Here is a 134,750-nt window from a genome sequence, read left to right as displayed (position 1 = left end):
TACTCGAATCACAGTCACAGGAATGAGAAAAACACATTAAAGTATATATATCATGTTTATTAAAGAAAAGAGAACTAAATGGTTCAGTGGCTTCTTGTTTTCAACATGTCACATTTGATTAGTTTCAGGGTTTGGTCCCTTTACACACATTTGAACAAGGAAAATAAAATCTTTGTTTATCTCATTACATCAAAAGAAAATGTTTCTGTTGTTGCATCACTTACAGGGTAATGTACTGATTCTTTTTCGTGGACATTATTTTATTGAGTCAACTGTTTTAAATTTGAATTCAACATTAAAAAGCCATTTCAGAGTCACATTTGCATCTTAATAAAATACGTAGAATTCCTCACAGGCAAAGTGAAATGTAGCTGCAGCTATTAGCAATGAATCTACAAACAACTGCAACCACTGACCTTTTGTGTGTTTTGTCACCTCAAGGCCACCGTAGATTCTCTTACAAGTTGATGGACGACATGGCAGCCCCCCAAAAGTGAAGCCAAATCATCTTGATCACCCCCTGGTGGCTGGCTGCAGTATAGCTCATTAACCCTGTCTCCATGTTAGCAGATGGGATATGAACCAAACTTAAAAATCTAAGAAAAGTTGATGTTCAAATGTTCATTTTTCTGCTAAGTTTGGTTTTAATGAGTTATTTGAGGATAATATAGAGAGACTGACTCGTGATTGGTCAAAAGGGCAAAACAAGATTTTAGGAAACCAGGAAATTTGTTTCGTCATTTGATTTTCAATGGTTGCTGCAGTGTTTTGGAACAGAATACACATATATATATATATATATATATATATCATATTTACTTCTCATCATCATCTGTGTTCTCACATAACTACTTTTTAGTGCAGTTGAAATGTGTTTAACAGAGATTAATGCTTCCTGCTGCACAAAACTCGATGTGCTGAAATCCCAGATGATCTGCAGGAAAAAAGAAAACCTGCAGGCGAGAAATGAAGTTGTGATGTTTTTTAGCTCCAATCAGACACCGTGCAAGATCCCTGGAGCACAGCGAGTCCCTCTTGTTGGATCTTGTCAGTGGCAGCCACAGAAAACTATAGCACCATAGGCGATGCTCAAATGTAAATAAGTACGTGAGGCTGCTGAATAAAAGTGTGCGTGCTCAGCGAAACCTCCCGGCATGCATAAAATATCTCAATTTGTTATAACAATATGAAAAGAAATGGCTTTATTCCAGGTCTGCAGTTTGCATTTAGTCAGAACAGCTTGTTGGTGAAGTCTCTTACGGAGTAAACACGATTTAACCGACACTGAAATCTGACCTCTTTACATTTAAAGTAGCAGTCGATGCCAAAATGACGAGCAACCAGTAGTTTGGGGATGACAGAGGCTGCATGGAGGAAATGTTATTCATACATTTCTGTAACAAGGCAGGAACATTTTCCAGTGTTGGCAGAGGAGAGCGGCGAGGGAGCGAGGTCTGCGATTCAGGAGAGGAAAGGACGGACGTGATGTGTTTGTGGATGAGAGGGAGTCTCAGCGGTAGAGGAGGAGACTCTCTGGTGTCCTGGCCGGGGGTGAGCAGGTCAGTGGACCGCCGGGGATCAAGGGGGCGGAGGAGCCGAGGGTTTAACACTGGTGAGGTTGAGAAGAGGAGAGAGAGGAGAGCAAACATGGAGCCTGGAGGCGAGGAGGTGGAGGAAGAGAGCTGTGACACCACCAGGCTTGTAAATGTCCTATGTAGTAATATTAAGTTGTGTTTATGTGGAACTTGAATATCCTGAAACAACTTGTTATCTGCTGATTATTCCAAGATCACTTCTGGAGTCTGAGGATAAACAGGTGTTTGCTTTTAGAGCCACAAACCTGTGGAAGAGTCAGGAAACATCCATAGTTACATATGATGCCTTTTCAGTGTTTCTTTCCTCTAACTTTCTCAATTATGATCCTGGATCTGAGCAGAAAATGCTTCAATTAAATCTCTTCTTATAACATTTTTATCGCAAAGCTTTAATTAATGTTTGAAATATACAGGGCTTTAGTTTTGTGCGTTTATTTTAATCCCCTCTGTTTTCTAAATGGATTAACTGAAGCAACTTCTCATTGCTGTTCTTTTCATTTCTTGTGCTTTATAAATAAAGTTTATTCTCAGGGAAATATGGAGAATATCTTTATATATTTAATATTTGTGAGTGCAAATAAACATTAGATGAAACTGTATTATTCTCATATGGGAGCGTTTATAAAAGTAATTCTTAAAATAACAATTAGTCAGATTTTCTTGTTTAATACGTTTAATAAGTATATGACTATAATTACAAGCGTTACTGCTTTTCGATTTGCTGTTGTGCTCGATCTTTTCCTGATAAAACCAAAGAACAAACATAAGTAGAAGAGGAACGTGAGCAGTTCTCCTGCAGAAACTCATCTGTCAGTAGCAGAAACACTGAGGGACGGTTGCACAGTATTGCACACGGTGTTAAACTGACAGCTGATCCCTGGATATGAATCACTTGGCTGTTTTGAAAACCAGGATGTCACCTTAATAAATTAAAAACTAGATGTTTGCAGCTCATAACTGAAACGATGTTTGGCTCATAGAGTTCGTTGCTATCACTGTTTTACAGCACGTCCAGATAAAGTCAGACACTCGTACACTGAGTGGAAAAAATCGGTGTTGGATGATGTTCCCCTCGACTGAGTGACATTTAAAATCCCGCCTGTCTGCCAGCGTGGCGTTCAGGCCTCTTCACACCCCCGCAGATAAGAGCGGGGGAGAAGTTTACAACCTGCAGACGAGCGGAGAGAAAGATGATGACAGCGGCGCTCCCCTCACCCCTGGGAGGCGAGGAGCCCAGAGGTGCTGAGAAGAAATGGATTTCGGCAGCGAGGCCGTGCACCTGTGGTGGAGATGGTGCAGAGTGGGAGTGCACGCTGGTAAACATGGTGGAGGAAACGGGAGAGGTGCCGCTGAGAGTCTGAAGGGGAGCAGCAGATAAGAGTAAAAGGAAGTTTCAGATCAATACCTGCTGTCAACAGGAGGAAAGAGAGAAGAAGTGATTCGCCAATGAAGACTAGATGTACGTTAAAGCTGCTCTCAGACATGAGCTGAATTTATTCGGAGGGGCTGCATGTCCGAGTCAGCTGCTCTGGACATTCTCCGGCATTTTTCATGTTTGCCCCCTGGTGAAAACTCTAGAAAATGCAAATATAAATATGTCGGGATCAAAAAGTGGCACCCTACATGTAGATGATACCGAGGAAGATGTCAGCTTACAAAGTTGAAGAGATTCCAGAGCTTTTGGGGATGTGCTTTAAACAAACATGTCCTGCCTCCTTCATGCTCTACACAGACATCACCTCTCAAGTGGACTCTCCGGACGTTTGCCCAACCAGCAGGAGCCCCCGGGTTAGACCCAGAGCCCGAGGGAGGGACTACATATCCCATCTGGCCTGGGAACGCCTCGGGTTCCCCCAGGACGAGTTGGAAAGCATGGCTGGGGAGAGGGACGTAAGGAATCCTACTTGGCCGTGAGCCTGGATCAGCAGAAGACGATGGATGCATGGATGCATGTCTCAAATCTTGGAATGGAAAAATCCTCCCTGTAAGACCGGCCTCCACAGATTATTCTGAACTCTTTCAAGAAGCTGATTTAGCTGATTTACTTTTCATTTGAAGTGATTTTTGAGTCTCCTTCATGAATGCGAGTCAAATATTCCTTTTCTTTGCTGTTTTTCTCCAGTTAATTACTGAGGGAAAACGTTTGGCTCTTCAGCTGCTAAACGCTCCATTGTGTTCATCTCCTGTTTGTGTGTCTGTTCTCTCTGGCGTTAGTCATGTGCCGATTTTTGCGCTTTTGTTTCCCACAGACGGCAGCTTCCTGCTGCGCGTGAGAACAAAGACGATGAAGAGCATCGACGGTGAATCAGAAACTTGTCATGCAGCTTTTTCTTCACAACAACACGGACACAGGTTGGTGCTTAGAAATGGGCGTTTGTTGCTTGGGTACGTCTTTCCTCTGTGATTCATCCTCGTCTCGGTCACGCCATGATCACGTTGTTTGTCTCCATGAACACAACAGACACGAGTGACAGCAACGTGGATGAATAACTGACTTGATTCCTAAGAAGTATGATTTGCGACTCTTATATTTTTATACAGATTTGCAGCATGAGAAGAAAAACGTAATGACACAGTGTAGAAAATGTTTAATTAAGGTAACAACAGGCGAAAAAAAGTGACACGTCAATTAAGGGTCAAAGCTCCAAAGATGTAGTTCAAGTGGGTCACACTGTAAAAAGATACTGGCAACTTTTACTGCCATATTTTTTTTAACAAAAACAAACTCGTAGTTAATCTACTCTGAGCACATTGAAAGCTTTGTTTGAAGTTAAAGAAGATGAAAACTAAACATATTTTCACTTTAATACATTATGCTCTTAATAACATTAGAATTTTCAGGTTTTTAAGGTCTGTGGAGTATGAAACATGAGCCGCAGCCTGTAACACTCACAATTAAAATGTCCATATCAGCAGGACATCTCCCCCAGTGGAGATGATTCATTATTTAATAATTCTTCTGCGAATGTGCAACACTAAGAGGAAAAACACCCACTGATAAAAGCACCACAGGCTCTTTGCTGCCCGGAGATCCATCTGCAGTTGCCAGAGCCACAGCATTTGTTTTTGTCCATACAGTACATGACTCTCACACACACAGACACACACACACACAGACACACACACACACTGTATTTCCACACAATGCAGTTCTTCACCAGGCACTCTAATGAACTGTGTGAAAACCCAAGTGTTCCATCTCCCTTCTTTGCGATGCCATTAACGACCTCGCGGACACGTCTGTGATTTGCAACACGGCATCTTTTCACAGCACACGACACGTCGATTTGTAGAATCACAACACTGGATTTGGTACGAAGCTGAATGTCCTGTAATACCATTTTGAAAAACATCATTAGTCCTGAAATCAGAAATGTAGACAATGGCTTTGTTCATTAGCGGAAAGAAAAACTGCCTGAAGCGTTGTAATATCATGAAAATATGTAGGAGCGAGTGTGTGATGATGTATTTTGTGTCTTAAAGCATTAACAGGGAGGTATTTGTAGTTTTTTTTAACTCTTTCTGGATTGTGTGGCTTGTGCAGCCACTTACAGAAACTGAATTCTTAATGGAAAATCCAAGGAAAACTATAATCAGTGGATCACATACCACCGCCATGATTTTTTAAAAAAGTCATATAAATTCAGAATCCCCGCCTTCGTCTTCAGGAAACCAAACTCTGCTGAAAACATAGATTTGTTTGTTTCCAGCTGGATCAAGTGAAGTGATACAGTTTAGCCTCGATCTTTAATAAAGTAGAAAATCTATTTTTTATGCAACACTGCAAAAAACTAAAATAATCATAGGATAATCAAGATTTTGCTTCTCCCGCTCAGAGCAGCAGAAGTGTGGTTAAAATTAACTTATTACATTTGTTGGAGAAAGGATGATTGATTAAAGTTTAAAACTGTTCAATGAGGCATGTGCACACGGTATTTAGGAGTAATAACAGTATTTCACATTCATAAAAAAACATATAACGCACCAGTGGAAAGAGAAAAACTGAAAAAGCATCACATGTCTCCTTTAAAACAGTGGGTCTCATGCCGGACGCCTCCTCCCTGGTTGGATTCCCCGCAGCTCGCTCCTCATCCCGTCCTCCACATTACTCCACAGCAGCTGTTTGGGAAAATCTAATTATGCGTGGGGATAAAATCTAGATTCAGCTGCCGCCCTCAGTGTAAGTCATGATTTATTGATACTGCGGAACATTAATACTGTCGTCGAGATTAAACCTCGTCCGACTCAATTTGAGCTCAGCTCCCGTCCTGACGTCTTTATTATCCTTCCATCGGTTCGCAGGGGAGGTTCACCTTGTGCTGGGGCCGCGCCGATTGTCAGTCTTTGGGGTTTGTACATTAGGGCTTCCCTTGTTATGTCTGACCTTTCGAAAGGTTGCACCATTTCATTTGACATTTCAGAAACAGCCCATTTGCTTCGACGGGCACGGCATCAGCGACCGGAGACGTCTTTGTTCGACCTGCTGCAGAACACGGAACAAGAGAAACACTGAGTTCTCCACCATTTTTTAAAGCTTCTTTGATTTGGAACCTCCGAAGGGTCACACACGTTAATCAGCAGAAAGAAAATCACGTTCAAATAGTGAGATGAGATTCTCCGTTATTATCGTAAAGGTTTATCAAATACACACATGAGCTCATTCCATTTCATGGTTCTGTATCTGGATAATTAATAAAATACCAACCACGTATCTGGATGAGATTAGATTTCTGCTCATTAGCATTAATAAGGATTTAATATTTGTGAATTGTAATGCTGGAGGAGTCCTGTCGCACCGTCTTACATTAAAACACAAAGAAATATGGGTGAAATCTTTCTGAAAAGTCCGTGATTCGAACCAGCGACGGCCACGAGGCACAGCTGAAAACTCTTTCAGAGGAAAAAAGCAATCAACCCGACTGTTGTTCTCTCAGTGGGTCACAGTGGGGAGCTTCCCTTTCTTCTGCCCCCTCACACAATACCACAGCCTCAGTCCTTGCTCTGCCTCCGCCGCCGCTTCATCATCCCACTCTGCCAGTATTGATTGCATCAAGTCTCTCCAAATGGATGAATAGAATAACCTTCCTCCCTGTATCCATTTCCTCTTCCACTGATGGGCAGGAACACAGGGAGTGTGGGTTATAACGGCGAGCCTGAGAGTCTGGATTCCTGCTCCACTGATCATGTGCATCGTCCGACAGCGACCTCAGACAATCCTCCTCATCCCCTTTCCCATCAGCCTTGGTTTAGCCCGACTGGCCACAACGCGCACAGAATCAATCAGCACTGAGATATGGGCGGCCGTCACGCCGGTGACCGATTTTGGCATGCAAGGCTCTCCCTTAATAGACAAAGAGACGGAGATCAATAGTCAATTTGGCCTCGGAATGAGGCTGGAATGGATCAAGGAAAATTCATTTTATTTTCCCTTTTCTTAGCACAAAAAGTCGGGAAAATTGTGATGAACATTCACGACTGGTGCACTACAGCAGTGAATCAGTCATCGGCCTGTGTACGACTTCTGCTGGCAGCGCAGATCAGACTGTGAAATCACTCGGTTTGTGAGTTTTGCAGTTTTGAAAATGTGCAGAGTGAAATATGTGATGAGAGAATGTCGTCGGGTTCAAACAGAAAGCTGACTCGTGGGTTTTCTCTTCACCGATAAAGTCAATAAGAACATTCACTCAAAAACTGAACCTTAGTACAATTTCAAGGTTTTAGTTCTTTACCTGAGTTTGTTGCTCTGTTATTCACTTTAACTGATAACATATTCTTCTTAAACAAACTTTTGAACACAGTATTTTAACATCCACCACTTCTCAATCCCCTTTTTGTCTGTGTACAAATACACAGTATTTTGAAGCCTGGTGCACAGTCATCCCTCCCTCTACTAGCACCATGTTCCCTCTCACGTTGTTCTAACGTCACGGTGTAAATGATAATTACGACAGCCGGGGACTAAAATGACAATAATTTCCGTCTGTGCATGAATGGGCCGCGGCCTCTCCAGAGCGTAATTGGCGGTGGAGAGGATTCAGTCACCAAACCTGAAGGATTGGTTTTCTACACATTTACCGCTCGTTATAATTATGTGACAATTCTCAGCACTGGGCTATCATTTCCCCATTGAGATGCATAATAACGTATTTCCATTAGGAGCGCCGTCTCCATGGAGAGCTATCAGGCTGGTGGTACAGTGTGTCAGGCGGGGGCGGGGAACAGTGGCCTGCGGGGCCAGGAGACGTTTCAGGTGTGAAGTGACACTTTGGGTCGTGCAGTAAAAACCCTCGCTGCTTCAAAAGAGACCAGTCAAAAAGTGTCCTCCCCCTTTATCTCCCCCCCCCCTGTCTGTCTCCCCCTCACTGATCCCTGACGCGTGGAGACCTCAGAAACACGGATAATTGTGTCTCGTTATGTTTCAGGGAAACTCACAAAGTCACGACGGCCCTGAATGTGATGGAGAACTTCTCCTGTGGTTTTATTGATTCAGAGCAATTAGTGCAGAACTGAAGGGATAAGGCTGCACACACAGATTACTCCTGTTTCCTGCAGTCACATCCTCCTCCAGCTGTACAGGCTGATACCTTTAGTCCTGTTTCTGCTTCAGGTTGTTTTACATCCTAATAATTCCACCAGGTGATTGACTGCTGTAACAGAATCTATATTTTGATTCTGCTTTGTTAAAGCCGCAGTAATCTGTGTTGTTGTGATGTTATCACGATTAGACACAATGTGAATCTCTACGTGGCAAATTGTTTTATAATCACTATTTATACGACACACTTGCCAGATAACACATAATAGCTACTACTCAAAGTAGCTAGAATAACATTTGGGATTATGAAAGTTATTTGTTTTTGTCCATGCTGCAAATTAGATTCAATCGAGCAAACCAAGCACTTTATTTTGTTTTATAACAGCCAACATTTTTCATTCAGTGTGGCTCAGTGTTGCCAGATGGGAAATGTTCAAGTATCATACCAGAAGCTTAAAGTTATTGTATTTTGGGAAGATTATCGAACAGGACCAAAGTAGGGATGGGACGCTCGATACTGACATTTCAAAGCTGTGTCGAGTTTCTGAAGTGATTTAGTGTACAGTCCTTTTCAAGGCCAGGCTCTTATTTTGAAGCATGAGTCAGATCTTACATCGTACAGAGGGAAAGACTATCGCACAAATACAGTAATTATCGTACACCTTGCGGACGTCCTCGTCTGACGGAGATCTAACGGGATTAACCTTTATGATTCGACCCGCTCTCCGGCCCACCTCCCCAATACATCACCGCCACGTGTTTTCAGTCTTAAATTACCCAGTGATGGATGCGTCTTGATGACGCCGGGGGAGCGATCGTCCCCCCCACTGCATCCATGTAATATCATCCCAGTGGCACAAAGAAGCACCAGCGATGAAACCACTCGGGACGTTCGAATCCTCTCTCCGTGAACGAGGCAGATTTTCTCCACCGTTACGAGCTAAAGGCTAATGTTGGCCCCATCGCACTTAATGACACTGAGGCCCCTCATCCTTCACCGCCGCCATAGACTCAGCTTTATTTCATTAGGGCGTCTGCAGGGATGAGAATCGGGACGCTGAGATTATTGGCAACATGTGCAAATTTGAATATAAGTTGTTTTTTTTCAAATCAAACCTCTAAAATATGCTCCTCATGCACCCCTGAGCTAATATAATATAAATGTTAATTAAGGTCTGTGCGGCGAGCTCAGGGAATGAATATGTGTGATAAAGCACAGGATCTTCCTCTCGTTCAGCAACTTAAAGAGGAAAACATAATGATAGTTTTTTTTATATATATTATGTATTTATGAACATAACTGAGAAAACATACACAGTAAATACTTTAGTTATTTCCTTTGCCACTGGCGCATGTGGTGGCCGCTGCTGAGATAATTTAAAGATGCAAATCTCTGCGCAAACAGTGACGTTGAAACTGAGCTGATCATTTAGTCCCCGAACGGACGAGTTAGAATAATGTGAATTCAATTCAGTCAGCTGAGTTGATGGGTTGTGAGCCACATAAACATGTTTAAATTAAAGATATATGCACATTTCCAGCGTTGCCAGCTCTTTACAAATCAATGCAGCGTCCAGCAGCAGTGACGGCGATAATTTAATCTGTTTTCATTCCCACAGCTGTGAAAGTTAAAAAATTCCATATTGCAGAAGCTCGACGCCTCCAGAGGAATTAAAATCACATGTGGTCACTTTGATTCCGCGGCTGACTGTCATCGCCCAGTTTTCTTTCCCCGAGAAGTTTCAGTGGTTTCTGTGGAAGTGAGTAAACTCCGGTGCATTAAGCAGCGGTGAAAAAGTTTCCTCGTACGTAGGTTAAACGGGAACAGCTGTGCGCCGTCGTGCCCGCCGCCGGTGGGGGTGGACTTGATACAGCGGGTTAATTGCGTGTGGCGGTGACGCTGGCCCTCATTAACCTCACTGCGTTACCTTGTACCGTGGATGAATGGTGGGCTTTAAATGTGCCATCTGTTGCTGCCCATCTTCCTTTGCCGAGTCGCTAACTGAGAGTGACACGACGAAGCCTTTCAAGGACGTTAATGTTGTCGTCTAACAAGGAGGTAATAAGACACGAGACCCCCCCGAAGAGCTCCGGCTGCTTGAAGCGCTGCCAAATACCCTTTTATTAGCATTGATTAGCTTTAATGTCAGGAGCGGATGCTTTAAGCTTCCCCGGCATTTGATATTAAGCTGACACGCATTGAACCTCGGACAATTTCATGAACTTATCCAGAGGGGTTCAACACAAATGTCCAAGTTGCTCCACAGAGCTTTTCCTGTCAGGCTCCTTGGTAAAGCGTCCGAGTGAGGCCGAGTGTCTGGAGAATTCAACGTGAGCGAGTGGGCGTGTAGAAGCTGTGGTGATAAGAACTGAAACAATAACACTTGATTTCCACAGCGGAATTTATACGCTCCACCCCTCGCCTGAATGTTCAGGACATTTTCCTGTTGTTGTGAACACGTCTGACCCGGAGAATCTCCTGCTGCTTTCTTCATATGTGAAAATCAAACTCTGGAGATTGGAGACTTAAATCTCATGTCTGAAATCGGCTTTATTTGCTTTTATTCCACTTCATACTCACTTTTTTAACGAGGGGGCTTGCAGGAAAAGGTCGGGAGAATGTCTGGAGCAACTGACTCGGACATTTGCGTTCTCTCATGCAGACCCTCCGGAGAACTTCAGGAACACGTCCGGAGTTCAGTGCAGGTCTGGTGCCTCCTTTTTGTCACAAAGTTAGAATAATCTAATGAGCTTGATGGTCGTATTGCATTTGTAAAAAAAAGCTCCCAGTGATATTTACTTGCCGCCATTGTGACTGGAGCCACGAGTGAAAAACAAGGTGACGAGCGGATGTTGTGGTTTCCAGTTTTCTGTTGACTGACGTTAATTTGACATGTATTCAAACACTGCGCGGCACAACTTGTTAAAGTGTCAGTGTGGTGACAGGCGCGGCACATGCGCTGCATAATCAACTTTATAAATCAGGATTAAGTGAGCCGCCTGCATTGAGGGGAGATGCTGATGAAAGGAGAGAATGGATTTTTAAGTGGCACGCCTTAATGATGACAAACCATCTGCAAGTAATTATCACGTCTTATTTACAATAAAGTCTGAGCGGGTTCCTTCGTCCTTCAGTTCATGTTTATTTGTAAAATAAAGTGTTGAAACATATGACACAAACATTTCAGTGACTCATAAGAACACAAATAGTTTCTACGACGATGACTTTTCTAGCCTCACAACAGTTTGGGAATATACCGTATATTTTATCTTTTTTTATACATGAACTGAAAATACAAAGTTACGGTAAACATGCCTCTTGATAAAAATATCTTTACAAAAAAATGTACATTTTCTATACAACAGTTGTCAGTTACATGTCAAGTCCCACGAATTCGCTTCAAACCCACAAGAATTCCAACAAACTGTCAGTATATCATTTCAGCTTTATTTTTAAAACCTCTCTTTTTAGTCTATTGGTGTTTGGAATCAACATAAGGATTATTTACACGGAGAACAAAATGTGACCCAGAGAAATTACAACAATTAAAAGCAATGATGATGGTTGTTTTTTTTTTTAATACATATTTTTGCAAAAGTGTTTGACACATCACTGCACGGTTCATTAAATAACTACCAGCAAATAAACATAAACATGAAGCAGAGCCATTTCCCCTTCGTCGTGTTTCCGGGTACAAAAATAGTGCTGAATATGAATCATCATCCACCAGACACTTATTGTGAAAGAGGTGTTATTTTTATTTTATCGAATGGATTTTTTAGGGCAGCGCAGCCGTGTGTGTTGACTGGTGAGTTCAGGAAACTGTGCGACGTGACTTTTCCTGGAGAATCTAAGGATTTGAAACATTTTCTTTTCATTACCCGGTGATGTGGTTTTTATTTTCGCAGCTTTTGTGCAAATAATAGGAGACACAATGGAGTGAATGAGGTTTTGTTTCAGGTGTTAAAAGCTCTTAAAAAGGCATTACCACAAAACCACCATAATAGTTTTCAGGGGAGCCATTTTCTACGACTCAAGGTTAAATACTACTGTGAAAAATGTCCACAGAGGAAATGTGCGGATTGTCCCGAAGAACCGTCTTGAAAAGAAGCTGTTAAATGTGTCAAATGCCAGTTTTCAAACACAACACGAGAGATTTCTTTTACCTTGGCTGCAGCGTCGTGGTCATAAGTCTCAGGGGCAGACGCTTAAAAACCTGTGGAGGTAAATCCACCACTCTCTGCTTGACTAGAGGGCACTCGGTGTCGGGAGGGAAATGTTTTCTTTCTGCTATCGTGAAATTACTCCACTTTCCTTTAGGAGCTCGCTCAGGAGGAGGAGGAGGGGGGTGTGCGGCTCGTATACACCAGGTGTCTTATTGCTCCATAGAATCTATGAGGCTACTAAACGGATTCCCATGAACCAACTTGGTGGGAGGATGTGGTGGGTCAGGACAGAACCAGTAAGAAATAGGACGGGAGGAATGTTAGCGCCACCAGCTGTTTATCTTCCCATAACAGTGGTGAATAGAAACGTACACAAATATTCATTTTCTTTAGCCGAGTTTCTTAAAATGTGGTCAAACTTTTTACACTATATTTGAATAGAAATCCATCTAATTGGGGGAATGTGTCACTTTGCATTTCACTAGCTTAGCCATTGTTCAGAGTGGAATTAGCTAAATGTTAACTTGCAGAATAATGGAGCTAAAGTTGGGCGTGAGTGCCTGTGTGTAGGTTTACACCCCACACAGGTGATAAGGGAACAAGGAAGTTTGGATCTGGAGCAATATACAATATTTGTTTTATCATTTATAGCCTGTTCCAACAATAATCCTCTAATTCACATCAGCATCGATAATATTAATTGGGAATTCACATGTGTAAGCTCGTCTCAATGCCCAGAAAATACATAACAAATAAAACATGAAATCTTAAGTTATTTAAGTGTATTAAAAATGCAAATGTTGAAGTCCAATAAAGAAGAGAACACAAGGTTTAAACTGCATCTGAATGAATAACTTTAGTTCTTTTAAATCCTTCAGACCTCAAGTGCAACATGTTTAACAGCGTCCGGAAAGCTTTCACATTAATGAAGTTGTTAACATGAAGTTGGCTCACGTACAGTAAAACATCATCAGCAGAGGAGACACCTGGTTTATGTCGAACCGACGACCTGCTAATGGCCACATCTTAGTGTGTGTGGGGGAGGAAATGAAGCAAACATGAAGTGAATAATTAACAGTAAAACACGCTGGCGCCCAATCACCGGTGACATAATTCAATTTGCAGCTATTTATTTATAATCATGTTAATTGTAATTGCTCAGCTGAAGCTCAAGCCGCTGAAATTTGTATATGTTAGCAGCTGCACGTGGCAGCGGACGCTTCTGCCAAATATGAGCTGGCAGGAATCGTACCATTGATGTTGGTAAACAGTAAATCCTCCGGTGCCAGTGGCCAGTTCAGCTACATCTGCTCACGGTTTGCACTCAACCATAATATTGACTTTCACGGACATCTTGTGTTTTGTATCGTCTCATTTCAACGCAAATTACTCTATATTTACTCATCTTTTTGAAGCGATTGGAATCATGAACGCATATTTACAGTAAACAAGGTCAAAGCATTACATCTTCCACCATTTTTTAAAACCTTACCTCGCTCCCTCACCTACATAAGACAGAATCGATACTGGATACAGAGGGATGAGGAGGATGAGGAGGATGAGGAGGGAGGGCGTTGGCTCGTGAACGAACAGAAATCCATGTTGGGTTGCGCAGGCTGAGCAGGGCGATGCTCCGTGGCAGGAGGCCTGTGCCAGGGCTGGCGTTCTACCACAGGAGGCCCTGTCTGCTTTTGAAAACCTGGCAGGAGTTGGAATATATGATGGAGCAGCCCCGCTGGGCATTTGTGTGATAAATGGATAAAGCAGGAAAAGTCATGCTCACAACTATTGGCTCATGTGCGAGTTAAAATCCGAAACCAGGCGGCAGCGGCGCTTCTTTCATTTGTCTGAATATCACACCGCTGCCGCACGTTGTTCTTCTTTGTTATTTATTCATTCGATTTTTGAGCTATAACAGAAAATCCTTGAAAAAAAGTAAAATTACAGCGCAAACACATTTAAGAAAAGCAACAACGTCAACGTCTCCTTCTTGCAACACAAGTCAATAAGTAAAGTCCCTTTTATTTCCTTCAGTTGTTTTATTTTTTTTTTCAGGAACATGATTATCGCATCATATTTGCAGCCTCTTGCAATGAAATAGGAGTTGCACAGAATATCCAGGAGGGTCAACTCGGGCCGACGCATTAAAATGGATCTTGAATACATTTTCTACAGAGAGCAAATCACACTCGGTTTGTGCCGCACAGTCGTGGCATCTTAAATGTGACTCGGCTTCTCTTGAACACACAACTCACAGTCCAGAATGGGTGTCTTGATTCCTTCAGAGATTCTTTCCCAGTCTCTTAGAAGGTGATGATGAAATTCTAATATCGCGTCTGCGTCCTCACCCTGGAGTGACAGAAAAGAGAAAAACGGACTTAGACACATATCAGGCTCGTGTCTCCTCCTCAAACATGACGGCTGTTTATTAAGCTGGAAATCTGATGAGGATTAAGTTGCATTTTAAGAGCTTGTCCGTTCTGAATGGGCCCCGGAAATATCCAGGGAAGTGCAGATATTCGTTGGAAGAGGGAGCCGCCTGCCTCTCTAATCCTTCTGGACATGAGGTTCTGCTCAATGGGATTTTCTGCCTCCGAGCAAAACATTGATATATTCCACACGACCTCAAGGGAGATTTTCAGGTTTTTAAATCTATGTGCCGGGGAGGTTTAGAGGATCTGCTGAGAGTTTTGAAAAAGGCAGACATGTGGGGATGGGAAATAGATGTGCAACCTGTAGAGGGGAGTGAACCACCTGACGCCTGGATGGATGGACAGGTGATGGAAAACCTTTTGGTATTTGCGGTGAACATTTTAGCTCGAATTCTTACTATAAGAAACTTTACAGCAGTTTTATCAACAGATGTCAAAGGAAAATAATACAAACTATATTTCTGGATGATAGAAAATGAGTCAGCGTTGCCAGATGGGAAACGTTGAAGTATCGTACCAGAAGCTTAACATTATCGTATTTTTATTATCGTATAGGATTAATTTATATTTAATTTCTGCCTATAGATCCCTTTCACCTAAATATTACCCACTGGACCTTTAAATGATTAAACTTTAACCAAAAGTAATGAACAGCTCCCTGAAAAGATGACGAAAGCTAAAATGAAAAAAACATCCAAATAACTTGATTAATGGTCTGAACAGAGTTTTTCTCTTTGCTCATCCAGCAGCAGCAGAAAAGTGTAACCGAGCTGAACTCCGTGTTTCAACATCAACCGTCTCCAACTCATGAACACATTCAAGCCCCCCCGCTACGAAAAAGCCAGCCAGTGGTGAGCTAACTGATGATGTGGCTGCATCATTACCCTGAGAGGCAGGAAACTTTTTACCTCGGGCCTTCACACCCCCTTCCACACAATTCAATTAGATGAAGGTTGTTTATGGGCAGTTCTGGCCCATTGAAATACCATTAATGTTTCCTCTGTCGAATCCGGCATTAGCTGCCCTTCACTGGAGCTGGTCTTCCAAATGTCATGGAGCTCGTGACTGAGCAGATGATTAAGGGATGTTTAGAGAAGTAAGAGCCTCCAGGACCTTGTGCTGCAGGACAACCTCTCAGATTGTCCTCCAGGACCTTGTGCTGCAGGACAACCTCACAGATTGTCCTCCAGGACCTCGTGCTGCAGGACAACCTCACGACGCTTGAATTAAAGCTCTTACCTGATCTCAGTTGTCAATATCCGATACGTGGTTTTCTATCTGAAAAAGAACAGAAGAAAGGATTTCAACTGAGCTCGCAGGTTTTCGTTCATCTTCTCTAAAAGGTCACACGCTCGGCAACAGCAGCCGCACTAACCTGTGGAACAGGGTTTGTTGTACATTATCACGGTCAATGATCAATGTGACCTTCAGGAAACAATTAAATCCATCCACCCTGTCTCTGAAAAATAATCTCTGCTATGAGCGAGGACACAGAGCTTTCATCCAGGACAGCAAACCCATCCATACATGGTTAACGACCAATAAATATAACATGACAGAAGGAGGCCTGGTCAAAAACATGGCCACAGCTGAAACACGGGTCGGGAGACGTAAAGTAAAACAGCGTGACTCTAAATTTCTGGGTACTATATTTTAACTGCTGTGTAATTTGGTGTTGGGGATTTCTAAATCTATAAAGGTTATTAATGTAAGAAATACTTAGATCATCATGCTACATTGATATTTGTTTTACAATATAAAAGCACAAAACATAAAATACTGCCAAAATGGTACCAGTCTTTTTTAAAATTCTTCCATTGTCACATTTTCTTGCCTATTTCACAACTGAAAACTACAATTTTGTGTCTGATGGCACAAAGTAGCACAAAGCACTGAGTCTTTGTCACTTTCACACCGGCACAGTTATCATTTTATCATTCAGTGTCTATTTTGTCTGAATAGCAAAATGCTTTTAAGCCCATCTGAGGAACCAGTGTTAGCCTGAGGCAGCAGAATTAGATATAAATATAGAAACATGAACAAAATATAGTCTACAGCGTGTGTATCACTGCAGTTAACTAAATGTGATGACATCCCAATGACGTCTTTGCTTTCTGCTGCAAAATGAATGAGTGCTTGTAGTTTTTATATCCGATGGACACTCCCATGCAAACAACAATCTTCCACAGCCAGTATCTGTTTCGAATCAGCAATTCTGTGTGTTGTCGAGTTTGTTGGCTGACAGAACATTTTCTCTTTTAAATCATCTTCAAGTTAAAACATGAAACCTTCTCATTTTTCCATAGTGTCATTTTAAGAATTGTAGACAGTTTGTCTACCAAAATAAACAAATTACTGTTGTAATATTTTTTTTATTTCACGACAGTTTTCTTTATCTTTTGAGAAAGAGAGATAAAAATAAAAACCTCCTCTTCCCCCGTTCTACATGCACCATTTCACGGTCAGCTCCACACCCGTCCATGCAGTTCTCGTCTAAAACCCCCGTACTATGTGTCTTAAGCCCTTGGCTTTAATTCCAGCCCGTGAGTGTGTACGTGTGCGAGCCCCGTGACTGTGTGTGGGCTTGTGAAGGGCCATGTTTCCGCCGTCTGAGCCGGGGTCGTCAGGGAGAAACTGTCAGTCCGGGCGCCCTCGCCATTCACTCATGTGAAGCCCTGCTCTCTCAGATCTGTGGCCATGAATAATTCTGGAAAATTAACTTTCAGAAAGCAAAGACTCTCTGCCCACTGGAGAGCTCCCCAAAGTGCCTCGCTCTCTCTCCCTCCCTGTCAGCGCCGTCAGCCCTTTCTCTTACCAGATGGTGGCTGCCCTCCTCGTCGTAGTCGTCCTCACCTCCATCGGTCATCTCTCCCGCCTCCACGTCCAGCTCCCCGTCCCCGGCCTCCTCCCCGGAGTTCTCCGCCGTCTCCGACACCGACTCCTCGTGCAGGGAGTCGCAGTTGTCCTCGTACTTTCTCTGAGACTCTTGGAGTGAGACACAGAGAGTGAAGTCAGCGGGACACCAAGATCAGTATCGGTTTTCTTCCTATAGAAGCTGCAAAGTTGACTTGGCTGCTGTTTTCAGAGACATAAAGGCTTCTCCTGCTGCTTCTTACACTCAACTGGACACAAGCAGTTTGACCTCAACAACAGAAAATCCACTTTCTAGATATTTCTTGATACAGTTTTCAGCCGTCGTTCTTACAAACAAGCAGATTCAGATATTTCACTGAAGCTTTAGGAGCATGAACACAACCAGGAGCATCTCTTTATCACTTTCCATTCAACCTAATCAGGTACATGATTAAATGAAGCGGACGTAGACACTGGCTGAAGCACGATTTAATATTTCTGGACTTCCACCCGGTGCTAAATCGAGTGGATCAAACATCCCTAAGAGGAAACTACTCAGGTGTGGTCACACAGATTAAGCGAAGCACGTTTTCATCCTGTGCAACTCAGACAAATGTGACCAGTGGAGCGAAACAGCAAATGTACCGACTGTACATTAGCTATAAGCTACGTAGCGACAGACACATGCACTGTGCCTGTGGGGGTGTGTCCGAGCTTTTCTGTTCATCTTAATAGAAAAGTTCCCTCCATTATGTACCTCCAGTTTTATCGTAAAGCAAATCCAGAATGTCATCTGGTTACATCTTTCCAAAGCCTGTGTGCACTCACGTCATCTCTAAACTTAATTTTGTGTTTCCTATGCAAACTGTCAGATGTCAAATTAAATTTCAAATATGAAATATTACAGTAGGTGATTTGAAGGGGGGGGGGGGGGGGGGGGGGGGGTGGCGGGGTGTGTACCTCCAAAAAAGATTCCCTTTACAATCTTTGACACAATGTTTTATTTTTTTAGAAACAACCTTATGTTGAATACATCAATAGTTGTATGAATATATGATCAATCATGGCGTCTGCCGCCTTTCTTTGATAAACACGCATTCAATGAAACTTCTTCTTTTTTGAAACATTTCAAAGAAAAGATTGTTTTTCAAGCCTTCACATGTCATCTTGAGTTTTCACTGTTCTCTTTTATCTGCTCTTGAATTTATTCTCACTTCTAACAAACCCCACAGAAGTTTGCACGAAGAACCAAGTTCTGTGATTTTTCTTTTTGTTTTGTTCTTTTTGTTGCTTTTGAACTGTCGCAGTCACAGAAGAAAATGTGGGGTTTTTAATAAACAGTGCAAACATGCATTTTGGAAAATTTACAACACGCACTCTTTTTTTGACACAAATTCCTTGTGACCTTCACAGTGAGCTGCACTCGGAGCCCGTCCTGTGGTGCAGGGCGTCTGTAAAGACCTCTCATATAAACTGAGTCAGCGTGGTGTTGACGCCTGTTCACTGATATGATGGAGAGCTCTGCTGCTCTTATCTCCCACAATGTCACAAAGACTTATAGCCGGCGTTGAGCTCTTAATTTCCCTCCCTCAGTGGTCGGCGTCCTTTTCCCCCTTTATTTCTCTTTCCTCCCCCTCCTGCTGTGATCCTGCTCCTCACCAGACTCGGCTCGCTGCTGCTTCTCAATCTTCTCCAGACGTCCGAGTAAAGAGTCGATCTTCATCTTAATCTGAGTCAGCTCCCGTTTGATGGTCTGAAGCTGGTCCGTCTTCACTGCTGAGGCCCGGAAAAAAGAAACAGAAACAGAGCGTCTTCATTCATAGCTTGGTTAGTTTTTCATTTAGCTCTAATGATGCCGCCTCACGCGGTTTATTACCGACTGCACGCTGTCATCAGTTAATATGCTTGGTTTTTAATTTTGGATATCAAATCATCTCTCTTTCCTCGGGGAAGAACATCTCAGTCCGGCCAACTGCAAAGTCACCGAGCTGAAACTGTGGACCCGCTGTTTTCAATTTGAGGATTAGTAGCAGGCTTACGCCCACCACCCTGCACAGCGCAGCTCATGTTCTGCACAATAGTGCCAATATCTCTCAGTTGGCATGAGAAGCCAACTGAGAGAGAGAAAGTAATATGATATTATTACATAGACACTTAGCTTTTACTGTTCCCCGTAGGAGGGGACTGCTGCAAAAAACTGGGGCAGTGCTCGAGTCGCACACATCGTAGATTTATTCAGTGATAGTAAGTTCCCTCTGTATCTTATCAGTTAATAACAGAAAATACTGAAATATGAAATGTGGTTTCCAGATGTAAATCAACATTGCTAAGGTTTAATATTTTTCCAGACTGTTTTTTATGGATGGTTTAGACTTTCTGACCAATAGGAGGAAGACACAACCCAGGTAGGTGAAGACAATAGGACGTACGAATGTCTGAAGAGCAGATCAACAGCAGCTCATGCACTATTTTAAACATCAGCTTTGTTTTGTGTTTTCTCTGAAATCTAAACAACCTGCAGCAGGAATTCTCAAATCATTTTAAACAGTTTTTCTTTTTATTAACACCGGTTTAGTTTCAGGCTAATATGAAATTTTGATGGATTTAAATGAACTCAATCCACTGTGTTGCTTTCACACTTTATTCTTAACACACTCACTGTAACTGTGGCTGATCATTGCCTCACTAACAGAACCACATGAGAAACACGGGGCACAACTTGCCCTCCCACAGCTTCTGTTTACTGCCTCATGAATTATTGCTTTTTCCCTCTTCCCCGCTTCGCTTTGCTCTCCGTGTTCACTCCACAATGCACGTCTGAGTTTTTTGGGGGAAAATGAAGCAAAACCAAATCATGTCAAAGTTTGCCTTTGATCCTCGATGTGTCGCACGCAACGAACATCTGCTGGAAATTTCAAAAAGGAAGCCGCCGTTAATTCAATCAGGCCGAATCTCACGGTTGCTGAAGAGAGGATGCTCTTCCTCAGCAGCTTGAACCGAGCAGATTAAAGAATCCGGACCCTGAAGTAATAAAATAATCGTATTCCTTAACCCTTGGAAGCTGAGATGTGTCAGGTTTTTTATTTTTTGGGAGCGGAGGGGAGGAAAACAGACAGCATAAGTTGAGACGGGAACATAAAATTCTCTTTGACACCTCTCAGGTTCCGTCAGGGCTGGCGAGCGGATGGATGAGCGCTCGGTAAACAAGCCCACGACTTCCTGTAAAGCTGCAGCCAGAAAAACCAGCGGCGGGAGACCAGACGGAATCAAAACATCCGCTGTGTGGCATCATGTCGGCATTCGGCTCTTTAACTAAAGTTTCTCTGTGTACATTTACACCCACACAACCTCACAATGCAGAGCCCCCCCCCTACATGTCTGTGCACTGCTATGTATGAGCTAAACTGATGCATAAAACATAAACATCTACGCTCTGAGCAGATGTCAGTGCATGAGAGAAACGTGTGACGTATTAGCCTGCACTTAACTGGATTTCCCAACAGGACGTTTTAATCTTTCAGTGGAATTCATGCTGACAAAGAACCCGAGTGCTGCTTAGGTAGGATTCAATGTGGTGTAGTTACTTCTTTAAAAAGCAGCAGGATTTTAGAGAAAGGGCCACACGGATGGCGATACACACGTCTCATGTTTCCTCGTAAAGCAGCCGTCAAGCCCTGAAGCTCCAGAGACGCACAGAATGGACCTTTGTGCTGCGGCAACAAGGAGAAAACAGTGGATAAACAACGGTATCTCCGACTGTCTCTATCTCCTCCTCGGTATCACCTGCGTCCGTGCGCACAAAGCAACTTCCACAAACGCTCATGTACACACTCGATTCCTTATTCCAACGCTATCTGAGCTCGCGGTGGGCAGCTTACTAGTTGTCGTTTGAAGATAAGAAAGTGTGGAACAGTTTTTTAATTTATCGCCGCCTCCAGGCCTTTTTCCCCCTTTGTGCTATCAGTCTCATAAGCTGCGGAGAGAAAAGCGAACACGTCCTAATCCAAACGGCGTTTCATCAACACGGCGTCGAGGGACGACTCGGGTTAAAGGAAACGGGCAAGAAGGAAAAAACGACATTGTTATTTAATCAGCATTAAGGGAAGATTTAAGGAAACGAGAAATGGATCTAATTTTAGGAGCTGGTGATGAACTGCAGAAATGTTTATCTGGGGGATACTGAGGGTGAATCTCCTGAATCACTGGTCTATGAAGATTAAACCGGACAAAGAGCTGGTGAGGCTGATGTAACTCAGACCCGAAATAGATGATGACAAGCTCCCAGCTCGGAGGTATTAACAGTATGGAGGATGCTTGGGAGAAATCTTAACACGGAATGAATGGAAACATGATTATTTTACCATTTTAATGTTTATCTTGTATTTGTGTTTGATATCACGTCATCTGAATCTAAGACGGAGTGTTTGGGACTTAATTTTGGACAAAATCTGTTTAAATCCAATCTTAATATTGACAAACTGTAAATTGTTTGAATATGAATTCCTACGTCAACCATTTTAAGATAGATGTTGTGGTTAAGGCCCCGGAAATGAGTGTAAATCATTGTAATTTCCTCTGAGATTGTGTGTGTGTGTGTGTGGATCAGTGCAGCCTGTGACTTTATTACTTTATTACTATTACTATTAAGTTTAATTTTATCTTCAGTCTTTCTTCAACAGAAACAATAGGTCCAAAGTCAACCTCATCCCCATGATCCGTCCGTCTGACAGCAGTTTCTTTATTTCCCCCGGAGTGAATTGTTGTACACGAGTCCTGCAACCTGCCCACACTGACCCACCCTGTTGGACAAGCTAACCTTATTCTCCTGTCCAATCTATCTGGGCCAAAGTCTTTACCAGCGGTGATTTTTCATGGTCCTGGCAGAAGCGAATTAGTCTCCCGACACACAGCAGCGTGGCTCAGACACACGACAGAGGATTCATTGACTCTGTCCAAAAAAGAGGAACGAGATGGGCTGATTTCCCCCTTCGCTAAAATACTAAATGCGAGCGGGTTCTCCTGACAGACCTCACCAAGCTGCTCGCGCTGATAACACCGGCCGAGACGGGCAACAATGAACAAACACTGTAGCCAATTACACGGCCGGCTACGAGTGGTGAGGCGAACGTTGAGGAAAACACAGCTGACCACGGCTCCACATAGATGCCCCCAATCTCACGTTAATTACATTTAGGACGTTATAAAGCATCTCCGGCTAATCAGACGACCCAATGAGATCCAGATGGATCCCGGAGCTGTTTGCTGAGCGGGCGCTGCTCCGAACGCTCAGATTGTATTTGTGTTTGTTGTTTTTCTCTCCCTCTACATCGCAGCGCGGTTTGTTCAGAGCTGCTGGATTGAATTAAAAAACTTTTCTCTGCGGCGTAAGTAGCACAGCTGAATCACGTCGCCGCCTTCTCCTCCCCGAGCCTCTCCGCCGTCACTCTTTTGAAAGGGACTGAATGCATATTGGCGTAATTGGACTGCGTCACAAACTCTTGTAAAAACACTAGACAAGTAACAAACACAAAAGAAGGACCTTATACTGTACGTACGTTTGAGCCCGGAGGAGGAGGAGGATGTGGGAGGTCTGGAGGATGAAGAGGAGGAGGAGGAGGATGTTTTGATGGGGAAGGAGGTCTTCCCGCGGCGGGAGGATGGAGCGATCACCCTGGAGCGTTTGAGGGGGATCACGGCTCTGGGTGGGGGGGCCACTCTGCCATGGTAGTCGAAAAGCCTGGAGAAATAAAAACACCAACGATATTACACTTCTCACACAGTTTTTATAAGTTACTGTATCCAATAACACGTCATACAGCATTTTGAAAACCAAGGTTTATCTATTTATTTCACCTTCGGCTCAAGTGCTGCATTGCAACGTTCATATCTATATGGATTTCTCTTGGATTCTTTGTCTCAGCCTGTATAAAACAAAAGGTAGACGCTCACCTCCACAATAATCCCCTCACACATCCTCTCAAAGTGAAGAGGATAAAGAGAAGAAGGCACTAAATGTCAGATGAAGGTGTCAGCGTCGACTGTGACAGTGGACGTCAGTCACGGCTCTCAACAAGTCTGACATTTAGAAAAATGCCTCTGCAGATAATCACTCGTATCGCCCGCAGATAAACGAGGGAGACAACAGACAGCGTTTTCTGCATCGGCGTGTTGTCTTGTGCGTTCAGCCATTTTGACAATCGGACTATTTAAAGGTGCCTCTGAGGGACGGTTAGTAAATTGAATCTGACAAGGGGGGGACTTTTAATGAGGAAGAGTCAAAGTCTGAAGAGAAACTGACCATTAAGTAAAGCCCTCCATCCAAATAGGTGCTGTCCGGTTTCAGCTTAGAATCATAACAAGGCATTGGAGCCATATCAGGCTTTGGATTTCTAAACATGGAACGTGTTTAGCCTTTAAAAATGAAAAACTCTGCAACAAAAGTATAAGAAATGTATTTAACAGTCTATTCTTCTGTTTGTCCAGCTAACTATTGTACTACAGTAGTAACCATTCATCATTATTACTAAGAACATCATAGACTCTATGTAAAGATGAGCAATATGGCGGCTCCCCAAAAGTGGAGCCAAATCATCTTTATCATCTGGCTGGCTGCAGTAAAAACCCTGTCTCCTTCATGTTAGTGGATGGGACATGGACCACATTAGAAAATTCAAAAGTACAAGTCAAATTTATTTTTCCAAAGATGTAATTTAAGGTGTATTCTGCCTCTTTTGCTCTCCACACGGACTGTTTACCTGCAGGCAACCTAAGCCTGCTCACACGTGATTGGTCAAACTAGAAATAGAAACCAGAGGAACCTTCTGGCCCCAAAATCTCCTCCCTCACCTACAGATTTATTCACATGCAGGATCTTTATATAGAGATTAGGGCTCAGCCAAGGGGGCAATAGTTCCCTTGTTCGGTCCCAGACTTGTTGCCATGATGTGAATGGTACGTACCTGTTGTAGAAATCATCCCTGTAGTACTCGTAGTCAAACTCATAGCCACTGTAAGAGAGAGAGAGAGAGAGAGAGAGAGGAGGGTGAGGCAGAGATAAAGAAAGGTTGTGTAAAGAGGAGCCATTTTGGATCTGTCAGGGGATCAAGCTCAAGCTGTTCTGACTCGATTGGACGCCCTCTGGTTTTTGCCTAAAGCTCACGGCAGGTTCAGCAGCGAGCCTGAGCCACGCTGGCACGCAAAGACCACAGAGCAACAAAGAAGAAGGAAGGTTTCAGAGGTGGAAAAATACAGTCGGGGGAACGAACTCCGACCCCGGAGAGGAGAATCAATGTTCCGCACACGCTCAGGATGGCAGGTCATTTAGAATTCAGAGGGAGGAATAAAACTGTCGAGAAGAGGAGGATAGAGACGAAGGAGCTGTTTTGAAATGTTGCTACTCTCACAGGAATTTGAATTAGTATTAATGCATCGGTTTTGCCAATTTGGAGAAGTGTAGCGTTGGGTTTTTGCCTCTGCTCTTCCTGTTTCATAATTACCATATTACATCCTGGCTGTTTTCAGCTGCAGCTATAAAATGCAAATTAGGCTTCATGATAACACAATGCACAACAAACAAAAATTAGTGAAAGAACATCGATTCAGAGAGAAACTGAGTAAATTGGTGGGAATATAAACTTTTCCAGTGGACAAACTATTAGTAAAGAGGAAAGTGTCACATTAGGCTTTGCTGCTTTCATCTGTGTGCGACCAGGAGATGTGCACGGGCCAAAGGAATCAGGCTGATGCTTAATGACGCTTGTAACAACGGGCTCTCCTCTGAGCTCCACAGGCCTGTGACCCACAGTCTCCAGTCAAGGCTGTGGAAGATGTGGAGCGCGGTAAAAACTCAATTAGAACTTCAAGGTTCAAAAGGAATAGAATGAATAAAGAAAAAACACACGGGAAACGTAATCATCATTTTCTAAATATTACTCCACGTTTACGTCAGCGGCCGCAGCAGGATGTGGAGGACGGAGGACGGGAGCTGTGAGGAGGAAGTGGCGAGTGGGACGGGTCTCACCTGTAAACGGCGGAGAGCGGCCGCTTGTTGCCGGGCTTGGGCCTGTAGGGCTTGGGCTCGCCTGCCATGTTTATGTCTGCAAAAGAACACACACACACACACACACACACACACACACACACACACACACACACACACACACACACACACACACACAGTCAGATAAATCACTCCTGAGTCATTCTTTAACACCCCCCATCAAGCATTTATGAGCAGTATATAAACCATTAATTAATGAGATAAAACCTAATATATATAATTGTGTGATCATATAGTTATACTGTGGATGATTGATTTATCTGCCTGCCAGTAAACATTGGCCGATATGAGTCATAATGATATCTGTGTTTTTCTACGATATATTAGTATCCAGTTGTGATTAATTTGAAAGATATTCATTAGCTATTCAGTAGCTTGATGTATTAATATACATACTTTATCAAATTTCTATATTATATAAGAAGAAACCTCCAAGTTCAATATGTCTTTGTGAGCTCTGAACATTTATCAACAGTTAATGAATCTTTCACAACAGACTTTATGGATATTTTCATATACTACAGGTTCAGTTATACAATAGTTTACAGTAGTTACAGATCCGCTCATATGCTTCAATGTGTTCTGATTAATTATGTAGAGAAACACTGCTAATTAATACTAAATAGGGAGTTCAATTAAAGCACAATCATTTGTATCCGTTTTTCAACATTCTCTACTGAACAGGTCGTGTTCAATGATTTCATTCTGTGCACATTCACACTGATGCTTTCCACGCAGCAGTGCAACCTGCAATAATTCAAAACCCAGGAGCTGTGTCAATGAAAGTCAAAAACCTTGAGAAACCCTCACGCAGAGCGACGGCTGATGATTCTAGTGATGCTACTCCACACAACTCAGAGCGGCGCATGAACAGAAGGCGGCATAAAAGTACCACTTGATAATAAACGGGAGTAAAACATCTCCTGAAGCGCTGAGCTATTTCCACCTTTTCATGCGACACTTAAATATGCAACACACAAAGCTGCAGCACTGGAGGACATGCTCGCTAATGTCGAGGTGCAACGCGAGAGCCAATTTTCTGAGGCACAACTGGAGACCTCGCTACGCCGTGCACTGGAAAGATTACAAAATGAAATTCTCGTCGCGGAGCAGGAGAGAATCCTTGAGCACGGAGGAGCAAATAAAGGAAAACTCCGACAAAAGCCGGGCGTCAGGGAGGCTTTGATTTATAGGCAGCTGCTCGTTCTTTGTGTTTAAAAGTAAAAAAATTAAAATCTGGCGCACAGTTTTGTGATCGAGCAATGCAGAATTTTTTCCATTCGCTATCTCTGCACTGCCAAGGGTGTTGCAAGGTCCTTGTGTTCGGTGCCCGGTCTGAGTGCCGACTGGGAGACGAGCCAGTGGGTCAGAAGAAGCTCCAGGAACTTTACGATGCACACGTGAGGCTACGTTGACTCAAAGGGGAGGAAAGTGAGAACTTCATCTGAGGGTCAGAGCTAAAAGTAGCATCCTTACTATTACCTCCGCCAAACCTCCACTCCTCAAAAACTACTGTACGGATTAACACTAAACTGGGTGGAAAGATAAGGTGTGAGTCAGGGAAGAACCCATTACACTTTGGTGCGGGTCCAGGAATATATTTTTAACTTAGGGCATTTTCTTTTAAGGGAACCGATATTTTTAAAAGTGTTAAATTTGTTGCAGATTCACAAAAATCTGTGAATTTAAAATATGGACTGAATACAAGGGCCGTCCCTTTTTATTAGAAATTAAAACATTAATTTGACCCTGGGAGAAAACTTTTTCTTTGTCCTCCTCTAATTATCTTCTTATCCTCTTATCCATCAAAGCACGATCACTGAACCCACTGTATTCAAACAAATTGTCAAATTCTTTCAAATTAGATTTTTGGAAAAACTGACAGCCCCACTGACTAAATATTATTCTCCAAAAATATGTATAAATTAATTTTAAAGAACTGCGTATGGGGACCAAAGGTGGTAAAATCCCATCATTTTCTTTAGAAATAAATATTTTCTTTGATACCAAACAACCTTTTGAAAGCATCTTCATATTTTTTAGAAGTGAAGTCCCCAGAAAAGGTCATTTCAAAGCGAACAAGAGAGAGTGTGAGAACAAATATATCCATCAACACGATGCCCTTGAAAGAATAAACCCAAACTTCTTCAGTGTTGTTGGAGTCCCTCTGAATAAGAGCCTCAGAGGTACATAGATCACTTTAAAGGAACTTTCTTTTTGCATGGAGACACATTTTCACTATCATTACATCCCTTCCAGCGATACACATATGCTTAACTAATTCATGCATCCTCCCTGCCACCTCCAGCCCCGACACCAAACGAGCGAAGCGCCCCGATCCCCCGGAGTGGAATCGCACCAGGGAGAAAATAAGCTGCTGGCAAACTCTCGTCTCCTTCTCCCTGAGGCTGCTCTTATGAGAAATAGGATTAAACCCTGGTCTGTTTGTACACCAACTACTTAGACATGCTAAAACACAGACTTTTTATGCAGAGCTGCATGACCAAGCGAGTGTGTGTCTGCATACATGACGGAGCATGTTGGGATTTACCGTGATGCTCATTAACCCGAAGGTTTACATAGAGGCAGGAGGGTCGTACCTTTAATTAGCCGGCAGAAACCAAGAAAATATAACTGATAACAAAAAGCGCAGACTGCTTAAAAACCTTCAGACGAATCTTGATGAGCCACAGAGTTACTGAAATGACATCCTCTGAAATGTAGAGGCTCTGCCTACGGTGGGTCTGCATTGCAGCTTGTGTCTTAAACGGCTGAAACACTTCATGATGCTGAGGTTTACAACTGATGAAACCTCCCTAACATCCGCTGAAAGATACACAAAGTGCGTAAAGGCCTCGGAGCGAGCTACACAGCTAACTGCCTTATTAAGTATTTGCCTTTGAGAAAATTGCGACCATCTGCTGCCGGTTTATTGGAGGATCCCAGCATCAGGGGAAGCAGCTTTTACACGTCGGCGTGTTTTACTAACCTCACTTCTGTTTAGAGGCAACTAAAGCTTAACAACTGTTTAGCTTAAATCTCTTATGTAGGTTTTGGCAGAACACTTAGTGTCTACGCAGCAGTAAAACCATGCGTACTGGGTCTGCAGTGTTTTATTCATACGTTAGTCAGTTTGTTCCGTTGCTTCGTGCCTTCGTTTGTTTTTCTCGTTCAGTCTGAAGCTGGGTCAGGCAGGAACGGAGGCGGAGCTCTCCGTGGTGCTGAAGTTACTAATGGTCGCTCTGCACAGCAAATCAAATTAAAAAGGTCTCCATGTTGCAGTTGCATGAACGTACACGTGACGCAATTTCAAATTTGCAGCCCTGAAAGTTATTTTTAGACATTTATGAGCTCCTTTTCTCTTTCTCACAGAGATAGTCTTGTCTTTCTGTCGGAAACGAGAACCGACCAGGAGTGGATAAATATTTGAGGTGGGTTTGTTATTGGCTGAGGAAAACTAAGGAAGGACAGAGGCATAGAGCGTAGGCAATCACCGAAGACAAACCTGAGCTCTTCTGTCAAAAAACATGGATCTGTGACTCCCTGAAGGAGCCTGCCCATGTGTTTTATTGGTCTCATTTGTTACCTTCCATCTGCGTCTCTCTCGGACTTCTCCTCCTCGTGCTTCCTGTTCTCCCCTCAGCCTCACCCTATCCCTCAACGTCTCTTTCTCCATTCCCCTTCACTCTCCCTCCCTCCGCGCCCGCACAAGACGATATCTAATCCCACATCACCATCCCTCACTCTCTCTCACATCCCATTTTTCTTCCTGTGTCCCTGCGCTCGCTGGGGAGGCTCATTACGAGACATTTCAGCGCTGAGCGTCACCTGTGGGGCCTTTTCTATGTGACACCTGTGCCGCCAGTGAATGCTCCGTAAGACTTATTCCTCCTCTCTTTTCATTAGCGAGGGATGAATAACAGCACGGCGACGGAAGTCGAGGCTGTGAATAAATCAGAGCTGTAAACTGAGCCATATGGCTTCATATTGCAGGGGAATCACTGGGATGAGAAAACATGGCGGTGGAGAGCAACGGGACCCAGGAGCGTAAAGGGGGGGTGAGGGTTGTGAGAACGCAGGGGGACAGAAAGACGCTACTGGAAGGAATGTGAATGAGCTACTGAGGCGAGCACGAAAAACTGCTGAAGCCACAACAAATCAGACTCTAATCCGTCGAGCCACTTTTGCATAGAGATCCACTTATACTGTATTCTTATAGAGGCGTTAGGAAGAAAAGGAATTTTCACAAAGCTGAAATAGCGCCCCACAGTGTGAAACTGTGCTGTGTAACCATGTACTCTATATAAAGATGGACGACATGACAGGTCATAAACCCTGCCTCCTCCATGTTAGCAGATGGGGCATGGACCAAACTAAAAATGAAAGAACACATCAAATAAAAGATGGTAGAAGTGTAGAAATTTCATGTAAATTTGGTTTTAACAACCTCCACCAAAGAAATATGTTTTTTACCCCAGTCTGTTTTTTTTGTTGTAAGCAAGATTTTGCAAGCTGCTGGTCGGATTACCACAAAATTTAGTGGAAGGAAGATGAATATGTCAGGAAGGAGTCTATAAATAATTAAATTCTGGTGCGGATCCGGAACAGAGAGTGATCCAGGATATTTTTTTTATCTCTTTCTTTAACATTGTGTGTTTAAATTTGTACTGAATTCCTAGAGAATAATTCATGTATCTTGATGAGAAAAGGACTGATATATAGAAGTATGTGCAAATTGGTGTATCTTGATTTGGGCCTTGGTGGAGGTTGGTGCCATTCTAGTTCGTTATTTGATGCTATAAAAGTCAAACCGATCGGGCGCGTGCATCATCGTGGTGTCAATCTTGCGGCTCCACTCACTTTTGCACAGACTCTGGCTCTTTGTGATGTCAAAGGCACAAAATGGCGGCACCCGTAATAAGGACATTTTGGCTTAATTCTTGTGGAGACAGGTTGTCCATCTTTATTTACTCTCCCTTTCACACAGACGTCATTCAGGCTCTGTGACCGTGTCCCCGACTTCCCAGGACAACCCCCCCCTCCCCAAGCAACACTTGAACATGTTGCGTCAAGGCTTCTTCTTTACCTCCACTCTTCCTCTCTCTCAGACGGAGGAGGGAAAACCATCTAATAGCCCCGAGGCTTCAGAGGATAGCGATCAGGCATGGCTAGCACAGGTCACCACAAGGTCAGGGAGAGGGAGAGAGGGATAGATTGTGTCTCGGTGAGCCGAAGAGCCTCTTTGTATTAGTGTGGGCAGAGCGTTGGAAGATGGACAGAAGGGCAGCTTCTTTAAAAATCTATTTCTCCTGCAAGAAGCTGTTCTTATCAGACATAACTCTGTTGAAATAATAATCCCATCCCTCAGCTTTCGCCAGCTCATCTGCGGACGGGCTTTTCTTTAAAAATGTGGTGAGGAAGATTATTGACTGGATACGAGGCGAGTCACGTCCATCAATGTAGTCAATCATAAGAACAAACAATTCAGCCGCATTACTCACTGAAAAACAGGCTCAACACCATTTACATCTCCGGCAGAAATCAGGAGCCACCAGTGACTCATGCCCTCATTTTGAGTTGCAGCAGCTGTACGGCTGAGAACACAGCGAAAGCCGTAATTTGCATGTCAGACGAACTTGCTAGTACCATGTCAAATTTCACCCGGCAACAGAAAATCACAGCACAGTTGGGTTTTGTAGACTTTCACTGCTGCAGTTTCATCGCCCGCTGTGTTGAAGCAAACACGCAGTAATAGACAAAAAAACAATTTCCATGAATCAGTTATCACCTTAGCATGTCTGAGCCGTCGTGCAGAGACGGGAAAAAAAACATGCAGGGACTCAGGCTTTGGTTTGAGATCACATGGGCTGTAAAATATAGATCCAGTCCCTCTATGCTCAACGTTTGATACCTTCTGTATACGAAAAATGGATAAAGTCCTTTTAAAACAAATGAGGAACCACTGGAAATCACCCGGTACCTTCAACTGACGGCCTTGACATTGACTGTTAGTATCATTATCTTATCTCGAAGGCCCACATGTTTCTATGCTGACGATATGAAAAACAGAGAATCTTTGTGATTCGGCAATGTCAAAGGAATACAATCTGTGATATTTAATTTATAGGGGCGGTCTCTCTAACCTCGAACATCCCGCCTCCATCAAAGTACAAAAAGTCCTGTCTCCTCCTCATTACATAAAAAGCTGCGGCGTCTCCTTCTGAGTTATATCTCAGATGAGCAGCACGGCGACAAGGTGATTGACTGCAATAAACCTCCTTTCAGACGTATCAGCAAAGACCTTCGAAGAATGAGAAATGTGTTCCTTTCTTTTCCAATAAACAAGAGGAAAATTCAGCCCAGACCAGAGCTGATGGCTCTGCTACACATTAGTTACTTTTTTTCTGTCATTTCATTCTCCTCGCCTCGCAAACGCCAACCGTCTATTTGACGAGATAAACATTAAAGGCAAAGACGGGCAAAGGGAAAGAATGAGGGAAGCTTGCCGCTGAGGGAGCTGCCGATCATCTCCTCGCGGAACGAGAAACTCTGCCGCCAATCTCCCCAACGTCTTAATTAATTGAGCAAAGTAACTAATCATGCAAATTGTTCCTCAGCAGGAGAGATGCGAGCAACGAGGCGAGGAAAGCGTGGAGGAGCTGAATCACGCAGGTGATGGACGTGCAGGAGGGACCGGTACGGATGTGGGGAATTCATCTTCCCTCTCCGGCTCCGGCGCGGTTGCTTTTGATGTGAACTCCTCGATGAATTGTGATCAGGTCCAGTCTGAGAGGACGGCAGAAGGTCTGAGCGGAAGGAATTTGCCACATCACGGCCTGCAGGCGAGGCCCTGGCTGGCTCGGGATCATGAAACGCCAGGTACACGTTTCATCTTTGGCCGATAAAGGACATTTTTCAGGTGTCGACTGACAACTTAATTGACAGTTTTCCATGAAACCTCAGTTTGAATTAGAATCAAATGTGTCATCCCAGCAGATCCTTACTGTGGCCTGACAGGTTTTCATTTTCACTAAGTCCTTCCTGCTTCGTGCAGAATCAGACGTCAACCTTCACTGCCAGACATGAGCTTTGTTCATAACTTTTTCTGTGCGTGAGAAGCTTTAAATCAAAGATCACATGACGCAGCAAGCAGCTTGTTTATGAACAGCTCTCAACAACAAGAGTCACAGGAGGCCACGCAGTGGCCCGCTGTCGTCTAATTACATGGAAGAAAAGAGTGGCGAGGAGACGTGGGGCGACAATCTGCATATCAAAGGTTTGGTTCCAGGAAACTTTGAAGACCGAACATCACACGGGGAGATTCAGGAGAACCATGAATCAAAGTTCAAGGTGAGGTGGGGCTCTACATTTTTCTGTTTGGTTATAAGATTTAAGCTGACACATAAAAGTATCTTAAATATAAATTGAAACATGAGGGATTTATGCTTTTGTTTGTCATATATGATCATGAAATAAATATCTTTTAGTTTTGAACTGTTGGAATAACAATCTGAAGACGTTTTCTTGGGCTCTTTTTATAACAGTATAATTTCGACATTGCGATGTTAATGCATCATGATTTACAAATAGTAATAAAGTGCAAAAGTAAACAATATTCAATTCAATTAATATCTGCAATCATATAAAACCTGAAACTTCACAACTTCCAAAGTAACACAAGTCTCACACTTCTGCACAACTGGAACCACAACTGTTCACAACCAACATTTTCAAAGCAGTTGCCATTTGTCTGTTTTCTTCATTGTAGAGTTTCCAGAGTTTCCTCTTCCTCGACTGGTCAGCGATGAGCAAAGCCTCTAAACTCACATCCTCCTTCGATCCTTCTCCTCTTTAATACCAGTCCAGATTCTTACGTGACTACAACAGATCATTACAACACTGGAGCGTGCCTCTCTCTGTAAACACTCGAGCGTGACTCTCAGTCTGATGCCCGGCCTCAGCACCTCTCTCAGCGGCTCCACCGTTCAAACTCCGAAAGGGGATCAGCTCATAATCCCCGGCCCCTTCAGGCACCGGCACAACAGATAAAGGCACCGCATCGGTTTGAGATCACATGCCTCTGTGTGACCTGTGAGAGCCAGTGAGCCGTCTCCCCACGAGTCAACAATGATACACTTCAAAAAGCAGACTATTTGGACGGCCGGTCGGATGAACATGGCGCAGCGAGGGGGCTTAGCGGCGAGGGAGCCGGGCAGCACAACAAACACGGGTATTTAGAGCAAGTGTCTCCTGTGGGAAACATGACGAGCGGCGATAATCAGGGCATCGCCTTCCACTTTCCTCACTGCTGACGAACGGGCCCTTTGTTGTCTCTTTGACTTGCTCCAACATCGCGCTGCTTTAAATGTCCCGCTTAGACATTTATATTTCATTTAAAATGGAAAAACAAAGAGAATCGCTGATTGAGAGAAATCTGACAGGCCCGTCGGTTGCTGGCCTACATGCCCGTGTCACTCATCCCTGCATGTGAGAGCGAAGCAGGAAAGTTCTTCTCAATTATTCCACCGAGTTTGCATTGACAATTGACAGATGCTAATTTTCGCCCGTTCCTCGGAATGGTGCAGTCTTATCTGTCGGCTGTGCACATTAGATCCAATATTAATACGCAGCATTCACCAAAGCCTGTTGCTCTAAATATTCTGCTTCGTCGAGATAAGAACAATAAAATCTGCTGCTGGGCTATAAACCCCCAACCCTCACCCCCCCCCCCCTTCCACGAAAAGCTTATCACACGCAGGACTGTGGATAATAAGGTGTCATCTACTTGTGAGTGTTTAGTCCGTGCGTCAGCGATCGTACGTGTGCAGATGTTAGTGTGTGTGTGTGTGTGTGTGTGTGTGTGTGTGTGTGTGTGTGTGTGTGTGTGTGTGTGTGTGTGTGTGTGTGTGTGTGTGTGTGTGTGTGTGTGTGGGTGCCCATCACTGAATGCTTGTCTTTATGTCACAATGATTGGCCGGAGTCCAGGCAACCTCTGCTTCACTGAATCCGAGCGGAGCTGCCGGTGGAGAGACGAGGAGTCCGGGGGGGGGCGGGGGGGAGGAGACATCTCGTGACAACTCTGTCACATAATTTCATCATCGATATAGAGGAGTCTCATTAGGTTCACTTCTGACAGATGAAATCACATTTCCGGGACAGAGGGGAGTGCGATGCGGCCGCTTGTCCAGGCCTCGATGTGTTAAAGGCAGAGCTGGTGAATTTTCTTTTTTTTTTAATTGTAGCGACGAAACTAAAAGAACCTGAATTATCTTGTGGAATCGCTTATGGTTTATTCAGGAGAAGCAGAGCAGTTCCGCCAAGGAGTGAGCTGCACGTGATTTGTTTTCCTCCTCATCAACATGCAAACTGAGATTTTTGGGGGCAAAATGGAGCCAAACACACACAAACACACACACACACACACACACACACACACACACACACACACACACACACACACACACACACACACACACACACACTTCTTCACACTCTCACATACGCCCTTGACACATGGCTTGAGATACACGGAGGACATCTGACAGACGATATAACAGCCTGCCTCTCGTGCTCCCCCACCTCCTTCCCCATTCCCTCACCCTCCCATCATCATCACCAACACACACACAACAGCACACACACACACAAACACACACACACTAACATCTGCAGCACAGCGAGACACATTTGCCAAATTTCACAGCAGTAATTTGCAACAGTAACAAGAGGTGACCAAGACGAGACTCAGTGGATTAATAAAAAGAAGCTGCACAGACGACGCTGGAGTGACTTTCTTTGTTTGATCAATTTTCATTAGCAGCCTTACGAAGTGAAAATCACTCAACCGGACCCTCCGCAGGGACGAACGTACACATACAACACAAACATGCACAGAGAGCCCATCCTGCTGGTGCAGAGGGCTGGAACCAACATTTGATCTCCAAAGATTCCTGAGCTGCAAGATCTTAAATATTCATGGGACTCAACCCAAATACTCTGCTCGTGCTCGCAGACGCACAAGAATAAAGGCTGAGAGCTTTTCTTCTCCTAATTAAATTAATTGCAGTACGAAAACACGCTCACGGACACAGGGTTCACCTTGATAAAGAACAAAGTGAAAAGCTAAATCTGCCAGTGGGTATAACTGCACAGCCTCGTGTTTATGCAGAAACCTTTGTTACAACAAAAGAGGGATTTCTCCTTTCGAGTTAATACACAATCACAAATAATGAAAGCTTTTACTTTTCTATCGCATCAATGCAGCAGTTTTGCAGAGCACATTTCAAAATAAGAGATGCTGGTGCCAAGAAATAAATAATGAATCACCGTAGACCTACTCATCCCAGAAGTTACACCCATACACACCTCTTCACGGCCAATCACACACACACTGTTCCAACATTGCTGAATCCGCACAAAAAATCGTACACGAACTGAAGGGAAGAAAAGACCAAGAAAGACCAAATGTTGGAGTGAAACTTCATCTGGATTCGTCCTCCAACAGCCTTTCTCGAAGCCGCCAGCGTTTAACGAAGCCGGGCCCGACACCAAACGAGCATCTGACTCTGCAGAAAGGTTTGACGAATCCAGATTAGCTGCTTTGAAGACACATAACTGAGCTTTCCTTTTCAAAATGTGTCAGGGCTGTCACAAAAATTAATTCAAACGTTTGGGGAAAACTTCATATTCAAACGATAATGACCTGTTTCGAATTCAAAACAGTCAGTCTAGAAGTACATAAGACTGTCTGTTGTTTGCCCCATAATCCAGCAGAGGGCAACTCATTACCTGAGTGGACAATCACAACACCGAAGCATCTGAGAAGCGGCATCTGAAAGTGTTTCGGGTTCTACGATGAAGGCAACGTGATTGTACCATGCAACTTACATACAAAAAGAGATACGTCCATTTCAAACGATGTAACTGCCCACATACCTCCATGCATCTTTTACTTTGGCATGGTTGGCAACAATACATCCACTAGAGGGCAGCGCAAACATGTCGACGATGGAGGAGGTTGTGATAGTCGAGTAAAGTCTATAGAAAGAGGCAAAAGCAGCTGTTTTGTAATCTCTCCACGAAAAGTTCTGCCATTGTTGAAATTTCTTCCTCGTACCCTGTGGTCATCTAGCTTGAACCATTGGCTACACTGCCCCCTCCCGATTTCCGTAAGTACTGCTCCGTTATGTCTGTATCCGTAATCTTTCAGAAGACGTGAACAAATATGACTTAAAAATCACCTGTTGCTTTAATTTTGTTTTCCTGTTCTCTATAAAAACCCAGTTTGTAACGAGACACCTCATCCTCTCTCAGTCTCTGTCTGTCTCTACGGATCTACAGCTGCCAGACAGAGTACAGAACAATCTCTTTAACAAGCTCAACATCTTCAGCCCATGCACATATTCACTGTCTCCCTCGCTCTTTGCCGAAGGACTTCCTGGATTTCCTCCTCCTGCTCTGTCTCTTGACACTGCCTCCTCCTGTGCTCAGCCCCCTGCTGTGCACAAGCTGCGTATCCACACAGTTCAAATGCAGCTCGCGGATGTACAGTGCAGACGACAGGAAGGAGAAACACGCTGTGGGAGGAGCCTGTGTGCACCTGCGGAATATTGAGCCAACAGCAAGTCAGCCTAATTAGCCAGCCACTGATTTTACATATCTGTTCAGAGATATCTTATTTTTCAGATTTCTTAATCAGCTCTTTGTTTTTTATACTTTCCCTGCACCATGCATTTCTTACTTGGCATTAGATTGGGCTGCATATCACCATCCACATCAACTGTTATAAGGCTGCAACTAATGATTTATTTATATTCATATGATCAGATTCATCTGCTGATCATTTTTCTGGATTAAAATCATTATTTGGAGTCAGAGAACATCTGAAATTAATGAAATAATCATAATTATTTACAGTAACTCAGACCAAAGAGACTGTAAAACAACATGTCTTATCTGACCCACATTCCCTAACCTAAATCTTCCATTCTGTGGAAATTCCTCATGAACAACAAGCTTGAAGTAGGTAATCCTTGCAGAAAACAAGGAAATAAACCATTATTTAAATATGCAAACCGTTGCCTCATGGATTAATCAATCAGCTGATCAATGCATCCTTTCAAATTCATGCATATGGATTAAAATTCCCCACAGTCCATCAGCACAAGAGCAAACTACAGAAATCTATGTAAATCTATGTGAGTGTGTGAAAAGCAGCAGCAGAACCAGTCTCATAGGAAACAGGGTCTTGCAGAAAATCTAGTGCTGAGTTGGATCTACATTTCTAAGGTCATGAATAATATCTGCGATACTTTCAAAAACAGAAAGAAGACAGATCTCATCGTTAATAGCGACACGTTGAAAACACTTCTGCAGAACGAACACAGGTTATAACACAAGAGAAACCCGAGCGAGGATGAATCTTGTGAAACAAAAGATCAGGATCCAGCAGGTGACCTGACTTCATATGAGTCAGCTGAGTTTAGTGATGAAAGATAAAAAAAATAAAGACTAAACGCCTCATGCTGCAGGTTTAACTTTGCATATTAGATAATTTTTTGGGGCAGATTTATTCAATCGTGCACGAATCAAATCTCAAATATTTGCAACTTGCATTTTCCCGCAGAGCGACGGGAGCCCGGAGAACAATGTCCCCGTTGACTCCTGCAGCGATAATAACAAAAAAACTTACAGCGACGGTTGCGACGCTTCCCCTTGTACATGGTCATCATGTACGGGTCCAGCTTTGCGCTCGGTCAGATCCTGGATGAGGAGCCGGAGAGGGAGAGAGAGTCGGAGTCGGACTGAGATCCTGAGAGATGCGAGACTTTCAGACTGGAAACAAGAATCAGCTCCTCGCACTGATTCTCTGCTGCTGGAGAGGATCGTACCATGATCTCACACCGGAGGGGGGGTGGTGGGGGGAGCAGAGCATCTCATTCTCACAGGGATCAGCGCACTGACAGTCACAGACTCAAAGATATTTAAAGGAGAAGATAAATGTGGGTCTACGAGACAAAGAGGAATCTGTGATGATTGATTCTCTTCATCTGCTCTTAATTTAGATCCAGATATTTTTTATTCTAACCCTTTGATTGATTTTTGGTTCAGATTTTACGTTTATAAATCGAAAAAGCAAGAAGCCAAATTTATCTGAGCTGATTAGCTGCAGCCATTAAGATTATATGATTTTCATCAGGGCTCAGTATTTGTTTTACATAAGCTATATATGTACAAATTATACTGTCTGTTCATATCTGTTTAAATAAATATATAAATGTCATATTATCCCTCACAAAATAAAAGATCCTATCTCACTATAGTACAATAAAGACATATTACATTTATCTATAGGTCAGATATTTGGAGCCACACATGTCAAACTCATGGTGGCGCTAGAGTAGAAAGTTAAGGGATCTCACACATCACTGGGACTCATCCTCTGTTGACCACAACGCAAAACAAGTTGTCACTTTGTCCTCCAAGTGTTTGCAGCTAATTACTATTCTTCAAATTTATCCCGCCGGTCCACCGGGGGATGAGTTAATTCACAGTACGCACCACGCACGTTAGGTTTCCTGTCAATTCAACCTTTTGAAAAAAGGACAAATCCCTGAAATCGAGCTCCGTCTCTGACCTTCAGCACGACACTGTTCCTGGTGATGGTTGCACACGTGTAAAGCAGCTTCTGGCTGTGTGAAGAGAAGCAGGAGGAAGCAGCCAGCAGGTGCTCGCTCTGCACCGTAACACTGATTATTATCTGACTCCACATTGGCACATAAAGAATATTCTCCTCCATCCACAACCTCTGGGCGCTCTTCAGTAAAGGTGCTTCTCATCTCACTTGCAAAAGGGGGATTGTGTTGCTACGGAGACAAGGATGAGGAAGCACCACGGAGGCTGGTTTTGTGCAATTCATCCCACTACATTACATTATTATTGTGTGGGGTGAATGATAATTTTTTTTTTTTTTGGGGTGGTGGGGAAACAAACAACTCTGAAAGCCGACTGGATGGAGAGGAGCCAGATTTCAATCAATATCTCCGTCCTCTGAAAACCACCGTTGCTCTCACACGCGTCACAATGACAAATGTTCTTCTGCGTGTTTTTCACTTTGAAACTCAGAGACGATGAAAATCCCTCAGAGTGGATTTGAGTGAAAACGGCCAATTAAAGTAAATCAATGCAGCGGATAAGATCAAACGCTGAGCTGTAGGTCAAAGTCATTTATTGTAAAAAGGATGAAAATGCTTCCCTCACATATTTAAATTTGTATTTTTATAGAGGAGGAGAAGATCTAAACAATGATTAACCAGCAGCAAAGAGAAGAGTCTGTGTATAACAGCATAGCAGAGACATCTACTGTCCAGGATGCATTAATACAACAAGCAGGGTCTAGAATGCAATATTGTAAAAATGGCATAAAATGGGATTTGATCATAATAAAAAAACATTTTCTAACGTCCAAATAAGAAATTAAAGACACATTTACTTAATTCAGAGTATTTTGAATGAGCGTCACACAGAATGAAGCTGGAATCGCAATTTCAATTTGTTCTTTATTAGAAATACCTTAAATAATTTCCTTCATGTTTCCGATGTGAATGAAAAGTCATGAATTCATGTTTGAGAAAAATGTTTTCCATTGAATATCTCAAAACCAGAGCTCTCTGAACCAGAACTTGAATTCTTTTGGTTTTCTCTTACCATCCAAGTTAGATGAACCTACTGGAAGCAGTAAAAACATCTGGCAGCTACAGAGCCAGATGTTTCCCTCATATGTGTAAAAAAACTGTTTATGAATATGTTGCCATGAGGATATAATGTCAGTATTGGACTCACAGCTTGTTTCTGCTGCCCCCAAATGGCCGAAAGAATCTGTTGTTTTCGTATTAAACTTGGTGGCAGGTTTAGTTTAGTTTATTTCACACAACGTTAATACAGAATAAACTAAATGTACGTGACACATACATGTGGGATGTGGTAGAAACCAGTAATGTCTTGTATGTAGTTTGTAATACAACACATACAAAACCATGGCAACAGGTTAAGAGAACATTTGTATCAGTATAACAGTAAAAATGACACAGAGGGAAGCACGTGTGCCATGTTTACAGTGAGGAGAAGCAGAATAAGGAGGGAGATTGATGTGAAATAACTTGGATGTTAACATTTAAAGAAAGAGCAGAATACACAGTGGGTTTCTGGAAAAGTCTCTAAAACATTAAGCACATCATTAGCAGCTTCAGAGAGGACGCACACGCATCAACATGATCCACAGAGCTCCACACTCTCACACTCCCTCCGCCCGTTAACAAACGATCCTCATTTAGAGCGGAGATGGAGAGATGGGGACGCAGCCGACGCCCGGGGGGGGGAAGATTTTCTACATGATGGATATAAATCTGCTCCAGCTAGCAGATCTCATTGGCCTGTGACTCACAGCCTCTCGGAGCTCATTAGACAGCCACTGCTTTTGGCACAGAGTGATTGCAAACGTATCCTGTGTGTCAACTGCTGCAACTGCTTAGCAGCCTGTGACAGAAAAGCCTGTGTCTCTTTGCTAATATTATGCTCACAAAGCCCGAAACACCCATTTGTCTGGATTCGGTCCAATTTAAGGAGAAGGTTTCGAGCAAAAAGTGTAAAAAAACATGCTAAATTTCTATATTTTTTATTATTTTCTGAATTAGTGCCAGGTTAGCAGTGTGTTTATTAACATTTCATGACGTTCTCCAGGTCTGCACATGTAAATTAGCCAAGAATACTAAAAGAAGCTCTGTGCACAAAGACGACTTTATACCGAGAAGAAAAAACTGCTGTGAAAACGAAGAAAACTGACATCAGGAGATTCAACACACATTCTGTCCCATGCATGTTTTCTAACTGCACACGAGTGTTTCTTCTATGTGTGAAAAACTGCAGGAAACAACAGTTTCTCCAACAGGAGCTGAAAGTGCTGGTGACTGCAAACCAGAAAACCTGGGAAGACAAATTGCACCCTCTAGTGGAGAGCAAGCAGCACGACAGCTTCTTCCAACAGAGATTTAAAGAAACAAATGTTTCCGGTTCACTGGTTTGGTTTGTGGATTTTCTTTATGAGCTGAACACTGGAGACACAGACAGTAAAGATATTATACAGACAGTTTCTATAGCTGCTGCACATGTGGTAAATATGAAACTTGCTCTAATTTTTTATTTAGAATTTAGGTTCAAAGTATTTCCACATCTGTCTCTAAACATCTTGTCAGATGCACAAACATTAAGAACGTTGCTTTCATTTTCTTACTGTTTGCAGATTAAGTCAATGCAGGGAAAACATGCAAACTCAATTATCAGAGGCAAAAAGCAGAAAACTCAATCATTTCTGGCTTTGATAATTAAATTCAATAAATCCAGTTAGTTATAAAAAACTGTGTACGATGATTTTAACGCCTCACTGGTTTTCCTTTGAGGCAGAAGGAGTCAAATGTTTAGAAAGAAATAAAATTGTTGGAGTAAAACTTGATGCTGTGCAGAAAAGAAATTCTCGACGGTGCTTTTGAACTCAACAAATACACAAATGAGAAAAACATGATCCTCGTTACGTTGAGGGATTATTTTCTAAAGCTCAGACTCGTCCTTTAATTTGCCCTCATCTAATCAGAAAGATGAATCTGTTCATCCACTGCACGACTTTCATTCATCCATCCTCTCAAGTAAAACCTCATTTGTTTCTTTTATTTAGTTTCCATCCCCAGGATCATCCCCCCTCCCCCTCCGCTCCCGTTTTCCTTATTCCTCCCTCGTTTTCTTGTCTCTTCTTCTCTTCCCCTCTCCCCCTCTCCATCTGTCAGGGTCAGCGGAGTGCAAAGAATCACATTAAGAAGTATTCAAATGTTGAGCTACTGGCAATTGCTATTCATACAGGCATTAAAGGCTGCCAAGTCTAATTCAGCTCAGACGACATCAGTGCCACGCTCGTTCACCCAGTCGGCAGAGATAATGTGAACCACACTAAAACAATAACGACTCCTGGATGTAATGGAGCCACAATGACAGAGGCATTGGCCGATGAATGATTTGTACCAAAGGGAGTAAAACAAAGAAGAAGAAACAAGTTATAAGTCACCTCATTTCTGATTATACCCACTGTAACAATGTTAATACTATAAATATGTTTCCACCTCTTTATGGTTTCCACACATGTGTTAACATGTTTTACATTTCAATACAATAGTATTTTTTTCCCACCACACATGTTTTTATGTTTATTACCCTAGGCACATTATGTTTGTCTATATTTATGGCTTGGATGAAGACCAGATGATATCGTATGATCAAAAAAATAGGTCATTCCAAAGGGTTTAAATACTTTTTTGATTTTCAGAACCATAATTTATGCATCAAAAGACACATGAATCTAAATCTAAGCTCTATTCTTCCTCAACTAGACACAACAGGTAGAATAGATTCATATTTCTATAGGGAACAGACAGTATTGTAGTCATATGCTGCATTTATCCCCAAATGATTATAGAAATGTGATGAACTTTTGATTTGTCTTTGTGAAACTCTGTGTTGGACTTTTTGGATTTTATATCTCAGCTGTTTGCACTTTGAGTTTATTCCTGTTTTATTTTGTGGTTTCTTTCCTTTGTCCTGTTTCCTTCATCTGTGATGAGCTGCTTCACCCTGATGTGTTTCACCTGTGATCAGTTATCTGTCTCCACCTCCCGGTGTATTTAGTCTCTGCATGTGATTCTCACTCTGCTTTGTTGGCTCGTCTGTTCAGTTGTGTTTGGGTCAGTTTACACGTTTTGTTCCAGTTTAGCTCGTGCTGGGTTTCATCGTGTCCATATTCCTGATGTTTTTGCTTTTGGTTTTTGTTAAGTTGTGGTTTGTTAAATTACATGGTGCACAGACCGGCTTTATCTTTGCATTTGGGTCCTGCTACTTACAAACATAACAACATAACCCGAGTTCAATTCTAGTCTACAACAGTTTTTCAGGCTACATGATAAACTCTGCTACGGTCATGTTCACACAGTTTATTCTGTCTAAAGAAAGTCTATTAAAGTTTGGAGTTAAGAAATTTCTTTACTGTCCCTCATGAAGTGGAGGTAAATAAAAAAACAAAAACACAGGGTCACAACAATCAAGAGCATTGGTCACAACAAAAATCCACCAAGGCCCAACAGTGCCCCTTAAAATTCAAAGAAGCTGCACCACTCATCAACCAGGTTCTGTGGAAATCTGGTCATAACTTGGCCTCTTGGCTGAGGTATTAATGACAACCACAGTGATCCTAAGGACTTTAGATTGACTTCCATTCATTGTTTACAGCCAAACCAACCTTAACCCTGAACCTAACCACGCTTAACATCTGACCTCTAACCTTAACCAGATCCTCAGTAGTGACGTTCTTCCTCGTTTGGGCCGAGCTTGGGTCCCCATGAGGTTGTACTGGAAAACTTCCCTTAAGATGTAATAAAAATTAGTATATGCGCACACACACACACACACACTACAAGTAATAATCTTCTCCTACATTCTGCTGTAGCAATACTGCAATTATTGATATTGTACAAAATAATAAAGTAATGTAATGAAGATATTTCTAAACCTTTAAGTGGATTTCCTTTGGCTCTGTGAAACTGCCGATGTCATCACAGGAGTGGATGTGCATTAGTAAATGAAGCTGTGAGTCTAAATCACTTGAACAGATCAGAATGAACATGTTGGCAGCTTCGCCTCCAGCACCTCAACATGATTTGTGTCAAGTCCAATAGCTCTTACACCAGGACTCCTCCACAGCTCTCAGATAGTGACACATGAGCCTATTAAGACAGTGCAGCGTCGCCCTGTTCCTCCGAGCAGCCGACAGGAAGAAAGTAAGAAACGAATCACTCAGTGAAATGGTTCTTTATGAAGAAAAGCTGAGAGCCTTCACGGTGTTGGAGTGTGCATAAATACATGTGACATGATTGGCTCTTAATGCAGTGAGGATCCACGGAGGTAATGACTGCTGCGGGCCACAGTGTGGTGCTCAGTGACCACGGTGTGAGGAGCTGCCTCTATGATTCAGAGACACATGATTCTGTGAACCTCACTCACACACGAGGAGACGAGGCCGACAAGCGTCTCCAGACCCATCATCTCCAAACCGAATCAACGCTCCATGAATCCCCCCCCCCTTTTGTTATAACAAGTGCTCGTCTCGGGCTGCGGCTCACATTTCATTCGACAGGACGGCTCCTGGCGGCTCGGGGTAATGAAGGAGGCCCATCTCGGCCTGTTAGATGAGCTGCATAAATACAGACACAGCTCATTAATAATTCTGTCACACAGGTAGGCTGCGGAGGAAACTGACACACTTAACAACTCCAGTCACAGAACTCAACAGATACAAAGGCACCAGGGTATGGTCACGTTCTGCAGCCGGGAAACTAAACAGCTCAGAACCAGGTAGTGGTCAGAATCCTGTTGTGACGTAGTATCTCAGAATAATGAGTCAGAATCTTCCCAGTTTAACGAGTTAGAATCTTCCCATATAACAAGTTAGAATCTTCCCAGTATAACGAGTTAGAATCTTCTATATAAAGAGTTAGAATCTTTCCATATAACAAGACTCTTCCCAGTATAACGAGTTAGAATCTTCCAGTACAACAAGTTAGAATCTTCCCAGTATAACAAGTTAGAATCTCATTATTTTCACTGCATCTTTTTTTTCAATGGCAGAAATGTGCTTCCATAATTCATCCATCAATTATGTCTTTAATTTAAATTCTTGTCATCCTGTGTGTGTGTGTGCGTGTGTGTGTGTGTTGTGCTAAATCTTCTGGCAGGACTTGCCAACTGTTCCTGTTTTCATATAAAGAAACCTCTGCAGCTATAGTTTACATCTTCATCCTGCAGCACCGAGGCTACAGGCCAATAAGAAAGTGTGAACGAGCCACGAGGAGTTGTCAAGGTCAGGAACGCACTTCCCACCACCTGCTGTCTGTTGAAGACAAACCTCTGCCTGCGTGTATAAAGCTAATGTTTGTCTCTTTTTGTTCCTGCGAGGCACAGAGCAGACAGCTGTGCGTTACGATTCCTCTCCCTCAACAGCTGCAGTCGCCGCTCGGCCCTCCTGTCCGCTCAGTGCAGCGTGCCGCCTTTTTATCGCTTTGGCTCTAAAAAGACGAATTCTTATCCAAAGTGAGTTTCACCGAGCGAGCAGGCAGTTCAGCGTCTCACCCCAATCTACCCTGAATATGCAAAATATCCAGGACACTTTTTGTATTTTTTATGAAGAGGTCTGTTCAGGTAGAGGTCATTATCACTTTATGATTCCCTTAATTAAATCTATAGCCGTCACAAAGGAGGAGAAACAGATAAAGGAGAAGAAGCTGAGTTTGAGAAAAGACTTTTAAAGCTTTGAGATAAGTGAGATTGAACAAAAAAAAAAGGCTGTAAAAGTATGAGACTAATGCACCAGACGCTTTGCCACCTCGGCTGCAGAATAATCCCTCCAGCTGCTTCCCCTCTCCCCAAAATAGCTCAGGTTTGAGGTCTAAGAAGGCCAAGTGGCCAGTTCTGTCATGCGCCGCTGCCCTGAACAGCGCCACGAGTACCTTGAGGTGGTTATGGCCTCGCTGTAAACTGCGTCTGGATGGTGTCAGAGAGGTTACTCCTATAATGCAGAGTGTTGACTGCAATAAACTTGAGGTAGTTAACCGCCATCATGCTCGGCGCGACCTTTACCGGACAGTGGGCCCCGAGGCTGGGCAACCGTCGTCCACGTTTCCAACACTGACAACTTGATGCGATGATTCACAGGCCCACAGCTCTGCAGCGTAATTGGCGAGGAGGCCTCGTGAGCAAGACGACGAGGGAATGAGGAGGCAAACTGGCGTGAGGAGACGGAGGGAGAGCAAATGCAAAGTCAAATACGGAAATGTGAGAGGAAGAGCGAACACATGAGAGAGCAAGACATGGCTGCAGGCGAGGCTAGGGGCTGTTTTTTAACGTTATCTTGTTTATACTGTCCATCTCCATTCAGGGGGCGAACTCCCCAGCGAGTCTGCCACAGTGATTTTTAATCTGCGCACTAAGCAGGGGGGAGTCAGAGGGGGTTACGCTGCAGAGCCCTGTGAGCACGGGTCTGCAGGAACCCTCCGGGGTCGCAGTAATTATCACCGCATGTGTAATCGTGAGTCACGAGCCATTACTCACACAATACGTCCCCTTTTATCGCCTGGATTTCTCCCGTTGTCGCTCCGCCCGAGGTGCACATCGACAATTATAACATGAATTAAGAGGCAGACATGACTGACTGGATCAATTATTGTGGAGTATTAAAGGGCAGATTTTCCTTTCCAGGGGTGTGAGTGTGGAGTCTGTCGTGGAGGTCTGTGTTTGAGATGATGCTCGGTGTTAAAAGGTCACACTGCAGTGGCCTCTCGTCATGTGCACCTGCCACAAACACACAGTTGTCATGTTGGAGTATTATCTCCCAGCATGCACATGTGGAGCATCTGTAAGAAGACTAATCCTACACAAACAGCTCATGACACTTCATACACATCACTGAGACACATATAGGCAGGAGCGTTCCAGCAGAGTAGGCAAAGCAGGCAGGTGTCAGGGGCCCCGAGATGAGACGGGGGGGGGGCCTCCAAGAACAAATCATTATCGCTGTTTTCACTCCAGATAATCTCCTGGACATTCTCCGGAGGGGCTGAATGTGAGGAGCAGACCTTCGCACCAGCACGCGCTAATGATGAACCTGGACTCGTAAACATGTGTCTGTGATTATGCACAGAGAGAAATGATCTGTTCTCCTTCGCTGGTCCGAAGCCACTTCCCCTCACCGCCCGCGTCTCTCCGTCCCTGCGGTTGGATGTAATGTTAATGAACGCATCGTGGCCAGGATGCTTGTTAGGCTTCCAGCTAATCCTGTTTCCTCACTGTCCCCACTGCCCGTCTCAGGCTGGGCTCCATCCGTTTATTCTCTGGCTGCTGTGGTCCAATAGAAAAGGAGGGACGCTTCAGGGAGCCTCAAATAAATGTAGCTTTGGACTGAGGGAAGGGGGGGTGGTCGGTTGGAAGATGTGAAGATGGATTCAAGAACTGACTCATGTCAACATAAATGCTTTACTTCTATACCTGTCATTAGCTGAGATGGAGAACACTTTTGGAATCACTTATCTTATCTTAAAATGTCCTTAGTCTCACCTGTTGCTTTTTTTCTGATCATATCGATACATCACCCACTAGGGGGCAGCACAGAGTTTTCTGACGACAACAAACATGTCAGCAGTGGCGGAGGTTGTGATAATGTTCTTCTTCAGAAAGGGACTGTTTGTCCATATCGTGTGATGAAACACTGCAGCTATGCTTTCAGAAACACAAACCGTCTTGTTTTCGTCAAAGACACTTTGGTTGTGTTTCTAATTAGACTTTCACGTGTGGGACATTCGGCAACATTTAGTTTGTTGTTAAATCTAAACTGAGAGATGCACTGTGGAGGAACTTTAAAAGCCAAATTATTTTAATTGAAATAAACAAATCAAATTAAAATTGTTGTTTCCTCATGGTGTTGATGATGATACACACACATGATCGAAGTGAAGTATTATAGAGAAAACATTTGTATTAATAACACTGAAGAATTTTCCAACTATACTATAATATTTATTGTAAAAAAAGTTTTGAAATACAGAGAAACTTGAAACTAGAAAGTAATTGGAAACATAACTGTATGCAAAGTGAAGCCAAAGCGTCTCAATCGACCCCTGGTGGCTGACTGCAGTACAGGTCATAAACCCTGCCTCCTTCATGTTAACAGATGGGACAGTTCAAATGTTCTTGTTTTAACTTAGTTATTTGATGCTATTTAAAAAGCAGTGAAACGTCAAGATTGACAGCTGTGACTGGCTCGGGATTGGTCGAGGATGTGTATGGGTGGGAACTCGATACCACTGCTCCTCCCCCTGATCGCCACTGTGCAGACACTGGCTCCAAAGGAAGTGTTTGCCACTAGATGGCAGCATTCGAACCTTGAAAATTATGGCTTCGCTTTTGCACAACAGGAGGATGTGGAGAAGCTGCGTCCATCTTCATAAACAGTCTATGGTTAAATCATCAAGTTGGAAGCAATAAAAAAGTCTCAATAATGTGTTTACATTTGTGGAAAAGGGAATATCTGGTCATTATGAAGCGGATATTGGAGTTTTCATTTTGGGGGGCGTGTTGCTTGTTGCTGAGGAAGCAGCTTTCTTCATTTTGCTGAAGGGCACTTTGACACATTGGCTGTTGCACGAGGATCAAAAATACAACCTGTCATATACAGCGAGCACGATGCCCTGAATCATGCATGAGTGTGATATTTTACCACAGAATATATTATGTATTTTATTTACCGGCCTGTCGCTCTGTGGAAAATTAAACTTTGAATATGGAAAGCGCCTCTTTTGTTTTTCTCTCGACAAGCTAATAATTTTTACCTGCAGTATACTATATAGAACCATAACTATACAACACATACAGCGTCTGACTTTGACATATGAACATATGCACCCACCCACACACCCACACACACACACACACACTCACACACACACACACACACACACACACACACACACACACACACACACACACACAGAGCTTTCCGGAGCGCTGAGCTCTGACTCTGATTCTCTGCCTTCTGAACCCAGGTTTCTAATCAGAGAATTAGCTGCAGGTTCCTCTGCCAAAATCCACACAGTAATCCATCTCACTTTGTCCACACTGTGGCTCATGCCCCGCTAAAGCATTTGTCAGTATGTATGAAAGCGAGAGGGAGATAGAGGAGGGGACAGACGGGGAGAGATCCTAGCACTGTTCCTGGTGTCCCGGTGGCTTTATTAAAGCCTATTAAGTGCACAATGACAATCTTAAAATTTCTTCAGTGTTGTTTCAACAAAAGAAACATGTTCTTATATCCTGAATACATTACAGCTCAGATAAATCCTTGGCTTGGCCACATCTTTGTTGTTATTGTGTGACCGAGGGCCTGCGTGCTGCTCTGCACACCGTGTTGTGGAGGCTGTTGTCGAGCGCCGGGTCGGGCCAACTGTGCATTCAGCGTCCGGCCCAGTCTCTCAGAGTGTGACTAATGAGGGAGGAGACGGACAACCAGGATGCATTTTAATCACCCACGAGGACGAGGAAGAGACACGGGAGGGAAGAAAGAGACTAAGACACAAAAGAGGTAACAAAACAAGATTATACAGTGTATGAATTACAATTGGCGTGAGGTGGCTCGGCTCGTTTTTAAAATCCTTTTCTGAATGAAGCTCAAATCTAAATATTTTAAGGTTTCCTGTCTGCACAGAAAGCCCACATAAATCCACATGCCCGGGACGCGCTGAATACGCTCTCCGAACACAGGGACATGAAAGACCGAGGGGGGCCTTATGGGGTTGTCTTTGGCAAGGTTCAAGCCAGGGTATGAGGGGGGGGGGGTCGGCCCCATCTAGCTGCAATACCCATAAGGCCTCTCACTCATGACGGCTCGTGCCTCTGAACCTGGCTCTCTCTCTCGCTCTCTCTCTCTCTCTCTCTCTCTCTCTCTCTCTCTCTCTCTCCCTCTCTCTCTCCCTCTCTCGTTACTGAGCTGTGCAGTTATTGTAGACATTGTTGGAATTATCTATGCAAACTTCAAAGTGAGAGCGAGCCTGTGAATACTAATGGCGAGCGGTAGAGAGAATCGTAGCAGCCCAGGTGGAGAAGATGCAGGAGGATTTGGTTCGGATTGACATGAAAGGGAAAAAAAAGAATCCCCCCCTCGGGTTTTCATTTGCAATGTTAAGCCTGTGATAGTCAGTGTATTGAAGGAGTTACCTGTGCTCTCTGATGGGGCTGCGGCAACTGACTTGTTGCATTTTATTTGATAAGCTCATCTCTATATGGTGATGACATATTCTTTCTTTTACCAGGTTGCTTTTGAACATCTCTTACACTCAGTTCACCATATTTAGGTCGATGGTGCAAAATGGCGAGTCTAGAGGAATACCTTTTTGATTCTCATTTCAGCCACTTTCATTCTTTCAAAAGCCCTTGAACAATGGGGGAAGGTCGAAACATAGATGTTCTGGTTTATCTGAAGGTTTGCCTACAGGGTGGCTGAGCTCAGAGAAAGAGGGTGAGGGGTTCGGACATCTGGAGGGAGCTCGGAGGGGATCCACTGCTGGTGGATTTTATTAGGAGGCCTTCTGGGTGGCTTCCATTGAAGGATTTCCAGGCAAGCCCAAGTGAGAGGAGTCCCAGAACTGTCTGGAGGGACTGTAATACCCATCTGGTCTGGGAACACTTGGGGAGGGACTAGGAAGCGTTGATATGGAGGGAGATGACAGGAAAACCCTGAATAGTCTGATGCCACCGAATCCCAACAGCAGATAGATGGATGGAGGGATATTAATTATTGGAGACTGACACGAAATATTGTCCAATGGCATCCAAAGTGCAGTAAAACAAATGTTCAATGTGGGTCCAACAAAATGAATGGCCCCTCATAGGAAAAGTGCTGCCCATAGAGGCACTGGATGAATGTGTGTGAATGGGTGAATAGCAAACTGTAGTGTAAAGCTTTGAGTGGTCATCAGGACTAGAAAAGCTCTGTATGAATACAGACCATTTTACATCAAATGCATCAAGGAATACAGCCTATATTTATCCAGCAGGTGCATCTAGAGCAACACAATACACTGTAATCCCTGCACTCTCTCTCTCTCCACCTGTCCCTGCCCAGTCTTCTCCCTCTTCCCGGTACACTCCAGCTTCTCTGTCCTGTGCTGCTTGCTATGCATCATGTTGGCCCAAAATGACGATTGATTGCAGTGCCACTGCCTTTGTAATCCGCTTAGGATGGATTTTGCATCTAAATCACTTTATTATTTATGTGCCTAACTCTTGCCAATGCCATTTGGAGGCGATGTGATTGGTGATCCATCACACATTATCCTTCAGTGTGGTCATTAATATTGTAATGTGTTGGACCTTCACCGTGAAACTTCCAGGTGGATGGGAATGCAGATCTCTTCAGGGAGGGTCATGTTTCTCAAAGCGGGAGTCAACAGAAGGAGGATTATCAGGTGTTGTTGCTTCGAGGCTGACTCTCCAGAGATGTTGTTATTTTCCTCTCTCTGCTATTAACCTCCCTGTGCCGTCCTCGTTCTCCCCTCGCCGCTCCCAGGTAGCACGGAACCTTCTATCTTCATACACGGCCTCTCATAGAAAAATACTGGATGCTTTCATTGTCCTTTTCCATCAGGGCTTCAATCACCACCTGCCAATCACACGCATCTGCTGCCTCCGGGCAGACACACACAAGCACACAGTGACACATCAGGATATAGAAACAAGCTCCTTTTATACTGTAGATGGGAAAAATAAGAGATGATGGTTTCTAATCTCATCGCACAAAGGGCACGAGTGATGTGCACTGCAAAGTATCTGGTGCAGAGATGTGAACGGAGTCTTATAAAATCATAACTCTTCCTTTTAAAAACTCTGAAAACTTAAAAAACATCAGTGTTATATACAGCCACTGCACCGCACAGATTTGGAGACTCAGCACTAACGTGAACCGGAGGCCCGGGGCACGCTGGGACAGCTCAGGGCAAAAAGAATCTGTCACTCTTTGTCTCCATGGCAGCCCGCAGAAGAGAGGGGGCCACAGAGATGCAGCAGATAGATCTCAGCGGGCGAGGAAGGAAACCGCTTGGATGCATTTGAGGTTCATGGATGCCAGCAATCATCGTGTCACTGTGTCATGAGGAATTCCCCCCAGTACGCTTTTAGCCAGAGGGAAGGGAAGAGACAGCAACACATGTGAGACGCAGACATTTTAGGAACTTAACAAGAATTATTCCGCTCCAGTGCAGCTGACTTCAGACGGCTCCGACATTCGCAATGTTATTGTGATTGTGGCAATATTAAAAGTTTTAGGAGACTGATTTTGTGTCGTAATTACAAAAAGCAATGCATGTTTATTTTAAGCAAAGTATGTACAATAAGTGCACTATTCATACAGTTGAGCTATGTTGATGGGGACCATAGATATACTGTATATAAAGATGACAGCTCCCTAAAAATGATGCTGAAACACTTAGATCGCCCCCTAGGTCACAAACCCTGCCTCTTCTAAGGGAACAAACAAAAAGTTAAACCTCTTTGTCATTTTAGGTAGTTGCATTGTAATTAGTTTGATCCTAGTAATACAGGGTGAAATGTCACAATTGACAAATAAATAAGACTTGTGATTGTCGATATGTTTGTTGTTGTCAGAAATTCTCGACTCAGTGCTGCCCTCTAATGGATGTTGTGCCTAACAATGATGCCAATGTGAAGGACACATGGAGGAAAGTCACTGATGACGATTACATTGTTTTAATTGGACGCATCTCTTTTCGTCTATAAAGGCAGAATAAACGAGCCTTAAAACTGCAAATAACGTAAAAAAGTGCAAAATTGCTGCACCCATCTTTATTTACAGTCCATGATTGGGACCCAGCCTTGGATGATACTTTTTAGCACCATAGAGATCCAGAGAGAACCGAGGAAAGATTCATCATGTGTACTACACAAGACTTAATATTAAACATCCGTGCTCATGTGAGGTGTTTAAAAAATGTCTACAATCTTGAATGTGTTCTCCTGAACTCCTATTCATGTTTAATGGGTAATGAAGCGTCCATTTTTCTCCGAGCGGCGAGGGGAGGAAGGTGCTGCCAGCTCTGTTATTATAGAATTTTTGCACTCGTTCATCAGCCGTGTTTCATACACACACACACACACACACACACACACACACACACACACACACACACACACACACCCACACACACCCACACACAGTCTCATCTTCTGTGGTGGCGGCAGGCTATGACCTCCGACCCTTGCGTGTCATTGAGTGCACAGATTAGTCATCACCAGTGCGTCTGAGCTGCTGAATTGGATCTGTGCAGTTGCTGAGTGATGTGATTATTCCACTGACCTCTTTCCCAGTGACCACTGCCAGCAGTAAAGCAAACCTCGGCCTCCTCGACATGTTGTGCTTCTCTTTGTGTGGGCAGAGGATGATCTCAGTAAACGGGACGCATTGATTGTTGGAACATATATGAATGCAATCCCTGCAGCACCACAGCAATACTAGCTTACAGATGTGATGTGGAAATTAAATGCAGGTGCAATCAGCCTGCAGGTAATAGCACTTTAATGAAACGTTTTGGAAACAGAAACACAGATCCTCGCGGAGGTCATTCCTCAACTGCAAATCATTATGAGGCTGATTCATTTCTTTGCCGTGTTAATATAAAAAGCATCAGCTTCTGAGAATGAGTTTGAGGGTGTCCATAATTGTCAATTAAAGATGTATTGAAATGAGCACGGGGAGTAATGAAAATACTTTCAATTATATCTGCTTTCTCTGCCAAAATCCAGCTCCCACATGTGAAGAGAGTCAAACAATTTGGGGAGAAGTAACAGATAAATCACTAAGTCTCTTATTGTGGATATGACAGAGTGCTCAGTGGTAATTTCAGCTCTGACTGATGATGGACCAGGTTGTGACTGTTAATAAGTGATGAAGTTTTTCTGCAGATTCGCTGATTATCACATCCATAATGCCAAATATCAAACTAATGAAATCCCTGAAGCACAGAAAGCCATTAGCCACCATTAATCAGGCAGAAACAATCAATACCTTTTCTTCTTTTTATGAAGAAATGGTAAAATAAGGATTGGCCCCTGAAACACCTTCAGTGTTTCGTGATATCACATATATTGGCGGCTAGTCTGACACGCCCCCTAACAACGCCAGAGCCGAGGCCGACATTACCTGGCGCTGGAAGTGGTTGACCAATCTAGGACTAGCTGGCCAATCAGAGCAGACTGGGCTGTGGAGGAGGGGGTCTTAAAGAGACAGGAGCTAAAACCAAGTGTTTCAGACAGAGGCTGAAAAGAGGAGCTGCAGCAATGGACAATATGAGGAAAGTGAGCATGTAAACCTTTTACAGTAATGTCACAAATTAAATATGAACCTCAATCTGAACATGATCTGTCTCCTTTAAGATTCTGCATTATTTCACTTATCAAATTCGAGGAAGACAATCAGATTTCCTTGATGTTTTCCTTCCACTGCTTCATGTTTTCACAACATGACACGAAGGTGGATTTGATCCACTCATCAGAGTCTTGTTTATGCAACTAAACTTGCAGCCAGCGTTCATCTATTATAAATAAAGCTGTGGCTAAGCTGCTGCTTAGTAAGCAACGATCTGCAGGAAACATGTTTCCAGAACATCATTGCTTACTAAGTAGCATTGTGATGGTAGGAAAAATGGCATCAGAACTAAGTGAAAGTGACAGAAGTCAAATTGTTATTCTAAGCACAGAGGAGCTTTCTCAGCATCAAATCATGACTAGACTTAAGGTTCCTACGGGGGCAGAGCATGGAACTCTAAAACGCTTTGCGGAAACTGGATCAGTTGCATCCAAAGCACGATCAGGCAGAACAAAAACAACCACACCTTCAGAAGATCAACAATGGAGCTCGGGTCCCTGAGAGATAGAAGAGCTGCTTCATCAGTGAAACACAATTCGCTTGATATTTGTTAAACAAAGAATGCAAAACTCAAAAATTTGCAAATGTAAAATCAAAAGAAGGTTGTGTGTTGTGGAGGTCTCAGAGAACGAGGAGCAGTCTCTGCAGTGCAGGAGCAGTGTTTGAGATTTATGGCAGTAACAGAAGGGTGCATGGAAGGAGGCGAACAGGAGAGAGAAGGAGACCGCAGTGTATTAAACTGACAGTGAAACATGACGCTGGGAATATTCAAGTCTGCTGGTGTTTTGCTTCTGTAGAGTCGGACACCTGCACCAAATTATCTAGAACCTGATGAGAGGAGAAGTATCACTTGATTCTTCAGAGACAAGCTGCAGCTTTAAGTCCAAAGCAGGCAAATGAGTCGATTACTGTCGATTGAATCATGTAAGGGTGAAAACATATTCAAAGATTTTATTTATAGACTATATAGACTATCAAATAACATAGTAAACAAGCAAAGATAGTACTACAAGCTTAAGCACACTATCTATGCTAACAACAGACTGGGAGTGTGTTTTCTCTTGCTTCCCTGTACCTGTTGTTTAAAATTGAAAGCCCTCTGCAGCGTTTGTGTTGTTTTGATTCATGACATAACGTTGGCGGTAATTATTTTGCAGTGGCGACCTGCTGTATATCGGAGATCACTCCCCAATGTGCGATGCTGTCGGAGCTATGAATTAAAGTCACAGGCCAAACTCCCTATTATTCACTCGTCTGCTTTAACTGTGTAACGTCACCCAGTGATATTTGCACACTTCACTCCCTGGCTGATGTTCTGGCATGAAACACTAAACTAATTTCTTCATTCACCCCAGTGTCCACCTACAGTTTATGCTCCACGTGGAGTTTATGTTCCATGTTATTATATCACTACGATCCCTCCTGTGCTGAGTTGATTTATCCATGTGGATAGTCCAGAGGTCAGAGCCTGGATGCCAAATATCAGCTCTGTAAATATTCTACATTTACATAATAAATTCCATGGTGCAGAGTTTGGCCCACGTTCCCTGATTGAAACACTTGACCTCCTGCAGAGTCCACCTCTGAGTTCCCATCGACAGGAAACTGATGTTGTTTCCAATTCCTGCAGGGAAAACTTGGTGTATCCTTGTGGGGAGTGACGAGGTCAAAGCTTAGCTGCCAAAATTAAATACAGGCCAATAATAATTGACTTCCCCATGTTCCCTGGTTGAAACACCAAACATCTTACTGTCTGCTGCAACGTCCCTCCAGTGTCCACCTCTGCGCTCTGATTATGTTCCCTCTGGGTCGAGTTATTATCACGGCCCATGTTCTGCTCTGCTGAGCTTGATTTATCCTTGTGGAGAGTGATGAGGTCAGAGCCTCGATGCCAAATATCAACCCTGTAAATAATTCCACATTCACACAATAATCCAAACTGCATATGTTACCTTCAGGCTCCTCTTACGCTCAATGTAAAATACATACACTGGAAAGGACGGAGCCTTCTGGCCATACTCTGCGGTCATTTTGACATCCTCTGAAAACTGACCAATACGGATACAACTGAGAGGAGATTGGACAATAATCAAATCTGAGTCGGAGGCAAAGTAGAGGACTGTGCGAGATTGCTCTGCACTGCCCTCTAGTGGATATATTGCTTAAGAACCATGCCAACACGAAGAGCACATGTATGTGGGCAGAAAGAAATCTCCTTTTGTACATAGAGGCAGCTTTAATTGAGCCTCTAAGGGAAAAGCTATCACCTTTTATTCGAAAATCAATATGCTGCATCTATGCTCACATATGTTCTCTGGATGAAACACCACAGAGATTGTAGTTCACTTCCCACCTATAGGCCCGTTAAGCACGGTCTCTGTATGTTTGCATAGGGAGGGAGCTATTATTGCCGCTCATTAATCCCAGCTCTGCAGAACTTGCCGTATCCAAATATAAACTCTGCACACACTTTTAATTTACATAATGAATCCATTCCAGTTTCTCACTGCACTTCCATCAAACACTGCCCTCTGTGATCGTCTCATAATCATATTTAAACGTCTCCATCGTCCTGACACTGTGATATTTGTGGTCTTTACACTAAGTCATGATCATTTGAAAATAAGCAGTACAGGAGCATTCTCTGAAATGCAACCCTGTGATTAAGAAAGATGTTTTAACAACATCAGGGCCAGGACATTGGCCTTCACAGACAGAGCTCATTCATTCAAAATTGAAAAGATGGCTTTGTTTGCTTCAAGGGAAAAAAACTGATTTTCAAAATTTCCTCAAATTGTCTAGAAAGGCACCTTACGAATCACATCTTTCATCCTCGCAAATATCTTGCCTCCCGGCCATGAGCACAACAAACAGGCGTATAGGCTAAAAGACGTTTCACAGTCAACATCCACAAAAACAACCTATTACAAAGTGCACGCACACAACTAGAATCAATGCTTGCCGAGTAATTGGTAGCTGCAACCAGTGCAACCTGACATATTCTGCTGTGCTCTGAGTAATGTGTCACAAGGACTTTGACATACTTTCTGCAAGTTGCTGCCTGGTAAGTGGTGACATCAAACTGTGCTTACATTCAGCGGTGGATCAGTTAACGGATTCAACTGGGATCCCCCCCCCCCCCCCAAAACAGCACGACAACAAACACAGACACTTCAGCATTTAGGAGCCAAGGGATGTTCAAAAACTAAAAGTCTGAGAGATGCCCAAGGCCTTTCTGAGTTCCCAGGAGAGACAATCCAGTCCTCTAGCAAACAGCAGGCTTTAATGAAACGGTCTGCATTTCAAGGGGACGTTTTTGTGAAGTGCAATATACAGTATCTAGCGCTTTATGAGTTCCTTATGGCATTTGCATTGAGAAACAACACATGACTTTTTCCACAAAAACACAAGAAAAAGATGAGACTCACCAAGAGGCTGCCCAGCGATGACACGGGTATTTTCTCCCGCCACAGCTTGCCGAGCGTTCCTCTCATTCACGTACTGCACAAAGGCGTAACCCTTGTGTACGGAACAACCCACTATCTTGCCGTACTTGGCGAAGATGACCTCTATGTCGGTCTTCTTGACAATGGCTGTGTTGAGGTTGCCAATAAAGACTCTGGAGTTGAGGGAGCGCGGGTCATTCTTGTTGGTCACGTTGCTCGTCTGGGTTTTACCAGTCATTCTCCTCCAGTTGCCCTCCTGGGACACACACATGGGGGGGAGGGGAGGAGAGGGCTTTAGAGGTTATGGACAGGCCAACTCCAGGTAAAGCTGCTCCTGAAGAAAACACTGCAGAACCTCAAAAGTGTTAATAAAATCAGTTTATAAGATCATGAAATAACATGAAATGGTATTTTATCACTGTCTTATGATAAATCATGCTCCTAGCCTCCTAGCAGGCTCACCAACCACCAAATTTCAAGTCGTAATATCCGACTTCCGAGTTGTCTGGAACGCAGCATTAGCTTTTCAGATGTGTTGTGTGTCTCTGATGAACATATTTAAAATCACAAGTCTGCCAAAATAACTTTGAATCAACCATTTATCTGCCACCTAACACATGCTCTTTAACTGAGCTAGTTAGCTCGTTAGCTAGTCAATTAACTAGTGTGTACAGGAAGTAACAATTGCTCCTGTAAGACTTTTAGCTCAGTAGCTCGTGTGAGCTCGAGTGGCAATAATGCCAAAGTAATTTTGTAACCTAACCTGTTGCTTTATGTAATTACAGTGCAAAGACAACTACCCGTACTTCATTACCAGGGTTTCATATGCTACCAACTTGGGTTTCCTGTTAAATTCAGAGTTACTGCAGCAGCGTTGTGATTTCAGGGGCTGTGAGAGCCTCTCGTTGTGGTTTATAGCAGCTAGAAGCTAGTTAGCCTGCTTTCAGTTGATAAAGACAAATGGTCACAGTTGGTAAAAATGTGATATTAAAATAAATTGTCACCGACACATTTCAAAAGGGCATTTTGATGATTAAAATGAATTCAGTCATTACTCTTAAATTGATAAAATATCATTTCATATCAATGTTTTCATTGGTTCATTAAACTTGATTATCATACATATTTAATACCTTCTTCAATTTCTTTGAACACAAGATTACAATAAATGTTGCTTTATCTCAGTATTTTCACATGACTACATGATTGAAATGCTCCCACTGAATACGTGCGTGGGGGAATTAGAAGGAGCAACAATATGTGAACAGTTTTCTCTGCTTTGTCAAAAACCAAATTCAGTGAAAGCTTCGCCACCTCAAGGCCCATATTGTTGCATCCCTGCTGCTTTGTGTGCCGCAGCATGTGCAGGTAATTACTGACAGTTTTATTCAGGCTCCTTGTTCTGTCAGTGCATATTAGAGAGTTTGAGATTTTCATGGGGAATCTGTGCTATTATTTCTAGGTAACTTGTGCGTTAGTTTTTTTGACAGCTGATTGGCTGCACTCAGGGAATGAATCTACCCAAGGAAAGGATGCACTGTTAAACAACTCAAATTCCATATGTAATTACAGTTCTCTCAAAGTAAATGGATGGATTGATACCACACATTTCTCATTGCTTTTCCCATTGATTTTCTTGTTAATGAAAGCGCATGATTTCATTTTTCATACCTGCAGAAAGTTTTCATTAGCGTTTGGACTCCTAAATGGATTATTCTTACTGAATTAAATACTCTGATACATTGTGAAGGAAACACTGAATATTCAATATTTGCTTCCTCTGAGTCTCTGTCCCTGACACACGGTGATAACAACTGCTTTGAGACGAAGAACCTGAATAATGGATCCAATCCTCAGTAAATAGGATTAGTAACCAAGGTAACACAGATGTTGTTGGACTAGTGCACATACACACACATGCACACACACATTTTCTCACTGGAAGTCTTATTTTTTTCTCGCTCATACAACTTCATTTCTCATTGCGAAGAGGCAGGTGATGCCGTGTGGCCTCGGTCTCGTCATAATTACATGACGCAGTTTTACTGTGGAGTGGTTTACGATAACGGGCTTGTTCGGCTAATTAAAGCACGGTGTGAGATTACGTCTAAAATACAGCGAGGAGGTGTAATTCACAAACCGAGCGACGGCTACATTTCCTCGTCGTGAAGTCACTTGTTCTGTATCTACAGGAGATGAAGGAGGACACTGACCACTCATCCAGAAATTCGACAGCAGACGTTTGATTTACGGGGCAGAGCTTCCCTGTCAGGCGACCATTGTACCTGAGACTGGGATCATGAGAGACACTCGGCTGCTCACTCATGGATAAACACGTATTATTCCACTCGACAGCATCTGTTTTCAGCATTACATCACCTGAAGTCTGATGCTATTCACTTTGCCGTTATTATTCAACACCCACTAGAGGTGCTGGTGATTCAGGACTCCTATGGGCCCTTTGTTTACAGTGCACAGTGCATCAGCATGTGTTTTTGCTGCATGTGGGTGTGGGTGTGTGGGAATAACCTGCTGATCGCCATCTCTCGAGTGACCTTGACATTTATGAGCACCAGACAGTGAAAATTAATGTGGCACAGGCACACACACACACACACACACACACACACACACACACACACACACACACACACACACACACACGTTCTAACTGAAATGAGCTCCACAATTACCACCTAATGGTGGTTTAAACCCACAATCTGACACCCCCCCTATATCGATGTGCACGGACAGGTCACCGGGAACATGACAAATCAGCGGAGAAGTGTTAGATTACCTCTCGTGTCAGATAAATCGGGAACGGGTAACGGCCACGGGGCCTTTTACCGCTCTTTACTGATATATTTCATGTTGTCTTCAGGGTTATTTTCTTTAGAGCAGGGCACTAATTTATTCCATCAGTGGCATTCCTGCTGACCTTGCCTTTTAGTTTATTTACAACCTCCATTAAGCTTCACATCCCATGAGGTGATAGCGTCGTGAGGAGAAACATGGGCGAACAACGCTGCAAGTGATAGGAGCCAGTGGGGCAATTTGCTAAATAATTGTTGGGGGGACTTGACATTTGTTATCTAAAGCAGAGAGAAAGTGCTTCATCCCAGAGATGCAGTGCGCAAACTGCTTTTAGAGGAAAATAATCACGACCTGGTGTTCAGAACGATCACAACGTCTACATTACTCTGTCAGGTTTTTTTTTTATGTGAGTGAAGAGCAGAAGAACAGTAGAAGTCTTCATTTTCACTTTCATGCCAGTGTGGTCGTGTCAGAAGAAGTGTCACATTTTTTCAGTAAAGGTGGGTGTCTCCTTTTTTTTAAATGAAACACTTTCCATTACATGAAATCCTGGCATGTCTTTCCTTTTAATGCGGCACGAGAAAAGCATTCCGACCTCAAACAATATTAAAGAAATGTGGATGAGTTCAGCAGAAAAAGCACCAAGGTCATGTTGTTATCAGTGCTGCTGTGTTGGGAGTGTGGCAAAGTGAGAAAAGGAGGAGGTTCACTGTGGATATTACCGAGTTCTCCCCTCGCTCTGTAAAGCATTGTCCCTTTTGTAGACAGCCTCTTAAAAGGTTGTTGTTTGGCTCTGGCCATCTGCCTGATTTATAGACATCTCTCGCGAAGGGAGGGAACTCATTGAATTGATTCCTTTCGTAATTTCCCACCACTGTACATTTCTCTCCGCCATGCCTCAGCCACTCGGCTCTGATTGTTGCCAAGGCAGCTTGACGGGCTGAGGAAAGGCTGGAGGTGCTGCTCACTCAGACAGAACAGAGAGAGGTAGCCCGATACACCTTTTCCCCCGGTGTTGCTGCCATGTACTGCAGAGGTGGAATAATTGCTTCGTGGATTCCCTCCATTTATATCGTGTCTGAAGATGTGTCTCTCTGCCTGTGAAAGTGACGGCAACAACTGAGGACACGCACACACACACAAAAAAATTCCCCTCTGTTGGTAAATCAATGTTTCTATTTGCATTGTTGGCTGCAGAGAATTACTGTGGAGCACCCAGCCGTGAATTTGTGCATGACCAGAGACGGAAGCTCTTCTGCCCCACCGGGACAAACCGCCGACACAAAGAAATGTATCTGCTTTACAAATTAAACTGTTGGATGGATTTAATTGAATATCAACAGCAGACTGACATATAATAAGGTAAAGATGTGCACAGACCACTTATACTGTCCTCTTGAAAAACGAAGTCTCATTTTCTACACATTTTCAGCCAAGGCTACAAGCATAAAGTAATTTCAGTGGCTTATTAAAAGGAATTATTTCCACTGAACAATATTTGCATTGAAAAATGTCGAGGTAATTGCTCTCAACTCTAACGTTCGCAGGAAGATTAATTGAATCGGATCCATCAAAATGTGTGTTTGCAGCATGACTCAGTTATTTATCTAGAGTTACATCGCTAGTGTGACGGGTCTGTGATGTGAAGTGTGTGACGTGGTCTTGTTTCGTCCTCTGCCTGTCTTCATACCTCACAGGAAGTGTTTCAGAGGTGGGCAATTGTGTCTGCCTGGTATTTATTGACCTGCCATTTTGGTAATTGTTCTCAGATGTTTGCGCTACTCCCACAGGTCCATGGTGAACACACTCTGATCCTCCCGGTTATGACTCATGGTGATCTGATATAAGATCTGCAAGAATATGCACAAGACGTTTTATTAAAAAATACAATTTTGCTCAAGCTACTTTGTGCAGTTTGACACAGCTTCTGTTGAAAACACACCTAGAGTTCAGTTTAGGTAGAACAGGTTTGTGATGCAGCAGCCCACTCAATACCAGTGAAGCATGTTAGTGGGGCCCTGCAGTCATGCACATTTAGTAGTTTGCATCACTTATATACCAAAGGAAAAATACAAACCCTTACAAACAAAATTAATGGCATTTTACTCTTGTAACCTATGATATTTTTGTATATTTTAATATTTGCATAGCTGAAATGTTCGGGTTTGAAGTCATCATATTCACAAGACTTCCAAAGCTTAATTCCAAGCTTAATTTATTGCCTTTTCCCCATGTTAGAAAAGCCTCAAGGAACTCTGGGATATTCTCAGAAACTCAATTTCGAGAGGAGGTCACTGGAGGAACGTCAAATAAATCTGTGCCAATGGAGTGGTTGCATTGATTGAAAGAGAACTGCAGGTCTCCTTAATCTGTCTTCACCTACACAACTCGTGATACTTTATTCCTTCAGCAGCTACATTCAAAAACACATACTCCCTAAACCTCTGTGTATTTTTTATCGTAGAGAATGCTTTTCTACTTGGGTGGTTACCACGTTTACGCTCCTGGGACAAAGTCTATACCCTGTGTACCTCATACATCTTCCCTGACTCCGGCCTCTCTCTGCAGGACCGTTTCCTCTTACCTGCAGAAAACCTCATTTCACTACAAATAGTGGCTCTTTGCTTTGCAGCTCCAACCATTTTATTCCTGCCCAACTCTGTCCTCAGAAAATTTATTGACTATTTAAAAGCCTGAAGCAATTAGCTAAAAATGCAAATGAAGCCATTTCTCTATTGGCCCTCATTCACCTGCAGTGAGGAAACTGGTAATGTGCAGTCGGTGGGAGAATATCCGACATGCAATGATATACAAGTAGAATTTGTTATTGTCCGGGAGGGGGGGTATTTTTGATGGACAGGGGAACACTTGGACTGTAATGACAAGATTACATTTCTTTCTAGGGTAGAATGCAGCGGCACAGAGTTGAAACTAATCTGGTCAAACACAGCGAGCTGTCGAGTGCAGAATGGATCAATCTCTGTCTGCTCTTAATCCAATTTGATTTTTTTGCTAAGGATAGCACCGGGGTGTTTTATGATGTAAAACCCACTCTGCACGATTGTTTTGAAAAGCTTCCTCTCCACCGCGGATCACGGCTCCGCAGGACGTTTAAAAGCTTTCTCTCCACGGCGCTGAGAGACGTTCCCGTCCTCTCCAAACGTGGTGGCAGACAAATTGCATCTGTTTCTGAATTACCAAATGCAATCAGGGTGTTTATGAGCACATCAGGCAAATCTCCTTTTAGGATAAAATCGACAAAAGGCAGAGGTGGAAACACGATGAAATCCTTGGCTTCTGTACAAGCAGCAGAGCAGCAGTAGAAATTCACTCAAGGTCAAGTGGCACTGGGCTGCTTCGTTACTATAGTGATGCATCATGTTTTATGTGCTAAGCAGATGTTTTAGAAGCAAACGATTTTCCCTGAGACGGAACGAAGAGTAAATGAAGGCTCACAAAATGTAAAAGAAAAAGTGTATTTAACGACACTCTCCTTGGAATAAACTGTAAATAAACATTAAACTTTTCATCACTGCACATTTCAATGATAAATTAACTCACTAGTTAAACTTTTATGCTGATTGGATTTAATTTAACATTTAGTTTCAAACTGAAATGAAGATATTGGACATTATGTTCATCACCCCACTATTTATAATGCACAGATTTTAGATGCAGCTGTTTAGCTTCAGTTAAAGTTGAAATACTCTTGATACAGATCCACCTTGCGGAGTTTGGAGATCCCACCAAAGAGTCAGTCTTACCTGTCAATCATGAGGTTTGATCCCATTTTTAAAACATCAAATAACATAAACAACTACCTTAACTGACAGAATACATATTTGGAGGAGAAAGAACACTGTATTTTGACCTTTTAGTTTGGTCCATGTTCCACCTGCTATACATGGAGGAAACAGGGTTTACGACCTATACTGCAGCCAGCCACTAGGGGGCGATCCAGATGATTTGGCTTCAGTTTTTGGGAACTTCATACATGTCAGCCATCTTTGTAAAGTCTGATATGAATCTCTTTAAAGTCTCTGTTAGTGGCTAAATGCTCCACAATATTGTCCAGCTTGTCGCTAACTTTCTCTGTTTTCTGTTTAGTGCCCTGCAGGTAACATACAATGCGTTTATAAATAATGTTTTTGCCGGAGACAATGATGTGGAAGATGCTATAAAATTCCATAGAGAGAAGCTGGCAGAGTTAGGTGGTGACTTTCTGTATGTTTATCACAAAATCTCCCAAAATCCATAAAGAGAAACTAGGTCAAAAGGAGATGAAATGTCGTAACTGAAACCAACATGTTTATACATGCTAAGGAATTGTAAAGGTATGCTGAGATATGGTGGGTCTAATGAATTTGGCCGTTGACCGTTCTGCTCTCCCTATTAAATCTGGATGTGTCATCATTAGTGAGCTGCAGCTGGGACAAAATTTTAATGGGGGCAAATTAGCATTGGTTAACATTTACTCTGCAGGAGAAGTAAAACAAAGCCCCAACTCTTTATTAGAATCATTAATGTGCACTTTGAAAAAGGTGGATGACTGTAATGGAAACACAAACTGCAGCCTGAGCTTCAGTATCTAAAACGAGCACGTAGCCAAACAGCAGAGTGTTTAGTCAGAGGAGTGGACATTTCATTTAATCTTGTTCTCAGCCCCGCGCAATTAATAGTTTGCAGAGGGATATTTCTTATTTATGGGTGCCGCTGTGAGCCACACCGTGCTCAATAGCCTGCATTGTAAAAGGATGACAGGCAATTTTTTTGGCTTCAAAGGCTTGGCAACAGCTCAGTGGAATATAAACGACCTTAAAATTCACAGGTTTTCGTTTATGGAATTACTATGCAGAAAATTAAGAGTATTATCTGTACAATGTCATCAAAATAAGCTGTTTTCTCCAATTTTATGCACTCTGCTCTTGTTGTGGGATGTGCATACGAATGCTGCTCGTGAGTTTCAGTTTCGGGAGGTTGGAGGAGAGACGTCTGGCTCGGCACAGAGGGGCTGGTTGGCCATCTGTAGCCTTGAAATGACCTGCGTGTCAGCAGAGGCCTCGTCCAGCAGCAGTTGCCTTTGCCTGTAGCAGCGTCTGGCACTGAATCTGTTTTATGGTAACACACTTGTCCGTCAGCCTCTTCGGGTTTGTGTACACACGTCTCTGCAGGTGGTGCAGCAGGACGCTGTGACTTGGAAGCACACAGAGGCAAAGTCCTGCTCTCCGTCTGCTGCGCGGCGCCGCCACCTGACACCATACGTTCACACTGCGGGCAACACAATCAGCGGAAATGCATTGATTTCATATTGAGGTAAGCAGCCAGGGAAACTCAGCCTACACACACACGCAGGAGCCGGCCAAGAAAATTTTGGCCATTGCTCAGCTGTTTGCGGCCATCAGGCTTCAATGGCCAGGATTTCCTGCTTCGCTGTTTCCAATGTCAGTTTCATTTTTATTCATAATCGTTTCGCCTGCCAAGTGCAAAATGGATGAGATGTTTATTCTAGTCATTCATCGCCGCCCACGTGACGGGAATAAACATGTCAGAACAACTGGAATTTCAATCACTTCGCACATCTCCAACCACTTATTGGTCGAAAAGGTCAAACATAAAGCAACACTAGGTCGTTTTTATGCCTTAAAATCATTTTGATGGTTCACAAACTTAAAATAGGGAGAAGGACCTGTCTGTCAAGGCCCCGGTGCTCCGTGTCCGGCTGGAACTGCACAATGTAACTCTGGTTGACCGAGCTGGAAGATTACAAGTTGTTTTACAGCATATGTCACACACCAACAACCAGAGACAACTATAGCTATCTATATCTGGATTTGTCCACTCGCAAGTTTATCACCGGACTCCAGGTAAATCCATCTCGATCGAGGCTTAGCTAACGATGTGATGTGATTTGGTTTTCATCATGCTCCGTCATCAATAACTGCCTCAGCTAGTTGCTTGCTGTGTTAGCTTGTATGCTACTGTTCTACAGAGTTGATTTCAGGTAATGTGCAGACGTTTACTTCCAGACCTCGTCAGTAGAAATGGTTCTTTGACTTTTGAGGTTTCTCCTTTCTTCTCCTTCTTGTGTACAGCTGTGTGCACGGCAAGAAAAAGACTAATATGTAAATGTGACTAAATATAAAAAAAGAAAAGCATCATCGTCGTTATCATTCTCGAAGAAAGAGATGCCGATCAGTGCAAACAGCGTTGACAGGTGTGTGTGAAGGGACCTGTAGGATATGTACATCAGTTTGAAACAGCCCTCAGATGGACTTTGATGATACCAATCTCCATCATGTTGTGTTTATGCCTGTGACATGCTCCCTCCTCCCATTGCCTGGCTAAATGTTCAAAGGTAGCTGCAGAAACTTTGTCTAATGCATTGACAAGGTAAAAAAAAAAAAAAAAGCTCCACAAACTTCAAAGAACCCGCAACAATTCTAAAGCTTCTTTGTGGTTCGGTGACTAATCTTCAAAGACATGCTAAGGATGGAACTGATAGCGCCGCGGTGAACAGCGGGCACAAACATCCTTGTCAGCGCCATTGAGGTGTGAGGTGTAGAGACAGGGAGAAGAGATAAAACGAAAAGCTAATTGAGACAAAGACTGTCCCTCAGCTGTGTGAAATATAAACTCTGGCTGGACACATTCGGTAATTACATCTGAACCAATCAGTCACATGAATACTGATGGTGAAACCAGACGTTAAGGTTAATTAAGAAAATAAAGATATTGTTGATCCAGGATGTTCGTACCTGTCATTGTGGATCCATCTTTGCTCCTTCTGCTATTACACTCTGAAATTATCTGGAGACTTGAATGTTCCCCGTTGAGAAAAATATTGTTATTTACCTGATGACTTTCTAAAGTTTCTCTTTTTACATTATTCCCCAATAACTGACATTGGATCCTTTTATCAGTTGAGGCTGAAATAACTTATTACAGTATTGTTAGCCCTGCTTTGTCCTTGTTTGTTTGTTTGTTTGTTTGTTTGTTTGTTTGTTTGTTTGTTAACAAGACTACACAAGTGCCACTAAAAGGATTTCCAGAAAACTTGTTGAAGGGATGGGACATCGGACAAGAAAGAAGCCTTTAAAATTTGGTTTAGATCAGGATCATTGGGCAGATTCAGGAATTATTTTTCCTTTAACATCGTGAGATAAGATGTAGACTGACTCGTGATTGGGCGAGTGCGTGTGTATCGTCAGGAGCTCGATAACACGGCGCCATCCCCCAACAGCTACTGCGCATACAAGTAGAAGAACTAAAATAGTAACTTAGCTGATTAGTGAGGAACCATTTAAAGAGGAATCTTCAGCCCTTGTGTTCCGGCAGCAAGAGACAGTAAATCAAGGCTTCTTCCCTTTGCTTGTCCGTACCAGTGAGGATTGTGTAAAACAGCAGAACACAGGTAGACAGAGATGATAAACATGACCCACTTTGCAGAAACACACAGAGCAAATGTTCAGGAGTTTTAGCGCAGCATTCGTGTGCATCTTTGTACATTTATGGGTAGATTTTCATATCTGAGACGGATCAATGCACAATCTTCACTTCCTACCTTTACTTTTATGGATTTTTGAAACATACTGGTATGTGTATGAGCAAATATCTTTGTTTTTACCATGAATGTATCCCAGACAAAAGCTGAAGTGTTCGATTCAATAGATTTTTTTTTTCCTCCAATTGAAAATGTGCATATAAAATTGGCCTCCTGTTGTAAAGCGCCTCTTTTTTCCACACTAATCAAATGTGTGTAGCCAGGGTTGAATCTCAATAACCCAGAAATCCCACAAGAGCCACAACACTGATATTATACTGATGCCCTGTCCACACTGTTGCGGATATTCAACCAAAAATGTAACACTTTCTAAAGTACAGATTTTCAAAAACTCTGGTTTCTGTGTATCTTTGTGTTCACGTAAAAAACTGAACATTTGGGAAACCATGACACTCGCTTCACCCATTGCCCAATGTCGCTTTGTGTAATAAGCAGGTGCAACAACAATGATGTTGGCTATAAACCAGTTTCTCTATGTTTGGTTGGCACAGGTCGGTCCAATTACAAGAGAGCAGCTAAATCCAGCATCACTGCAGCACATTACCGTCATTCACAGGTTTCTGCCTCAGATTGAGCTTGTTTGAGCGTTTCTAGATGTTTCTGTGTTCTTGGATGTAGATGTATATATATTTATATGTTTAAACTAAAGTTGTGTGGACATAGACTTTTATAGAAATGGAGGGCTGCATGTATATATCCGTTCAAAATAATATCCGCAGTAGTTTAGACAAGGCCTAAGGGCATGACACACTAAATATACTCACTATGCATGGTCGGGAAAAACATGGTTGTGTCATCCAGACGATATAAGATAGAAAGTAGAATATAAAAAGACGTGTGGTATAGAGGGGGTTCGTTTAATTGTCTGGCTGCATGTTTTGTCTCCATTTAAAAACTGTCTTCCACCCTCTCCCGACTGTAAATAGACACCTCATCACGCCCCCTCATTTCATTTCCTTTAATTGCACAGCATCTCTAGTACAACAGTAAAGCACAATTAAAGCAGTCTCAATATTTGCTGACAGCCGTGTGCGGTAAGGAGTTCAGGATGAAGAGGAGGAGCAGAGGCAATAAGATGAGCTTGATGAAGGGGATGATGCCTCTTTTACGCTTTTTTTATTGTCTCTTACAAATAGGCCATACAATTGCAGCAGGTAGTAATTGCTGCTAATTCTACCTATTCCACACTAACCAAATCTCTCTCTCTCTCTCTCTCTCTCTCTCTCTCTCTCTCTCTCTCTCTCTCTCTCTCTCCAGCCAGTAATTGCACGGCGCCGCTGCAGATTTAAAAAAGCTAGTTGAAGCCCGAGCGAAACCTCAAGGGTCTCCCTGGGCAATGAAGCCCTCTGCGTACTTCATGAAGTGTAGCACTTCTTTTTTTCTTCCTCTTCTTCTTCCTCTTCTTCTTCTTCTTCTCGCCGTGGCATATTTCCATTTATCAGGTCTGCAGTGTGAGAGCTGCAGACTTCAGTAGAATAGATCAGAGTTTGTCAAAGGGGTTTGTCAAAAAGCAGCAGGCGAATTTGCGCCCTCAAATGTGGACGCACTCATAAAATACACAAACAGGAGGACAAGTGCAGCGGCGGACGTGCACACACACACGGATGCACACGAGCAGAAAGCACACACACACACTTGTGCAAAGACATAAAGGCAATGGAGAACCTCACATGGCGGACCCGTCACAACCCTTGAAGTATAAGTTTTGACAGTTTGACAGCGCACACTTTTTTTGTGTAGCAGAAGAGGATTATGGAGTCTGTCTGCTGCCCTCCACTCTTCTTCTCCTCTCAGAGAAACGAAGCGCACGCACCGTATAGCTTGATGCAAACGACTGCGCGAGCCGGAGGAACTACTCTTGCATGAGACAAAACAAACAACGTATAAAAATAGACACGAAAAAATACCGTCTCCGTCGCAGAGTTCACAACCAACATCGTTATATGCTTTTGAAAAAATAAGACAACAGTCATGTGGAAAATCTGACTCTCTTAGAATGATTGGAGTCACAAAAATAAGGCTCAGAAGTTGCTGAAAAATTGTTTTAAACATCATACGTGGGAATTTGTTTGTGTCTAAGCAAAAGCTCGTCGGATTTAGAGAAACATCGAGCTCATACCTCCACTAAGGACCAGCAGCCTCTTTGAATTCTGCACCAAATCTGTCAACTTTGTTTGGACGTAGTTCTAAACTAATGAGCAGACATGTAAACTGGGGATTCTCTACTAAATCCACAATATCTCAGCTACACATGGTGGCAGTTCCAGGTTTGTAGCCCTGTTTGTTGCCGTAGTGAAGAGTCTGGAAACCTGATTGAGTTCGGACAAAAACTTTGAAATGATAGTTGAATTCACGTCAGCTTTTCTTGATTTTTTCTACTGCACAAATACTTAAATTAAGGGAAATAACAGAATGCCTGATGAGTTCGGGTCAGGACGCCACTGTACAGCAGCTGAAAAAGTCCTGTCCTCCTTTTTAAACCACAATTTAAATCCACAAGATAGAGATGTTTATTCGAATCTGCACCAAATGCACACAGACGTAAATATCAGTCCAATAAATCTGACTTTTTTCTTATCAACATCCAGGAATCATTCCCTGGGAAATCTATGTAAATGTCAGAGAAACTATGTGTCTGTGAAAGAAAGTGGAAACAAAAATCCTGGATCCTGAAAATTCTTTCTTGACCCGTGTCCTATCTGTGGGCGGCTGTGACCCAGAGGGTAGAGAGGATCGTCCTTTAACCAGAGAGTCGATGGTTCAATCCCTGGGTTCCTCCAGACTGCATTTTAAAGTGTCCTCCAAGATACTGATCCCCAGATTGCCCCTGATGTCGAAAGAAAAGTGCTGCATATAGAAGCGCTTTATGAATGTGTGTGTGAATGCGCCTTTATTAATCGATAAAACTGGAAAATGAATACGAAACATCGTCCACATCTTTCCACCATTTTTTGCGGAAATCTGTTTGGTAGTTTTTTCTGCAATGCTGCTGAAAAACAAACCAACAAACGGACGAAGAGAAAACATAACCCCTCCCGGCAGATAATAACTAAATATAAAAAAAGGATTCCAGGCACTTGTACTGACAGAAACCCTTCATTTCCTCTTAGCGCCACACTGTGTGACATGTACGCCTCAAAGTGCTGTGCAGGAGGCTGACCACATAATGACATACTTGCTGTGGATGAATGCTCACATCCTCCAAAGAGCAGAACACGAAAATCAGTTCTTATGAGGGGAACGTCGCTTTGAGGGGTGACGGTCGAAAAAAAGGAAACGCCATCTGTGCTCCTTTTTTCAAAACAACCGTCATCTCTGAGTGTGACGACTGTTCCTCATTTCCCCCGGAATGAAATGCACTGTCATGTCTCGCTTTCTAAATAAAGACGACTTAAAATGAGAATACGGGGAAGTGAACGACAAAAATTGTTTCTGCGCGCCGGTGGGGAAACGGGCGACACGTGAAATCTGAAATCCTCGTGGATTAGAGGCTCTGTATCTGTCAAACGCTAAAATAACTTGAGGTGAAGTGAACCGCTAAACCTTGTGATCCTCCTCCCTCCGTCTTCATCTCCCTCTCGAGCCTTATCACATCATCCATTTCCTCACTTGTTTGTTGCTGTGAGTGACACCTCGCACTCAGCCTTATACAATATCTGTCAGATTGCATTATTAATGCTGATCGAGCGCCGGAGGAATCGTCACGTGAGCAAAGCGCCACCGCGGCGGAAGGACGAGAGCGGGAGAGGTCACGAAATGATCAAAGAGTGGCGAGGACACAGATGACAGACGGGGAAGCTTTGCCACACCAACCACCGGGGAGTTTAAAATACATTGATAAACAGCTTTTTCACGGACGAGTGAATCCTGTTAATTTGTGGCGCTGCCGGAGTAATAACAAGTAGAACACAATAATAAGCTTCCCTTGTGGATTCTCTCCCTGCTGTTGAACAATCTTGTAATCGCCGCAAAATAAATCACCTAAAAATCTAATTCCCGCTCATCACGTTATTTGCCTGCTCGCGAGGTTATGGATTGGCTTTAATGAAAGTATCAGCGCTGTCACGGGAGAGCCGCCGCGTGCCGACTCCCTGCTTTGCCTCGCAGAGTTGAAGAGGATTAAGGCCGGGTTGCCTTCATAGCTATAACCCAATAATATGTATGACAGAGCTGCAGGCGGCTCAGTGTTTACTGCCTCACATCTCACATCTGAGGAGCTCGGAGCAGCAGCGCAGACGGGCCCGATGTTTTTCTCTCCATCACCTCTGCTCCCTCTCACACTAAATCATCACTGATAGCCTCTATACTAAACAGTGACGTCTGACTCAACGTACAGCAGCTCGGCTAACGCGCTAACGCACGGTTATTAAAAGAGCCTGTTTACTGATGAGGGTGTTGTTTAGGAAAATAAATGAATAAATCAATGTTAGATGACGTGTAAATAATAAAACTTGGTTGTGCGAAACAACAATTAAATATTGAAAGATATCAGATCAACTTATCGCAATTATCAATATGTGTGTATATGTATATTTGTTTATTTTTGAAGATATTTGACGAATGTATTTTATTTTTATCTAGATCTGGGATTTAAAGCAACACTACGCGACTTTAACTAAGCAACAGCGCCCTCTACAGCCTCAGTCTCCGTGTGATTGATGGGTTTTCATGTAAAGAAAAAACTAAGAGGATCAATCTCTGACTGAGTCGTACCACTTGGACAATGGATATTACCCATGATCCCCGGCTTCCTGAAGCAGAAGAGCTGCCGTTGTAACAAATCCACCAAACTCTGTTAAGAATTCTTCATATTTTAAAAGTTTCCTGCTGAATATTTGAGATAAACTCTGGTTTTTAATAACTTCAAAGTCTTTTTTAAACTGATCTACAGTTCAGCTTCACTCTTCAACTTGCTGGACCTGTTTCTGAGACTCTCAGTCAGTTCCACACTTCTCACAGGAGATCGAACCCACTCACCAAAGTTACATAGAAAGAGAAAACATTCTCCATATTCCGTCAGACTAATATCAAAGCTGCTATTTTAAGGTCAAAATTAGATTTTTGGCCGCCGCAGCACAAAAAGCAAGAAGTTATTATCTTTTGAAGTAGCTATGTTGAATCATTTTAGGGTCGTCGTGTCATCTGAGAAATTTAAGTATAATATTTATTCCTTTTTAAACATGTTTTTTTTCACGAAAAGATGAGTCACATAAAGTTGAGGGTCATAAAATCAAAACAACGAGGTAAAGTGCTGAAGTGTCGCTGAAGGAAACTGTCACGTGTCAAATGATCATATGGTTTATCATCAGGAGCTGTCCTGGTTTACATCAGATAATCTGAGCAGCTTCAAGATACAGAGCTGCACATGATCACTGCCATTTTATGACAGTATCATTGATGCAGCACTTATTTCTTATTTCATTGCTGATTTGGTGTCTGTGGTTATTTGAAAAGTCAGCGACAGCATCACAAACTGCAGCGGAGAGACTTTTTTTGTCTCTTTTCCTTCCCTTGACAACGGAGTGATGCTCCGTAATGGATGTTAAAAAAGAAGCAGAGACGTGGAGCTGCACTTTGTTGAATCCTGATTCGTGCCACATGGATACACGGTGCAACAACTGTGACTTTGTCAGCGCTGACTGTAAGTAAATCTGATTCCAGCTTACCTCAGACACCGGCAGCGCTTTTTGTCAAGACAACAGGAGGAATGGAGAGAACATGACTGGTACTTTGGGGAAAACGCTTTAGTGTGGTGAAACCTTGAAGGCGAATAGTGACTGTCTCAAAAATAGTGTGTATATATATATATATTGTTATATATGAGGCTTTTTGACATTGTTGCCAGGTCGGCTTGCATCTTAATATTCGAGTATAAATTCTAAATAAAACTGCGGATTTTCAGTCGGTTGAAACGTCTTCAGTTTGAGGTTATGAAACAACCTAATGTGACACAGAAAAAGACTCGAGTATTTCAGCTGAATCCACTCGGCACAGGTGCGTCTCGGCGATGAACATCTTAACGACAGAGACGACTCGCACCGGCTCCATTATTCACTATGCAGATGACATGTAATGACTTTCTCCTCCCGCTAACGACTCGCCCGGGAGCCTATTGATGAAAGTGTATTTGGGTGTAATAGACAGGAGGTGAAGGGGAATATGATGGAAAATTATTTGAATGAACTTGAATCTCACTTTCTGCGACGCATGAATAAGAAGAAGAAGGAAAACCTGACACGGTGCTGAATTAGGATGCATCACCTCTTGCACAACACTCACACAATTCACACTTTGGAGGCAAAGCTTTAGTATATGAATATATTGTAGCCTGTGCACCAGCAGAGCAGGAAGCAGGGTATTGTTTTCACTGGGTCTGTGTGTGTGTGTGTGTGTGTGTGTACAAAATAACTCAATAATGCCTGGAGAGATTTTCACCAAACTTGCTGTGAATATCACTTGGGAGTGTATCTCCAGCTGATTCCTTTTCGGAGCTGATCGGTCAAAGGTTTCTTGACCTAAAGATTACAAAACTTCAACATTTTCTTTAGGCCTTATCTGTGTCTAATGCTGAACCATGACCCTGTAAAAAAGTTGCATATAATGAAGCTCTCCCTCTGTCTCTTCCCTCATGTCTCCTTCTCTTTCTCATTTTCTCAACACAGAATTATCTCCGAGGCTCACAGATATGTTGATGTTCAATTGTTTTTGTACATTTAATTGCTTTTCCCAGTGGAAGGAGTACAGTACGCATGAAAGAAACAAGCCAGAGGGTTCTTTAATTTAGACGATCTAGTCAATGATCCTGTTATTATCTCACACTCCTCTGCATTTATCTCTGTGGCGGCCGTGACCTCTGACGCCAGCTGCATGACGATGCGTTGGAGGACCTGCTCGCTTTCATCACCTCCTCCATGTGATGTCACTTCTCCGGGTCACATCGGGCGCACTACAGGCCGGCAGGCGAGCTGGAAACATGCCAACGTATTGATTTTGTGGCAGTTGTTAGAGTTGTAAGCTGCAGATTATTTGTTGCAGCAACACATTCAGCCTCCAGGATGACACGCGGTGAACTGTGGGGCCTCTTTAGGTCGTTGTGTTGTTTCTCCTGCAAAATTCTTATCGTGATTCACTTTCTTGTCCTTTCAAATGAGTCCAGATTGATTTGGAAACTGTCAAACCTCAGCTTGAGTTAAGTTTTTTGTTATTGTGCACGTTGGTTTATTTTGAAACTCTCACCCACTCATTCACTAACCCCTACTTCACTATATAGTGACTTTTATATGGAGAACTCGATAGTGAGCTCATCAGAAAAGGAAAATAAACGCTTTCTGACACTAATTTGAATAATGACGTGAAACAACTATAATGTCGGCAGGTGGAAAATCCCACAGTCAAGTTCAAATGTTTATTTTACACTTAGTATTAATATTTTCAAATCAAAACATGTTGACCGATCATATTTATTTTCCACATTCAAACTACAACACTGACTTGAATTTATGAAGATAATCGACTATATTTAAGATAACACTGATTACACATGAAGCCTATGGACGTCTTTGCCCTAAAGAGTCATCACCATACTTCCCCCCTCCTCCATGTCTCTGCTAATTTGGCTCTAAACCATGTTTTCTTAACAAGTGCTATTTTAGAGCTTCTGTGTTTCGACGGCTGATAATGGATTGCAATAAAATCCCTTCTTCACGGGGGGGGGGGGGTTGAAAAAAGAAAAAATATCTCCATCGAACTGTACAATGCATCAGAGGAGGGGGAGAATCTTAATATTCATCTGAATTTACCCGCTAATGTCCTGCGGGGGTGTGTTCATCAAATCCAACTGTTTCTGCAGATGCTACACACTCTGTATCCCTCTGCCGTAATCAATATGAGTGCTGGAGTGCGCTGCTTTGTGCTGCTGGGTCATGTTTACTATGCAGTGTGTATAGCAGGCGCAGATCTTTAGTTGCTGGCGTAGAGAATTCTCTTTGAACAACACAGAGGAAGCAGAAACTGATGCTGCTGCTGCTGCTGCTGCTGCTGCTGCTGCTGCTGCTGCAGCCGTTCTGCAGCTCGGCACTGTCCTGTGTTCACAGTCAGTATGTATGGTGATGTTTCGGGAAGATGTGATAATGCCGTGGAAGCAGAGATGCAGGTAACGCTGCATCTCTTAAGATAGAAATGATGCTAGAATCCTTTCCAATGGTTTTTAACGGTTGCAATATAGATTTTAGAACAATTTGGATATTTCCGCAACATGACAGTCGATAAAATACTCGTCTCAGCTTATGCAATGGTCTGAGATCAAAATGGTGCTTTCAGTTCCTTCTAGTTTATTCTTTAATGTGACATCTCCTTTCACTTTCCGTCTCCTGCTCCAGACGTTCACTGTAGTTCTGTGGAAGCCTCGGAAAATCACCGTAGTTACTGTGCACTTACATGGTGGAAAAACACTGTAATTGTGTTCCTCTTATTTTCTGGACACTATAGGAAGCTGAGATCTCTGAGCTTAGCGTGACGTTAGAGAAATAATTATGGCGTTTTGGTCAGAGTCTAGACAGAACGATGTGATGATGTGGCATGAAAAAAAAAAAAGAAAGTGACAATAACATGCAAATGACTTAAAAATACGCATTTTATTTGGTTACAACAGGCGGCAATTACAAATTATTAAACGCGTGCTTGAAAAAAAAGTTAGTTTATAAACCAGTACAACCGTATCCCGTTTTTAAGTGAAAACTAACTTTTCTCCGTGAAACAAAGACAGAAACACCTGCAGGAAGTTAACAACACGGTCGAGACTCAGGGCAAAAGGCCACGAACGTCAGCGCTCCAGAAGAAGTCATTAGTTTTGTGTGGGAACCGTAGCAAACCTCACCTCTCAGTTATTTCATGGTCATTTTCTGCCTCAGCACAGTTAAAGTCTCCCCGCTCTCTAAAGCCATGTTAGGAGCTCATGAAATATTTATGCAGCAAACAACAGTGTAATTATCATCAAACACAACGAGTACACAATGGCTGCAATCAAGCCACTTCTGTCTCTGCGTCAGTCAACCCAGGGAAAGGTTAAGTTCTCCTCCCACTCCGCTCATTTCCGCTGACCTTTGCGGGGGTGATGTCTCAAACCCAGAAAAGAAAAAGTTTCTAAAGTCTCCAAATTTCCCGGCACTTATTAAATCACTCAAAATAAAATCAGCCGCGGGGGCCGTCTAAAAATAAACAGTCTCCTTTATAGTGTGTGTGTGTGTGTGTGTGTGTGTGCGGCACTCCAGTGAATCCAGCACAAAGAGGGAGCCCTCAGCGGCTCCATCTGAGAAAAGCGTTGCCTGGATAAGATGATGACACATCCCAACACATTACTGTGACACTGGCGGAGATCCAAGCAGGAGACGAGACTTGAAAGCACAACACGGCCACTGAGAGCCGTCTTCAGAACTTACACGGGAGTTTTTCTGTTGCTTCTAATGTGTTGATTTGCCACATGAGATGGCGTGACTCGGCACAGCTGGAGAATGTTTTTGCATTTCCACCTCACGTCAGATCGGTTCGCTGGAGAAACGAGGTGCGGCTTCTCATGAGGTCTGTGAAATGAGCGTAGAATGAGCAGAAGAGCTGGTTTCGCAGGTTGAGTTACAGAGAAGATGCAATCATGTTGTTTTTATATATATTTTCCCTCCATGGCCGAGTTCAAAGTTAAGACTATAAGAGATAAAACTTTATTATTAGTACAACATGAATCGTGTTGTATGATCTGAAACGTCCTGCACCTTGTGACCCTGAACCAGCATTATGTCTGTTTACTGTTCCCCCCGGAGTTTATTATATCTTCACCAGTGTGTGTGTGTGTGTGTGGGGGGGGGGGGGGGGTCTGTTGCTACGACCTCGGTTGCTATGGCAACTGCTATCGGGGGAACGGGCCAGCTGGACCCTGTCGATATCTCCGCAGCTATCCGACAGTTATCTGCTGTTTTTTAAGGCCTAATTGTACGTCTTTAAACGCCTAGAGTTAATTAAAGACTAAAGATGGATAATTACTTCACATTTGCTCCTAAATAATCCTCGATAATCCTCGATAAGAAAACTATTTTCTGCTAAGAATTTAAATCGTAATTTTCTCTGAGTGGGATGTCTTTTTAATAATGTTCATACTGACATTTAGTGTGGTTGGTATATCCCAGCGGACGGTGACATCAGGAAATGGGAGCATGAGAAGATTGAGATGTACCGACGGCTGAAAGAGCAGCTGGAACAGATGTGGAAGGTGAAATGCAATGTGATCCCCGTGGTAGTGGGAGCATTGGGGGGCTGTGACCCCCAAACTGGGAGAGTGGCTCCATCAGATCCCAGGAACAACATCTGAAGCCTCTGTCCAGAAGAGCCCAAGTCCTATGGAACAACCCTCAGACACTGGGGCCGCTGGTTGAGGAGCCTGAGAAAGACTCACCACCCCATGTCTCATGTGTCGGGGGGGGGGGGGTCAGGGGAAAATTTACATTATATAATCTGTCTTTCTTATTTTGTTTTTGTTTTTACACTGTGCCCACACTGCGTCTCATTATTACCACAGGAGTAAATAACAAGACTGGTTAATGCACCGGCTGATGTACCGCAAGCTGTTTTGGTGGTTATTGCTTGGACGATTGGATGTTTTAACGCCCATCCCTTTGCTAGAATGTGCGTAAATGAGTCAAGAGAGATTCCAGAGGCACGACAGACTCAGACTCAAACACTGATCTGGTCAATTTGTGAAACACAGCGGCGTCACCTTCAACGTTTCATCCCCTGCTGCTGAGGCTCGTCGCTGTGCCGAGCTTTAATGGCATCTCCAGCCACTTCCAACCTCTCCCAACACCTCTCGCAGCACCTCCCCTCGCCTCTTTGTGCCACTGGATCTGTGTGTCAGAATCAAAGCGAGGCCACAAAAGAAAGAGGGAGTCAGCCCGGATGAGACGGATGAAGCCAGGGAGCCAGAGAGAGACGCGCTATGTGCAGGTAGTTGTGAAGTTGCGTAGAAATGAGTTAAACTGGTTGCTGCTTTGCCCGTCTGCAAACACAGCTGGTGACGCTGTGATATAACAGACAAAAGAAAAAAGTAAAGAAAAGTGAGGAATAAAGCCCGGAGGCAAAATACAACATTTCTCCGAGAGCTAACTTAATTTTTTTGGCTGTAAACATTTGTATTGAAACAACTTGATTAATTACTTCAGCTCAGCACAAGCAGCTCCCATATGTTACTGTTTAGCTTCCTCTGATGGATTCATCGTATCCACTGCAGTTAAACACTTTGGATTTAATCTGTCATTGGGCGATAAAGTGATTATTTATTCCTCCTTGAATAGAAGATAGAATAAGCTCAGCTCCTGGGTTTTATTGTTCAGGGTATAGTGGGTCCTACCACCGAGGAAATATAAAGACAAAAAGACAAAAAAAGACGAGGCGGCAGAATGTAATTAATGAAGCAAAGGACCGAACGTCTGCGTCTCTGGAGGCTTCTGCTGGGATCTGTGAGGACGGAGCGATGGGTTGGGGGGGGGGTAGAAACTGAGAAAGAGGTGGAGCTCGATGAAGAAACGAAGAGCGAAGAGTCTCGACACAGAATCTCACCTGTGACGCTGCACTGTTGCAGATTTGCTTGGAGAGATAAAGCAAAAGGAAACCAAACAACATCTTGCTTACTTTAGGCCTCATATACTGTAATATGTAGGTGTATACGCTTACTCCACAATATTTATACTATTAAGTAGTATATAAACATGTGAATAACAACCATGATGTGAAACCGATATGGTGTTTATTCATATATATGTAAAGACTTTTGAAAACCCTGAACCTCCACCAAGGGCCACTTATCTCCATATTGCATGTATTGAATGTCATGATTCAAACTGGATTCCGAGCTAAATATTCATCTCTGCATAGATATTACTACTTTACATATGCCTAATTGTTTCCCCCAGAAAGATTAGAGCATTATCTCCTGGTATGAACATGTTGAAAAACAGGATTTATTTCATTTTCAGATCCGCTCTAAATGTTAAGGTTTCTTCTTTCTGTTAAGCCCAAACCCTCTAGGAAACTTCACGGAAATCTGTATTTTTGAGTAATTTTGCAGACAGTCAATGAAAAGACAAATGACACATTTGCTGCCCTGAAGCTGCTCAGAATTGCATTATTGGGCCTCTTTAGCATTAAAAGCTGAAGTATTTTCATTTCAATTTTCCATTTTCAAAGTCTAAAATCCTATAAACAGCTCAGACAATCTGATATTTTTTCATCCAGAATAAACTTTAATAATCGTTTTTCTTTCTTTCTTTTTCTCATGTCAATCATGTTGTTGTCTCGCTTCAGATTTACCTCAAACTTTCATCACAATACAGTTAATAAAATAAAGTAGAATAAAGGTTATGTGGTTCTCCAGCTTCTGCTCCTGTGTGTTTGGTAGCAGAGAATGGACTGACCCTGTTCAACTCTGCAGCCCTGAGTTCTGTTCCCGAGATTTCCTAGAAAATATTTACGCACTGCAGCTCAACACACACTCACTCACACACACACACACACACACACACACACACACTCGTAAATCGTGATGCATACTGGCAGCTGAAGGTTCAGTTCTACAGTGAATTCTCCCTCGGTCCTGCTCGTCGTGGTTTGGGGGACCTTTCTTGCATCTTCACACGTGTTTTCCTCCATCCTGTTAGTTTCCTTCTCTCAGTGAAACTTTAATTGGAAACTGAAATTGCTTTTCAGATTGTTTGAACTTGCAGCGACTGACCTAATTAGTTGAATGATCACGCCTCAGAGATCCCTGCCTAACTGATGGACTAATTTGAATGAATATTTCAAACCATGTCTGCAATTAATGCCATTTACATATGTAATGTGTCCTGCCTGATTTCTTAATGATGTTTATATTCCCTGATGCTGCCCCTGACAGGTGTCTTTAAGAGTACAGTAGGAAGTGAGGCAGATGTCCTGGTGCGTCCACGTTCATGGTGAACGATGCAGGAACTGAAGCTCGAGCTGCAGGACAGAGCCTCACGTGGCTCGAGCATCTACGTCTGACAGAAACATTCACTGTCATCCAGCGACTCGTCAGAATCGGACAGAAATGGATTTTCTATGCGGTTTACTTCCCCTGTGGCAAAGAAAATAAAAACAAATAAATAAGGTGAAATAATAAAAACAAGTCTTTCTTCTATTTATCTATTTATCTGCTCGAAAAATTCCTAAAAAGCTCATATGACGTTTTCTGGGCTTTTAAGTAATACTGTGATTAAAACTCATCTCCAATTCCAACATGAAACAAGCTGCTTCACTTGATGTTTTTCTGTACAGTTCACTTGGTTCATAGGATTTTCACTGGAAAACCTCTGAACTGAACTGAAGTGTAAAGTTGGATGTGGAGCGAGCTGAACAAAGCAGAACAGGAAGTGTTTCCTGTTTGACTCGGAGCAACGTGCTTGTAAGAAAAAGAAAGTGAGACCTTCATGATCTCCAGTTCAGCTTTACTCTTCAACTTGCTGGACCTGATTCTGAGAGGTGAAGCTGTGACTGGGAAGGGAATGAAAGAGGAAACATTCTCCATATCCACAGTCACTGAGCCATCAAACTCATATTGAAGCTGCTGTTTAAAGGTAAAGAAGTTGCATAGTGTTGCTTTTACCTCACGGGGAATAAATAATTAAGTCAACTCGATACCCTCCGATAAAACAAGGCCAGACGTCTTGATGTTTACAGCTGCTTCATTAGAAACCGAAGCTTTTTTGTTGGATTCTTCAATAAAAAAGTCTGAATCCAGATTCACGTCTGTGCTCGGTGACGATGCTCATGATGCTTATTGGAGAAAATGGATGGAAACAGAAATAAAGGCTGTGACAGCCGCCGTTATCCGCAAGAACAAACGGCAACGAGCTCTTTGGTTCCCTGTGATGTCAAAACCTGAAGGAAAAAAAGAAAAATCAATATGAGGAACGAAGCCTTATTTACACGGTGCCACCTGATAGACTGTGGCTCTCTGCAAGATGTCAACAAGCTATTAATGTTTCAGGAGGCGACTGCTTTTTGAGGCTAAGTGGGGAATTAAATGATGGAGCTTCTATTTTTACCCACGAGCACGCTGGTGAATACGAGCACATTTTAGCGAGACAGATGTTTTTGTCTTTTTTTTTTTCCCGAACTCACATTTATCTCAGGGGGGTCTCATGTAGCCTGAGTGTAATCAGACGGAGACGTCGGCCGTTCTTAATCTCAATCCGGCACGAATGCAATCCTGCACACGCACGACACGCACAAAACCGGGATTATTTCATCCGGGCTGCTCTCGCTTTCCATTCACACGAACCAGAGCGATGTTGTAAAGCGGTAGTAAAAATAAAAGTTTGCGTGTGTAACTTTCACCTGGTGGAGTCCTGCAGAATGAAACGACCGCATTTAGCGAAATTTAAACAAGCCTCAAGTCCGTCCATATGCTGCAGTCAGTTAAGGTTTCTCCTGTCAGGCTCAATCAGGGTTTGAGTTTGGAGCGGAAAACATTCTCGCCATCAACCTACAGCCCCCCCCCGAGTGAAGCGTTTGTTGAGGAGAAACATAAAAGGTTTGCTCGGCGGACATGTTCTTGCCCTCGGGGGTACACAAACTCAATCGCTAGCCGGCTAGCTAGCCCTCTCTACTTGAGTGCACCTGTGCTTTCCTAGTGGCAGACACGGAAAATTGAGGTCGTGATCCTCGTGAGTGTGTGAGTCAAGATGCCTCCGCGTTGAAATATCTCACTTCTCTCTCAGCGTCGGGTCACATCTCTTGAAATATCCATTCAGGTTTCAATATATATATAAACACACATGCACACACACATGCACACACACACACACACACACACACACACACACACACACACACACACACACACACACACACCTTGTCTTCTTTACTGAGTGCACACATCCAGACTGTATTTTCTTCCTGTGAATCTGCAGCCCCCCCCCCCCTTTTTGCACCATTCCCAGTTATGTATATGTCTGATTCCCTTTATGTAAATCATCTGTTTTTTTGCAAACTGACGCTTTCAACTGTACCGTTTATTCTTTGGGATTCAAACTTTTAAAAAACTTGATGCAACTGAGCTCAGATTGAAGTTCCAGGGCTTATAAATGAGAGATTTTATTTCATTTATTTTAGTATTAGCAGTTTTTAAAATCTGTTTTTTGTCGTTACGTTTTATTCTGTGTAAAATGAATCGGCAAAAATATATCTTATACCCATTTTAAATTAAATCAATACCAGGATAAGGGGGGAAAGGGATTTGAATTCTTTCCAGAGCCACTTTAATTTCCCTTATTAAATCTAAGCAGCAGCAAGCCTTTAATGTAAGTACACCGGGTTTATCAGGCTAAAGCGCTTTAAAAACATCGTAATGCAATTAAGAGCGGACCGAATCCTGTAAGTGAACAAGGTTTGTTGTCAGGGGGGATCCTGCAAACAAAGAGAAGCTGGAACTTCACTTGTGTCCTGAAGAGCAGCTGCAGGAAGTGAACTCTGTCCAACGTGAACATGAATGTATGTGCTGGGCCCCTCAAGTGCAAATAGAATAAAAACTCAAGACTCAAAGTACAAATGATACAGTCGGACAATAAATCTATGTCCTTGTCATGTTATATCTCTCAAATAATTTTGCATCTCCCCTGTAGTCTCTGCTTCTTACACTCGTCAGTTTCTGTCTCTTTGCATCTCTGTCTTCTTCCTCTTCGTGTTGGGCGAGTGGCAACCGACGTCAAGGTGCATTACCTCCATCCACTGTGTGTTTCACTGTCCCACTTCCTCCTCTTCTTCCCCATTCAGTACTGTACCTCTCACTACCCTTGATGTTTGATAGCTTCTCCTTCTTCTTTGTTCGGTGTAGTGGCGGATGACAACCTACTCTGTTTGTTGTGTCCCTTCTATCGAACAAAATTCAGCCTCTGTATCTCTCTCCAGTCACTTTCTGTCTCGTTATTGTCAGTTTGCATGTTTCTTTATACATTTAGTCTCTCCCTCCTCTCTCTCCTCTGCTCAGACCAGTGGGTGGCGACCAACATCAAGGTGCATCCTCCTCTTCCTCCTCTTCTTCAAACCTACTCGTCTTTTTGTTTCTTTGTTGTTACTTTGCATCCATTTGTGTCTTTTTCTCACCAGTTAGTGTCTCTTTGCATTTGATAAACTTTCCAACAACAAACATTTACACTCATTTAAAACTGCGTCCCTCAGGAGGCCAGAACAATATCTAGGTTATCGATACACCGGCAAATGTGTCTGTCCCCATACAGCACAGTCTCTCTGTCTGTGGAGACGGTGGATGTGTCGGTGTCCGAGCATCCACACTGGTCACGAGCAGGTGAGAGACAGCTGAGTCCTGCAGGACGACAGTGAGAACAGCTGATCCCTGCAGAACCCGCCTGGAGCTGACCCAGATGAGGACGCTCCACTGTAATCGGCGTCCCTGAGGTAATGTAGGCGAGACATTATCCGCTTCGCTGCTTCTCTGCAGCATCTGGAGGCGTCGGCCACCTGCTCTGGAAAACCTCACGCTGCTCCTTGGCCTCTGTTCTCTGGGTTTGTTCCTCCACTGGACTCTGTAACCTTCACACAGCCTCTCAGACAGTGTCACACATCTGCCTGAGAATCACGGAATCAAGTCTCTGTTTGTCTGTTGGTAAAATAAAAGTTTGTCCATGAGGACAGTCCCACTCAGAGGCCAATGAACTAACCGCCGTCAGGAATTATCAAGCAGCAAATAAAATGATCTCCCCAATTAGATGTTTCCCATGCACTCTGTTCATACACTTATTATCGTCATGCCCTGGTCACTTCTAAATTTCCAGTCGTGCTCGCTTTGCATTTTAATGTTAAATTAAATTTGTCCCGTAGGTCACTTTCTGGCAATAATCTCCATTCAAGAACAATCAGAATTTTAAACTCGACAAACTGACCTGTGAGACCTGCTCTGTTATTTTCATGTTTTCTCTTCGGTATCAATTATGTATTAATGATCCGTTTAGTATTTTATAGTCTTTGTTTGTTGATTCTCTGCTTCGTGGTTTACTGCTTGTTTTTGTTGTTTTATGTCTCAGAGAGAGGAAGATGATTTTTCACCCTGATGAGAGAGAAGGAAATGATGTTCTTTTTTGAATCCTTGATCATCTCCCCTTTTAAAATGGTTTTACTCAAATCTCTGCTACGTTACAATAATTCTGTGTGTATGTTTGTTTTGTCTATATTTGTTTCTTTATCAAGCGAGACAACCATAGGACATAAGGAAGAAATTACATGAATGGTGGAACTTTTTGACTTGAAGTTGTCATATGATGTTACTTCGCCCGGACCAAACTTTCTTAAGAGCTACATCATCGTGTGTGTTTACGTCAGACACTCGATGCTGCGCCGCCCTCTAGTGGATCTATTACTTAACTACCATGACAATGTAAGGGATGCGTGGACGTATGCGCGCGAAAACGGCGACATCGCTTGTAATGGACGTCTCTTTTTGTGCGTAAGTAAATCGACGCTTGTGAGCTAGTTCAGGCAGCCAATGGAGCTGCTCTGCTCCAATCATGTGACCTGTCTCACTCTCTATCACACACACCCTCGCCCTATTTAACTGCCTCTGCAGGTGTCGGTATCACTTCCTGTCCTTTCAGCCCCTCCACTACCCAGCATGCACCAGTAGCCTCCGACAGACATTAATAATAACCATAATCTTATCGGAGCATAGACGCCAAACTTCTGCTGCTGTAACAAACATTTCCGACATGAGTTGTGTGACTGAAAGGAGCCTTGGTCCTGAACGATTAGCACAATGAGGACGAAAGAAGTTTACTTTACATTCAGTTTCATGAATGAATCTGTTGCTGCCAAGGATCCGGCGACTGTGGTGATATTTTATTCTCACAAGTCAGGAAAGAAAGAGAAACTTCACTAATCGCTCTTCCAAGGTCACAAACTCTGAAATTGTGATTCATCTCTTTCATCCTCCAGCTCCCTCTCTCTGTCATTGTTACGAATCTTTGTGTGAGCTTGTATTACATTCATAATGTTTCACGGAGCCACATTGTTGCTTCCTGCCAAAACATTTCAGCCACATTTCCATAACTCACACATTTAAATATAAATATATACGCAGAGACATTCCATTATTTTCTAAGGGGACACAGACGCGAGCAGGAAAACTAGCGAATCATCTTGAATGCGTCCATTTTCCTGCCTGAGGGTGAAAACTTTAACGACGACTCTCTGCAGACGGATGAGAAACACTTGTATTAATGTGCCCAAAAGTTAAGTTTGATGAAACAAGCTCCTCACACTGAGACTCATTATTTTCTACAAATTACAGTTTAATAAGAGGACGTCGGGTGCAGGGAGGTGACGCCGCTGCAGAGAACTCGACAGAAAACAACAGATCTATTCACCAGGAGCGGCTGAGATGAATCCGTGTATCATCATAACAACAGATTCTGAATTATTTGATCTCATGATGACTCTGTGCAGCGTCCGTGATGTAAACTATGCGCCAACATGTCGACACGCACATTTTTCTATTTGTAGAGATGACGTTCAAATGGCACTTTTTAGAGACTACTTCATTTTAAACAACACACTTGTGATGCAGCTACATGCAAAACTGAAAAAGCTTCAGCTGGCAGATATTAATGATGCATTCAGAATTTTGCTCAGGCTTCCAAGATGGACAAGTGCGATTCACACGTGTGACAAATGTCCCGACCTTTCATGCTCTGCTGAGGAATCTCATGCACAATTTAATGATTCCATAACCTCCTGAGACCCGAGCTTTCGTTTATTATGCATTTTTTATTTCCTCTAGCTATTTGGGATAAGTAGGACCCGTTGAAAATGAAAAATAAGCATCGTCTGAGAACAGGAAGTAGTTTATGAAGAAGAAATGATGTCTGTTTGATGAACTGGGGCTGAAATCGACGCAGCCTGGAAGCGATCAGGTTTTCTGGATCGATATTTGCACATTCAGGTGAAACTGCATAAACTAGACTTTCCTCCTTTGGGAAACACTTCTAGTTAATCAGTGTAAAAGTCACATGTGGGAACATCTCCTCCGCAGGTTTAGATTTCTCCTTATCAGCATTAACCTTATTTCCTCTAGAAAGAGGAAACAGTAATTCCTCTGTGAGTTTGTTTGCTCCTGAAGGAGAAACTGAACCGATTTCCTGCCCTAATTGATCCTTTGTTTAGGCTCCACTGATAAAGCAGTGAGTTTCTCCTTTACACAAACACAAGCAAACACACCAACTCTCAATCTCTGACTTGTTTTCTATATTTACTCAAAGGTCAAATAGACGAAAATTAGTTTCCTCTACAAGAAAGTCACAGATTTCTAACTTCTCTCTGCCGTCATTAGCTTTTTGTCACGTCAAAAAAGAATGATGCACTCAAGACCAAATGTTAATGAAACGTAACTGAAGCAAAAGTTAGTGTGAAAGTCTAATAATACGCCGAGGTCTCAGCGTGTCAGTGCAGAAGGCTGATGCACTATAACTCAAACGTTCCCATAATAGACAGAAAGTCATTTAGTCCGACTCTATACTTCAGATACGGGTTTAATTGCCCAGAATATGACGTGTTAGATCCACTCACTTATCAAATGAGCAGCTCAGAAAAGGAAAGTAAAGTACTTCACACTTTTCAGGAGAATGAGTCAAAGGTAGAAGCTGTTTATCTGTTACAGGGAGCGGGGGGGGGGGGGGGGGGGGGGCTTATTGAGGGAGTTAGTTATTTACATTTAGCTTTATGTGTTTTACATGTATGGAATAAAAGACAAATTAACCCAGAGAAGCTGCTTCTTTAATAACTTAGAATGTGTATTTCATGAATAAATAGTTCAACAACCCTCTGTAATCTAACAAATTATACAAACACACACATACACACACATATTGTGCAAGATTCGATTACTTTAAATCAAGAACTCAGCATTTCACTGTTCATTTTACATGTGTATTTGTTCTTTTCCTTGGTTTCATATTGACTATGCTTATGTCACTATTGTATATTTATTTTGAATTCCCAACATTTTGACTGAGGTGTGAAGCTGCACATGGACATTAAACATCATCATGAAGTTGGGGTCTGGTCTATTCACTCTTCATTTTAATATTTCCCTTTTGACTGAGCATGTTTGACTAAAGCTGGACTGAGGGAAAACCTTTCTAACAGAAGCCTCTGTGCTTCTTTGCATGTTCCTGTAGCTTAATACATGTCCTTGATATGTGCTGAATACACACATCCCAGAGTGAAGACACATCACGTGTATGAAAGATGCAAAACACAGCATATAATTATGTTTCCATTTGTCCAGCTCAGTCAGGCTGAAACTGATGTTCCTGAGGAGCGGATGAACCGAATGTAAACACAGTTGCACACACATTCAGACGAGGACACATGCAGATGCACGCGCCCGATTATTAAGCACATGCATTAGTGTGTACAACTTGTTCTGGTGTGATGTTTTATTCATGGGTGGCGGAGGTAAAGCCACACGTGTGTCTCCTGCGCGGGTCTGGCTCGGCCCAGATAACAGGAACTGCCTGGAGGGGAGACACAACACCGCAGGACGTAATAGAAGCTATCATAATGCTCAAGCAGGAGACGTGTCCACGAGCTCGCCGTGTGGCAGAAACACCTCTCAACCCGGGGCGTGAAGACACGTCGCTGTGCTGTGATGAAGCGACTCGAGGATCGAAAGCAAGATGTGGAATGTTTGATTAAAATGTGTGATTACGACTTACACAGGGATAAAGAAAAAAGGAGCTATTGTAAAAGCCTCAGTTTGATTGAAGGAGGCAGATGTTTGTGCTTCGTTCTGCAGAAGTGAAACAAACGGAGGAAGCAGTTGGAATCCCTCCGAGGCCTTTAGAATGAAAGTCATGTCCATGTTAGCAGATTGGACCAAACTAAAAATGTTCTTAAATATGATTTCTGACATTTTAGGTGTAGCTCTTATCACAGTTCTGCTAAGTTTGGTTTTAAATCAGTTATTTGATGCTATGACACATTATGATTGACAGCTGATTCTGACATGTGATTGGTCAAGCACATATATCTGTGGGACCTCAGCGCTTTAGCTCCGCCCCTTTTAAGATGTCAGAGTTCGTAATTTCAGAATATTTCACCTTCATCAGTCGATAGGAAGGAAGTGGAGACGTGATGTTTATATACAGTCTATGATGTTAGAGTTTTATTTTGAAAAGCCAAACTGAATTAATCATTTAGGGCATATGGGCAATAACAATAGTTATCACAATATAATTTCCATATTGCAATATATAGCATATAAGAAAAGTTCAACCAATTTCAACCCTAATTGGTTCTAAAACGTTCTATCTTCCTTCACTCAGGAGAGAAAAGAAGTCTCTAAACTTCAGAGATAATAATAATGTGACATTAATAAATATAATTATCGATATTGACATTGACATTTGTATTTTTGGATTTATCGCTCCGCCATGAAATCTAATCAGTATTTTCTTGAGAACCAAACTTTCAGGTCACATCCCTCTTCAGACTCACACCAGTGCTTTGCTTTGTCTCTATGTCACCGCAGATAAAACCCCCGACTCTAAAGAGACACTTTCACGATTCAGCTCCACGCATTGTCTCTAAATTGTCTTCCAACTTAAGAAACCATTCAAACCTCCAGTGTGGCTCCTCGTCTATACGTCTGCTTTACGGCCTGCGTACATCTCACAGGAGACGGGAGAATCGATGCCTGGCAACAGCTTCTCGATACATGATAAAAACTCATCACCTCAATTGTGCTAATTAGTTTCCCTTCTATTAAAAGTGTACGTTTGTAGTTCTGTTCCTTCTCAACGCATTCAAACTGCTCTGATTCTGATCTTCCATGGCAGCTTGTTTAATGACACCGGGACTTTACAGCCTGTACTCAGACCTAATGGTCCAGTCTCAAATATTTTATAGGCCGGAAGTATTACACTGACAAAAAGCTGTGTTCTGTTAAACAGGCTACATATGGAACAGAATGAGGGAAAATAATGGGAGATGATGCACAAGCTGAACTCTACTTAAAGCCAATATTAAGCTTGATGAAGCTCAAGAATGATATAGAAACTTATGGATTTCTGTATGTTTTGACTATGGACTCAGCTTCAGCAACGTGGCAGTGATTCGTAAACAGGAACGACACACAGCTGTTTTATAGCCTATAAGACACAGAACAGGAAAACTACAGTGACTGGTTTCAAGCTACGACTGCATGTTATCTATTTAGCCATGTTCGCATATCCTGCAGTGCACCAATAATCTGAAGTTAAACCTGCTTCGCGAAGGATTAATACCCTCCTAAATCCTTTTCGAGTCCCGTCAGTAGCTCGATAATCATGTCCTGCAACATCAGATTGAACTGATCCATGAGTATTTATGGAAGCAATGAGGAGGGCACTTAAGTTTAGGAGGAAACTTTGCACACGCGTGACACAAACTGTGGTTATCAACCTGATTATTTCCACCCCACCGTGCTACTGCAGTTTAGAGAAACACTTCACTGCAGCAGCAATATAAATAGTTATTCCTGCCTGTGCACGTCGATATATGGGATGGAGCCTGGATACTTCATCTGTAGGAGTCATTAAAGTCGTTAGAGTGGCATCCTTCCGAGGGGACCTGAATGCAGCTACTTACATTCATTCCTCAGCTGCTCAGATTGTTGAACTCAACACACAAAGGGAAACATTGTGAGCAAACGACCTGTGTGGGATTTTCCAACCCTTGTTCTTGATCAATAGATTGTTTTTATGGGTGTTTTTTTACGCACAGATCGATCACATGATCAGGTGATAAAGGAATCCTACATTCAGCCAGCCTCACAAAATAACACGTCAGCCACAGGTGCATATTTCTGTCACCTCAGTCTTTATTGTCAAATACAGAAACGTGTCACTTTATCCACTCGTGTCATATCAAGCCTACCTGCAAAAGGGAAAATGTCTGTTCATCCTCGTGGACACATAAAAACAAAAACGCATTGAACTCCCCAAGAATCAAAACTCCCCTCGTCCACCCAGCATCATCTAGTCATAAAAAAAACGACCACATCCAAAAATACTTGACACTGCCACCAGCAAAAGTATAAGGAGAAAAAAAATAAAGAGAAAGCACAAAAAACAAACCTGTGAGCTCGGCTGCAAGAAAAGTATCAGGTTAAAACGTTTTTTAAAAAGGACCCACAGAGAAAAGTAAAATCAAGGGTTTGATCGGTGAGATGCACCGACACATCAAAATCTCACAAAATCACAAAACTGGAAGGCAACGAACAACACTGCAAAATGCAAACCAAAGCATAGCAACAGCAAAAGTCGACAGAAACAAAAAATATATAGATATATAAAGAAAAAAATCAAAGAAAAAATAAAAATGTTTCAAAACCCAACAATAAATGTTGAAAAATCTCAACACTGACAAAACCTGCTTGGTTCGACCCTCGAAACAAAACTGCAAGCAAGTAAAAGCCTCGTGAAGACCGATCAAGCCCCCGTGCACCCTCCTGGCACCGGATCAGAATAACATGCTAAAAAACTTGAGAATCAAAAACGCTGAAAACCACCATGTCAATGCTCAATTCAAACACCAGCAACAAGGAGGAAAAATAAAAAAAAACGGGAGGGCAATTAAAAAGACAAAAAAAATGCTTACAAAAAAAAGCCATTGGAAATGTACTCACCGAGCGGGAGTAAAATGTGGCGATAAAAATGTGATATGGCTCAAAAGAGAGAATGGCGGAGCGAGGCTGAGACGCTGTGGCTGTTTCTCTAGGTCTCCTGCCTCCGGTTGTGTCATGTGACTGATTGAGCCGCGGCTTCCAGCAATAAGAGGCCGGTGAGGAGCAGCTGATGCGCGGGTGAGTTCTCTCCTCACGGCTCGGCTCGCTCCACAAGTCAAAAAGAGGTAGTTCCTGCTCGTCCCGCGGTTCTGACTGAGCTGCCTCTTTCTGTTCGGGGGCTTCTTTTTTTTTTTTTTTTTTCTGTTTAAAGATGCAGAGCTCAGTCGGTGTCAGCGTCACGAGAGCGTCCACACATCCTGCTCCCCGTTTCACTCCGTTCACTGGAGGAATGAGGAGGTCTGATACACACGCGTCTTTCTGAGCTTAGAGGGAGGAACCCGGGGATGGAGAGAGGAGGAGAGAACAGAGGAACCAGGGGATGGAAGAGGAGGAGAGAACAGGAGGAGCTGGTCAATATCTGCTCTGTGAGAAAAAACTAAAATAAACATCATCCTCCAGAGAAGTGAGGAGGCGAAGCACGTGCAGGAGAAACTGTTAATCCTTAAAGATGAAGTGAGCTCTGTCCATGGTGCTGAAAACAATAACTTTACTACTATTATATATGATGAGGGTCTGTCCATGGTGCTGAAAACGACATTTCTACTGTTATATATGATGAGGGTCTGTCCATGGTGCTGAAAACAACATTTCTACTGTTATATGTAATGAGGTTCTGTCCATGGTGCTGAAATAATCACATTGTACTTAATGGATAGTTCACCGAAAAATGAAGATTAACTAATGATCTATTAACCCCTATGCAGATGGGGGGGGGGGGGGGAGGGGGGTTGAGTCCGCCAAACACCTTTGGAGTTTCAGGGGTAAAGAGCGTTGCAGCCAAATCCAACACAATTGAAGTAATTGGTGATACATTTTTCTAATCGAATAAAACAACAGAAAAAAAACATGACTCCTCACTGATCCTGTGATGTCATTAAGTGTCCGTAAGCTCCGGCATTCAAACTCGACTCCAAACGGCGTCATTTACACCATATTTTAGCCTAAATGTCGGCTGCCGGAAGTCGCGATGTTAGCGGAACTAGCGATGCTACTACCGCGTATCCTTGGGCGAGAGCTTGCGTGCAGTGTGCACACTGTGGGAGCTGTCATGTCGTCCATCTTTATTTACAGTCTTTGGCGTCAGGCTTGTTCATTGACCTCAAACTGCAAGAATCCACAAAACGATTTACAACAAACAACCAAATAACAGGGGGATATTCCTCATGTTGTCCGGCTCTGTCCATGGTGCTAAAACTGGCTTTCACTGTACTCACTTTTCCTTTAACACACTTTCTGATGACACCTCCTGTATTTAAACCTCATTCTTTTTTATTTATTTGTGCTAATTTCATGTCTCAGGTCCAGAATCTGAAGAGATTTCTTTTATGTCAGTTTGATTTTAACGCACCAACATGAGTTCCTGTAAAAACTCTCTGTCTCTCATTTGTTAAATAAACACACCTGAGAAATGTGGGTTATTGCCGATTGTGCCAGACAGGAAAGTAATAATGTGTTATTGATGCATTAACGTCTGACTGCAGTTGTCAGACAAAATTCAGTACAGGTTCATGCAGCACACAGCGCTGGAGACAACTGTCACCATTCATTCATCATAACTGTGGTTGGTGCACTGTTTCCACCTTAAGCACTGTCTAATTTAATTTACTTTCCAGATCACATCCAAGCCTTCGGGAGGCGCAACGTAAAACGCTTTACAGCCTCTGAAGAATACACTGGGTGTCCAATAACAGTGATCAAACTTTGCCTGGAGCTAAATCTAGCAGCTTTATCACTGATTGTGTTTACCTCTTCGTTCACTTAGCCATCAGAGCCTGTTAAGCTGCTTTGGCAACAAATTGCACAGCACTGTTTTCTTTTCTCCTCTTTTTTATTTTTTTTACCTCATTCAGTGTGATATATGTCAACAGTGTCGTCACACACCGCTCTTTGTGCCCGTAAACCTAACCTGACAGTCATCGTGTTGTCTTGCAGGACATGTCAGAGCGTAATTATCGATGCCTGGGGGTGTTCGTGACCTAACTCACTGTCAATGAGCTGATTCCGGATGCTGCAGAGCCCTGACTTCAGAATCGGATAGTATAGAGATAGAGATTCCAGCACGTGGGCCGAGCAAAAGGTGATGAAGAAAATGACGCAATTGGGCCGTAGCCGGCTTTAATCCACGTAATCCAACCCCACACTCTTTAATAAACAATGACTAACGCATGATAACAAAGTCATTCGGCGTCAAAAGCGTCTTTTAACTTTTAACGCACGCTGCGGAAGATTAACAGGATAATAAAGAATTCATGTCTCACTCCACATGTGGCTGTAAACAAGGGAGATGATTCAGGCTTCAGGTCTGTGTGAACATTCACGTGCTCCTTGGAAGGTGTAGATTGCTGAGTTGTCAGATTCTCTTCTAACATCACCTCAATGTATTTCATGTTGCTAGTTTCACAAATTAAATAAAATATGAAGTCAAGCCCCATTGCCTGGTATGATATCCCCCATCAGCGCAGCACAGCGGAGGGACCACGAATCGCCTTTGGCCATAAAGAGCCAATCAGAGGCAGAGCTCAAAACATGTCGGCTCCCGGGCCTTTCTACACATCCACACGTTTCCTTTTGAGATGCATTGATCGATATTTTGTTGGTAAATTATTTATCGACTGTGTGCAACAAAAATAATGATTTTTTATTGTGATTGATATGAGAAAGACGGCTTCATCTTGTGATTGCAGATGGACGAGCATGACCTCTATCAGGGAGACGTTTCAAGACATCCTCTGTGGAGGGATGTGGTCGTTTCAAAAAGAACGTTCCACAGAATATCTTCATTTTTTCTCCTTTTTTGTGCGATATCTTGTGGTCATCACCCCACACAGCTGAGACCCACTTCATTGTGCAGCAGTAAAGCACAGGACCCTCTGGCAACACACAACACACACACACACACACACACACACACACACACACACACACACACACACACAGTCAAACCTTTATAAGTATGGACTGAATTAATTTCACTTATTATAGCAATTTGTATTCTTTAATTAATATGTGTCAAGGAGTCCTGCAGAAGTCATGCAGGATATTTTAATCAAAAATAAATGGAGTGTGGCTCACGTAAGGGGATTTAATCTCATTACAATAAATGGGTTACATTTACAAAATCTAGAGCTTGAGGGTGCAAGGATTATATCTGATAAGTCAAAATAAAAATTACACTCGAGAAGCCTTTTTTCCAATTGCCTGTGTTTGCTATATCATCAGCAGGGTATGGGTTTAGTAAAGTCATTGCAGGGAAGGCTTTTTTCAGCATTATGCATAATTTAAAAATGTTGGAAATGTGCGTGTGAGTGTGTGTGAGATTGATGCGTGTGGTCTGGCTCGGTCTGAAAAATGTCCCTCAATGCATTTCAGGTTTCAGACTCAACTGAATGGATGTCCCATGTGGTTTTTGTGGCACTTCATTTTCCTTCCTCCCTTTGTCCCCGTCTGTGGCTGCACTCCATCCGAGCTGACTGACACACAGAGGGCTACCGGGACCTGCGGGCAGGTTCACTGACGGGTAGCATCACTCACCCTGTTAATAATCGTCATGTCGGAGGATCAGCTGCTGCTAAATATTTAAGTTGTTATGAATGTTGAAATGTTAAAGTCAGTCAGTTGGATAAATAGATGGTTCTTTAATGAATCTTAAAGCTATAATCCTTGAATTACTGTTCACTAATTTAGAGTTGGACTTTTATAACAGTGTCATATATATAGTTTAAAATCATTGCAGCAGAACCAGAGAAAACATCTTGATTATATTCTTATATATGAGAAGATACATGAGCCTATGTTACCCAAGATGCAACTCAACGTCTAGTTGGAGATTTGGATGTTTTAGCAGATATTGGTAGGAAAGGACCGTTTATTCATGTGGCGTTTTTTATTTTAAACCCTGATTTAAATGACAGTTTTAATAGACGTCAGGTTTTCACAAAGCTGCTTCACTTTGCTCGGTTTTGTTCCTGGAAACATTGAGTGAACCTGTAGAAATTCTGTTCAGCACAAAACAGAATGAGGCCTCTGATAAACCAGTCAAGTCTCTTTTCAGATCTAACACACAATGAGTTCTTGCTCAGCAATATAATATTTAATGGGATTGTGATTAGTATTCCGATACTACAAAGGACTGTGTCTACTAGCAGAGGAAGTGCAGCAAAGTGAAATTCGCTGCATTATTCTTCATTGGACGGCATGTTCCACTATCTGTTCTCTTCTGTCTAACCTTCAGCTGTGGCTTATGAGATTCACTGCACATAATCTCATGATAAAAGCATCTCATTATACCAGGATGTTCACATTATAACAAGAAACTGAGGCTTTATTTATTTATTTAGTGTGTTGCTGCGCTGCAGAATGTTTCCGTTCATGTGTGGCTGTTAGTGTGCGATGCAATGGCTCCTGCATCGTAATAAAGCAGATGCTAGAGCCGGAATAAATTAGATAAACTGTCTTTTTGACTTTCATTCGTGCGTCAGGAAATACTTTCATCAAAGTCACAAAGTGAGATAGATGTATCAGCGTTCTGAGATACGCAACGTAAGCTCCTGATTCATGATCCGAAATCGCTTCCTTAAGTCAGGTAAACACAGTAAAGCTCTTTATGTGGAACTTGGAGGCGACAATATTATATCAGGCTGATTAGTTGACGTCTCAGGAGCAGACATGTGTATTTTCTCTTTAAGTGTCGTATTAGATTGTGAAAGTGTGAGGTCATCTCTATGTGACATTCAGGAGGTCACGCTTCTTCCTACAGACTGTTTCTAATTATCCAGTGTTCTTAGGATGTGAACTTTGGTCCAAGATAAGATGAGATCGTCCTTTATTAATCTCACTATGGAGAAAGTTAAAGAGTTAATGTTTTATTTAATCTTGTTTTCATTCTTTTCTCATCTGTAACATTTTCTTTTACCACTTCGATAAGAATAAAGTTAAAGTAGGTAAATAAGTAAAAACAAGTTAAAAAATACATTCAAACAGTTTGATATTGAAATGAAATGGATAGAAAATGATTATTGCAAAGATGAAAAAGATAAATTTCTATATCAGATATATTTGTTTTGTTAAAAATGTAAATATGAGTCACCTTCAGAATAAAGTCCTTTCAATTGTCTTTGCTCTAGCTTCTCTCCACTGATCTGACACATGAAAGTCTGTTTACGGATCTTGGGGAGATGCTGTTAATGTGAATCCCTTGTTCACACAATGACAACTATTATATACAAAGGTAATAACTGCATGTAAACAAACATAAAGCAGAAAACAATTTAGAGCATAAATAGTGTTAAAAACAGACGTCGATTTCACGTCAAAGTTAATTTACTTGGGACGTACGAATGCATATGTAGAAATAAAACGTATAAAGTCTCTGAAACGAGTTTGATACAGTTTGGAAAAATGTCGTCAAGTGATCTCCCACGAGAAGTTCAGATCCTGACGGATGAAAGTTTAGAAATGTGAAAGTCTGGGGGTGTGAAGTTAGAAGGAAGTGATCTTACCAGACCTCTTTGATCCGCTCCTCATCTGCTGAAAGACACATTAGCTGATACGAGCGGGAGACACCCACCAGAAACTGTCTGTGGTTGAGTTGCATTGTGGGTAAAAGGACAGACTAAGTAGAATCACAGGACGATATTTTCCTTTTGCAAGAATTTGTTCAAGACGTCATTTATTTGAGTTTCCTTTCAAGGACTCCTCACAGGATCCAGGTTGGAGGTAAATTATGATTGTGACAGAGTAAGTGATGGAGGCACAGAAATCTCTAACCCACTTTAATATTCCTTTTTAAGAGCCTGGATGTTTTCACCTATGCTCCTGGAGACTTGTTGTGGTTGTGTGTTTGCTTCCCTGCGCTGGAGTCGAATCGTCAAAGTCGTCGTTGTCAAAATAACCATCACCATTCGCTGTAATTCTCATGCAAACCGAGTTGCTCTCTTCACTGTTGTCTGCCTGTGAAATGAGACCCAATTACAGATGCTCTATATTCACCCGCACTGTTTTTTTTTTCCTTCCCTCAGAGTAATACTCGATTTGATGTCTTGTCAGGAGAAGTAAACAGAAGTGTGTTGACAGGACAAAGGTTCAGACGCTGAAATAGCCGAGCAGACTACAAAAACCGTACACGCACATTAAACTTGATTTTGCCAATTTACCCACGTTGCACTGCGGCGGCGTCTCACAAAGCGTTTACCCTCCCGTTTAAGTTTAAAGAGAAAAATCTGCGTTAAATTCATTGAGCTCAGTCGGTGACAAGCAACCGGATAAACGTCTTTAGAGGAAGGAAGAGAGGAAAAGTGAGGCCGTCTCTTTACCTTGTTAAGAGCAGTCGGATGTGATAATTATAAACTCTCACGGGGACAGTTCAGGTTCAGTGTCACGGCCACAGTCTCCCACAGGGACTGACGCAGGACGACCTTTTCAGTGTGAAGTATCCGGACTCTCCCGGCCACGACACAGCCGGGAGCCCGGTGGAGCCGAGCCCGGTTGATTGTCCTGTGCTGCTCGTGCCCTTTTGCAAATTAATTAACGCAAAGTACATGACAGTTAATTTGTTTGCGCGCAGCATTACTGTACGACTGTGAGTCTCTGTGGCTTCGTGCACGTTGGAGCGTATGGGACAGGAAGGACACGGCACTGATCTGGATTCCTAACGGTGGATCTATTAAAACTAGTTTGTTCAACCACAGGAGCATGAAATTGGTCCAACTGTGGCTGCTGGGACTTAATTGCGTGTGACTAAAACTATATCAGTTTACTGGATTTGAATGTGTTATTTAAAAGTCACTTCAGCTGCATATGTTGGTTTCTGTTTTGTTGTTTTCCAAATTTTTCCCAGAATAATGTCGTGATCTCTTTTTAAAGTCTTAAAGGCCCCCAAAAAAGGAGGTCAAAGGTCAATGTCACAGTTTGAGACTGGTTGTGTGTCAGCGTTTTTTAAAAGTAGGCCAGTAACAGAGGGATGAAGAAGAAGACAGATTCTGTGGATAATGTATATTTGAAAGTACATTATGTAACTTATAAACATATATAAACACATACTAATTAAGTAAATATCATATTTTCCTCTATTCAAGTCTGCGTAGTGAATCTTTTTTTGTCGTCTTGAATCGTCTGTGCACATTCAAGGATGAAACTTAAGAAGTTCAGGTCACTGTGGTGTGAATTACAATCGTCTAAATTTAGAAACAAAACTGATTCATTAGACTGTTTGCTTTTAATTTCATAGCTGAGCGGAGCCACAGTAAAAGGCTGTTGTGTTTTTCTGAACTCCGCTTTAAGTCTCACCTCTCCTGCCCAGTGTCTGGATGTTCGGCCTCATGTGACCGAGCTCATTCCTGGGTTCGTCCTTATATCTAAAGTTTTACTGCCCATTGAGTATCGTTGTTTGATATTTATCTGCTATTGATTTTGAATTTATCGATCAAATCCCCTGTGATCAGTGTGATCAGAATGTTTTAAACATTTATAACACATCATGTATTTTTTTGTACATTATTCTTTAATGCTACATTATTAGAAGTGATTTATCTTATTTTCTTTTCCACATTGAATATGATTCATATGATGCCGATGGTAAATAATCATAAAGATCTATATTGTAAAATATGTGACAGATAACAAATAAGGCACTGTATTTATTTATAATGCGTATTGTCTTGTTGGTTTTAATTGTATTAATGTTTGTCAGGTTGCTGAGACAAAGCAGAAAAAGGCATAAAACACCAACCAAGCTTCACAGCTGAGAATCACAATGAGATCTTTCCCACTAAGTCAAGGTGAAATATAAGGTGAAGCTAATCAATTGTGTAAACCTGCTAAACATGGCGTCTGAATAACCAGATTTTTCGAGGTCAACATTGAGAGGTGGGTCGAATATCGACAAACACATTGTCAGTATATTGAGTGGAAACCGTTTTAACTCTCACGTCTTATCATTATCGACTTTTCTTATATCTACATTCTTTCCTTTACCACTGACCCTTTCATTCAGAGAAACAGGTGTAGAAGAGGAGAATGTCCATGTTTGTCTGTGTGAAGGCAGATTTCCAGGACTCTGCAGCGTCTCAGCCAAACTGGGGCTCTTTGATTCGGAGGTACAGGTGCTTCTGGAGCTCCCAGCGGTTCCTGGCACAAACCATAGACATCCTTCTTAATCAGATTCTGCAGAAGCTGATAGTAGAAGAAAAAAAAAGGCTTCCCAGTGGCTGGTAGCACTTTGGCCGCCGTGCGGTTCTTCCAGACGCCAGAACCAACTCCATGGGTTCTTGCCCGATATTGTTTCTTCCTATTTAACCTCTTAGTGGTAGTGAATGGTTTTTTCTGGTGCCTTTGGCGTGTGGTGCTTGCAGCCGCTTCCAGTCTGAGCTGTGAGCCACGAGCCTCTTGGCGTTAAAAGGCAGAGCCCATTGTCCTGCAGGTTTGCTGCACGCACACTTGTAGGATCAGTGTGAACTGACATGTTGTGAATGGTACAAGCTGTAGACATCCAAGATACCACTCTGTGATTTCTCAGCTTCTGTAAAGAGGGAGATGTTCAATTGTGATCCAGACATGCACTGAACTCTGTCTTCCATCTTCCTGAGACGATCCAGAGGGGTTGAACGCAAATGTCCAAGTTTGTTGTGAAGAACTTTTCCTGCCACTAGTAAGATTTTCCAGATAAATTCCGGAGTGCACGTCTGAAAACGACTATAAATTGTCTATCAATAAAAACAAACACTTTCAAGTTGGTGAAGTGAACTAATAACTGTGAATACGGGCGTCAGAATGTTCGAGAATAACATTCAGCAGATGGTATTTCTAAGTCTTATCCATGTACATGTTCGAACTGCATCTATGACACTAAGATGAAAGTGCTGTCAGTGGATCTTAACTAATGAATCTTAGCTTAACATTTATATAATATTAATATTTGTGTGAATAATTCCTTGAATTACTTGCAATTTAATAACAATGAATTATTTGTACAGTTATTCACCATAAATGTTATAATCAAACCAGTTGATTATAACAAGTTTCATGCATTTCGATGGAACCTTTAAGTACTGATAGGATTAATGTATCAATGGTGTTGATGCAAACAGATAAGTAACTTGTATAAAGAGGCACACAATGTGTTTAATAGGTGTCCTCTCCGTCTCTTTACAGATAAATGGCTGCACATAATCGGAGTTTTGTTTTAAAAGCGTCACAATGAAGCGACAGAATTTGACTGCGGCTGTTTTTCTGCTCGTTTCTCTGCGTAAACAGAGAACACTGCACTTACCCATCAGGGATTTGTCCGTGAACATTAATCACGCTTCCCAACTCCTCGCTCACACAAGAGGCTGAGGCCCAATCTAATCAGAGCTTCTAGATTAATCCATAGAGCACTTGGAAGGAGTTTAATTCTTCACATTTGTTTTAGAGTAGAATCTGAGAGTGAAAGCAGATGAACAAACATTTAAAACATGAGAATGAAATGATTTAAGACAAGGTGAGGTGAAAAACACATAGAATAAGTGATAGATTAGGTGTGTTCATATATAATCAGCTCGTTTTTTCCTGCAACATAACATTTCCTGACAGTTTTATCCAACAGCACAGTCATTTCAAACTCTCCCCATCATCCTCTCCTTCCAACTTGACTCCACCTCACTGAGATGGGACATTTTTTGAGACGAGATGTGACCTACATGTCAAGTTAAGTCAAAATAATTGGCATATCTTCTCTCGACTGTTCGCAGTTGAAGGGCTTTACAGTATCGTGAAGGGAAAAACATCCAGAAAGTAAGATGAGGGGGATTTGTTCCCGATGAAGTTCCCACATGCTGCGTTTTTATTTCAACAATTAATATGCGACGAATGTTCATTCTATCAGCGTATGGATTATTAATACTGTCGACTCCGGTTGCGTGTTTAACAATCTGTCATCACAACAGTTGACCTTTCTCAACATAATTGAAACAGATTTCATTCAACCTCTATTCTTTGCTCCCGTGCTCGTTTGTATTCCTCGCTGCGATGCCTCCTGGCGTACACATCACTATTTGCCGTACCCCCAGCTGTGCCTCAGTTGTTTGTCATGCCACGATGAAAGGCACATGCTGAACTCCGTGTAAACCCGCCGTCGTTCCCGTCGACTTTTTTATTTGTGTGTGGAAATTCGAGGCTTTTTAAAAACCTCAACGGCTCATTAGTGGCTCTCTGGTAGGACAGTGGATTCACAGGAGGCGTCAGACAACAACGAGTCGTGATTCTGGAAATTTGGTAAAGCTTTGTTATGATTTCCCAACTCACAGTCGGTTATTTTAAGCGACGGCAATTGTTTTAGTTTTTTTAGAGAATAAGAAGTGTGATTGTTGAACAGGGACGAAAATGAAAAATGCATCATAGACAGACTTTTCCTGATTGTATCAAGTACGATAAAATCTGCTCGACGGAACAGGGTTTGAAACGTAAACATCAAACTGCACAGGGGATACAAACATTTAAAGCCTCGTACAAAACTTCTGTCAATTGTTTGGGCGACTGGATTAACATCTGGAATAAAATGTTAAAAATGTTTGATATTTACGACTTAAAATCTTGTTGTATGAAACAAGCAATGTGATAAAGCAGAAACCCGGAGTAGTCAAACTAATGTTGCATACTTGTGCAGAACAAAAACTCAGCTGCCAAAAGCACGAACAGAAGTTTTGTCTTCATATTATGTCCATAATTCTGCAAGCTAACAATACAACTTTCAAGCTATCCCCCCCCCAGCTCCTTCCAGTTTTGTTTTCCTATTTTGTGCTAAACCTCAAATTCATGCTTCTGCGTCGAAGCTAAGTCGTAGTTACGACATACGGAGCCGAGCATTCGCAGCTCACGCATGTGTTTTTCTCTGACGAAATGTTCTCTGCATTAAAAGCTAATCAAAATAATGAAGGTGAATTGAAAAAAAAAAGTAGCTTTAGCCTATTTTCTTTTCATCCGAGATCATTACAAATATATGAGGCAACGTTTGCGTCTTCGTTTCAGTGCAAACTGTTCAAAAGAGTCTCTCCGGGGGAATGAGGCTCAACTGTCATGATTGGATTCGCCTTCATGTTCCTTCACATGAAAGCTGATCATCGTTGGCGAGGACGCGTAACAGCTCGCGTTTCAACATTCCAGCAGTTGTTTTAAATCATCATCAGGAGAGGTTGGGATTTTCTCTCTCAACCTACAGATCTCGTTCAACACTTAAAACTTTAATTAGACCTCTGTGGAAATTAACCCCCAAAATCATATAGATAGAAAACGTGATGCATTTTCCTGTCTCAGATGTTTTTTTTAGTTATTATAAATTCCAAATCTTTCCAAAATAAAGAGCCTGTCTTGACTTTTGTTTGACATTCGTTCATCGCAGCCCCTCTGGTGACGAGTGTGTCATAACATTAGGTGATAGCTCCGCTTTGGTTCCGTGTGTAATTACGTTTTAATTAACTGTCTCTCCAAACGCCTCCCGAGAAACAAAACACCGATATTAAAGCAGTGCCAGAAAGCAACACATTAGAGGGGTGATTTTTTATTAATGCAGCATTTAATTTATTCAGTAAAATGTTCTCACGTTCCCCTAAAACTGCGCTGGTGACGCCATTTAGAGCCGGAGTCTCTGCAGCCGGAGTCTCTGCAGCCGGAGTCTCTGCAGCCGGAGTCTCTGCAGCCGGAGTCTCTGCAGCCGGAGTCTCTGCAGCAGTGATCGTGGAACAGAGGTCCCACCCACAATCAACCACTCACAAGCAAGTCCAAGCTGTCAATCATCTTTCCATCTCTTTGTTGCATCAAATAATGAACTGGATTATCACTGAGTAGAGCAACAGTCCACTTATGAAACATAAACATTTAAATTCACTGCACTGAATTTTGAATTGGATCTGCAACACATTTTTCATGGATTTTTAACAAACAGGCAAAATCTTTGTTTGCTTTTCTTTCCTCCACAATATTATAAGTGATTTATTTATTCCATATCAAACATGATGTATATAATGCAGATGGTAAATCTCTTTTAAATATGATATCATACCCACCACTTGTAACACATAGCAAAGAAAGTACAATATTTTAATTACAATGGTTACTTCATTGTTGTTGGCCTTATATTTTATATAAATATATTAAAATTTTAGAAATATTATGACTACATTATCAGCTATTAAATATCAGTCCCCTCAAGATGATTTTCTGTATAAAGACCCATTAATTACTCATGTAAATGTTGGAAAACAGCCTCTCAAAGTTATAGTAAAAAAAAAACATCCCTGACCCACATATCATCACAGAGTTTCATGGTATTCAGTCCTGTAGTTTTTACGTAATCCTGCTAACTGATAAATAAATACAGACGAAACTTAACCTCCTTGGTTATAAGTTGCTCATCTTTTGTTAAAAATCCTCCAATTATTGTGCATTTCACCTGATTTCCATTTCTGCTTCTCATGTTTAGAGAATCAATGAAAGTAGGTTAAAAAATAAACCCCAGCACAATATCTCAATGAACGTCAAACAACATTATCTCTGAGGCCTGATTCACCGGAGGCGGTGGAACTTGAAAAGGAAACTTTCTCAAGGACAAAGTGGAAACACTTGCCGCGAGTGAGTCGATGCAACGCGGTTCATAGACTGATTCAGTGAAAAGATGTGTAATTAATTCATCTTTTCTCAATTCCGCTGCCTGTCAGGCATCCCTGTGGCACGCTGCGCCTTTATTATTTTGCCATTAATGACAACTCACTATCAATCACAAAGAGTTTCTTAACTCCGAGCTGCTTGATTATGGACTGCTCATCATCCCCTCCTCAACAATGAGTAATTGCCCGGGATCAGCATGAGGAGTCCGTGACAAATGAAGGTTAACAAATGAGGACTTTGAAGTATCTCGTCCAAAAGCGATTAATAACACACCGGCGACTCGTGCGAGGGGACGGCCGTGAGACGTTGATGTGGTCAACATGGGGAAAAACAGGATTTCCAGAGACTGCGATGGTGCCGGCATCTGTCTGAGGTTCCAGAGATTATCATCAAAGTTGCAGAGATTTCGGCTAAAGGAAGATGGAGCGAGTGGAGGAGGCGAGTGCGTGCAGAGATTTCTCTACAAAGGCCTGGCAGGGCCGAGAGGAAGCTCCGATAAGGCTTCTGAACGTATAAGTCTTTGCCAGGACTTGCACTGTGGTGAAAATTGAAACATAACAGACAAGGAAAGATAAGCGAAGAAAATAATCACGCCTTTCATTCTTGCAGCAGCGACATGATAGAGGCATCAATCTCACCACTGCAGCTATTATGACATAAAACGCCACACAAGGCGAATTATAGCGTGAAGTCTTTAGTCCGTTTATGAGACGCAGAATATGGAATTAATCAGATTATGGAGGGAAGAGCAGCGAGCGTCGGAGCATTTGTGAGACGAGCTTCTGTGTTTTTCTGTTCTTGGATCCAATGTTTGTGTTTTTAACTAACTTGAAAAGTTATGTTGATGAGTTACGGACAATTTCTAGAAAATAAATTCTTGTTGATGGTGACCACCAGTTGCACCAGTTTGAAAGAAGCTTGCAAAACAACAGATTTATCAGAAATGTCATTCGGAGACAGTCGTGTGATTGAGGCGTGTCAGAGGACACAGGAGGCTTCTGCAGCTGCTGTCATAAATCATATAGACTCTTATGACTGCAGGATTATTCTGTCATTTTCATACATTATATTATTAGACCAGAGGTTATCTAGAAGTAAGTCTTATCATCTAGAAGTAATGTGTGATTTATCATTATTAATTCAAGATATAATATAATAAAAACATATTCTTGCTCTAATGTATATACATTATATCATAGGCACTATGTTGAGTGTAAATCAATAATTAATGAATTCTACTCATATTAGCATTTTCTTTATAAATATTTAACTTGCTTCTCATTATTGTAAAACCTGTTTGTGTTGAATTACAAACATCATTTTCATGCTAAATAGATTTTCAGGGAAAATGTTACGCCACCTCGACCGTGCTTTCAAAACATCCACAAATTAATCACGTTTAGCCGATCTACACAATGTTCGCTGCCCCGGGTTTATGCAGATGAAGCCGTGGTGAACAAACAACTTGTACAATGTCGATGCTCAATCCAACTGGTGGAGATTAGTCAAAGATTTAAGAGTCTTTAGTCTGTTTGTTCAGCTGCAGACAAGGACACAGTGGAATCGGGATGACACAAAACAGAATGAGAATATGAGAAAAAATATAAAACACATAGAGAAATATACAAATGTACAGATATAAGAAAGGGTATGAGAGGAAATATGGACATACAGTGTGCAAATGAACAGTGATATTCAGCAGCATAAGAAAACTTGCAGCACTTGAGTGTTGGCACGATTGCGTGATGGAGAGTTCCCTGTGTGTGTGTCTGTGTGTGTCTGTGTGTGTCTGTGTGTGGTTCAGGTAAGAGAAACACTGAGTTCATGTTTGAATTCAGAATTGACTTGAAGCACGACACACACTCTGAACGCTGCAGCCTCTAATGAAGCTCATTTTACATCCACCTTCACTTCTCCCTGCTCCTTTTCTTCCATGAATTTTTTATGGTTTTTTTTATCAGTGTTTTCATCTTTTTGACTTAACATCTTTTGAAAAAATTCTCAGATTTCCTAGATAATTATTCATGGGTGTTGATTAAAAAAATCAGTCATATTTAGGGGACCGATATCTATGATGCAATTTTGTGTGGAGCTGAATAACATTTGTATTTTTTGTTTTACTTAAACGTGGTTTTACAGGGTGTTGGTTCTTTTAACCACTGTTAAAGTAAAAGTACGACTACAAACCTGTAACTACGTGAACGTGCAGCTGAGATATCGTGATGTGGCCTCAACTAAGACATTCACCACGTCCGACTGAATCCTGTGAGGTTTTGTTTTACAGCCATCGCCAGAAGGACTAAAGTTTTATATGATAACAAATCATTTTTAATCACAACCCTCCTTTGTTCAGATTGACACGGCATTGACACTCTGTGAAAAGCCCCCAAAACTTGTGCTTTGTTAAATTCGTTTTTTTTTTATTTGTTTTGTTTTCTTGCACAGGATATTCCCTCAGCCTGGAGAAAGCAGTGGGTTTGCGAGCGTTATAATGTCTGAGGGTTGTGCATCAGCTGCCCGGCTGAGGTGTCCCCTGTCATTTGAGGTTCTTTTTCCAGATAAATGACTGCACTCTTTGCTCCGGTGGCAGCAAAAGAAAAATGTCTGCCAGTATGATGATACTGAGTCGAGTGAGAGCAGGGGCAGGAACTGTGAAGTATCAGTCTGGCTTCCGCCACGGAGCTGGTGACTCAGCACAGGGCGGCAGTGGATTTCAATAAATCAAAAAGCTAACTGGACTCACGGGGTGGCCATGGCCGAGTGTTTCTCATTACAGCTGGGTAAGTCAACAACGAGCGGAGTGACAGTCTGGACGAGAGCCAGGGTATAATCTACACACATTTGAGCTTGTAAGCAACTTTACTGCAGATTCTTTACTTTACCTGTTTTCACACAATGCATCAACACTCCCCTTTGATTTGTCGCTGCGGTGAAACCTCTGGATTTACTGTCGGGAGCGGCTTTGATCTTCCTTCTTCATAAAGGCAGCGGGAGCTTCGGCCAAAAGAGACTCACAAAAAAAAGTGCACTTTAATCATTGGAAGTATTTGTGCTATTGCTGAAAATGTACATGATTAGATTAACTCCTCAGTAAAAGCCAAAATGTACAAATACAAGCTGAGCATTCACAATATAAATTAGCTGCATATATATCGTCTAGACAAACGAAGTTTCTTTAAGTGAGTAACTTGAGGATAGAATAACTTTATTTCTTACAAAAAAATTTAATTGATTAAAGTGGAGAACAAGGATGATAAAGAAAACACAGCACTTCATTAGATTGTGGAAAATCTGAGGGAAATTTGTGAAAGTCAAAACGACAAATCTGCTTCGAATCGGCAAGAGAATTTTGAATATTCAAAGACGATTTACCATTTAATTCCCAGAGGACACATTGTATTAATTTGGAGACGTGCAAGTTATTATCTTATACGGTAAAGGGGGAAAATCTGACTTTTGTCGATCGAAGTATCATCCATGAAAGTCCAATGGAAAGAGATTTTATCGTTACATATATGAATCATGTGACTCGTTCCCTAAATACATGAAATATGAATTATACTTTGTTATAGAAGCACTTTGAGGAAACAAATGAAAAGACTTATCAGTGAACACTTTGCATTGAACATCCTCGTTCTGCTGATAAGAAACACGTTGCCAGTGGCACAACGCTCCCTTCCTATGGTGCAGTGGTTAGCGCGGTGTCTTCTCAGCAGTAAGGACTCAACCTCTGGTCTGTGCATGTGAAGGTTTCCTCCAGGTTTCATCCCACACTCCAAAAACATGCAGGTCGGGTTAATTGGTGACTCTCAATCCCCCGTAGGTGCCAACAAATGCTTGAATGATTGTTTGTCTCTATATCACTGCAAAGTCTTTGGCCTGAATTTCCCTTTTTCTCCCCCAGTAATGGCCATAACTGGGACAGGCTCATGTTAAAAGTGGTGCCGGTTCCCCAGTGAGTGTCAACTCCTCTCAAAGTCTCCTTGAGCAAAACACTAAACCCTTAATTGCTCTGCTGCTCGGAGCTTCCAGGCCGACTCTCCACTCTCAGCTCTCCAGTGACTTGCATGCGAGCTGTTGTATCATACACACTTCAGGGATATATGTGGACAAAACGCAGTATACCTGTGTTTAGTATGGTATGATATATTCCAAAATATCGGAGGTGAAATCTAATTAAACTGGGTGGACAGAACTTAACAGCTATGATTATAAATGGGACGGCTGTTACATAACCAGCCGCTGTCTTGCTGCTCTGCAAAAGACGAAATCAGATTCTCTCGTTTAGCGAAATGCAAAAGAAGCTGCGGATGCTTTTTAGAGGAAGCAAACAAAATTACAAGCTCTACTTACACATGAAAACATAATTAACAGGCACAAAGTCTGACAGTGCACCTGTTAACGTCCTGAAACACCCCTCCTGCCCGGGGAGGAAATCTGCTGCTGATCTGCGTCGTCTATAAAGATGCATCTCGTTCTCTTGTCTCAGTTCTGAGTAAAAAAATAAAGTCCAGTAAAATTTTCAGCTCCACTGAATCCTGCCCTCGGTGCTCACACGCCAGCAATCCTATGTGTTTGTGTGCACGTATGTGGAGCTGCTTGCATGTGTGCGTGCATGTGTGCTGCAACACTTGACTATAATGAGCTTGTGAAATCTTCCGCGCTGCTCTAATGGCTGCATCCCGAGCCCAAACCCCTGGGCTAAAAGGTCGCGTCGCGTCGGTTTGGAGCCGAGGCGAGCACCAGCGCCTGGCAGCCCGCAGCCAAGTCATCTATCAGCACAGCTTAGGCCACAGTACTGCTCAGCAGCGTGGCAGAGGCGCAGGCTGACACACTCTGCCCTGCCTGGAAATGCAGAGACAAATCACACTTATACCAAACGTGTTGGGTTTATCAGAGAGCAGCATTCAGACGAGGGGAGGATGCACAGACTCGGCAAAGACGAATTATAATGTGACATTTCAATATGCCTCCAAAAATAGCTGCAATTACTTATCTCCTTTTGGATTAAATAGATGCTTTTATTGCTGGTTAGAGGGAGAGATCTCATTTTAAAGATAATATGAAATATAAAAGCAAAGATCTGATCTGTCAGTGTGAACATATCACCTATACGATGGATGTTTAGTTCCTCAGTGTTGTGCATTATAACACATATGTGGCTCATTACCATCTACTGGCCCCGGCTTGGTGAAAGCTAAGCCGTGATTTTTAGAAGAAGCTGATATGCGAGGGGAGGATTAGCAGCAGAAGTCAGACGGGGCTGCACACGCGTCATCCGCAGCATCAAAGTTCATCTTTATTTAGGAAAATAATGAGGATTTTACTGCATCTAATAAATCTCATATGTTTCAAAGATGCAAAGATGTCTTTCTTTTTATCCTATCAAGAAATATCTGACCCCCGACTGCAGCCCTCAAATTAAAAGTATTTAGCTTGTTGGACACTTTCTTAAGATCTATTTCTATAATTTCACAGAGCTTCATACATTCATTGATCAGAATCCTTGCCCATAAATAGCACAAGTGATTAATTCAAGTTATTGCAAAGCGCATCGTGCAAAAGCAACGGTGCCAGTTCGCAGCGTATTGCTGAGCAGTCGGATCTGTTGTTTCCGAAGCCTCGTGTCACCTCATGTAAAAGACTTGATGAGGAGAATCATTAAACAGAAGCAAAACCAAAGAGACAAATGTGATATATAATGCAACAAAAAAAGTTCTTCCAGACAAAGACTGAAGTCTCTGTAGTCGCCACGGTCCTGAATATGAAGAAGAGGTCTTGATTTCCAATATAAGTCGAGTTCTCTATGTATGGCTTTGATAAATAATGTGGCCAATTCATAACAGGATACAGAAAAGGGAACAAAAGGATGATATCAAAGACAGGAGCCGCTTCATTCTTGTAATAATCGGATAAGTCCTTTAAAAAAAAAAAAAAATCGTTTCTCTTTTTGTAGCGCACCTGAATGATCCTTTCCTTTGACTGCGGGGAGCTCCAGCCATCGATCCAGGCAGTGATTGTAAGGTGGCACTGGATCGGGTCCAACAATCACCCGCAATTACATTGATTGGATGAGTCTCCAATAGCTCGCTGTGGCTAAACAAAGAGGAAGCAGTTGGAGGCCGGGGAGGACAGTGTGAGGTGATGAATGATTCACTGTGTATTCTGCACCTGTAATTTACTTTGACAAGCTGATGAGACTGCACGGCGCGCCACCACGCATGCTAATACGCCCCGTGCACAACCGTGGGCCCGACCGCCCATTAGACACAGTCTCGGCACATTACACCGGGAAAGTTGGAAAAGAAAGGAAACGGCGTGAGTGGAAGAGAGAGTCCCTGATGAAGACGGGAACTGGCCTCACGCTAGGGTTTAATTAGACGTCAAGAACTTTGCGCAACCTCATATTATTAGTGCCCCTAATACGGATAAAGACAAAAACCTCCAGACATCTTACATCTGGATGAAGATGACCCCAGCGAGATAACTCCATGTTTGCGGGCCTATCTTCCTTACACCTGCTCATCGCTCACAAATGTGCCAGCATCCTCTCTCTCTCTCTCTCTCTCTCTCTCTCTCTCTCTCTCTCCCTCTCTCCGTCCAGAAACCATATCACCCTCCTCCAAGACCGACGAGGCCGTCTTCCCCCCATTTTCTTTCATTCCGTTCCCACACCTGTGAATCCGTCCATCTGGAGCAGAGATGCGCGTGGTGATTCATGCCAGATGTGGAGGAGCGGCGTCCAGCATCCTAACACGGTGTGAGCTGCTTTGTGTTCCACATTGGATAAAGTGGTGCAACATCTTACTCCGATTAGTGATTTTTATTGTTCAGTATCAATTCTACCGTGGTAAAAAATAATAAGAAACAACAAAACGTATATCATGTATTTATATGTATATGTTTTTCCAATAAAAGGCTTTTGAATCCAAACACTAGTGGAGGCTTGTACTGAATTTAGAGAATATAAAATGTTTTTGAGATTCTCATATCTTCTTTGTATCTTAGTCACTAAATGAAAGTTTGCACTTAAGTGTCATTAATTTCCTTCGTTATATTATTGGATAAATTAAATGGATATTACTGAAAACAATGGGAAGTTTCAGCTCATTTTTACTGTTACAGAAGCAATGTTTCCCCACAGAACATGAAAAGAAAATCTGTGATATCAGCCCATCAACACATCTGAAGTCAGATAATCAGTCAGCAGTAAAACTGCCGAGGCCAGAATCAACCCCTCAGAGTCTTGTTTCTCACCCAGGCCCATTATTTCTGTTGCTTTTCTCTGCTTTGCACGCGCTCTCATTTATTTTTGTCTTTTTGTGCTTTTTCTCACACATAAGATTGGACATGCGACTCAGTGTGAGAGCTGTGTGACTTGGTGTTTGAATTACAAAGTGAAAAGTGAAAAGCTGTTGGGAGCAACAGCTTGTTTCTGTCCCATAACATCCTTTGTTTCCACTTTCCAAGCAAAGCAGATAAAACTGGATCAACTGGCGGGTTGTACATTTATATTTATCTTAGGATTTAAATCTCACAGAAATTTCTTCCATACACTGCATTGAAAAAGATAATTGTTGGAGCAACTTAAAAAAAATGTTGGTCATAAACTCTGGCCTCCTCCATGTTAGCTAATGAGACACAGGATAAACTAAAGCTGAGACTGACGGCTTTGACTCCTAGTGACGTCAAAGGAGAGATAAAGATGGCGGCACCGGTTTCTGGGATGTTTTGGTTTAATTTTTGTACAGTGGGAGGAAGTGGAGACGTGTCATCCATCTTTATGTTTTGTATATTCATCACAGTGGTTACAAGTTGATGAGTTACATGCTATAGAAACATCACAGAGCATGAATCCATTAATCCTTTTAACATTTTGATTGCTGCATTCGTTTTTAATTCACAAAAAAACCTTGATTTCAATGCAGGTAACCTCTGACACACTCGGCTCCAGTGACTCTTGCATGTGAGAGTGTGTCTGTCAATGAAACTGCTTTCGTCCATAAGGAGAATTATGAGCTAAACTGTGCGTCTAACAGAATACTGTTACGCTCAGTGATGCAGAACTCCACAGGAGAAAAATGGAGAATTCAACTCTCAGAGAGCCACTGTGCTGTTTGGCTAAGAATTATGATATCAGACTGAGAAACAGTTCTTGGGTACATTATTGAAGAGGTCTGCTGTGTCCCTGGATACCAGATGACGCGTGCAGGAGAAGAAGCTCGGTGTGTCCTTTATGAAGAGAGTAACACTCACTTACACTTACATTCAACATTAAATATGTGTTGTCTGGCCTGGCTGGTCTGTTGGGAATTCACTCACAGAGGAAGAAAAGGCCACTGATGGTGAAAAGCTCCAAACGAATAAATCTGACGTGAAGCGGCTGCGGCTGCTCGTCCAGAAATCGCCTGTTTCTTTGCGTACGACTAATTCAATTTAAAGTTGGGATGAATATAAAAGAGTTCGAAGGCATTTGATGACACAAACAATGTTTCATCACGTAACTTTTGTTGTGATAAATATCACAAAAAGAAGCCTGCATGGGGAATAATTAGCCTGGAGCCACAGAACAATAATATAATGCATCAAACGTTTCTCTTTTAGCAGGTTTACGCAAAACTAGTATGTGGTACGGGTTAGAAAAGATTGTGTCATGAATTAGTTTTCCACTTTGAACTCCAGATAATCTCCAGATAAACTCCAGATTTCTGTGTTGTTGTGAACACATCTGAGCGGAGAACGCAAACTCCGGATAAAGTCCAGTTCCAATTCTGTGGACATCCTCCGGAGTTTAGGTCAGAAAACGGCTTTTCTTTTGAGCAACTTGGTGCAGATCCAAATAAAAATCCAGATCTAATGGGTTTAAATGTGATTTCTTTGGAGAGTAGGTTGTTTTTTAGCCACTCTATAGAAACAAATAGAGCTAAAAACCTGTAAATACCACCAAAGTGTAAAGCACCTGCCTGACTTCTGCCTACACCCAAGAACAAGCAAAGTTCACCTGAACTCTTGATTATCCTTCTCTTTGGTATTCTCCACTGCAAACACAGAAACACCAGCGGATAGCGCTTTTTTTCAAGGAACACCCAGGGAGGTGTTGTGAGAGACGACGTGTGAGAAAGCTCCAAATGGATTTTCTTTTACTGTTTCAGACCTGCGAAGCAACAGAAAGATTAATGAACCCAGTGGAGTTCATCCAAAGAGACAAACAGAACGAGGAAAACACTTAAGTGCTCCAGTATCGTAATTAAACGGGAGCAAAGAGATAAACTGAGATTTCTGTTTGCAAGGGAACTTTGTGATTAATTACATTCACATTTGCTGTACATGAATTTGCGTTTGTATTTTAACTTACACGATTCTGTCCAGGGAGACCGAGGAAGCAATTATACAATAAAACAAACACTTTTTGCCTGAAGAGCCTGAAATGTAATTTTAAGGACCCTGCTGCGGTTTGATGTAAACTGACCAGCACATCTTCAAGCTCAATAGAAACAGACTTTCTCCTCATGTTCACAGGTCAGGAGTCGTGTAAGTAAGAAAGTAAGAAATGATTTATCCCACAGGGGTATGGGTCAGTATCATACATAAGGAAAAGTGCTTATGTAAAACTGTTGGTAGAGGAGGAATGGTATTTATTTTTGATTGTACGCTTGTGCATGAGCAAATGACAATAAAGGAAAATCTTGAAATCTTGATATCCTTCAAACTTTATCCCACATTTGGCCTCATGTGACATTTTTACCTCAGGTGACTGGATCGGAGAAAACTAACCCTCATACATGTCTGGGTTAGATGCCTAAATATGCTTTTTTTTGTTGGTGTGAATTTGCTGGAAATTCAGTGAAAACGACAAGAAAGAGAAATATTTAAAAAATTGCTTTCAGCAGATCCACACCAGAATACAATGGTTTCTTTCTTGGCTCATGTCCTGTACTTTAACTAAGTTTTGTGGAAATCTATTCAGTAGTTTTTGCGTTAATCTCTCTGACAAACAAACCAAACAGACAGGGGGTGAAAACATAATTTCCTTGGCAGAGGAAAATATAACTGAGGCAAAATTAGATTCACCACAAAAAATAAATTCTTCTTGTTTACTTGATACCAAGGAACAAACTGATTCAAAGACCCTGCAGGGACTTCAGAGTTGTCTCATCTCGCTGGGACACTATGGATCATACTTAATTTCCTGTTTTACTTTGTTAAGTCTTACCTGCATATATTTCTGTTAGTTCTATTTCCTGTTATCGTTCAGGCTCCGCCTGTTTTCCTCTCCACCTGTTTCCAATCATCCAATCAGGGATCCCCCTATTTATACCACCTGTGTTCCACTTCCTGTTTTGGGTTTTCTGAGTATTTCTAACTGTATGCTTTTCTTTGAGTTTTTTGGTTCATATCCTGATTTTGGCTCATAAATGTATTATTTTAGTTGTAATCAATGTCTGAAAGCAAAGTTTCAGATGGACAGACTTTGACAAACTGTGTCAGACTTCACAGCAGTAAATGGATTGATTTGTTGGGATGTTTCAGTTTGTCCCACTGGAGGAATAGTGAAGGTGTTGCCTCAGTGAACAGGATTTATCCTCTGGGGACCATAAATGTCTGTGGAGTGTTGCATGGTCATCCATCATGTTGAGACCAGAGTGGAGCACTGACAGACGGACTGTCCTCATTGTCGTTAAAGTGGCTGCGACAAGAGAAACTATTGTGAATGTGACTCTCGGCTATCGATGGAAATCAGCTGGAAGAGACTAACTACTGCTGGAGAGACATGATCCATCACTGGAAACCTTCTGTTGCCGCCGCTCTCTAAGTCACTGTGGAGCAGACGGAGCGGAGGGCGGCGCCATTAGGGACGACGTCTGGGATCTGAAAGGTTTGACCACCTGCCAGATTTGACCGGTTATTCAAAAAGTCAAACACAATAAATGAAGGATTTAAAAATACACCCCTTAACACACTCAGTTCTGTTCTATCATAAGAACGTCTTTCTGCTACATGAGTAAATTACCGTTAATGAGTGTAATTCAGCGGCCCAGTCCTCCTGTTGAGTTCAATGAGAAAATCATCCCCGACTACAGAGACCTATTATTACTGCCGAGTTAAATGCGTTTCAGATTTTTACCCTTGGACTGAACCAATAACCAAAGGTAACTGTTAAGGGAAGAGGTTAATTACAACGCTCGCTACTGAAAAGTGTGATACCAGTGTATATCAGACCAGACTACAGTCTGCCAAGCATTTTCTAAATTTCATCACATCAGATACATGAATCTGTGATGATATTTTGGATTATTTTTAAGTTAAGGGAAATTGTGATGCACTGATCGCTGACAATTTCATTTTAAATGTCAGTGCAGGTGGCCTGTTTTTCCATGAGGACGGGTAGAAATGTCAAATTTAACTCTGCACTAAAAACATGACTTGTAAGGCAGTGTATGCAATCAGCAGCCAAAAGAAAACCCATCAGAATTGCAAACTATTTTAGCTTTTTGTCCCGGCAACGAACCTCTATTTTAATTTTCATGATTTCCCTAATTTAATACCCAGGCTATAAATATTCAACTCGAAAAATTAGTGAAAATGAATCCATGTGGGGGCGTGTTGTCAAAAGCAGTGGCACAACAGAAATCTAATATGAATAAGATTCAATGTGAATAAAGCAACAGAGAGGCCTCGGAGCGGTCTGCATAATCCAGTGGTCCCTGAAGCTGCCGTGGGTTGAATAAGGTAAAGATCTGTACAGAGTTGTTAAATCAATTAGTCAGAGTCTGGCGCTAATAATTGCAATATAACCAGATAACTTCCAGCCCAGGGAGCGTCGCCTCTTCTCTTTGGCTCCGTCGTACCTACAGATATCTGAGCGACTCGGGGAGGGAGCGGGAGAGAAGGAGGCAGACGTGTTATTGGTGCTGGAACATCAGGGCCAGTCTGTTCGGGCTGTCACAGTCTCAGCCACTTCTCTGTTATCTGCACCGAACACATGTCCACCCGTGCTATTACACACTGACTGCTAATGGAGCACAAGGCTGAGGTGGACCTCCGATTCACTGCCGGCTCCCGCGGTGACTCTGACTCGGATGCAGTTCTTGGCTTCACACACACACACACACACACACACACACACACACACGTGCAAACAAGTTCTCGAAAATTACACATTTTCTATGAATTATAAATGTACCCTGGGTTATTTTTTTTAATTTTTTTTTTTTTTTTTTGACAAAGTGCCCTTATTTTACTGCTGCAGAAAATAAAGATAACTTCCACAGACACAGACAGAGGATGCTTTGCTCGAGGCAAAATAGCTTTAATAGAAATGGTAATGTCCTCCCTCTATCTGATCACGTTTGGTTTGAGATGCATTCTCTCGGTGGCAATTTGAGTTATAGCGATGTCCTATTTTCTTTCCCTCTCTGTCTTTTCTGGCCGCCTCTAATAACAGGCTGGGAGACGACTGTTTAGAGGACTGACAGAGAAGCAACTCAATAAATTTGATGTCGCTCTTTGATATTTCAGACCACACACAAGCGATAGGAGCACATTTATTTTTCTCTAATCCTCTTCACGGAGCTCTGGGGCCGGAGCGGGTCCCAAGTATGTACTGGACAGAAGTCAGGGAAATGCCCAGGACTGGTTGTGAGAACATGACAGAGATAAACAGACACATTATTCCTCATAAATCCAGTCCGATCTCGTCCATGGCACTGAAACACAAGAAGGTCTCCACAGCCAAAAACTAGAATGTAGAGCACATATCTTCATATATAGCTCTTATATTTAAAAGTAGATCTAATACCTGCAACACATTCTACAAACTCTTAGATCTCAACACCATAAATGTCAATATTTTATCTTAAAATGCATAAATTATTACCTGAGAAAATAAAATATAAAAAAAATAACTCCAAACACCAAATTTAAGCTGTTCTGCTCCATTCATCCACCAAAATATTTGAAATATGAAGTTCACGTTCGACAGAATCATTTTTCTGTCTCAGGGGCCACCGAGGCCACTTGCACTAAACGAACATCAGTGAGGAAAGAGGAGATTCGGTGGATGACAGTGACCAATAAGCAGCTCTGGTATCAGACTGAACCCCGAGTCCGTTTAATCTGGAGCTCTTCACTTTCTCAGCATCTCACAGAGCAACAAAACAATGCTTTACAAAAAACGTTTGCTTTCCAAAGCTGTCAGGTTCAGTCAAGATGATTGTTGACAAAGATAAAGAATCCGGGATTCATACGAGACGGCGAGAATTAAGTGTCAGACCGGGAAAACAAGAACTGCTGTGGAAGGAAAATAAACAGAAATAAAGTAACGGGAATAAAGACCAGTACGATGAATATGTTCAACTGCTGTGACCTCTAATTAGCGGCCTCCACCGGGGGAACGAGAGAAAAATGTGGTGGTGGGGGGGGGTCAGAGAAAGGCCTCGTCCTTCTGAAAAATGAACTCTCAGACTAAAATCAATGGTCAGTGCTGTTGTATGAAATTTCTCAACAACGAGCTATTAGTTACCTACAGATTATCTCCAGGCCAAACAACACGGCTCATGTAATATTTATTATGATGTATGCTACAACGTTTTGGGAGCGGAAGATTCGAGCTTCGGGCTGTTTTGTTTTGCGCTCTTGGTTTTAACTCAGGCAGGCGGTCGAAGAACACGGCACCACTGTGGGTTTTTAAGAGAAGAAGAAGGAGTCTCGGACATTTCAGAGTTGTTTCTGGTTGATCGCGGCAAATCACGTCTCATGAAGCAGTTTCAGAGTCGATAATAAAATACTGAATATTTCAAATGATTTAGGCTGCGTCAAAACAAATGTGGTTTAGTTTTAAGACATATTTTCTGCTGCTGCGTTTACACCATAGGCTGAATAACGAGATGGAAGACATGACTGCTCCCAAAAGTGAGGCCACTCGCTGCAGTAAAGGTCAAAAGGCCTTGCCTCCTCCATGTTAGCAGATGGGACACGGATTAAAATTCAAAGAATGTTACGCTAAATATTCTTCAAGATTGTTTCTGTCATTTTAGGTAGTTGTTATCCCTGTGATTTGGTTTTTGTAACATTTAATACGGGGTGAAACATCCTGATTGACAGTCAATCTGCTTCCTACTTGCATGCACAGACATAAACGTTGTACGGTTTCCTGTTTTGGTTCAGATTTAGTACTTTCCTAAGTAAGTTGAGCGTTACCAGGTGTAAAAACCCATTCTACACTCGGCACTGAACAGTTTTCCCGTCGTAAAAAAACAACATAACAATGAGTTCTGACGTCAAAAACAACGACTCAACATCATAACAGCAGGATCAGTTAGCACAAAAAAAACAAGGTTACTATCTCTCCTGTCACAAAACAAGCTCAAAAGAACACTTTGTTCTTCTCACCCATTTTACTGTCACTGTAAATACAACTTCATGGGAACAATTCTAACATGTTCCAGTGTCTCAAAGAAATCTCCGGGGACCGATGAAGAATAATTGCAGCTGCTATTCCTGGGTGAACCGTAAAGCGGCCGTTCAGGAATCCTCAAGTGGCCGAGCAGAGCCTTCGAGCTCTCAAATACGATTTGCATGATCTGCTTAAGATGTTCAAAACCCGCGACATTCGGACACTCAGTGTCGTCGCTAAGTGAAATTAATGCATTTTAGAAATTAATCAACTCTTTGTTAAAGCACAATGGAGAGTAAAAGAATACAGCACTTGTACTTTTCACTTAATCAGTAACACATTGTAATAGTAACAGTCACAGGGACACTGATGCCTGAAGATAAACGCAACTCAATGCATTTTCTGTGTATTAGAGATCAATCACAGGTTTATTTATAGCTGCGGCAACAATGTCTTCTCGGAGGCACGTTTCCATGAATAGAACGTTCTCATCACGCTGATTAGCGGGACGGATAATAAGGCTTTCGATGTGATGATAGACCCAGACAGTTGTCCTGTTTGAATAAATTAATCACATCAAAGTTGTGTTCCCTGACGATGGGAGCGGCGCAGGCATCAGCGGCAGATTCGCTTCCTCCTCTGGGATGGGAAGTGGCCATTAGTCAGGACAATGATTTGATCACTTCTGTCAATGACAAGCTCATTGCATCACTGGGCGCATTAGCATTAGCATTAGCCTCGATCCCATTCGCTTCCTCGGGTTCTTTTAAGTTTACTTTGTAGCCCGAGAATAGCAGCTCTTGTGAAGATGCATTACGGGCCGATGTTTCCATCTGGTAGCTTCCGTCTTTGTGCTGTACCAGTTGGCTGTAGCCCATAAAATCCACTGGAAAGGCCCAATGAGCACAGGCTTGTGTTTCATTTAAATAAAATCACCAACTGAGATGGATAAAAAATTTAAAAAATGCATTGTTCCTGGTTGCAGAAGTTCTGGTAAAATGAAATTGCTGTCGTTTATTTTTCTGCTAAGACTGAGCTAGCTTTTTGGTTTTATTATACTGTCTTGGTATTTAAGTTTAGCTTGTTCTTTAAGAACCAGGGGACAGTTAGATTATATCTCTTTATGCTAAGCTGTTTGTTGGTAGGTTTTGTTGCTTTATGCAGGTTAGCTTGTCTTTGTGCTAAGCCAAGCTAACATATTTTGGTAAAACCACCTACCTGTACCTTCAAATCTTACAAATGCTGACATAGATTCTACTCTTTTACACTAAGCTAAGCTAACTGTCGCCTCATATTTAATGACTCATATCAAACCTGAATTAAACTCCATTAAATTTCCCAGAGCCATTTCTCTTCAATAGCCTTCACACTTTTAAAAGGTTTGATTTTTCCATCAGGACATATGTCAACAAAATAACGACACATTAATGACCATGAATTACCTCGACTGTGAATTTCCCACGTGCACGTGAGCATCATTCACTCGTCACGTCTCTGTTCACGATGCTGAAGTTGACCTTTCTCATCAGGACAGAGGCACAAAATGAAGGATAAAGAAATTGGTGTACCATTAATAAGGCGCCGGCTCTACGGGCTCCGAATCCATGGGGGAATATGCTTTTATGAAAGAGCCCCAGATGATTTACTGTTCCCGTAAATGTGCTCTCAGTGATATTGCAGAGCTCAAAGGAATTTGGCCCAGCATATATTCCAAATGAATTGTCTATCAAAAACTCACTTAACCCCCGAGAGGGTTTGAACTGTGATAAAGGCCCAGGCTGGTGTGTGCAGGTGATGAGAGGTATCCATCAGTCAGATACGCTTCCACATGCTATTCTGGAAACGGGCTCATTGTCGTAAAAGTTTATTTTTCTCTGATGAAAAGTAAAAGGTAAATATTCATATTTCACACATGGGTATAGTTGTTCTTCACTGTTTCTAGAACATTTCTTATCTCATTTGTTTAAATCCTCTTCAATCCCTGAGAGCCGTCAATAAATAAAGTTGTCAGAAAATAGAACCAATAGAAGCTGGTGTCTGTGGCCCCTGGAAGGACTGCAATATTGCATTCAATCTAATAAAATGTATTAGCTTTGTCAGGATTGCCAACAACAATATCATATGTACTACAAGCATTGTCGCCTCTTGGCCAGAAGGTTCCCGGTTTGAATCCCAGCTTTCTCAGTGAAGTTAGCATGTTCTCCTAGATTCTCTGGGTGCTCAGGTTTCCTCTGACAGTCCACAGACCTGCACAGTGGGATTAGGTTTATAGGAGAATCTAAATCATCCATAGGTGTGAATGTGAGCATCAGTGGTTGTTCCCCATCTCCCTCCCAATGGCGGCTGTGATTGGCTCCAGCTCCCCACACATAATATGCAATAATTCACATTTTAAACTTTCTTTCTTTATCCCTCTTTCTCTTATAGTTATAAAATTGACAGCAACACAAAGTCAAGTTGGAAGGATGTAAAAATAAGAGACTGTAATGACTAATGAAGTGTGCCGTTAAATATAGTAGACAGATGAACTATTAGCACCTTTAGCCACTAAACTTTATTGTCTAATCCTCAAACTCCCTCCAGCTCTGTACCTTCAAAAGTTTATGAAGTGCAGTGAGGTGCAGTCTGACCCCGGATGAGCCCATGGCAGTTTGCCATTAAAGAATGCGCCGTGCTCTCTTCCCCTCTCATCCCTCACCTGTCTCTCCTGCAGCCCGGTCAGAGATTATCACCGCATGCAAGGGGCAGCCCGAACATAAACCAGCGCAGCAGAGAATGATATTAACAGTCAGTCCAGCTTCTCTGGTCCAGAAAGAACACTCTCCCCATCTTTTCCTCCTCCTCCTCCCTCGCTCGGCTCCTGTCTGCAGCGCGGCGTGGAGCCAGCCTCCCTCTGCAGGACCTGCACACGGGCAGGAGGGAGCTCTGGGCGGATGGGGGACTCTGTGTTTTTCGCCCCTCAATGAGAACATGACTAAGAATAATAGCGCTCAGTGATGCGTTGCGGCTGTCTGCACTGTTGTGCACAACAACATTGATTAGATTGCTGCTCTGACTAATGGCCACTTCCCCTCCCTTAGAGGAGAAAGTGAATCTCTATCTGATAGTCAGTCTTCCGTGCAGGCCCGGCTCTTTCCACCACTTCTTTATCTACAGTGCATCCATCTTAGACTCGGAAAAGGAGAAATCATTAAAAGTTTATTTGATATTCTCCAATTTTTGCCACAAATTCAGCAAAAAATGAGCAGACACGCAGCCGAGCAGGTTCTTGTATAGAATTGAATCAGCATCAACGTTATATATATACAGCTGAGGAGTAAGCGTATCATACAGTGCCGTGTTTGCCCCCCCTCACATGAGATCAGTATTCCCGGCAGACGGGGGAGTCTCACTCTCCTTGCACCCGAAACCTTGATTCTTCACTCCTGAGTTTCTCTTTGCCTCGACATGACCCTGAGCATATTCCAACGGGCAACTTCCTACGCCTCGAGTTAGCGCTTCAATTGTGATTCTGAACCCGACTCAAATACCACAAGTGTTGAATTTTAACAGCCGGCACAAACAAACCTTGAAAACATAGTTACAAACTGAGGAAAAAAGATGAGAGGGAGGAGACGTGAGATTGAGGTCTGCTACTTAACTCCAATTAAAATGATGATTACAGGCTGGTGGAAATGTAAAGTCTGACCTTGAATTGTGAAACAGTAGTTTACAGCCGTGCTCGCGGCTCTGATATGCAAATGATAACGTGCCAGAGCTAATGCATTTTCCTGCTGAATTCTCACATGGGCTCACTCTGACACTTTTCAGTCGTATTACTCGGGGGCTTCCTGGAAATGTTTCGGAAAAAGTTTGGAGTTTAGTGCATGTGTGAAAGCAGCTATTAAGAGAGAAACAACCATCCACACTCACATTCACACCTTCAGGCAACTTGGAGTCTCCAACAGACCTCAGCTGTATGAGAACCTGGAGGAAACTGGGTACAACATGTATCTCTACACTGAAAGGCCCTGGTCGGCCAGTAGGTTCAAACCCAAAGGCTTCTTGCAGTGAGGCGACGGTACAACCCACTGCACCACAGCAGGACGAGTACAACTTTGACCTGTTGTTGGCAACGAAAAGTTGGGAAACCACCAAAGTCATTTGGATTCATCTGCAAGAGAATTACGCCGTTTTGAGAGTAGCAACCTCTCTGATGTGCACACATTGCTAATCGTCTGGAACAGTTTTGAAGCCATGTTCTGTCTGCGAGTCAACAACATTTGGTAATTACAAGGGGATGTGAATCCTAATTGCTACACACATTAAGCATACACAGTCAGGACACTTCGCCCCCGTGAGGCAGGAATCTTTCCCTGCTGACAGATCACTTCCTGTTTGTTGATTCTCCTCCGTAATCCCAGTCACCGTGGCTCACACGCACAAATAAGCATCGCAGTGTTTACACACAGACAACGAGTTTGTTCAAACTCACATGTCTCCTCACAGCACAACAGATGGATGCTTCTCCTCGGCAGAGTGACGCCGTTTTAATCAGAAAAACACGTTGGCGTGATCAACGAGGTGCGATGGCGGCGGGACGCCTCGGAAATCCGGGGCCCTTTGATCAGAACGTGATCAAGTATACCATCAAGTCCTCTGATTGGGTTTAAGGTCAGGTTTGGATTTGAAACACTCCCCCCTCGCCATCGTTGCTCATTGCCGTCGTGAAGGATTCTCATTTCCAGTCCATTATGAATGAGTTGGCTGTTTGATGAGAGACATCTGTCCGAGTTACGCTGTGTTATCACCAGCAGCCTGTCGATGGACAGAAAATTAACCCGTGTACTGTATGCGAGTCTATTTGACCACCATCTGCCACGGCCCCGGAATAGCCGCCTATGTGTTTGTGTGTGTGTGTGTGTACATACATTTCTGTGTAAATGTTTGGTGTCTCCATCTGATGTTTGCTCAGTTAATCAATAGCGGCGATGCTGTACTCAGATGACATATAGTCCAGACGCAGCCTATCTCCTCATCCTAATCAGATTAACAGTGAATACCATCTATGTACACGCTGGTCTCCAGGCCAGGATTTAAAGCTGGGAGACGCTGCCCACATCGGCCACACAACGAGAGCAACAACACTGTCGGAACATCGCTAATCTTTCTGGGGCTCCGACAAAAATAACACCCGATTTTGACGATAAGAAAGCAATTACAGGACCTTTTTTTTAAAAAATGTTCAAATCGTGTTACATGCAAGTCAACAAAACACGCGCGGTCTCCAGAATGCAGGTGCATCATATCTCAGGATCCCGACTCCAAGAATTCATAAATGAGCAGTGGAGATTATATTCAAACTGGCACCTGAATGCAAACATTAGCTGCAATCATGAAAAGCCATTTCTTGCATGATTTCTATCAGCGAGAGCCAATTCTGCAGAGGGCCGAGGCAGCGGCATGCAGCGTGGTGTTTTTTCCACCGGGTTGAGAGAAAACACTCTGCGCTCGTCAACATTCGGAAATTGTTTCATATTTCTATTCCTGCCTCCTCAGCCATGTAATACCATTCTCTCATAATCAGTCGAGGATTTAATTTCACAGAAAGAATTCAAAACAAACGGATCCAGCAGCTATTCACCGTATTCATGCGTCTCCTTCTTACTGAGAATCATTCTGCGAGGCCTCCCTGCTTTTCGTTAATCCATTTAATTTACTGAACGGGTTCCTTCTTTCCTTTTTCTTACCCTGTTTTCCTCGCGGTTATTCCGTGTATATTTTCGAAAGGAAACAATCAAATCAATCAAAACGTCTGCCGGGGTCAACCTCTCCGCCTCCGTGTGATTTCTATCCGTCGCCGTCTCCCTGATTGGTCGAGATCACCTCAAACGCCTGTGGAGTGGAAACGGATCCTGTCGACCGGGGGGGGGGGGGGGGGTGAACGTAAAACACTGGAGGTTGTTGAATCGAATGAAAAGCAGGAGATGCACACAATCACCAAGTCATTACGATGCAGGTCATCACTGAAGGAAGTGGAAACACGCACGCTCTGTTTTTCTTTTGTTAAGAGCTCTCAGAAATCCCCTGACCCCGGCCTCTTTGTGAAAGATGTTGTTTTTTTTCAGATTTCTTTCTTAAGCTTTTTTCTTTATCAGCTGTAAAATGGATTTATGGGCTTAATACAACTCTGTGTGAATTACAACCTCATTATGAACACGTATGCCGACCTTTTTAAATGAATGAAACTCATAACATAAATGTTCCCATGTGAGGACACATTTTCTTTTTATGGTATTTACATATTCACTTCTGCAACAGAATAAAACACAGCCACTGAATCAAGTGAACGAGAGACATTCGCTCCAAAAGTTATTTGTTTCCACAGTAATTACAAATCGAGACTTTCACCCCCTCGCTCTTCCTCCTTATTTATGGATTCTCTGGTAATTTTCATCAATTAGGAACATTTCTGCCGTTAATCATCATTATTCTCTTTGGGTATTTGGGTTGTTTTCTTCTCTCAAAGGTCGAGGAACTTGCGCGTGTTGATAAGAAATCATCACGGAGAATATCGCTCCTACACTATGGGCATGAATAGAAAACAGCTTTCAGGAGGATAAAGTAGCAAATGTGTTTGTGTCCTTGGGGTATCTTTCCTTTTTTGGACGACTGTGTATTTGACCTCTCTGCATTAATGTCTGTGGTTCTGTGTGTGTGTGTGTCAGAGCTGATTCATACTAGTGTTTGGAGACATTTCAATGGTGTCTAACAAACACCCTGACGTGTTTACACTGACTCCATTTCATGACCGTTGAAAAACAACCACACACAGAGAAAACTGTGTATTTTTGTTTCTTTAAAGATATAATGTGTAACAATTCTAAAACCAACTGGAACTGAGTTACATATTTTTGTTGATTTCATCCAAAATGTTTCCAACAATGTTCAAACCCAGAGAAATCCACATTCCACAGTTGTATTCGTGGGCAAAGCAACGAATGACGAAGGAAAACTATACTGCTCCCATGATGCCACGCTTATATTTCCGAATACAACACATTCAATACAAGTTAAATAAAATCCAGAATAAAAGAGTTACATGGTAGAAAATCATTTGTATGATGTATAGTGTCCAGTCTTATCCATTCACACCCTTTTACACATGTGCATTGTGCTGTTTTGCACCTGCAGCAATGGGTTGCTATGCTTTTGTGGTGCTGGGCGCAATTTTACTCAATGTGGGGGAAGCACATCATAATAATAGTGGATGCAGCTTGGTATGTATCCTGGTGCATTGGTCATTTTAGATAAATAAATGGATTCATCAACAAAGAAACATGAGAAAATAGTCTATAAATCAACATGTGTGGTTTGGAAAAGGCGTCTCTTGTCTCTATTGGTCTTTAAATGTAGAAAACACAAACATGGTAAAGACACAATAATTGAATCTAGTAATATAGGTCTATGTCAGTGTTTACCTGCATTTGCATGCAGAACAAAAATGTCTTTTGTCAATAAGCATCAACCGCACAATTGCCGCACTCTGGCATCTCCCAGCCTATTGTTCCCCTGCAGTAATCTAGGACTCGGCTGCACATTCATTACACTTTTCTCTCTCATTAGCATATTTGATTATGCAGAGGAATTCTCTTGACTTCACCAGGCGTCCTGAGAGCCTCTATTAATTTCCACCGACGAGGAAAAATCCGATCACAATTAAATGATAAATGGTTAAGTGTTGCATATGGAAATCATCGTCGGCCCGTTTTAGAAGGGAGTCTTCTTTTTCTCCGTAATGAATAAGCGTGAATTAGCATGAAAGGTCACATCCACACCGGGTCGAGGATTTGGCACTCGACATTGCATGGTGATTGCTGCTTTACATAAATCACGTAGTCCTTCAAACTGTGTTGAGACGAAACCGTGTTCTCCTCTGAATCGTTTCCTCTGTAAACAAACTTTTCCTCGCAATTTGTGGATCTGTGCCCGAAGGATTTGTTCGTGCATCAGTCTCCTGACGTCTCATCCTAATGCTAATGAGCCCCTTTTATAAAAGCTCAATGTTTCCATACTTGTGAACAATGTTGACTCATTTCATGATTCACACAGTCGGGGATTTGTTAAAGGTAAAGAACCATTCAGATTAACTTTTTTTCTAATGACATCAATCTCTTAAAAAGATCCTCCGGAGCTTTTCTCCAGGTGGCGGATGTGTGCTGGTGTTGAATAGAAAGGTTAATACCTCCCAATGAACCTGAGGCAGATTAAAGGAGAAGATACGTCTCGACTCAGATGTTAATAAAAATCAATTAAAGAGACAATTCTCTGTTGGAAGAAACCTAGAAACTTTTTCAAACCAACATTCAGACAATGAAATAATAGTGAGATTTTAAAGCAGCACTATGTAACTTTTTTGCAACAGCACCCCCTGTAGCCACACATGGTGATTCATACATTTGCCACATTATTAAGACATAATTATTAATACTCTTCTTGAATTGGTAAAAGCTTTCATCTTAGCACAGCTGCACATTCTTTCATTCAGTCCCTGCTGACTCACCTTGCTCTATTTCCCTCACTCTCTCACTCACAACAACACAAACATTAACACAATACAACATGATTCTGAAGCTGCTATTTAAGGTAAAAAAAGTTGTATGTTTTAAACCCTGTGTCAGATGTCGAGTGCTTGAGGTTTGGCTCGGCCTCCGTGACTCCCACTCTTCAGAGCCCTATATCTTTGTGATATTTAGAATTGACGGAATAATAAATCCTTACACATCTAGAGACCAGCACGACATGGATTTGCTCTTTTAGAAATGAAGAGATTTCAGTCGTGTGTCATATAGCAGATTTATTTGTGTGCGTTTCAGCCAGCTTTTGCAGTAATCCCCCATTAGGCCACATACTCTGATCTTCCATTACACATTGTATGGAACAGCCTGTTGGGAGGAAACACTCAACCCCCCCCCCCCCCCCCCCCCAGACAGCCCTTTGTGCTTTGAACGAGTCTTTGTGGAGAAAGAGCACAATGCAGAACTATCTCCTCTGGTAAGAAATGTTCTCCATTGTTTCATCAATCAGCCGCACGCAATCTTTATTTCTCATTCAAGCCTTTTACAAACGAGAGAAGCGCTGGAGGCAATAGCAAAAAGGAAAACAAGATGCAAAGGTAAGAGCCCACAGGTGAAGCAGCAGCTGGGCTTTAAAGGAAGAAGCTCTGAAAACACGAGGATAACACAGTAGCTGCAGTCCCAGTGTTTCTTGACGCTCAGGTCAAGGATCAACCCGCAAAACCTGCAGACCTCGATTCCGTTGTATTTAGACACTGAGCATCAATTTAAGGAAAGCAGATGCTCTCAAAATGTCATCGCACCGAGTCTCTACCAACTGAAAGTAGAGTAACTACAGGAGGAAACTGGGTTGTGTAGCAACCGAGCACCTTGTGGAGATAAAACTCCACAGGGGGAAAGCAGTTGAAAGCAAATTACCTTTAGGTTTAACATTTGCTCGAACCCAGAGTGCAAGCAGCTTCTTAAATGTCACTAGTCCCACTAGCAAGTATATGCAAAGTGTTAATTGTACGGATATTAAATCTTTTGGAGCTCGGCCTGGTGCATTAGCTCTGACATTTGTCCGATAGAATGTAGAGATACAGGAGGTGACTGTCTGCTCCATGTAAATCACATATAGAGACTTAATAGGAAATGATGATGAAGCTGTTAAGTAAAGCGTTAAAACTGGAACATTCACAAAATCTCCACCTCATTCACGCGGTGCTGGAACACATCCAGATTTAAGAGGAAGACTTTATGTCAAAAACTATGAATATTATTACAGTTACTGAGCCAGTTTGGGGAGGAGGAAGGGGACATTATTTTTGGCTTGTGTCTGATGCCATAAAACACATCTGCACTGCATTTAATCAGGGCTGTAGGAAGACGTATTAATACAAGTATTTGAAGAAACCAATATCTCCTTTCAACCTCCTTTTTATTTAGAGTTTTTTTTAAATTAATGTTTAAGGTTAAACGTTTCTCTGTCATGCAATTAATATGATTGACCTTTTTTTAAATAATTATCAGTCAATAGCTGCATCAGAAATGTTTCACTCCTCTGCTTGTGCCCCAAACAAAATCCATTATAACAAAAATGTAATAATAATAGTACAATAAGTCTCAGTCCGGTTAAAACAAAGGTTTCTTTCTGCACCGCACGGTGAGCTATAGCCTTCATAGACCCGACCCAGTCCTCTGCTTTGTGTCTTTCCCTGTTGTCTCTCCCCATTTCACACTAACTGTCAGAATGAATAAATAAATGTCTCTTTCCATGGAATGCAGGGATGTTTTATGTCTTTGCTGGACCGTTGTAAATAATTGGGACGTACAGGGGGGGAGCGAAAAGGGTTTGACACGCTACAGATGTCCACAGTTAAACCAGGAATATTACAGTTGTATGCAGGCCTATGCATCTCAACCACAAGGTCACCTGATGCCTATATATCTTTTCTTTCTGATTGTGTTTTGTGTACCTGTTATTGTGTGAAAAAAAAAAAAAACTATAATTGCTTTTTATCTCGCATAAAATTTGGTCTGCTCCCGAGCCAGAGAATCCTGGAGGGAAGAGGAGGTTCTGCACTGTTGATAATGTTGTCACTGCCTATAGATGATGTGAAATAAATGGTGGCCTCCGATGAACCCAGTCATGGTCACGGGAAACAACCTGAGGGAGGACGTGTATGAGACGCACAGTAAAAACATCATGATCTGTGAAGGGGGGGGGGAATGTCCATTTTTTACTGGAACCTTCACTAAACTATCACATGCAACAGTAACATCGAATGGTTCTACAGGCTGAATTAATTCTGCAGCTGCCTCCAGGTAATTGTTGGGAGCTCCAGACAATTTAGAAAGTATCCCGAGCAGTTCCTCTCTGCGGGAGGTTTGAGTTTGTGCCGAGCGGAGGAATACAACTCAAACGCCTCATTGACTTTTCAAAAACCTGTACAGCATTGTAAGAGCGACCCTCCATCTGGGGATCGGACCGCAGCGGCTTAACGTTCGAGTTGAAAGAAAGTTCACTGAGGCTGATGTGCACGGAAAATATGAGTATAAAATCATTTTAATCAGAAATAACACATTTACTGTCCACTTCAACTGGGAAAATGGAAATAAGAGCATGTTTGGAAATGAGTTATTCAAGTTTATAAAGGAAACTGGACTTTGAAGACTTTTCACTTCTCATCCAAAAGGCCTCAGTTCTGCTAAAAAAAAGTGTCCTGTGAAAAACAATATAACTAGAAGGGTGCAGCCAGAGTTCGTACATCCTCTAAGGCTAATGCCTGATATCACTATATTAGACAAAGTAAAACAAAAACAAATCTTGGATCCACCTGTTTAATCCGAATCTGCTCCAAAATTCAATGGGTCCTTCCTTCCTTGGCCGACATGATGATGTGAAAATGCAGATCCTCACTTCTTTGCGTTTCTACACAAACAAACAACATATTAAATTTGAAGGACTCAGAGTCTTCATTAATTTCTGATTTACTCGTCTCAAGTACAGTATCAACTGAAGCAAGTGCTGAATTATTTACTAATATTGTGGTCATGTCTTGTTGAGGGATTTTGTGGCAGAATCTAATTTCCAGAGTTGTATTTTTTGAGGTTATAATGTGTTTATATGATGCATAATAAAACAAGCCAACACAGATTTGGCATTCGGAGCAGAACAGGGTAAATACACACTGCTGAAGTTGTTGACAGAAAGTTGTACAGTATTTTTTCTACAAGGCTCAATAATAAGTAAACCGAGCCGTGGTCAAAGGTTAAGAACTCAACAAGATGGGGCTGGCAGCTGTGTTGAGTATCAGTGTTCACTGAAGCTCACTAATTTCATCATTCTTCAAGCTCCCAGCATGCACTGGATGATAGGAGGGAGCGTTCGGAGCTGTCTGCCTGTCTGCGGAGGAAACTGGAGCACCGGGGCGACACGGAGAATATGTGAGAGCAGAGAGCATCTGGTCCTTCTTGATCCGAGGTGACAGTCCGAGCACTTAGTCGCTGCGATGCCCAAATAGATCGTGGTTACAGAGCGTGGTGTCCCCCACTTCATCCTCCGAGGGTTTTCTCGCTATTCTTTTAATATCTGAATTGGACTGCGGCATGAAGTCTTACTTTGGTGCCACTAACATGGAGGAGGTGGGGTTTATGATCTATACTGCAGCCAGGCACCAGGGGGCGATGAGCTGTCATGTTGTCCATCTTTATTTACAGGCTACAGCCGTGACAAATTATTCGAACTGAACTTCAAACCGTTGACAGAACAGAAACATGATCATGTATTTGCCCGGAGGTGTTTTGGTTCATATGTACAGTTACAATGAAAGACCACGAGAATGAGAAATCACTTCCACGCTGGAGACGGACTTGCACATATATTCTCGATGGCCTACGAGAAAATTCCAGCTGGATAATTCTTCACACGATTGGACCGTCTTGAAAAGTTGTAAAGCCGACGTTACAAAGCTCAGAAGTAATAATAAGGCGAGAAAAAATAAGAGGCAGCGAGAACAGACTGCAGGCGAGCGGCGTCAGAATAAAAAGAAATGATGCAGAGGGAGAAAAGAAAGACTGTGATAAAAATAAGAAGGGGTATAAAAGAAAGGGGTATTAAAGCAGTAGGCGATCCTGACAAGTACGAATCCTGCCTGATCACAAGAGCTGAGCTCAGATCAGATGCTGAAGTCAGCGCATTTGAAGCAGCAGAAGCCGCCACGGGAATACATTTCAGAACCGAGGGAGGACAGGGAAGAAAAAGAGGAAGAGGCGTATGGAGATGGGGAGAGAGAGAGAGAGAGAGAGGGGGGAAAGAAAGCTGAGAATTTTCATCGCCCGCTGCCACTGTGGGAAAGTAACGTGATGAATCTCATGGATTAGTGAAGATGGAGAAAAGGAGCAAGACGGAGGAAGAGGAGAACCTCAAGCAAAAGTCTCTTAGCTGTGATGAGTCGATTCAGTTTAATACAGACGGTTTAAATATCAAGTTTAATTTCTGCACACAAGTTCTCTCACAGAGTTCACACTACACGACTCTCTGTCTACGTTCAATCACGTCAAATCAAGAAAACGCCAAGAAGAGACAGCGTGAATCCTCCTGACTGACACATCGAGCTGGAGGTGGTGAAACGCTCGAGTGGACAACACAGTTAAAAATAGTTTTTTCTGTCCAAACCCGACTCAAACCTGAGTGGTGTCCTCTTCTTTCTAAATTAATGCACTGTCTCTTTTCAATATTTAAAAAATAAATATGTCAGTATGTTTGCAGGCGTTTGGTCGTAAACCAAAGTTTTGACAGCTCCTCCTCCTGAGATAGAACATCGATCGCTGCTTCAACTTTTATGACAACCCATCTGATGGTGGTGGAGATTTCTGTCTAGACCGAAGTGACACTGCCAATAACTGAGCACGAGTAAAACACATCATCGAACCAGTTGAGCAGGTTTGACAAAAAGCTACAGATGAGCTTTTCCTCAAAAACGGAAAAAATAGGTTGAGTGTTGTTTCCCTTGAGCTGGCACATGTTTGTTTGTTTAAAAGTCCACCGGCTATTCCCAATTTTCATACCGTGATTTGATCACAGTGCAGAGTGGAGATAACGAGAATGATTATTAATATCAGATGTAAATGCAAATGAAGAACCAGAGATCAGATCAAGATAAAAACCATCTACAAACACAGATAACATGTAATGATATGAGGGTTAAATAAAACTCCTGATTCAGTAGTTAGAAGGGAGACGGTTAAAAAGAAGAGAGAGAGAGAGAAATCTGGTCGTGATGCTGGAAGCAGAGTTATCTACGTTTGAGGGAGACACGCACACACACACACACACACACACACACACACACACACACACACACACACACACACACACACACACACACACACACAGAGGGCAGCTCAAGTGCTGAATGTCAGCGGCAACGCTCCTGATCAAGATGTTTAGCAATAGACTTCTGGGGGGAAAAGGAATGGCCTAAGTATTTTAACACCCTGCCACTATAAGTCAAACTGCAGTGAACATCGGTCTCCACCAGTAAATGTCAAGGGCAGAGGCAAAGTCAGAGGGATGAGCCTATATACTGTAAAAGAAGCCATTTGTCACTGTTCTGCATCCCATTAAAGAGGTCCCCAATTTGCAGCTGCAGCACAGCACAGCACAGCACCGCGGAGGAAGAGGAGGGAGGAAAATCTTCTCTATCACCTCTCACAGCCCAGATAATCTCTGCAAAGCCGCCATGCAATACTCCTCCGGTCGTCTTTTTGCATTTTTCAAGCGTCCTCGGGACCCAGAGTGGAAAATGCTGTTAGGCTCCCGATGTGAATCGATGGTTTGTTCAGCATCATCACAGATTAAGTGTGTTGTGCTCGTCCCTTTGCTCACCTGCAGGAAGAAAAATCAGATAAACTGGATTCCGCTGTCACGTTTTTTTTTTATAGAAATCCTGCAAATGGCGAGGTGAATTTTTGGAGCCCACAAAGGGATAATGTATCCTCTGCCAGTTCAGCGACTGGTGCTGAGGCTTCAGCCTTTGATTCAAGCTACTTTGCTCATGCTACAGTGTACTTCTCTATATTTAGCACATCTAAATCAATGCGTGATGATAGAGCCATTTTCTGGCTGCAGGCATTAGCGCAGCCATTAAACTTTCTCTGATGCAGCACTTTCCGTGTAAGTGGACAATTTTGCTGACTTTCCTACTGCAGGTCGATGATAAATTGGATTCTAAGTAAACAGTGATGAAGCACCTTAATCAGTCGGTATTGGCAGTCATAAACCCGGCCTCTATATTCCGGTGATTCCTAATCAACAGTGACAAATATACTTAGGAGAACCGCCGGGGCACCTTTTGACTGAGGCGTCGTGTGCACCTGAGACGGAGCTCGCCGCCTCTGGGTTGATCAGCCAAACTAACCCCCCCGCACCTCCCGGCTCCCTGCTGCTATTTCCGGACTATATTTCCCAGTAATCCACTTATCAGGCAGTATCTCCACCCTCTTTCATAATAGTCTTTAATAAGGATGACCTTTGATGCCACAGACAGCTTCACTGGGCCGTCTGATTTCTCCTCCGCACGCCGACAGGCTGGTAATCCTCCTCTCTTATCTCGGCTCCTTCTCTGATATCACTGCCTGGTTTTCTTCAGGCTGTGGCAGCTGTTAGTAATGAACTTGGCATCTTTTTTTTCTTCGGCACGTTGACAGTCAAGAGTCGTGACTGATCGTGGAAACCATTAAAAGGAC

The 134,750-nt window shown here is 42.5% G+C and overlaps 1 protein-coding gene across 6 annotated transcripts; it reads right to left on the bottom strand.

Annotated features, from left to right (window-relative positions):
• Nucleotides 1-14,169: 14,169 nt before the first annotated feature.
• Nucleotides 14,170-92,766, bottom strand: LOC117753830 (RNA-binding Raly-like protein). 6 transcript variants are annotated; one of them, XM_034572256.1, is made up of 9 exons: nucleotides 91,523-92,765; nucleotides 58,144-58,417; nucleotides 25,603-25,678; nucleotides 24,542-24,589; nucleotides 23,138-23,319; nucleotides 19,242-19,358; nucleotides 17,583-17,714; nucleotides 15,969-16,007; nucleotides 14,170-14,646 (listed from the first exon to the last, which is right to left on the bottom strand). In XM_034572256.1, the coding sequence occupies exons 2-8, from the start codon at nucleotides 58,397-58,399 to the stop codon at nucleotides 15,982-15,984; spliced, it is 837 nt and encodes a 278-aa protein (XP_034428147.1). In that variant the 5' UTR covers nucleotides 58,400-58,417; nucleotides 91,523-92,765; the 3' UTR covers nucleotides 14,170-14,646; nucleotides 15,969-15,981. The 6 variants fall into 6 exon arrangements, with proteins under 6 accessions (XP_034428147.1, XP_034428145.1, XP_034428142.1 ...); XM_034572254.1 differs by having other exon boundaries at nucleotides 17,545-17,714; nucleotides 19,242-19,355; nucleotides 91,523-92,763; XM_034572251.1 differs by having other exon boundaries at nucleotides 17,545-17,714; nucleotides 91,523-92,760.
• Between the last annotated feature and the right edge of the window lie 41,984 nt (nucleotides 92,767-134,750).

This window comes from Hippoglossus hippoglossus, chromosome 20 (assembly GCF_009819705.1).
Source record: "Hippoglossus hippoglossus isolate fHipHip1 chromosome 20, fHipHip1.pri, whole genome shotgun sequence".
Taxonomy (NCBI): domain Eukaryota; kingdom Metazoa; phylum Chordata; class Actinopteri; order Pleuronectiformes; family Pleuronectidae; genus Hippoglossus; species Hippoglossus hippoglossus.
This window is presented reverse-complemented; position numbering and strand designations above follow the sequence as displayed.

Coding starts and splice junctions, on each gene's coding strand:
- LOC117753830 (XM_034572253.1), bottom strand. CDS start 58,399: ATGACTGGTAAAACCCAGACGAGCAACGTGACCAACAAGAATGACCCG. Junction 17,715..19,241: donor GCAGCAGCGAGCCGAGTCTG/GTGAGGAGCAGG, acceptor TCTCACTCCAAG/AGTCTCAGAGAAAGTACGAG. Junction 16,008..17,544: donor AGGAGGGCAGCCACCATCTG/GTAAGAGAAAGG, acceptor GTTCTTTTTCAG/ATAGAAAACCACGTATCGGA.